Genomic DNA, 132,549 nt, shown 5'->3' on the forward strand with positions numbered 1-132,549 from the left:
GTTCTTATCTCTATCCACAAATTTTACTTTTCCATTTTCCTCCCCACTGGAGGAGAGGTAGGCAGCAGGGGAGTGAGCAAGCAGCTGCATGGTACTCAGGTGTGGGTTAAACAATGACACATGAAAGGAGGAGTTTTTTATACCAGTTGGGAAGTACTTGTGGATATAACTGCTATAAGGCATTAGTCCAGAGTTTCATGACACACTGAGTCTGCCTTTAGACCTTCCAGCACTAGATCAAAATCAGTACCACCACATGACAAAAAGCACTGAACCAGCGCAAATTATTGGCAGCTTGAGATATTTTTACACCTTTTGATAGGCTGACTTTGTACCATAAGGCCAGTATTATCTGACCTCCTATATGTGGCTTTTGGCATAAAAGCTGTCACAAATTTCACAGTGTGCTTTAGCTAAAGCAATATAAACACAGCCATAAACTGCATGCTTGATTTGAATCAACTTCTTATAAATAAATTATTCAATAATGTGGTTTCTTAGTATTGATGGCTATGAAACTGTAGTCTCACTCTAGAGTGATACACTTTAAAGCAACAGTCATTAAAGAGATGCCAGTGGTACAATTATCTCACTATTTTTTTAACTCTGACATCAGACATGAATTTTCAGGAAAAGGTGGTAAAATTTCCAATTATACAGAGTTTAGGAGGGAAAGGAGGTGGTCGAGTCAAACTCCACCTTTTCTGCTGTATACACATACATATACTTCAATTATCCACTGCTTTTTCTACTCAAGTACAGATTGGGTACAATAAACTGGAATCTTTCTCTGAGTTAGGCATTGCATAAGCAAGACAATGTTCTGTTGCACTCTTTTACCCTTTCTTAGCATGAATTCAAATAGCAGATTCTTTGTATCTTATCATAAAGGAGTCTGTAATCTTTCTGATCATTATTGTTCACATTGTTCACGAAGGAGCAGTCTAGCACAATGATGAAGGAAGGTTTTCATCCACACAATTTTCCTGGTTTCAAATCACTCTCTTTACAGCCCCCAAAGGAAAAGTGGACCAAGGATTCTACTAATCTAATGTATTAGTAAAAGAACATAAGGTTCCCCTGATATCTTGCCCCCTCAGAAAACAAACACACACAAAATTTACAGATAGAAATGTTAAAGAAATGTTAAAATCCTTGTTTATTCTAATGAAAAGCTTTGGAGTCACACCTCATGGAACACCACTGCCAACTGTATTCCTCCATTTCACACAATTGGTAGGCGGTCAGACATGCCTGAGTCTCCACTGACATATTTCTGAGGAGAAAACTAATGCAGCTGCACTGGGGGAGTGGAAAAGGAGTCTGCAGTACCAAACACAATTGGGAAAATGTTCACAGTCCATTTCAGGAGCTTTTTTCCATAGAGAAACTCCACAAAGGAAAAACAGATATCAGGAATATCTTGTTTTACTGTGATAAAACTATTCTCCATTTGTATAAATTGGTGTTGCCAGTTTAGACAACCTGATGGTGTGTTTATGTATCCTCTCCCTAGCAGTAACAACATGGTCTGTTGTGCAGAATAGGACATTAGCTGTTTTTTAAATTTGCTTTTTCACTGTCGTCCTATAATAATAGACTATCCCTTCTGTTCACTTCCCATCACGTTCCATTAGTAGCTCCCCTCAGATAATCAGTTCTGTGATTTTTTTCCCCACATATCTTATATATGCAGGGCCAGAATTTGCTGTCAGTGATCCTGACGGATCCCTTCCAATTCAGTATATTCTGTGATTTTGTATTTCTGTGATCATATGATATGTGATTATGCTTGATTGCTTGTTCCTAAATGAGCCCTACACTTTATTTCATCTATCCAGCCTGGTTTGTTTTTCTGGGTTAAAATAAAACACTTCATGCTTAATAAATAATGGGAATCTCATGCAGGTATTCCTTAAAAAATATATAGACATCTCTGTCTTGTTGTAGGGTTTAGTGCAGTGAATTCCAGGGTTGCTCAATCCTGCAAGGATCACTGACTGCTAATTAAGACATTTTTCCCTAGTGTTTATGTAATCATGCCATTAATCTATAGAAAAGTAAACCTTTAACAGTATAATCTTTACAAATAATGGTAATATTATTTGTGTTTGTATTTTGAATGTGATTCAAAAATGAATCAAGGAATGTCCTTTGCAATTTCAACTCTATTATAAAAAGAACACTCTGAATGCCAGTTCTCCTCTCTTCCCTCCAAAACATTTAAAACCCTCATTATTCTGCATTATTCCAGTTATATCTGCAGACCTTCTCAATATGCTGTTTTCACCATCCAGGCCATTAACTAAAATCTTGCACAGAAGCACGCTATAGACAGGCTTATGCAATACTGGAATGACTTCCCAGACTGAGAGCTGCAGTTGAGAAGGGTAGAGTGTTTCACCCCTGCAGCACCTGCATCTGGACCTTCCTTCCTTAGCTTACAAATTAGAATGTCAAGCAGAATGATGACATACAAAAGCCAGTATCTCACACAGCCTGTTTTTTCCCTGTTTACTAGTCCTTTCTACCAAAAGAGGAATTACATTGTGTTCCACTATTTGATATTGAGAAATCTACTTTGGATAATTAATTGGTATTTGGTCCCACAGACACTCACAAAAAGTGGTTGTTCTAGAATTTTAACCAACGCTATAAAGGTTTAAGCTTTTCAAGCTGAAAAACTTAAAATTCTTCAAGTTCTTTCTTGTTAATTTTCAAGTTATGTTCCATACATGACTTATTTTTTTCCACACTTGAAGCAATAATCTTGATCAGTTTCAGGACTGCTCAGCAGTTTTTCAACAAACAAAACTGAGCTTCAGCAGGCCTTGCAACCTGTAGTCATACAGCATATCCACATATTTTATTTTTCTTTATGTTATGGTCTGGTTACCATTGTAAAGAAAATTCATTATCCAGGTGGTAATAAACAGCAGTTTGACAGCTGTTTCATCCTTTCCTGCAACTATGATTATTTAACCATCATTCCCCTTTACAGAATAAGTCTCTGTTTCATTCTCTTACAAAATAAGGCCTGATTCTCAATGGGGGGTTTTGTTTCATTTATTCTCATTGAGCCTATTTAATTTTGACCTTGTATATCTGGTTTCTCTCATCCATTAAATAACAACACACGCAACCATATTTCTCCCTTTATGTTACTAATTTTTGTTTCTAATTTTTGTTTTTAATAATTTGTTACTAATTTTTCTTCACACCTTCACGGCAGGTCAGTTTGCCATTCTGATTTCAATAAAGTTTCTTTTACACTTATTTTCTCTGACATATTCCTTTAAATGATCATGCCTACAGCCCACTGACTAGCTCTCTGCTTTCAATCAGGTCTCCTTTCAGGAACATAAGAACAGCTGAATTCTGTCTCCTATCAAATTACTCCCAATTTCTAGTGTAACTGTATCCTTACTTCTACATTCATGGTTATGAGTACTAAATATGTGAATATAAACATTTTCTACCTGAGTTGAGGGGTAGTTCCTCTTCACTAAGGAATTTTCCTTTTCTTCAATAATATTGTTATTCCAGTTGGTTCTCTGATACAATGCATTCGCAAATACCTCCTACTAGTAAACAGTTGTTTCCCAACTAGTTGTTTCCTATTTATTTGTTTCTCCTAGAAAAGACTGCAAATTCAGAACAATACCAGATTTGTTCAGGATTGTGTGTTGCAATTAAAAAAACTTAAAAGAAATTATCTTATCTTAAGAAAACACAGGTGATTCCAGCCAAAAGATAATAGTTCTGCAGTTTGTGGGTTACTTATGTATTATGCTATATATTGGGGGAACACTCATGATTGGCAGGTAAGCTGCCCTGGTGTGGTATTTCACAGAGGCAATATTCTCATCAATTTGGTAGGCTAAATTAAAAGCGAGCTGATTTATGAGCAGTCAGGTGGATTTGCTTTAAAGCCAACAGTGCTGTCAAGGAGCTAGGCAGGAAGGTTAGGGCAGGAAGGTGTTTGGCTTTGCTGTGACATCATCTCAACTGCTAAAGGGATGCAACTGTGGGGACTTGCAAGGGACTACTACACATCTCAGCTGTATGGAGACATTAGATTTGGACTTTGCTCAGCAGCAGATTTGTTCAAAAATCCATATACATACATTTCCTCAACAAGACTAATTTGAGCACTAGCAGCACCCAAGTTTTACCACCCCTCCAGGGTAGACCAGCTGATAAAAACTGGTAAAACATTGCTTATCTGTCACTAAATACTTCTGGATTCTCCTAGTACCAAAAGGACAAGTTTTTATAACTTAGTAAGTCATAAATGCCCAGTGTAACTGGACAGAACTATAACAGACTATATTCAAATGTTCAAATATTAAAAAGGTATAACATCTTAAATAACTCATACACATAAGTGTGTACTAAACAGAACTTATTTCTCTTTTTGTGGATGATTTTATCCTTTATTACCTATAAAATTCTCCACTTTAAAATAATATATAGCAAATGCTAAAATGTTGCAAATATCAGATGATGAATTTTATGTTCCTCCTGCTTTGATGCATACCATTCTATCTATGCACGATAATAGCAACTTACTCTTTTAAGAATCTAATATTAATATAAAATGTAGCAATAAAGAAGTTTCTATTTAACATTTCTTAAATGAGAACAGAAAAATGACACTCAGAGTTTGTAATTTCTGTCTGCCTAAAAGTGGTGAGTCACTCTTTCCATGCAACACTTAAAATCTGTCAGCAATATCTTTCAGAGGCATTTAATCTTTTAGAAATCTCTGCAGTATTTACTGATTATGGAAATAATGTACAGCTGCATGCCATGCATCACGTGGGGGGAAGGGTCTATTCTTTAACATAGATTTATTCACCCATTGTATAGTTGTCTCTGTAGTAGAGCTCATGTTTAGTGATGAATCAATTTCTACTGCATCTTCATGAAATCACTAAAATCATTAGTCAAGATTGAAATGTAAGCAGAATCTATGAGATACAACACCAGAGATGTGTTAGTTTCATTGTTTCTCAATATTTTTCTGTCTGAACAGGATACCAGAAAGAATAAGGCAGGTACAGCTTCTCAGAACTATACAGACTTTATACAGCCAGAGACATGGTAACTACACAGCCAGACACACAGCATTAAAGTAAAAGTCCCTTTCCATTAGCAATCCTCATGCTTGTTACAAATCAATCTCATTAACAGAGAAGGAGAAACCCCTTAAGTTGTTCCTCTTTCCTCCTCAAGATGTAGATCTGTAACATATTGTGACACCCTTCAAAATAGGGCAACCAATTTGTTTCTGTAAGCAGGATCCCAAAGACCACACTGATGCCACAGGTGGATTGTCATTAGTTCCCTAGTGAGTGTTCTGCCCAGATGTCTGGCAGGATTCATTCATTCACAGGTCTCCACTTGTGTTATTAGCATTTTCCCAAAGTCTATTCTGGTGTGCCCCAAGTAATCCAAACAGCAATACAATGGCATGAGGGAGGAATCCTTCCCTTGTTATTAATGTTTTCCAGGTGTAAATTCAGATGTAACCTGTGAATTCTGGCATATCTTTATGAGAAAGTTTAGCTATCAATCTGGTTGAACATCCTGGTTGAACAGCTATGCTTCCCTTCCAGTACCCAAGTGCATGTTTGGGGATTTCTGGTGGGTTAAGTAATTCCTGGAGATGCTGTCATGTGTGTGTTTTTCTTAGTAGCTCTTCTGATCCATTCAGAGAGAAAAAAACCATCTTGTTATCTTAGGTGCCAATTCCATGGTTAATCATACCAGTTAGAACTAAATTATTTAATCTGTGGGAAGATTCTTGCCCCTTCTCCGCAGAGGTGCTCTGTTCTCTCATTCCTTTGTCTGTGTCTTTGATGCTGACATTTACCACATTTGTGTCGTCAATTTTACAAAATTATAACTCAAAAAATGTAACTGACATTGAAATCCCAAACATACTTGCCAGTTTTCTCTTCCACAGTGACCTACACAAGCATATTTGTGGATGATCTTCTAGGAATAAACCTTCAGTATAATCTGCGGGAACCAATTAAATGTCTGCATGCTAATATTTTTCATGTGCTCTTCTCATGAGAACTTCAGGGTCTGTTTTCCCTTTAGTCAAAATACTTCCTTCTCAATGTTTGCCACTGTGTGAGGTGGATTCTGTACCATCAGCAAATGTTAACAACTATATTTTTTATTCCACCAGTACATTGCAAGGTTTTACATGAAGATGGACAGCAATCAAAGTTAGGGATATGCAGGAAATATTTTCCAAAGCCTGCAAAAGAAGAAAATGCAGCAAATGTCACTGAGAGTTAGACAGTTAAAAAATAGAAACCAAAATATTAAAATGACATTATTAAAATGAGCAGTTGCATCTCTTTTGTACACAGTTCACAGCAGTGAAAATAATTGCTTTCTTCTCAAAATAGGGCTAAGTTATAGCCCTAGGAATGAAAGTATTGTTTATTTTTAAACTTTTATCTGTATCCAAAATATAAAATTTTATTCTCTTTAGATCACAGATGAGTAAACTTTTTCATTAATACAGAATTCTCATATGCATTAACAGAAATGTGATTCTGCACATTCATCCTTTATTTGATTAAAATTCATGGATGATACACATTGATGTTTTCTTCACCTCTATTTTATCCAGAGTAATTTCTCCTATGCGGTTCACTGGCATAGAGTCATAAAATTAGAGAGCAAGATTAGGTTGTCCTTTGAAAACTGGTCTTTTGACTTCCCTCCAAGTGTAGGAAGTTTTCCCTGATGATTCTGTAGTAAGCATTTACCACATTTTTGCTACCTTTAAAGTCCAGTCACCTTTAGATAATTATCTTTTGAAAAAATCTAAATCAACTTATTCTCCCAAAGGTATTGGTTTATTTTCTTCATCATAAAGCCCATTAACAAATATAATGTAGCACAGATCCTTATGAGGTGAAGGGGTTTTTGTATCTTTAACTTGACACTTTGTACCAGTTAGAAAATGAAGAGTCCACGATGTTTCAAAAAAAAAAAAAAAAAGTTTTCTGTTTTAGCTTAGAAAAAATAAACAAAAATCTGATCTTGGAATTAAACTTGGGTAAAGTTGGACAGTCTTCTAGACCCAACAGTTTCTTATCTTATAATAAAAAAACCAGCTTTTCAATATTCAGACATCTGTTATGATTCATGATGCCAGGAGTTGTTTAGAGCAACAGCAATTCCCTGGGAAAGTCCAATGGAATGCAAAAGTGAAGAAAATGAGGAAGAAATTAGAAAATCAGATTGCAGAAATTGCTCAAACAAGATATGATTTGTACTCCAGAAAGACATCCCTCCAAAATTACTTTATTCAAATAATGGTACATTTTTGGATGACTATTAAAAAACTCAGTCATTTTTCCATTAAGTTCTGTTGATATTTCCCCTTATAAATGTTACTTTAAAAAAAGTGAATAGTATCTGACATTAGGATAAGTTAACTTGACATAAAAATTTTAAAAACAGAAATTAGTCCTTGACAGTTGAATACTAACAAATCCTAGCAGAAAGGTCACTGTCTTCCAGAGCATTGGGAAATAAAAGAACTCTTTCATTATTTTCTTATACTCCAGGCTTCTCATGTATTAGGAAACGTGTTCTCAGTTTTAGGCTTGTGAACAGATAGTGGGGCATGAAGAGCATCTTTGTCTTCATAGCTAGATAAAGATGATGAAACTCACAGGCCAAGAATACTTGAGAACAAAGCCCATGATAGGCTGATGACAGCAGCACTAACATGCCTTCCTTGGCCAAACTTTCAGAGGTTTCATGCTTCTATTTTATCCTACTTGAATATTTCTTTTTTACTTTTTTATCCTGGAAAGTCCCATTAACAATCTATTGGTTAAGATACTTAACTGTTAAAAAGATATCAAAATTTGTATCTTCCAGGGGTGAATCTATCTTACATAAAAAAAAAAAAAAGATTAAATTCTTTTGCAGAAAGCTAGCTTTTACTGGAAGCATGTATATTGGGTTTGCATGGCCAGGTTTTGGTTATAGAGAGGCTACAGGGATGCTTCTGTGACAAGCTGCAAGAAGCTTCCTCCATGCCTGACAGAGCCAGGGCCAGCTGGGTCTGAGACATACCCACTGCAGGTGCATCAGAGAATGTGGTAGTGCCTCTGGGATGCTGCGCTTTAGAGAGGAGGAAAAAACTTTGAGCAATCTCAGCCAGAAGAGAGGAGTGAGGATATGTGAGAGGAACAACCCTGTAGACAGCAAGGCCAGTGCAGAAGGAAGGGAGGAAGTAATCCAGATGCTGGAGCTGAGAATTTCCTGCAGCACCTGGTGAAGAGCGTGTTGAGGCATCTGAGGCCCTGGATCCATGGAGGTGTCATGGTTTAGGAATGGCACTCCCCAGCTGAGTCCCCCCACAAACAAGGCTTGCCCAAACCACACACTGTTTGTTTACTCCCCTGGCTCCTCTAGTGAGAGAGAAAAAAGGCAGAAATAATGGGTAGAGAGATAAGAACAATTTACTGGAAACAGCAACAAGACAAGTAAACAAACAGTAACAGAAACAATACTGAAATGTATACAAGAAGCGCAGGACTTACAAGAAAATACTTTCACCAACTGATCCAATGCAGTGCCACCCTGAGATAGTTAACCATGATGGATGGACCCTCTGTGTCTATGCAAGAAATCCTTTTCTTCTGAACCCGGGGGAGACATGACACCTCATGTATGGAGTGCCAACCTAGACATGCTTACACAGCTCCAATCTCTGCTTCCTCATGACTACTGCAAAATATTAACTCTGTTCTGGCCAAAAACCAGAAAAACAGGGAAGCAGAGTCTGTAAGTGTAAAGAAAAGATGTGATTCATATGGTTTATTGAGTGCAGCCTATTATATCAGCACAGGCTTATCTTATTTCTAACTAAACTGCAGAATAAAAAGGACAACATTTTTCTTTGGAAAACATTTTGCTCCTGTCTACTTCTGTTAATTAACACTAATAAGATTGGATTTCTAAAGCCAAAGTACAAAGCATATTTACTGGACTTCCATTTTCTAAGCCTCTGAAGATGAGCACTTTCATATTTTTCCATACTGGTCACCAAACTACAAAAAGACCCTTAATGTAGAGACACTTAAATTAGTTGAATACGTGTTTACATCTGTTTTGTACAGGTAACTTATAGGCTAAGTTAGTTCAGTTAAAAAATAATTACCTCAATTTTTTTTTTTTTTAGGCCTTTGAACTGCTCCACGAAAGCTTCAGTTTGCTCTACTGCAGCGTTTTGCATATGGGAAAACCCAAAACGATCACAGTTTGCAAAGGCTGTCTGCTGTTCAGCACACAAGGACAAAATGAAGGACTTCTGTAACTGGAAGAATCAAGATTGCTGCAATTTGAGCTAAGAATTGGCTCAAACTGCAATGGTTTGAAGAGGTAGGCACAAAGAGGAAATTCAAATATGTATGCAAGCATATAGACAAGCCAGCCAGGCAAATCTGCTGCTATGTGCTCGCCCTTATGTGGAAAATCACTAGGGTGCATCAAGCACGGGATTGCTGCAGAGGATGGTGATTTTCTCACTCTGCTCTGCACTGGTACCTGAGGGCTGACCTTGAGTGCTATCTGTGGTTTTGGGTGCCTTAGTAGAAGGAGGACATAAAGCTATTAGGAGTGTCCAAAAGAGGGCAAAGAAGATGGTGAAGGGCTTTGAGGGCAGACTGTTTGAAGAGCAGCTTGAGCAAGACAGCTTGGTCTGCTGAGCCTTGAGCAAAGTGATGGAATGCCTCATCACAGTCTACAGCTTCCCCATGAAGGGAAAAGGAGGGGCGGGCTCTGATTTCTCTCTCGTGACTAGCGATACGACCAAAGGGAACTGCATGAGGCAGTGTTGGGATGGTTAGGCTGGATATTAAAAGTTTTTTTCACTTGGAGGGTGGCTGAGCACTAGAACATGCTCGCCAGGGAAGTGGTCACAACATCAAGTCTGCCAGGGTTTGAGAAACATTTTAAAATGTTCGTAGACACATGGTGATTCTGTGATTCTTGGGGTGTCCTGCGCAGGGCTAGGAGTTGGAAGGACTTGGAAGTCCTTTCCAATTCAAGATATTCTAGGATTCTAAGACTCTATGAAATAATAATCTTCTATTATAATTTCATAATCATAAATCATAATAAATATTTATAGTAACATGCTTACTATAACTACAGACACTTGATATTAAAATAGTATGAAATAGAAGAAACCATGTGGTATCAAATCCTTAAGTTCAGTTAGAATGAATGAATGATGTTTAGAGTCCAAAGGGCTGTCAACTTTACTGTCTACAGCTCTTTACCAGGAGACCAGGTGAAAGCTGAAGAAGCAGGAAAAGGAGAAAAACTCCAACAGACTGGGTTGAAGAAGAGAAATCAGAACATGTTCAACCATGTAGCAACTATCTCTTGCTTTTCCTATTAGAAAATAATTTGCAATAGATACAGAGAAGCTTTATAATTTATTCTTCCACACAGAAAAACTAATGATAATTTCTCTTTCTCAGACCATATTTCATTTTGGATGGTTGCCATTTTTAGCTAGTTCTATCACCTAGAGATCGTTCTTCAAATTATTTGTTTCATTCTACAGTGCTTTTCTATGTCCTTCACGGTTACTTTGTCAGAAATCAGCAACATTGATGGAACATTTGAAAAGTTTGAACTCTGGTCCTCACAGATAGTTTCTTAATGAAACAACAAAAAGGATACTTCAATGCCACTGCAACTTTAAGCAAAATGGTGGGAACGAGTTTCTTTGTCACTTATTATTTCCCTAGTAAATTTGCCCTTCAAATGAGTTGTTAGGTAAGACAGATAGTTCCAAGCCAAGGCTGCAATAAAAAAACTGGCGTGTTGTTCCAAAAAGTATCTTTATAAGAATGTCTTACCTGGATCTTTAGTGCTCAAATTGTTTTGTGGCCATAATGCAGTGTTTTGATTTAATTACTTGAAGGACCACTTTAAAAATCAGAAATTAAAGAATAAAAATATCAATGTTTGTATACAAAGCTATAACTCAAATTCAAGACAGTCATCAATATAATACAGTTGTTGCTCTATATAAGAGTGGACTAAACAATTATTAGGATTCTGCACAGTTGTGCTTTCTCATTTAAAAAACAGAAGGATGTTTGCTTTTTTATTCTTTGGACTTCTTAGATCATATATAAAGTCTGACTCCCATGGATGTCAGTAATGCAAAACCATAATGACAAAACTCAAATCTGTCAAGAGTTCAGTGAAAATCATCAGTGAGACAAACTTACCAGTCACTTAATTATAATTCATAATCCATGTAGCTGTATTAAAAAAATAGCATTTGTGACTGTGTACTGACTATATACTGCATTTCTTTTCCTCATCCATTGTCTTTTCCTTATGTTCTCCTAATCTGGAGACTCAATATTTCTTACTAATGTTTTGAGCTACAGGTGATCAGCTTCCAGGTCATCTCTCCAGAGCTATACAGTACACTTGACATGAGGAGGAGGATCAAAAGAGCTCCCCTTATGTGCCAAATCTTTTCTATCTGGGAATCCAACAGTTTTTTGCTTTTAGCTTCTCTTCAGGATACACTAGTCTGAGAATGATGAAAAGATAAAACTGAGGAGGGATTGCAAGAACAGCTGCATAACAGAAGTGGCTGTGTACTTTTTCTGAGGTGTTTATTATTTGTGGAATATATGATTTGCAGTCAGAAGAACTGCAATGTTTTTGCCTACCTTTCTGTCAAATCCAGAAGTAAGTAATTGTATTTCACAGGTCTTCCCAATACTCATCCCTATGCATTTTTAACATTACTTTCATTATAAGGTGGAATGAAGGAAATGCACTCAACTTTTAAGAAAATATCATGCAGATTAAAGGCCAATACATATATTGTCAATGAACAGGCACCACACTAATATGCAATTCCCATTCCAGTTTTGTCTATACTTTTATTAATTACCTTTAAAGAGAAGGAAAATAAATTTGAAACTGGTATCTTCAAACAGATAATCCTTGAAATTACTAAAGTCTTCAAAACTATTTTCCACACAAGACAAGGAAATACTGTCCAGAAATAGTCCCAGAACTTCCTGCATTTATAGCAATAAAGTTCCAGCCACTCTTGATTCTGTGCCTTCATTATCTGGCACTTTGCTTTTTTCTAATTAGGAGCTGCAACTCCACAAATGTAGTGTATGACAAGCAGAATACTGTGCGATCCAGGAGGAGGAATGAGGCTTCTCCAGAATGTAAGAAGGCATCAGGAAAAGGCATAAAGAATAACTTAATAATTAGAAATTACAATATGAGACTGGTGTCTTAAAATAGGAATTCCATTACTATCATTGGCAACAACATGAAATGTTTGACTACTTATCTCAGACTTTTGCAGAATCTGTTTTACTTGGCAGGTGTGATTAACTTGTAAATATCTTGCTTTCTACCTGTATAAGAGTTTCATTGATACCTTTATATTTAAGCATGTAGGAAATTGCCCTTGAGAACATGAGTTAATTATTTTCATTCAGTTACATCACTGTATCAGCAATTGTTTTTTAGTAAAACTGATTTATCTCTCCAGAGTCCCTTATGTCAGAGTAGTTTGCACCTTGAGCATTTTTAGTAGTTGACCTAAATTGGATGGGTATGCACAGAACAGGTGGGAACCTGTTTTAAAGTGATATTCAGAAACATAGTTTTTACATTGCCTGGTTCATGTCTTTGGGATTTCTCCCTTATAAGACCTAATGAATTTTCTTGCAATAACCTATATGGTCTGTAATTTTTAGTGTACACTTGCAGTTTAGGGTTGATATTTTCTGCTTAGTTTGAATAAGAAAATGCACTCACAGATGCAATTTAAGAAGCAGAATCTCACACTAGTAAATCTTATGACGAAGAGCTGGTAACAGGTTTCTTGTGTCTTAGCAAGCAAAGAGTTTTTAAAATGAGCATCATTACTTCTAGTTGAGATTAGAGGGAAGGAGATAAGAAGGTTTGTGTATCAACAGGTCTTAGGTTGCTCAGCCAGATGTCAAGGAGACAAGTTCTGGCTGGCTACTCTGAAAGGGGGAATAAGTGAGCCTTACCAAGTGATATTGTCACAAGCCCTTCATTATGCCAATGAAAAAAATTATGTAGTGTTGCTATCCTTCTCCCTGATGGGACCCCTCTGTCCCACCCCCCGTGGTGAGAGCCTGCTCGTCTCAGGGCACAGGCAGTGGAGGGGGTCCTGGAGTGGATACAACACGGACTCAAAGTATCTAGACACAGGAGGCTCAAACTTGCTGGAGTAATCCCGGGTTTATTGTCTGTCATTCCTCCGGGGCAAGAGAGAGAGCGAAATGCTCTGGGTCTTCTCTCTTATACCTGGGGGCAGGGGTGATCAGGGGATGCAGGGAGGTCACAGCCAATGGGAAGGGGGAAGGGAAAGAAGGTTCTCAGGTAGGAACTAACATTACACAAACCAGAGGTGGGTTTTACCCTTGGAAGGTACCAAGATTTTTAGATGCACTACAACAATGTAGTTCTTGAAATATTTCATTGTACTGTAAGTTTAGTTAAATGTGCCTGAGTTATGGTTGCTGACACCAGCTAGGAGAAAACAGCTTACTTCCACCCTCCTAAATAGTTTTAGCCTATAAAGCAGCCTGGGGACATGTAAACTGATTAGTGGAAATGATCCATAATATATCGCAAACTGAGCTTGGAAATTATTTGGAATAGTGCAATCTCATGCGGGACAAAAATATACTAGTGAGTTGTGCTGGCTTTGGCTAGAGTTAATTTTGTTCTCAGTGGCTGGCATGGGGATGTGTTTTGGATATGTGCTGAGCACAGGGTTGGTAATACAGAGATGATTTTGGTGGTTTTTTTTGTTGGTTTTTTTTTTTTTTTTTGTCACTGAACAGCTTTTAAACAGCGCCAATCCCTTTTCTGCCTTTCATACTGCCACACTGGTGGAGATGTGGACATCTGGACTGAGGGTGCCTGGGACATTGGAAGGAGACACAGTCAGGACAGGTGACCCCAATTGACCAAAGGGATATTCCAGACCATGTCACATCATGCTCAGTGTATAAAGTGGGGAGAAAAAAGAAGTAAGGGGCAGGGGGGACAATTGGAGAGATGGAGTTTGTCTTCCCAAGTCACTGTTACATGTGATAGGGCTCTGCATTCCTGGAAATGCTGAACATCTGCCTGCCCATGGGAAACACTGAATTCAATCCTTTGTTTTGCTTTGTTTCTATGAATGACTTTTGCTTTTCCTATTGAGCTGCCTTTATCTCAACCCATGAGTTTTCCAGCTTTTACCCTTCCAATTCTGTTCCAGATCCTGCTGGTGGGGAAGTGAGCAGGTGGCTGTGTGGTGCCTTGATTGCTGACTGCTGTTAAATCCCAGCAGAACCACAGCAAAAATTTCACACTATATACAGTTGAATTTCAGCTCTCAGAAGCACTCCCTAGCACAGTTCAACTTACTAGAAGGTTTCAAACAGACAACTCATAACAGTGATGTTCTTATGTCCCTTAGAATTGTTTGAGGTAGTTTATTCAGTTAATACAATTAATTGCAAAATCTAGACAGTGATGCAAATGCCTCTGTGAGTGAAGAGTAATGGCTACACTTACTTCCTGTAATAACAATCACACAAGACAAGAGGTATGTTAGGTAGGTATCACACTGAAAGGAAGATGGAATCACTTTTTTTTGTTTTTCTCTACAAGAAATTGATAGCTATAATTGCACCTTGTGTGAGAAATTCCACACCAGTTCTGTGAAAGAATACTAGTACCTACATGGTAAATAGTATTAAGAGGTTCTTTCCCAATATTTCTATTCACACCTATGCAGAGTGCCAGAGAACCAGGCAGTCTCTTACTCAGTAACAGTTCTCCAGAGTTTCTCCAGAATTTACAGAAGGGAGAGGGGGAAGAAAACCTAGTCTGAAACATCCTGAATCTCCAAAGGTATTCTAAGCAAAAGAAAAGGGCCGATACTAAAGAACTTCAACTTTTAACTGACTTAATTATGTCTTTATGATCCATGCCCTTGCTGCTTATCTAAATGCATTTGGGGTATTACTGCTAAAAACTGTATTTAAAAGGAAAAAAGTATCTTAAAGATGAAAAGAATACACTCAAAATGAGTTAATTTTATTCCCATCTACCTTCTAGGCCACATCCTATTTTCACATGAGCCTAAGAATTCTCAAACCAGGAAAAAGTACTAGTAAAAGAACTAATAAGCTTTCCAGCAGAAACCTTCAGTGAGACAGAAAAGGAAATAAAATACTCTTACTTATGATGCTTTCACTGAGAAAATACTGTAAGAGAGATAAATGTCAAATGTTATGAAAATCCAGTTCAACCAAACAGATCAATGATCTATCTGTACATTTTTAGTGTATCTTAAAATTCTACCTAGAAAAAAACTTTCTTGCTTCCTCTTTTATGTTGTTTTTTGGGGTTTAGTGGTTTTTTGGGGTTTTTTTTCTATTTTTTTTTTTTTTTTTTTCTTTTTTTTTTTTTTACTGAGGATGAAAAACTTCCCAATGTTTTCTGAATTTCAAAGATTTCTATCAGGACTTCCTTAAATTTTGTATGCTTAGCAGTCTTGCAGATCAGGCTTTTCAGATTCTATTTCCTCTATATGCAGCTGTGATTCTGGGCTTGAAACCTCTGTGTGATCCAAATGAGAATGCAGATCACTGATGGGGAACAAAAGTTCTGAGACAAGATTTCAAAGAGCTCATTTATGTCTGAGGTCTTAAATCTGGAGTCAAATGTAGACATTTGAAATACCATTAGTGTTAATTATATTATATTCAGATGAGAGAAATTAATCTGAAAGGATATTTCAGGGGGAATGATAAATCATTAGGCCTTGAGGGAGTTAACATCTCACTTAGAATACAACTACCAGCTCCAGAAGTAGAGGAAATGTAGATGTGACACTGGTGCATTTGCCCAGGGCTGGGGACTCCTGCCCTCTGGTTAATTTTAACAGTTAACAGAGGATAGGAATGGAAGAGTTAAGCTTTGGCTATACTGATTCAAATTTCTTCTACAGACACTGAGAATATTCCATATTTTTGATAGTTCTGACAGCAAACTCATGCACATGGAGCAGGATTCTGTAAAAGGCAAGTAAGAAGCAACCACTTCTGAAGAGGTGGAAAATAGCTTCCTTCTGGTCTTGCTCAGCTGCATGAACCTACCTCAAAAATAAGTAATTTTAACTGAAGGTTTGGAAAGTATTGAATTGATCTCTTTTTGCACAGAGGTAAATATTACCTATATGTAGAAGCAAGCACATTATGTTGCTGGGCAACACCTAGAACAGACTCTACTGTGCCATGATCCCAGTTTCAAAAAATACCCACAGCAAGGTGAAGTATAATCGGAAAAAGACACCACTATGCTCTCATTTCTGCATTTTCTAAATTGTAAATGTTGGTTTACAGCTGATTTGCCTTATTAGTAGATACTCTTGCCCAGCCCCTCTTTCACCATGCTTTAAGAAACCGCTAGATGTTACAATGACTTATGAGTAACAACTTTCATTGTGGGAGGGAGACTGTTGTCTAGATTTAACACATTAAATTTCTTCCATGCACTGAGAAAGCTCAGTTGAGCAAGGCCAGGTATGAGGCAAATTTCAGCCCAGCTTATTTTATAACAACACAGCAGAAAAATTCTTTTCATCATAGGCTAATAGGGTGGGTAATCTGTTTGCCATCTACTAAGCCAAAAAAGGGAGTCTGTAAATCTTAGAGCAGATGGTAGATTTATGCTAGAGCTTGTGTTCTTTTCAGGGGATTTATTACCATATGTGCTCCTTCAATTTTACCATCCTTCTGTTTTGATTACTGATATTACTCTATTGGAATGCAAGAAGGGTTAGGTCTCAGTGTAATGAATCCAGACAGGTTCCAGAAGAGCAATAAGCGGTGCACTCATCCCTAACATGAAGATGGTATCTGACCAAAAGTTAAAATTATATGAAAGAAATTATCAAATTGATTTAGTTTTCTAGTATTTCATATGCTGTGCCCTGGGATTTGAAGTCTCCAAAGAAGTGGGGAAAGACCACCATAAAATTTTAAGAACATTCAAGTTAAATCAGCATTTATTAGCATTAATATCAGCACTTAGCTACATGCTCAATCCATAAGACAGCTGGCAACTTCAAGAAGATTTCTTGAGTGCACTGTAAGACAGGAGTCTTCCCTGAGCCTCTTCATTCTAAGCTGCAGTATTATTACTTCTACTGTTTCTCAAGCCCTCATCCCCTTCTTGTCTGTGTTGCTCTTCATTCAGGTAGTTGACTTCTACAGATGGGGAAGGAGCAGCCAAAAGGCAAACTCATTCAGCCAAAGATGAAGACAAATATACCTCTAAATCCATGAAGAAGTAAAGGCCTTTCATTAGGTTTCAGAATAAGAAGAAGAATTGGAATATCTCACTGAAAGTCAGAAATACTCTTGCAATAAAAGCAGCCTAGAAGAGCTCTGTGATTTCCTTATCAATTTTAGAATTTTGTGAAGGAGGTCTATTAGACAACTTACAGCACAGTGTTCTCCTGCATATCTTCAAAATGAGGAAAAGTATGGTCAGTGTCTTAAAAAACAACTCTGTTTGCGGTGCTACTTGTTTTGAGCTATGAAGTACTTTCAGATGAGCCATAAAAGCCATCACCCATCCTGGCAGCCACTTGGTTTGGTTTTGTTGAAGAAAAGGAGCACCCATCTTTAGTTTTTTTCCCTCAGCAATAGTCTGGAAAGAAAGAGGTTCATTGCACACTATTGATGGTTCATCATGGTCTTTTTCTATTCACAGAAAAATCTGTGACTTCTGGACAGTATTGAAGAGTTAATAATCAAAGAATTATGTATTGATTATTCTGTTTGTTTAGTGTAATGTAAATGCTAAATTTATAGCAGACATGCTGGAGAGGCTGATCACAGTGCACCTGGATCCATACACACTACACAGGAAACCAGTCAGAGACAGTAAAATTAGTAAATATACACTTGGAGCATCCCATACCAAGACACATTACAGTTTGTACTTAAAGGGACACACTAGATATTTAGTGTTATTTTTCAAGTTTTTTATATTTTTGATGTCTAACATCTGAAAGCACTTTTTATGCCACAGGGTAAATTCTGTCAAAAATTAGTTGAAAACAGGGCCTCACCTAAATGCTCTAGATAAACTGAATGCACTATTCCTTATTAGTGCACTTTATAAATAACGATAAATTTTCAACTGATTAAAATAACAGAAATGTAAACCACAATTCAGAGTGAAAGCCTGCTGCAATGGTGTTTATACATTTCTGTGCATACTCGTTACCATTCAGCATCAGTTCAGCATCAGTACTGGCAATCATCACAACAGCTTTAAAGAAACTACCTCAGTAACCTTTGACAGTCTAGCCACAGTCACAGAGCTCAACAGAAAAAGAATTTACCCTGGTAAATACTGGTTCTTAACTTTATGCTGCTTTGATTGGACAGTTCTTGATTTTTAGGCCAGATTTGGTATACCTCTATAGTTTAGAGCAGGTCATAACCTTTAAGAGAAGGTTAGAGAAGGTCATAACCTTTAAGAGAACAAAGAACACCAGAATGACCAGGACAGTTTACTTTCCTGAAAGATACTGCCTGATCTACAAAAGGACATAAGTGACATTCTGAAAAGGACTGCTAACCCATATCAATTCTTTTCACTGACATGCAAGATTTTTGTTTAACTGATATCTATGTGTGCTGGTATTTGTTTACCATATATTCACACACTGGTTATTTAAATGTTTCTCATTATTGGACCTAACTTCCTAAAGATTGCTCCCTTAGAGCTTTTAGAAACTACACAATTACTGTACTCTGCAAACATATTGCTATCACATGATACTCCTACTAACAGTGTGCTCATGGGCACTAAATAAATTTTTTTGATTGACATAAAAGTCAGCATCTTTTCAGGAATAATTTCTTCACTGAAAGGTTTGTCAAGCATTGAACTGGTTAGCCCAGGGAAGCAGTGGAGTCCCCCCATAGCACTTGGTGCTATGGTTTGATGGTGGTGTCAGTCGAAAGTTGGACTCAATGATCTTGAATGTCTCTTCCAACTTTAATAATGATTCTATGGCTGTATGTTACAAAGCAAGTCATAACATCTATCTTCTTTTTAAGCTACAAGTTTTTCTCCAGGTAAGTACTACTGGCATTGAGCTGACAGCTAATTACACCAAATATAAATGCTGACTACAGAAAATGTAACCAAAACCACTAAGTATACCTTAGGTAACTATCTAGAACAATGATTGACAGTGCTTAGAAAGCTCTTCAGAAAGAGCTTTATATATACCTTTAAAATAGGAGAATAACACCTGAATACATCTGAAGACACCAATTTTTACTAGTATTTGTTGCACTTGGGAATACTTACTTATAAACACTGGGTTTTCCCATTTCTTTCAGTAGATTCTGCTATCCCTTTAAGCCTGCCCCAAGTATTCAATAAATAACATGTTAATTTTCCTCAGTCCATTTAGTGGCTGAGAAAAATGGTGAAGGGAATAGGAAAACCCACATCATCAACAAATGGCTCAAGTGCTGGTGTAATTGGAAAAAAATTGTGTTCTTTGATCATGGGGCAAGTTTTATGGCACTTGCCCTGCTAGAACCAGGTGAGCTCCATCTCTCTGTTGAGGGCAGAAGGCTTTTAGCTCATGAACTGGCAAACCTCCTTGAGAGGGCTTTACACTAGGTTTGAAGGGGGAAGGAGATGCATCTGGGCTGTGTGGAAGTAGGCCCAATAGTGGAAAGCCTGAGTTAGAGGTGAAATCAGTAGCCGAGCTGAGGTGCACGTGCACCAATGCACACAGCATGGGTAACAAACAAGAAGAGCTGGAGGCTGCGGTGCAACAGCAAAGCTGTGATGTAGTCACCATCATACAAACTTGGTGGGATGTCTCATATAGTTGGAACACTGCACTGGATGGCTGCAAGCTCTTCAGAAGAGACAGGAACGGGGAAGAGGTGGATGGGTGACCCTTTATATTAGGGAGGGTTATGACACCACAGGTATTTGACGTAGTGACGACCAAGTTGAATGTTTGTGGGTAAGAATTAGGGGGAAGGACAACAAGGCTGACGTGCTACTGGGAGTCTGTTATCATCCACCCAGCCAGGAAGAAGAGGTGGACAACTTATTCTATAAACAGCTGGAGAATGTCTCAGGATCACCAGCCCTTGTTCTTGTAGGTGACTTTAACCTGCCAGACATCTGCTGGGAACTTAATACAGCAGAAAAGAGGCAGCCTAGGAAATTTTTAGAGTGCATGGAGGACAATTTTTGAACTTAAACTGGCACCTTCTGTAAAGGACAATAAAAAATGTTTTTACAAATAAATTAACAGCAAGAGAAAAGGTAAGACTGACTTTTGTTCTTTATTGGATAAGGGATGGAACTCAGTAACTGCAGATGAGGAGAAGGCAGAAGTACTTAACACCTTTTTTGCCTCACTTTTTGGTGGGGAGAGGGCTTGTCCTCAGGACAACTGTTCTCCTGGGTTGGTAGATGGTGGCAGGGAGCAGAATGGTCCCCCCATTATTCAAGAGGAGGCAGTCAGAGACCTGCTGAGCCACTTGGATGTTCATAAATCTATGGGAACAGATGGGGTCCATCCCAGGGTGATGAAGGAGCTGGCAGATGAGCTCGTGAAGCTGCTCTCCATCATTTACCAACAGTCCTGGCTCACTGGTAAGGTTCCAGATGACTGGAAGCTGGCCAATGTGATGCCCATTCACAAAAAGGGTGGGAAGGAGGATCCTGGTAATCATAGGCCAGTCAGCCTGACTGCAGAACCCAGTTCCAGGTGATGGAACAGTTTATATTGAGTGTCATTGTGCAGCATTTACAGGATGGCCACGGGATCAGACCCAGCCAGCATGGGTTTAGGAGGGGCAGATTGTGTTTGACTAAGCTGGTCTCCTTCTATGACCAGGTGACCCACGTGGTGGATGCAGGAAAGGCTGTGGATGTGTCTATTTGGACTTCAGCAAGGCCTTTGACACTGTCTCCCACTCCTGGAACAGCTGGCAGCCCACAGCTTGGACAGGAGCACTCTGTGCTGGGTTAGGAACTGGCTGGATGGCCCAGGGAGTGGTGGTGAATGGTGCTGCACCCAGCTGGTGGCCAGTGACCAGTGGTGTCCCTCAGGGGTCTGTGCTGGGGCCGGTCCTGTTCAATATTTTTATTGACAGCATGGATGAGGGTATTGAGTCTTTCATTAGTAAATTTGCAGATGACACTAAGCTGGGAGTGTGTGTCAATCTGTCGGAAGGGAGGAGGGCTCTGCAGAGAGACCTGGAATGGTTGGAAGGATGGGCAGAGTCCAATGGGATGAAATTTAATAGATCCAAGTGTCGAGTCCTGCATTTTGGTCACAACAACCCCCTGCAATGTTACAGACTGGGTTTGGTGTGGCTGGACAGTGCCCAGGCAGAAAAAGACCTGGGGGTACTGGTGGCAGTGGCTGAACATGAGCCAGGCTGTGCCCAGGTGGCCAAGAAGGCCAATGGCCCCTGGCCTGGCTCAGCAGTAGTGTGTCCAGCAGGAGCAGGGGGGTCATTCTCCCCCTGTCCTGGGCACTGGTGAGGCCACACTTGGAGTTCTGTGTCCAGTTCTGGCCCCTCAGTTTGGGAAGGACATTGAGACGCTTGAGCACATCCAGAGGAGGCAACGAGGCTGGTGAGGGGCTTGGAACACAAACCATGTGAGGAATGGGTGAGGGAGCTGGGGTTGTTTAGCCTGGAGGAAAGGAGACTCAGAGGTGACCTTATCACTCTGTAGAACTTCTTGGAAGGTAGTTGTAGTCAGGTGGGGGTTGGTCTCTTTCACCAGACGACTGACAGAATGAGAGGACCCAGCCTTAAGATGCGCCAAGTGAAATTTAGGTTGGATGTTCGGAAAAAGTTCTTCATGGAAAAGGTAATAAAATACTGGAATGGTCTGCCTGGGGAGGTGGTGGAGTCACCATCCCTGGATGTGTTTACAAAAGACTGGATATGGCTCTCAGTGCCATGGTTGAGTTGAGGTACTAGGGCATGGACTGGACTCAATGATCTTGAAGGTCTCTTCAACCTAGTGATTCTGTGATTCTGTGATTTAGTACAGACTCCATGGTAGCTTCCTCTGTGATTCTGTAATTCCCTGGTAGGGGGGGCGGGGGGTGGGGGGAGGAACCAATGTGTATAATTTCAGAAATCATACATGTATCAACAATTTCAGAAACCATGCATTCTTATTTCCTCTTGAAAATATATACAAAAGTTTAATATATGTTTTTTGATCAATTTTCATTAGCAGTCTTCTCCAACATACACCATTTTCCTTGGAAAAAGTATCCCTAGAATATAAACAATGCCATAATGCCATGTGCATTCTGTATTTCAGAGGATATTTTGGAGAAGTTTGATGGTGAGACAATGATTAGAATTAACATATATGACTAGAATGTCATTGATATATTTCGCATTAAAAAAAGGTATTTCATTACACAGTTGTTAAAAAAATAATTAACCTTCTGATGACACTGCAGAAGATGCTTTTTGAAGATTTAAAATCAGCAAAAATTCATACAGTTTGTCAAAATATCCTTGTAGATAAAGATGAAGTACAGATACATGTCTCAATAAAGTCTAAAATCTCTGTCTTGATCTTGCCCTTGCATATACCTAAGTAATTTGCATCATGGTATTGGGATGCTCTGCTCAGTCTGTTTAGACCTAGTTTTAAAGAAGAGCAGCCTTCCAAAACACGGTTTAATTTTTTTTCTTATATCATTTAGCTTAAGATAAGCTATCAAACCCTCCCTCAGAAACCTGTTCCCCCTCTCCCCTTAAAAAATAAAGAAATTCTCTCAAATCTAAAAAATATCTTAAGAATGACACCTGCTGCCAAAACACTTCCAAACACTCACCTTATCAAAGCATTCTTTCATTTATTAATATCATAGTACATTTAAAACCCATATTTATATTAAGAAAAAAAATCACAATAATTGCTTTCCTTAATTCTATATAAAATTCTGTATAAAAGTAATTACAGCAGGTAGAATCCATCTCCCACTAGTTATCGCTCTGCCAGTATTTCAGTTTACTCTTGTGAATGTTACATGTTGTCCAAATACAATTGTGTAATGCAGAAATCTTCATGGTAATTATCACATCCTTTTGAAAGTTCCTGTGCATATAGTCTTTTCCATCTCTTAGTACTTCAGTTTTATTGTTTTTCACTGCTAACAATTTCAATTTCCCTTAATTTTTGAAATTTTGATTTTCTGTTTAGATCCAGATTATAGGTGTTCTAGTCAACAAAAGAAATTAAAGAAAACATCACCTAGTATCACCCTCATTTTCTGAGGGGGATACAAATTTGGCTAATGTTACCAAACCACTAATTCTGAGTCTTATTTTCAGACTGCAATAAACTGTGAAAATAAGTCACAGGTGTTCATCACTTGATATCATGTTTCTATTTTATTAGATGACAATACCTGTGTTAGTCACTGATGTTTCACAGTCTCAGACAAGATTTTTATGAGAAACATTCTGTCTTGATGTGGAATGAAGCACAATCTGCCTCCCTGCCTCAGCTGTGGCTACTGTGAAATTACCACAATATTTTGCAAATAATTATGGTGAGTAAGATGCTTCTGTATTCTCCCTTTGAATTTTAATACCAGATATCCTTAAAGTAGCTCCTAATGACCAAAGCCATGTTGAGTTCTATGGTGGCAGGTACTGAACAAAAACATAGCAAGTAAGTAGGCAATGTTGCAAATTTCCAAATAAATTTGCTATTCCATCTGCTTTGTGTTGAAATATTTCCAAGTATTAAATGAGTAATAGCCGCGGACACTTTATAACATGGTTTTGATAATGCTATAAATTCTATAAAAACAATGTAATCCTTTCTCCAGACAAATAAGATATCCTTCTACTACCCATCCCAGTGGCAACAGTCTAGGTAAATATTACTTTGGCATTTGGCATGACCTAAAGATCAAGGAGAATAAGCCTCCTTACTCTGCCCAAGTTTCAATCAATCTATGCATATTACAGATTGGATTACTTACCCAGAACTCCAACAGGTGTGTTTTAGGTTGTGACTTAGTATTCCCTACTGTTAACAAATTTTGCTACACTATGCTTTTTGAAAATGACACACTTCAGTAATTTTCTTTTTATGTTGTGTTTTGATCTAAAATGGCATCCTAGAACATTGGCAATCCATACATTAAAATGTTACTTGAATCAGTAACAAGTCTGTATTGTTTCTAACTGACTTTTTTTGAATCTTGACACTACCTCTCAAAAAAAAGTTTGAATGATTATTTTTAGCTCACAATAGCCAAGTTTCATTCCAAGTTTTGTTTCAATCTAGAGGTACTAAAGGATTGCTGCCCAGCAGCCTTATTTTTTACAGAACTGAAAATTAATTTAAATAAATTATGGAAGGGAAGAAGAATATCAAACATAAACAAAAGCTGATTTGGGTCAACTTAATTGCTGGGTTGCTTTTCAGGTCAGTCCACTTTGTCTATGTCTCACCTGTAATCACCCTTGTCTCCTTCCAGTAAAAACTGAGAGAAAGGAATAACTAAATATTTCAGTATAGTCAACACCTTCCTTAATGCTAATTACACCTAGAGATCAATGACTGCTTTCAAAATGTTGACAGCCCATGGAAAAATCAACTTGACTTTTCCATTCATTCCCAGGAAGTTACCTCAGGAAAATCTTTGGAGTCATTAATAACAAACATTCTGCAAAACACTCAGAGATTTTTACCCTTCTACTTGGTCATTACATACTGATCAAATTGAGATTAAAAAGTTCCAGGCACTACCAGTGAATTAATTTGTCATTACATAGGTCTGTTTTTATATGTTGCTTGTTTTTATTATTTATTTACATAATTATCATAATTAGTGGTAAAATTTTTGTTAACCAAAAAGTATTTCAATGAAAAGAGTAGCATTGCAGTTTACACTTTAATGAACTGATATGATAAATTGCATGTTCTAGTAATTAAATAAATCTCCCTATTACAGACTTAATTCCACTTCATCAATATTTGATTTGTGGCAATCATGAAGATAAATATCGCTACCACTGGTTAAAAATATTTCTTGTGCAATATCTCACACTTCCAGTTAGCTGGGGTTTGGCTGGCATAGATTAATTTTTCTTCTTAGTCACTGCCACATAGTGCTGTGCTTTGTGTTTGAGAGTAATGTTGGTAGCACACTGATGTTTTAGCTGCTGCTGAGCAGTGCTTACCCTTAGCCAAGGACCTTCCAGGGTCCCACTCCCCATCAGTGAACATGTGCACAAGACACTGGGAGGGAGCATGGCCAGGACAGCTGACCTGAACAGGCCAAAGGGATGCTCCTGATCACAGAACATCATGTCCAGAACGTAAATCACGAGGAGCTGGCCAGGAGGGGCTGACTGCTGCTGGGGGATGGGCTGGCCATTGGTCAGCAGCTGGTGAGACCTTGTGTATTGTGTGTCACTTGTTTCTCTTGGTTTTTGTTACTTTCTCTCTCTCCTTTTCATGATGATGATGATGAGGAGGAGGAGGAGGAGTAGCAGCAGCAGCAGCAGTACTTGTAATAGTAGTTGTAGCGTAATAATATTTTATTTTGTTTCAATTATTAAGCTGTTCTTTGCTCATAATGCAAAATAACTTTTCTTTTATTCTGATTTTCTTCCCCACCAAGTGAATGGGGAGTGAGGAGTGAGCAAGCAGCTGTGCAGTACTTAGTTGTCCACTGCGGTTAGACCACCATGTCAGCTAATCATTGTTTTTGAACCTTATCTCCTAAATTCTTCAAACCTTTTTTACTAGTTAAATAAAAAGTACAGCCATTTCAAGACAGTTTTTTTTTTTCTGTTTAGGTAGTTTACATATTGTGTTTTAGCGATCTCTTTTTGCTGCATATCTCACAAGCTTTACCTTCATGCCTCTGCCGACACGCTGATGCTCTCTCCCTGAGGCTGGAGGCTTAAGGCATCAGGAGCAGAGGGATATTGGCTGAGGAAATCACTCCCTCTGCTGGATATTCGAGCCTCTTGCTCCTAATGCAATCTCAATCCAGCGTTTATCAAATGGATCTCAACTGAGGGTTTACATTTCCCTGTATGTTGGTGGCCCACAATCAGCAGTCAGCTGGAAACCACAGTCAGCAGTCATCTCATATGTATTGCTATAATCAGCAAAAGATAAGGTCTACTTGTTTCTGCTCAGCTCAGAAATTAAGGGGGAGAGAGAGAAGTCTAATGAAAAGAAAATATACTTTCTAAATAAGTTAAATAAAAAAGCACTGCCAGACTAAAAGAAAAAATAAAAATTGAATGCAAATAAGAAAAGGAAGGTAAAAACCAAAACAAAGGAATATTAGCACCTTGCCAAAATAAGACATATATATGCAAATGGAAAAGAGAAATTGTTTTAAAACAGGTACTACTGAAAACACATAGAAGCTAAGTAGGTATCAGAAGTGCCTAGGTGAAACATGGAAAATTAAAAAACAAAACACAAATGCACACACCTGCACTGGACAGCAGACTTCCAGAACCTAAAGGGGCCTACGAGAAACCTGGAGAGGGACAAGGGCAATTGGCTTTAAAGTGAAAAGAGAGTAGTAGGCTCAGGAATTTTGGATATTAGGAAGGAATTATATTCCATGAGGGTGGTGAGACAGTGGAACTAGTCTCCCAGAGAAGCTGTCAATGTTCCATTTCCGGAAGTGTTCAGAGTGGAGTTGGATGAGTCTCTGATCAACCTGGTCTAGTGGGAGGCATCCCTGTCCATGGTAGGGGGGATTGGAACTAGATGATCATTGTGGGCCCTTCCAGTCCAAGCCATTCTGTGATTCTGTGGCTACACCAAACATGTGGTTTTTGCAAGGCAAGGTAAGAAATGCATGTATCCTGTGTAGTGCAGGATCCTAACTGTGCAGAACCATCAGCTTACATCAAGGCTGTACTGCTTTCAGTCATTGACAATTCAGCTTCTGGGAAGAATATGAATAGCTGAAAACTCAAATTTCCTGACATGTGCATTTCAAAATTGTAATGTTAAAAGTACGCCAAAGCATGCATCTAACTTCCCATCTTAGAAGATGTGCAAACATGGTTATGGACATGAGTGAAACAATAATATCTATCTGATGTAGAAATAGCATCTTTAACTCTTCTGGTCAATGATGTGTTATTTGAAGGCCTCAGCACAGATGGATTGCCTGTGTCTCAGTATCATTCAGAAGCATCCAGAGCAGTGTCAGATGTGCTGCCCTCACACAGTGACTGCTCAGAAAGAGAAAACTCTATGGCAAGCATGTATCTAGGCAGGAGAACTATAGTCCACAGATTTCTCCAGCTGTATTCCTGGAGTACTACAAAAAATAATGCACTCTCACTGCCAGCTTGACAAAGGTGGGGAATGTGATTCTTTGACACCTCAGTGGTTTCATATTGAAAGAGAGTCAGTTGAGGTTAGATATTATGAAAAAAAAAATATTTACTGTGAGGATGGTGAGGCACTAAAATAGGTTTCTCAGAGGATATGTAGCTGTCCCATCCCTGGAAGTGTTTAAGGTCTGGTTGGATAGTGTTCTGAGCAACCTGGGCTGGTGAAATGTATCCCTGCATAGAGCAGGGAGCTCGGAATTAGATGATCTCTAAGGTCTGCTCCAACCCAGGCCATCCTGTGATTCTGTGTTTCTTTACTGTGAGGGTGACAAAGTAGTGGAACAGATTGCTTAGAGAGGCCATGGAATCTCCCTCCCCAGAATTATTCAAAACCTGACTGCACGCAACACTGTGCAACATGTTTTAGGTGAACCTGCTTTAACAGGGTGTTAAATGACTAGATGACATCCAGAGGTCCCTTCTAACTCCAGCTATTCTGCAACTTTGTGATTCTGTGAACAGACTCAGTTTCCCACCTATTATTTGTAGCAGGTATTTATGAACTTTGATATTTCTGGGGGCATCTAATCTGTCTAATATAATAGACTTAAAGAGTCATATGTTCCTGTGGGCCCATTCCTCAAGCCTTTCCAGGCCCCTCTGGATGACTTTCCATCACTCAGGTGTATCAGTCACACCACTCAGCTTGGTGTCATCTGCAATCTTGCTGGAGGTTCACTTGGTCTGTCTATGCAATAAGATATTAAACAGCCCTGGTCCCAGTACGGACCCCTGGGGACACCAATCACCACTGATCTCTGTATAGACCCTAAGTGATCCCTTTACCACTACCCTAGGGATGCAACCATCCAGCCAGTTCCTTATCTACTGTCCATCCATCAAATCCAACTTGGAGAGAAGGATGTTGGGGGGGTACCCTGTCAAAGGCTTTACAGAAGCCAAGATAAATGACATCTGTAGCTCTTCCCTTGTCTATTGATACAGTCACTCCATCACAGAATACCAGTGGGTTAATTCAGTCCAGACAGGATTTGCCCTTGATTAAGCCATGCTGGTTGTCTCAAAACACATCCTTGTTGTCCATGTGCCTTAGCACAGCTTCTAGAAGGATGTTTTGTCATCTTCCCAGACACAGAAGTGATGCTGACAGGTTGGTAGCTCCTTTAATCCTTTTTAAAAATGGATTCCATGTTTGTCTTTTTTCTACACACCCAGGACAATTCATTGCCATGAATTCTGAAATACCACAGAGAGAGGTTTGGCAACTACATTGGCCAATTCATGCAAGATGCTCTCACCTGAGATGTACTTCATCAGGTCCCATAAGCTCAAGTATGTTCAATTTCCTCAGGTGGTCTCAAACTTGACCTTCTCTTACAGTATTTGTGACTTTGCTCCTGCAGGTGTTGCCTTGAGTTCCATCCACTTGAGAGATGTGAAAAGAGAGAGTGTCAGTGAATACTAAGGCAAAAAGGTTGTTGAGTGCCTCAAGTCTCTCCTTGTCCACTGTTACTGGATGTGTTAACACATATTTTCCTGATGGATTTGTTTTCCCATGGTAAAAATCATTAAGGTCTTTGAATGGTTGAGTAACATTTCTAAAAAGAAAATCTCTTTTTATCAAATCTGTACATTTTAATTAAAACATACAGATTTGTCACAAAAAATAGACTGTGAGTTTAAATTCTTTTTTTCCCAACAGAAAATATAGATTTGAAAATCAACACTTTTTTTTTTTTTTTTTTAATAAGGAGCATGTCTCTGTTAATAAAACTTGAGAAATACCATGATTAGTTAGGGATGCTACAGTGTCTGGATGTTCTTCTTGTACCAAAGTTAATTTCATTTGAGCAGTTCCCATATTTCAAAGTTCAACAACTTTTCTTTTTTTGTCTCCAAAACACATACAAAAGTATTTTATATGCCAGAATCTGAGAGCATGCTACCACATATGGAGATTTTAGGAATTGTTTTATTTTTCATTTTTCCTTCAATTCCTTCTTCTAATTTTCCTTTGCCTTTTCCTTCTTTTCTATTTCTTCCTCCTTTCCTTTTTTTAGTATATTTATCGTATGATAAGCATGATAATTAGGTCAAGTTTCAAGCATATGAGAAAAGAGAGGAAAATTTTCTTGAAGTCTGCTATTGTCTATATTATACAATTTTATCAATATTATTGTCAATATTATAATAAGTATGTCAGATATTGCTATATCTGCCTCATATATTTTAAGACTCTGCTGAAATGTATCAAATCTTCATCACCTATCAGCTCACTATAAAGCTTGATATTTTTCTCATATTTGGAAAGTCTTGTGTATAAAATATTGTGACTAACTACTATGTATTTTGGGCTCATTCAACAATATCTGTGACCTGAGACATGAGAGGAAAGCATATTTATGATAGTATGAAATGTATGATGCATACAGCCAACCCTACTGGACTAATGAGGCTGCTTAACTTCAGGTTACTCAGTCTATTTTTAAGTCTGGGTTTGGCAAAGCAAGCAGAAATCACGGGAATGAAAGCAGATGGAAATAAAACTTAACTGCAGACAGCTCTTGTCTTAGAGAGGAACATTTTCATTATCTTCCTTGTAATGATTTCTATCAGCAGAATTTGCCCCTGCTATTAACAGCAGATATTATTTCTGTTCCTTGTTAAAAAATTTGACACTAAGTGAAGTTCATAGTCTTAGCATAGTAAGTTTCATTATAAAAGTAATGCCGTATTTTTAATACGTACACAAAAGAGGGAAATTATCTGTGATACCAAACTGCACTAGAAGATCTGTATCATCTTTGCAATTGCTGGAATTTTCTCTGTGTATAATAAATAGGAAAGAGTTCCTATTGCTGCTAATGGATACACATGGCCACATATGACCTCCTTTCAAAACAGCAAGTCTTCCTACTTTATTGATCTAAAGGTGTATTTTTGACACCTTCTTTCAAAAATGATGCAATAGTCAATAGCTTCAGTGAGGAGAACAATGTCCCTGTGTTCTCACTCCTGAGAAGGCAGACAGGGAGACATCTGGTTTTTGGGGGCTGACATAAGGGACAGACCACAGGATAGTACAGATCAAGTGCCTAGGCTTTTGTGAAGTGTGAGGTTTTTCCATTGTCAGGTGACAGCAAGCTCCCAGGCATGGTATTTCTGGATGCAAGCATTGGTTTTGAAAAACAAGATGGAAACAACAGGTCTCTCCCCATAAAAGGCCACATAAACACTTGCAAAGGCTGGGGAGATGAGAAGACAGTACAGACTGATTGCAGACGCTGTGAGCTCCCATATGTTCAGAAATCTTGCCAGGCTCCTGGCTAGAAAAGCTCTTCTCACACACCACAAAGTGCTTCTACAGCAGAGTTCCACACAAATTTCCCCAGACAGCTTGCAACACACCCAGATGATGCTGGGAAGACGTTTACAATGAAGAGCACCTCTGCTAAATCCAGAGCATCCCTGAAGAGCAGTTTCGTTTAAATCATTCCCATCTTCTGCTCAGGAGATGAAAGCAAATGGGATTGTGCCTCTAATCTTCTCAGGATCTGAGCCCCACCTTGTGTGCCCTCCACATGCCTGGGGTGGAAAGGGAGATCCTGCACCCCCACCCTTGAGCCCCATAACACAGGATCAGGCCACAGCCATTACCAGCAGCAGGATGCAGGTTCTGCAGTCTGTTCAAGACCTCATAGAAAGACTGCTCAGGCATGCTCTGCCAGGAGCTGGACTGCCAATAGGCTGAGCTCCCACAACACTTTTCCTGCTGACCAGGCAGCCATGGTCATGGTCATGGTCTACTGTTGTCCTGCTCACCTCACGAGAGTACAGTGACAGCTCTACACAAACCAGCACAAAGTTGTGCTTCTGTGTATAAGTATTGAGTGTAACCATATCAAGATTGTAGTGAACAACAAAGGCTGGAGAAGAGCTTCAAGATGTCAGCACAGAGTGAGGCATGGAGGAGGCCAGGTCTGGGCTCATGAGCAATAAGGCAGAGGCTGGACCTGAAGGCCTCCTTATCCTGGCAAACATGGCTGTACCCCATCCCACCAGACAGGCCCCACCAATCTCAGGCTGCTGCAGGCACATGAGTGGAGAGGTATGCACAGCACCTGGAGAAAGAGGAGAAAACTTCGCAAGAGGGCATAGCAATACCAGCTGCACTATTTTAGTGGAAGACCAAGACTTTTCCTGCAGCTTTCATAGTTTTATATTCTCCTTTTACAAGTGCCTTCAGGTCCTCTTAGGGGCCAGCCCATTTTCCAGCTGCTGACCTGCTTCAGGTTTCACTTCCCTAGTGTTGTCAGAGACATGACCTCCAGGAGGTGTTCTGGGGCTGCTGGTCCTCCTCCTTGTAGGGACATTTGTTGATGAGCTGACACACAAAAATGGCTGTCTGGTTTTGTAGAAAGGTCTGCAACTCCCAAACCAAAGTGTCCTCAGATTTACTCTTTGGCCATTTACGTGGCCAAAGCTACGTACCACCAGTGGTCCCATACAGCAACTGTTTCAGCCAGGGCAGCAAGGCCACATGGATCTCTGAGCAGTCCCAGAAAATGCTTGCCAAACATCAGGCTGGAAGACACCCATGTAAATCCTGGGCTCTTGTCCCACAGCACCTGGTGATCCTGGTGGCTGGCAAATGACAGATCTGAGGGTGCTGTTAAGCCATCTCCAAAAATTAACTCCATGGAGTAAATGTTGGTGTTTACAGCCTGCCTGAACAGGGGGAAACTCCATTTTTCTCATTGTCCTCAATGCATCCCAGGCAGAACTGGTAAAGCAGGGAGTAACATAAGCAAGCATTGCAGCAGATGGGCAGCTCCACTAGGTCTCCACAACCATGTTTGTGTGTTGCAGCAGGCTAGAGAAACCTGAGGACAAGAAGCTGCTCCCCTTTGCCAGCACAACAGCAGCAGAGTCCCTCAGGAGGGACACTTATCTAGCTCCCCATGGCCCCAAGCACTTCCCAAGCACTCCTCACACAGACAATTCCAGGCTCTCTCTATGGGGCCTGATGAGTCCTGTTAGGAAGCTCAAAAACAAAGGCATAGTTTACACAGAAAATGTTCTGGATTCAGTAGAAACACAAATTTCACTTTCAGAGATTTGCAGAGGTGTTCACTACTGGAAACTGATGCCCAAAAAAGGCATTCTCTGATTTTATTTTCTTTTGTTTTCAGTCATCTTCCTTAAAAATTGAAATGCTTAGGCAAATAAGATCAGTTACTTTTTAGGCATCTCAGATACACTTCAGTGGAGTATTAGGACTGTTCAGTTGCCCGTAAATAAACTCTTAGAACCATATGAGATGCTCTCAGGTACAAAACCTGGCCTCTAATTGCTGCTATAGAGGACCATGTCCTATCTGTCAACATGATAAACAAGTGAGAATTTCAAGTAGCACTGAAGACATATGTGTGGGTATCTCCATCAAGCCTTGTATTAAAATCACAAGAGATCCAGAAAACCAGATTTCCATGACCAAGCAGCTCCTAAAGTGTCTTATAATTCCCATAATATAAACTACAAGATTTTTAAACTATTTAAGCCTAATGCCTTGCTCAGAGACTGTGGGCACATAGCTTTTCCTTAAGCATTTGTCCTACGGTTTAAGTCTGAAGTGAGAGTGTGACTAAACCATGTGAAAGGGAATAAAAGCAACTGCAGTGTTAGTTTGTAGCGTTACTGCTTCTACTTGAAGTTTGGAGTCATGGCTACATGGCTGGCTGTTCGTACTGAGAGCTTTGGCAGCACCCTGCTCAATGCTGGAACAGAGAACATTTTAAGGAATCTCACTCTGCACAGACTCTGCAAGAGGCATAGGTAAAGAAGAGAGTTTCTTTTCAGTACTTAGTTTTGACAATTTAAATGGTTTATTTAACAGGCTTGTTTGTTGGATAAAACCAGAATTTACATTCAAGGACTGGAGAAGGACTTCCATGGTAAAAGCAGTGAGGAAGCAATTTATGTAGAATCTGGTAACAGATAAATAACTGAAATGAAAACACTATTTACTGCAGCATCATATTATATTACATATTTTAGATTACTCTGTGGTAAGAATTTTTGATCTCAATGAGATCTGTCTGGAGAATTCCTAGGCATCATATTTGTAATAATGAAAATATTACACATAATCAAGGATGAATGTGGGAGGTTCTTTCGACTACAACAATAGAGTATTTGAACACAGTCTCATGTCAGAAAGCTTCAAAGACCTCCATTTTGGTTGTGTTATGCCATCAAATTGCAAATAGCAAGTGCAACATGGAATTTTTCAGGCCACAATTCTCAAATCAGAAACTTTGATAAATAAATAATTTTCAAAAAAGTAAATCTAGAAATTATCTCGAAATTATTTATTTTTTCAGCTGCATTGGTATCTGAATGAGGATATAGTCTTCTGAGTGTAAGATAAGCAAGTTTTCCATAACTAAATATTTTAATTACATAAATTAAACTGGAACACATTCATGAGCAAGCCAATTCCAGAGTAATTTAGAGATTAATTTATTTCCCATTGATTTATTATGTACCAGGATTTTTATCTGCTATTTTTATGTTTCAGCAACTTCACAGAATAGAGTTCAGAATGTCATTAAAAGGGAATAAAAAGATAATTTAATACAACATAAAATTCAGTGTAAATCATTATTTCTACAAAAATACTTTGTTCACAGTATATATCCACTCAAGTCATATGAAATTAATATTTTGATCTGTTCTCAAGGATAATGTGATTCTTTAAGCTGGAGTGTCTTCTTAAATCAAAAATGGATTACATTGTTTTCCTCAGCAGTTAGACAAATTAATAATTCACTCTACTTCTTCTCTATTTAATATTTGTAATTAATAAGAATAAATACATTAAGCATACAAAAAAGACAAACACTACTTAAAAGCTAACTCAAAACAATTTTCAGCTTAGCACAATAGTAACCAGGCAAGAGGCAGGAAAAGACTCAGCCATGGGCACTCCCAGCCCAGAGAGCCAAAGGTGTCCTGGGCTGCATCCAGAGCAGCGTGGGCAGCAGGGCCAGGGAGGGGATTCTGCCCCTCTGCTCTGCTCTGCTGAGACCCCACCTGCAGGGCTGCCTCAGCTCTGGGGTCCCTGCACAGGAAATATTCTATTGTAATGAGATCAGACTCAAGATGATCAGACTTCTGAAGTACCTCAGCTATGAAGAAAGGCTGAGAGAGTTGGGCTGTTCAGCCTGGAGAGAAGAAGGCTCCAGTGAGACTTCATAGAATCTTCCAGTGCCTAAAGGGGGCAGCCTACAAGAGAGGTGGAGAGGGACTTTTTACAATAACAAGAATCTATAGTACAAGGATAACAGTTTTAAACTGAGAGAGAGCAGTGTCATGGGGTAGCTTTACCTTTAAGGCAGCTGAGGAGAGAGGGGAAGTTGGAGGTGCTGATGGCTGATGGGAGTTCTTCCTCCTGACCAATTATCAGTCATTTCCAAGAATTGACAGCAGATCTGACCATTAAAAAGTGAATTCAACTTGTAAACACCCCCTTAAGAAGTACAGACAGTGTTCTCTCGCTCTCTTTCGCTTCCGGCTCTTGACAAGGTAACAAAGCTGTTTTGGCCTCTCCCCCTCCCTCCAGGCCGACAAGGCCGCGGGGTGGAGGAGGGGGGGGAGAAGCAGCGTTGGTCAGCCGAGCTTGGTTTGTAGTTGTTGCTGCTAGACTGAAACCTGATACTATGAACTTTTGTAGCTTTTTAAGCCTCTAATTCTTTTACTACTTTGAGTAAACATACAGATTACTCCTTCTCTCAGAACGACAGAGAGAGAGAGAGACAATTAACATAGAGAAGACATCATAGAACCACCAATGCAACAGTGAGGAAAAGAGTTAAGTTTTAAATAAGAGAGAGAGAATAAGAAGATGCTTAATAGCTGAAATATCTTTTTGTTAAAGCTATGGAGATGGACAATAATCATATAAGAGACTCCTGTAATTCATGATAAGAGTATTGGGAGGAATAGAGTATTCAAAGTGTGGGTTTTGAGCAAAAGAAAAAAGTGCTTGAGACTGTGAGTTGCTGGAATCAAGTAGAGTGAAGATTTTGAGGCCTTGGGGGCAAAGAGAAACTGTTTTCCAGGAGAGCTCACAGAAACAGATGAAGAGGACTTCTGCCTTTGAATAACTCATCCTTAAAAATGAAATCCCAAGACTTTAGTGACCCATGCACACCTCGGAGAGATGTGAGATGGGAGGAGAAGATCTAATGACAGATTTCCGGGCAGCTGGCATTAGAGAAATAGGAAACTATGACAAAAATAGTTTTCTCGTGAGAAACTCCATAGATTGGCAGTAAGAGACTTCTGTTTCTCTATAAAGACTGATGAAAAGACTCTAACAAAAATTAAGACTGTTTTTAGCCACCAAAGTTCTAAAGTTATTTGTCTCTATGTTATCATGTCATGTGTACAAAGAAATGGTCAAAAATGTAAAAGAAGGGGTTTTCTGGAAATTTACTCTAGTGTTCTTATTCTTGTAGTTTGTTAATAAACTGTCTTTATTCCTTTTAAGTTTTAAGCCTGTTTTGCTCTTGTTTTAATCCATATCTCACAACAAGAAATAAGTAATTTCTTTAGTTACTGGTTTAAAACCACGACAAGCAGGCTTAGATATCTATTCACAGAATCACAGAATGACTAGACTGGAAGAGACCTTCAAAATCATTGAGTCCAAACAATGCCCTAGTACCTCAACTCAACCATGGCACTGAGTGCCATATCCAGTCTTTTTTTAAACACATCCAGGGATGGTGACTCCACCACCTCCCCAGGCAGACCATTTCCATATCACTCTTTTCATGAAGAACTTTTTCGTAACGTCCAACCTACATTTCTCTTGGTGCAGCTTAAGACTGTGCCCCCTTGTTGCTGTCTGGTGAAAGAGACCAACCCCCACCCAACCACAACCTCCTTTCAGGAAGTTGTAGAGAGTGATAAGGTCACCTCTGAGTCTCCTTTTCTCCAGGCTAAACAACCCCAGCTCCCTCACCCATTCCTCACATGGTTTGTGTTCCAAGCCCCTCACCAGCTTCGTTGCCTCCTCTGGATGTGCTCAAGCGTCTCAATGTCCTTCCCAAACTGAGGGGCCAGAACTGGACACAGAACTCCAAGTGTGGCCTCACCAGTGCCCAGGACAGGGGGAGAATGACCCCCCTACTCCTGCTGGCCACACTATTGCTGAGCCAGGCCAGGGGCCATTGGCCTTCTTGGCCACCTGGGCACAGCCTGGCTCATGTTCAGCTGCTGCCACCAGCACCCCCAGATCCTTTTCTGCCTGGGCACTGTCCAGCCACACCAAACCCAGTCTGTAACATTGCAGGGGGTTGTTGTGACCAAAATGCAGGACTCGACACTTGGATCTGTTAAATTTCATCCCATTGGACTCTGCCCATCCTTCCAACCATTCCAGGTCTCTCTGCAGAGCCCTCCTCCCTTCCAACAGATCAACACACACTCCCAGCTTAGTGTCATCTGCAAATTTACTAATGAAAGACTCAATACCCTCATCCATGCTGTCAATAAAAATATTGAACAGGACCGGCCCCAGCACAGACCCCTGAGGGACACCACTGGTCACTGGCCACCAGCTGGGTGCAGCACCATTCACCACCACTCCCTGGGCCATCCAACCAGTTCCTAACCCAGCACAGAGTGCTCCTGTCCAAGCTGTGGGCTGCCAGCTGTTCCAGGAGTGGGAGACAGTGTCAAAGGCCTTGCTGAAGTCCAAATAGACACATCCACAGCCTTTCCTGCATCCACCACGTGGGTCACCTGGTCATAGAAGGAGACCAGCTTAGTCAAACACAATCTGCCCCTCCTAAACCCATGCTGGCTGGGTCTGATCCCGTGGCCATCCTGTAAGTGCTGCACAATGACACTCAATATAAACTGTTCCATCACCTGGAACTGGGTTCTGCAGTCAGGCTGACTGGCCTATGATTACTAGGATCCTCCTTCCCACCCTTTTTGTGAATGGGCATCACATTGGCCAGCTTCCAGTCATCTGGAACCTGTTAGGAAGACATTCTTCGCAGTGAGTGTTGTGAGACACTGGAATAGGTTGCCCAGAGACTTTGTGGATGCCCCATCTGTAGGAGTATTCAAAGCCAGGATGGATGGGGCTTTGAACAATCTGGTCTCATAGGCAATGTCCCTGCCCATGGCAGAAGGGTTTGGAACCAGATGATCTCTAAGGGCCTTTTCAATCCAAACCATTTTATACAGAATTTTTTTATATCTCAGCCCGAGGAAAAGCCTAGTACATGTAGGTATTAGCACTAATGACTAAAGAAATTTTCACTCTTTTCTACCCATTCCTACTGAAAAGTTAAACTGATAATTCTAGAAAAGAAATACGTTTCAAACTGCTTCATATAATGTTGCAATAAAAATATATTTACAAAGATTAAATTTAGACAATGGTAAAACAGAGGATAATGCTGGAGTGTTACAAAAGATTTAACTTCACCAAATAGAAATTATTGTGCAGAGCTGTTCAGAATATTTGAATTACAGCAACACTGAAAAAAACCTGAATTCCTTTATATTCCCTCTGAAAGATATAAAAGATATTTTTACACTACTTTGTAAATATTATGTTTATATACATATTACGCACTGACAAGGCAGTGCCTGTCATGGGAAAGGAAATCAGGACTAAGAATACAGATAGTCATGAGGTAGCAAATTACCAATGATAATATCCTTTTCATAGAAAGTATAAAATTAAAACTAAATGTGTCCCCACCAACTTTGGTAAACTTCATATCATAGAGCTAGACTTTCAAGTTGGTAGGGTTTTTTTTCTCTAATATTTTTCTTAGGAAGATTTTCCAATAATCGCCCTGGTAGTACAACTACAACTTTTCAACATCTAAATTTCTTATTGGTCAATTAATTTAGAGGGTATTTTTGGTGTTTTTTTAATACATTTCCTAAGCTATATAAGGTTGCAATAATATTTTATTTCTTCAGTGATGACCTGTCAAGAAAAACTTTTCACACATTTGTTTTGTTGAACTGAGTAAGCAAAGCCTCTTCTGTTTTCCCATAAGGCAGGCTCTATCCATTTTTTATCACTTTAGTGTTTTTCTTTGTGTCTATTCTAGCCTAAATTATTTTTTAAAAAAATTATTACTATCATTCTCCATATTATTTCAAATTTAAAATTACCAGAGCATCGATATTCACCTGCATGTACTGGAAATACACCCACAGTCCAGGGCAGAATTGGTCTTTTCAGATCTACATCATACAGACAGTGCACAGAAACCCTGTGATCAATTAATATATTCCAGTACTTAACCTGTTTATTGCTTCCAATTGATGAGTCACCACCTGACAGCAGAAGTTCTTGCAAGCAACCTCAAAGTGCATAGCCTTGTATATTATTCACCTGAATCTCATTCATTTTCCAATTCTCTAACAGCCAAGGCTATAAAGTTAACTTTTCAAGTTCTAATCTAGCGTCAGTTTAAGCAGTATTAATTGATACTCCACATTCTGAAAAAAGATGTCATCTGCTGATCAGTATCTTTTGATTATTTTCTGTTCATTTCTATTCATTGAAAGTCTGTTGAAAATACTGCTTCAAGTAACTATCCATTTAATTCTAACATTATTTCTGAAAGTGTTATCCTTGCTTGGATATAAATTCTTGGGTTTTTAAATAAATTTAACTTCAATTTCAAGTATCCTCCCCAAATTCCTAAGAATTTCAGATTGGCTGAATTTCTGTAGCTTATCTTACCTTACTTTATAAGTCAAGCACTTAAGTTGAAGACATACTTTTGTTTTTCTTTACTGAAAACCAAACTGAACAACTTAATCAAAGGCCCTGATCAAAACTTAAAAGGACTGGCTTAATGGTACTATTTCCACAAACTAAAAATAACGTAGCAAAAAAAACCCTTCAAAGGGTTGTTAGTGCAACTTTATGTCTGTTTAGTGGAAAATGGATCCCTGAAGATCCCTGACATTCCCTTTCTGATATAAGCTCCACAATTCTTTGGGCAGAGACATGTTTTTCTCCGTCCTGTATATTCCCATAGATTACGAATTCTTTGAATCCTTGACGCCATGGGAAAACCCCCCCAGTGCTTTTATTTTCAGCTGGGTAACTAGTATGTTTTCCAAGGTTATGGGAAATGTGGGATAAATCTCTATTCTGTATAAGTAGTTTCCCTTCTAGGAACTAGCTTTCAACAGCTGATAAGCAAAAGAGCTCCATGACTTACTATATTTGCAATGTGCATTTTTTAATATTTTCTCTTGTCCTCTCTCAAGGTATCAGGATTCCTTGACCAGCAGGATTGTGAAGCACAGAAAGGATCCCTACATTTTGCATAGCTTGGATTCCATTCCAGGGAATAAGAAACCACAAATTAAGATAAGTATATTAAGAATTACTTTATTAGATCTTCATCTATTTCACATGTTTCTCTATAGCTTTATCTATGTGACTTAAAAAATGTTTTCCCTAGCTATAACCTAGCCTATCATCACAATTTTAGATAGATTTGATTATTTTTCAAAAAGAACCAAAAGCAAAGCAAACATTTTGTTAATTGATGGATATTCTGTATACTTTACATTTCTTATAGGAGTATGATAAGACCTACAAATCAAATATAAACCATTATCTTCAAGTAAAGAGGTATGAGATGCCATTTTCTTACAATTTACCTTGAAATAGGAACACATTTTCAACAGTGTGCTGAATTAAAAGTCAGGCTGTATTCTCAATAGGACAATAATGCACAAAAATATAATCTCTATAAAGTAAAAATACTCTGCTTGATGGCTATTGTAGTGCACAGTGTTAACAAAGTTTATCCAACAATTAATCCTACACTGAAGGATGAAAGGCCAGTGTAGGAGGGTGGGGGTGGGGGCTGTGGGAGTGGGGGAAACAAACAAACAAAAACAAACCCAGCAAACAACAGACAAACAGACAAAAACCCAAACAAAACCAAACCAAAGAAACCCCAACAGGTAATGGCAAAGATTATTTTCCTTCTGTGCTCAGTATCAAGCCTCAAAAGTTATACCCAACAATTCCTGTTTCTTCATTTTTTTCTCCTAATGGTCCTAAGACACTACTCCAGAACAAATGACCAAATAATAGCTATGCAGGTCTTGGAGATGATACCACATATTGGAGCAGCCTAATGGGCTGTAGAACCAGGTTTACAGCCGGGGCTAATGCCTTGGGTAGTCATTAGTGCACTCCTGAATAGCTGCAGAAACTGTAACTTCTTGTATTGAAGAAGTATTTTGATAGAGAAAGAAACTCTTTCTCTACACAGAAATGGCAACAAGGCCATCCCTTCCCCTAGGCAGTTATATCAACACAATTGGAATGGAAATGACATGTTCCTGGTGTGGTTATTGGAATACATGATCACTTGTTAGAGGTTCTCATAGAGTATCTGTGAGCTGGATAGTCTCCATTGTCCTGGGCATGAAAACAGAATGTGCCGCTTTGCATGCACCAAACACTGCAGCCCTGCTGGGTGCCTCTGTGCCCACTGCACAGACCTTCAATGCAGTCTTCCTGAGACACAATCAATGCCTCACAACAGCAAAGACCCTCTGTGGTTCATGACTTTACTGTGTGATTTTGGCAGTGATCCTTGAACTCCTACCATAGACTTAAGGGGCTACTCCAGCTAAAGGCATTTAATATATAGCCTGCCTTGGAATTAACTACGGCATCAGCCTGTCATGAGTCCCAAAGCCACAGCACAATTCATCCTCTCCAGCTTTCCACAGTCCAGCCATCCGTGATAGACAAACATTATCTATAAGATAATCAATAGAGTTAACTAGACAGTACAGCTGAATGGCTCTGAATATAGTCTTGTAGCCAGCAATAAAGTTTCATTTTTCCTCATTCCATTTGCTGCAACGTGAGTCATACGGTCCTTTTAATTTCTTACCCTCAGTGCCACTTTCACGACTATTTCTCTTTATCTGTAAGATTATATTAAATTCAAGTAGTACAACCCTACATCCTACTTAAACTGAAGCATATAGGATGAAAAAAATTTAAAACATCTCTCTCCTAATATTTTCAACATTATTTTATGTCAGAAGTTGAGGCCTCAAATGTCTTAAACTTGCTATTTAAATCTGTATTTTATTTCTTCCATTCATGTATTTCACATGTTTCTCTATAGCTTTATCAATTAAGTTTGCTACAACATGCCTTATGAACAGCAATTCTTTATGACTGATAAATGTTGCTTTTTCTAATAATCATTTTAGTCTAAATTTGAGCATCCTGTAGCACACTATAAATTATTTGAAAATAACTGTTTCTCCTACATGTAGTCACTGTATTGTACATGGCAGAGTAAAACAGAATTTAATTATTGGGAGCATCCTTCTTATGACATTCTTTACTGGGTCCACACAAAGGAAGAAAAAGTAGCAATTAGCACAGCATCTCATGTAGTAATCTCCTGCAGTGCACTTTGGTGTCCATGAGAGCCCAGATCTTACTGCTAGTTGTACATTCTGGAAAACAGCTACCTGATAATATAATCTTGCCTTGACCTGTAGGGATTGTATATTGATTGAAATGCAGGAAATATCACAGAAATTATATATCATAAATATAGGAGAAAGCCTGAAATGGAGGTTTCAGTTTTCCAAATCACCTCCACAGGCGAAGAAGTGAACAGAGGCTAATTTAATTTTCCTCAGCAATCTTCCAGCCTTTCTTACTCTCACATTGTTTTAAAATTGTTCCCTTCCTGTGTTTGTAGATTGACATTAGCATTAGCATCATTAGCAGATTGTCAGCTACGAGCACGTATCAGCTCCAGGTCAAGTCACAGTGCCACCGCGAGAGACCAAATCCCCGCCGAGGTGCAAAAGACGCCGCGCGGATGGCTGCAAGTCGCCAGCTCGCGTCTCTTGGCTGCCGCGGCACTGGGGGCTGCCGGCAGCCCTCCTTTCCATGGAGCCCCGCGTGATGCCCAGCAATTTCCAGCACCCGTTCATAAGCGTACTTCATTCACTCTCCCCATTTCATGTAATGCTTCCTCCTTTCTCTTGTTGCACTTTAGGACAGTCGGGGGCTGCTGAGGACACCCAGCCCAGCAGGTGACGGCCCGTGGGCGCTCGCCGAGTCCTGCGATGTCCCTGGCCTCGCTCTATGAAAGTACGACCTCTGGGTATCGGATTATTCCTCGGGCCTGAGGCAACGGCCATTTCAGTGGGTACTGTCCCAGTTGAAAAGTTTTCGCTCGTTCCCTTAACCTTAATTCCCTCTGCCTCCCTTCTCCCTGGTCACAGCTTGCCGCCAGCGCTGACCCCACCCCGCTCCCTCTCTGTCACTCAGGAGACGAGAGGACGTGCCAGCCTCGAGGCTCGGCGCGGCGCAGGCTGGAGCGGGCATTGCCCCCGTCCCCGCGACAGTACGGCTGGCCTCACCGCCGCCGCGGGTCTCCCGCCGGCCGCCTGGGCCGCCCGGGCTGCTGCCGTGTGCCTCCCGAGTGCAGGGGCCGCGCTGGCGGAGCGCTTTCCGCCGCCGTTTGTCTCCCGTCTCTTCCCGTTCGCGGGAGCAGCTGCTGCTGCGCAACCCCTTCCCCGCCCGCCCGGTCCCTCCAGTGCCGTCGCCTTCTCCTCGCAGCCCCGCGCGGCGCGGCCCGGTGAGCTGAGCGGGGCCGGGGCGGCGGGAGGCGCCGCAGCCCCCCGTGGGGCCGAGGCGGGCCCGGGCCGGGGGCGCGGGGGGCGCGGGGTGAGCGCGGCGGTGCGGACACCCTCCCCCAGCCGAGGGAGCGGCCGGGCTGTCCGTGCCTTCCTCTTGCCCGGGGTTAACTCGGCGGGACCGCCGCCGGCCCTCAGCACCCGGCGTGCCCGGTCGGGCCTGGGCGGGCTCGGGGGTGTCCGGGGCAGTGGCTGCGGCAGCGCCCAGCCTGGTGTCCCGCGCTATGCTGAGACAAGGGCACCCTATTCCTGCTTGTTTCGGTCTTCACTTTGTGCAACAGCAAATGCCTGTATGTGTAAGAGCATGAAACAGACAGCTCTGATCTTGGGATCTCTTGGATAAAACGGGATAACACGCCGATCTGTGGTCGTCCAGTGACCCGCCAGGTCTGTTCCCTGTCAAAGCTGTTTACACACTCCATATCCTAGCTGGAAGACCTGTTGACTTAAGCAGCATGCACTAGGGGGTTTAGCAAGTCAAGAAATACGTTGCAAGTACCTTTTTTTTTTTTTTTTTTTTTTTTTTTTTTAATTCCTATAATTACAGGGGTTAGTCTTGCTACAAAAGAAATTATCACACTCGCCACCCTCTGACATCCACTAGTCATCACTGTTACTAACTTCCATGATACCGAAGCTGATCGCACAATGGCTGAAATGGTAGGAGAGTTCGTAGACGAGAAGGAGATGCAGGGAAGTAGATGGTATATCTTTCTGCTTCTCTTTGGCAGCCTGGAGACAGTTGTTGAAATTTTCTTTTCTGCCTCCCCATCTTAAGTGCTATTTTATTGAAAAACATTGTTGAACTAGTTAATGCGCTTCTTTAATCAGAAATACTTTGGAGATCAGAAACTAGCCACAAGTTTTTAAATGTACCCTAATGTCTTCCGTGGTTGTTTTTCTGGCTTGTAACCTATCAGTTCCTCCTTATCTGGGAGCAGGAACTTGGGGATATGGACTCTTGTTCGCCAGGACAGCTCATTTAGCTTTTCTCTTTGATCCTCTTACAAAGCTGACACCTGATTTTTTTCAAGACTCTAAGTAACTATTGCTGAAGTTTTAGTGCCCTAGTTTCTTGCTGCAACCTAATATTGTAATTTTAATGGCTGCAGAATTCTGAAGGGGTCGCAGGTGATTTTTGAAGAAATGACATTGTTAACTGCTTGTGGTGCTACACTCATTTTCACATTTTTATGTGTTCATGAATGAAGGACAAGTTAGTTGAAATTCTAGACCAGATTTCAACAGAAATTTATGGGATTGTGTTTAGTTCTTCACTGTGAACATATAAGAATTTTTAATTGGAGTTGTACTTCATGTTTTTTAGCAATATTTTTTGAAGACAGAAAGACCAAAATATAATGCATTATACAATTTGGATTTTATAAGAAATTTAGATATAAATAGGATTTTTTTTTCCCTTGAAAATTTATGTAATCTGTCTAGTCTCCTCATCTGGTAAAACTTCAGTGAGTTCTGCATCCAGAACTTGCATTGCAGCAAGAATAGCTGACCCATTTGAAGGAGCTCACAAAATAGCAGTGACAGTTAGAGATCAAGAAAGCATTATCTCTGAGGAAAAAGAGAAAAAAGTATTTAGTTCAAAAACAGGATTGAAGGGGAGCTAATATACGTTTTTAAAGTTGTAAAATGTTCTGCACAGAAGAAAAGGAGCAATTTTGTTCTTTACATTCACAGCAAATAAAGGAAATTACAAGAAAATTCCATTTCGGTATTAGGGGAAAAGTTAATAATAAAAGTTAAAGAGACAATGAAATAGTTTGGGAAGGCTGTAAAATCTTCATTGAAGGTCTCTAAGAGACTGGACCAATGATTTCCAGGAAAGGGAACTGAAACTGGCTTGGAAAGAAAGCCTTAGGCCTCTGCTACTGGTTTTACTGCTACCAAAAAATAGAAAAGAGTTTGAAGGTCATCAGATAGAAGCCATGGAAAAATATAGACTTTTTAACACTCTGATCTGTCTGCATGCTGTTTTGGAGGCAAACATAAGCTCACACAAAGCAACTGACTTGAAAGCAACACAGCCACAACACACATGACCTAGTACTAAGATGAAAAGGCCCACTCAGGGCCTGACACTATTTTTGGAGTTCCAAATGAAAAACTTTTATCTTTATGTAGAACCTTTTTGCTGACGGAGAACAAGATGCCTTTTAACAATTTTACATGTAAACCAAGACAAATGAAACATAGAAAAATATATCCGAAACACTAGGGTTAAACTGCATTTAACAAAAAAACCCACTTCCAAATCCTGTGTTCATATGCATTTATTTGAACTTATGTTCAAAACAAAATAAAAGTAAGTGCTGGTGTGATAAATGAGAAACATGACATGTGGAGAAACCTCTGCAATGTTCATCTGTAGTGTTTCTTCTGTCCTTTGTAAGAATTGCAAAAGACACATGCAGGTTTTTAATACACCTACAGGAATTTTACTTTTTAAATACTCCTAGGCCAGAGGAATGCTTCAGCCTGCTGTACCATAATACTAAAAAGGTATCCATTTGAGTTGGATTTTCTCCATGTGTACTTCACTATCAGCCCTCTTGGTTACACAAAATACACCCCATGCTCTGTGTGTTACTACACTTATACTATGCACTTATTTCTCTTATGTAAGTGTAATTTTAAATAAAAGATACATGCTCAACTAAGAACCTTTCAAAGGGTACAACTAAACTAACTAAATAAATAAAAGACCTTTTATTTTGCAGTAAAACTTGTAAGATATTATGTGGATGAGAAGGATGTTTACATCAGCTCAAATGGCAGTGATCCTTAGACAGCTTTCGTATAACTTGAATCCTGTCTTTTAAATATAGCAAATGCATTTATTCATCAGTTTTATATCTGATTGTTGAGAGGTCTTCGTCACCAAGTGGTTTTTGCCCTGCTCCAGTCATAAGCTTCAAATGAAGTAGCTGTTCAACAAGACATCCTTTTCTCTAAGGGGAACAGAATGTACAAAGACACTTAATATATCATCTGGATAAAAAAAAATACAGCATAATAAGTTTTGCAGGGTATACATCACCTCATTTCAAGAAGATATTTGAGTAGATGCTGGTATGGCTGTACCTAAAAAGAATGTCTGAGCTAAGTGCGTGCGAAATGTCTTTCAGTCCATCCTGATTGATCTTAGATTGAGGCTCACACTGGACATTCGTAAAATTAAATTCATTCTAGAAGTGTGTTATGAATTTTTGAAGAATAAATTAGAACAGTGTGGATACTAAATGCAAAAAGCAAGCAGGGAACAGAGCCTGTGCGAAACTAAGTCATATGGGCTTCTCACTCTGGCCTGGGAAAGCACACAAAGGAATCCAAGCAGTCCTTGGTAAAGGACAACAATTTGCAAGTGTTGTTTAGTCAAGAGGTGGTGTTCCATTTAACCAATGCTGGTGATGTGTTGCTTTAGTGACCAATGAGAGTTTTACCTCTCAGACCTTCTTGAACATGTGTATAAAAGAAGATTAATAATAATGAACTTTGCTCTCTTGGACAATGCAGCTAAGAGAGTCATCTCGTACTGCTTCACCGTTCCTAATATAGTGTGACAGAACAGCTTTAAAGTGAGTGATATGAAGAAATTCATAACTGATAATCATTCTCTCAATACCCTGTGGTTGCCTAATGTTATAACAGCAAAGTGATAGTATCTGTGAAAATCATCAGAGAATGAATTTACTTTTTAAAAATCATTCCTAGACAGGTTCATTATTTTATACATTCCACTTTTGAAATTTGTCTTATACAAAAAGCAGCAGCACTGTCATATGTGGGTTAGTAAAAAGTTTAAGTTACATAAAAATTGAATTTCTGCTTAAGTCAAAGCATTTGAATCATTCAATTTTTGTCAAAAACAAGACAGGTTACTAGTATAAGTTCTTAGTTTGCATGATCTTTTGCTTGGCTTTCCTGAGGTTTGTTAATAGACCCTTAACAAAACTTCATTTTAATTGTGATATTGCAAGAAAATGTTTATTGTTTTCCTTAATTTCACTTTTTAAGCTGAGAGTGGATCTGATTATTAAAAATGTACGCTTGAGCTCAGTTGTAGCAATGGGGAGCAAAGACACAGACCTCTTTGTGCATGCAAAGGAAATCACTTTAATGTAGAAGTTTATACCTTTTATACCTTTAGTCTCAACCAGACAAAATCAAAACATAAAAGGAGAAGGGCACCTATTGGCTGGCACAGCTGTAGTGTGCTGTCGACAAGTCATATCTCACCTATATACTCCATATATAGTTATGTTGTTGTCCATAACTATATCTCACCCCCCAAGATAACTAAGTGACTTCTAACCCTCTGTCCTGCAGCTGTGCCTTCACACAGGGCCCTCTGGTGAACATAAGCTTTTACAAGTTTTAACAGTTATAACCCCATATCCCACACAGTCTGCTGTATGTACACACATTTCTGCTTGTCTTTGTCAAACTGTATTTCAGACCTTTGCTTTTTTAGAAAAGTAAAAAATGTGAATGAACGAAGATGTCAGATGTAAATAAAATGCATTACGTAACCTCTCTGTGTGTTTCATTGTCTTTGATTAAATCAGAAAACAAGTCAGAAAAAGGAAAGGTAGAAATGGGGAAAATACAAGTCTGTGTGTTTCAACAAGACAAACTGCACTTCAGACAGCCTGTAGTGAATACCTCAAAGTTTCTTTAGTGAAATCTAAAAAAATTTAAATGTTAAAATAGTTGCAAAGTCAGATGTTTGGACTCTGAAACTTTTGACACTGATTTTTAGTTTTATACTCCAGTATGCCCGTCAGTGAGCGCTGTACACTTACTTCAGCATTCTGAGTAGGCCTAACTCTATTATAGGGCTTGAGCTGCCATGTAGGTGAAATTTTTATTTTTTTTTATGTAGCTAGCACAAGGGCGTAAAAACATAAGTCCTTCAAAAGAAGAGTTGGATGATCTTTGGAGAAAACATGACAAAAAGGGAAGACTTTGGAACAAGCTGGAGAGGACCAGAGAGACAATCAGGACACAACAAGACACAAAAAGAGAAAAATAGAATATTTTTCTATTTTTCTCTTTTTGTATTCTATTGTGGTTGTCTTAATTTAGGTCCTGTTTCACAAGGATGCTAATACACGTCCATGAAAAATGGTCACACCAGTAGTGCTCATCCTTTTACACAAAATAATTTAAGGGAGCAAGCCTTCAGGGACATACTGAGAAAAAAGTCTGTCATCTATAGTTTTATGTTTGCATTCATTATTCTTATGTGGCATTATATGTGTGTATGTTTATTTATTGCTTAGGGTAGCAATGACTTATTCCGATGGACATATTCCAGAAAAACTGGAGTTCTCTTTTGTCCAAATATTGGACAAGTTTTTTATTTGATCTATTGGCCAGTTTTGTTTTATTTTATTTTGGTTTTAATTGTTTTGTTGCTGTTGCTTTCTAGCTCTTTGTGCAACCTAGAAATAAAACCAGCTATTTAATGTGACTGTTTAAAAAATCTAAATGGCATGTTATACAAGATCAGAGCATGTTTGTAAGTAGTAGTCTCCTCTACAGTGGTGAGAATATTTATGGACTTCAGGGTCTCAAGACAAAAGTGGTGTTTCAACAGGTGACCAAATTGTATGTTTTGTGGTCTTTACAGGTCAGCATACAGAAGTGCAAAATCCCAAGCTGACGTAATGAACAACCAAGAGGCTGGTGTTCTACGTTGCTGGAGATGTAGGAAATGTATAGCAAATTCTGTTTTTCTTGCAAAATGTAATGGGAAAAAAACATCCAAAGTAAGTATAGCTTCTTCTGAGGGAGTTTGTAAGTTCTTCTGGTGCCATTTATCTTAAATTAACGAGAAGCATTAGACTTAGCCTCAGTTTGTAATTAATCTCTTGTGGAGTTACGTAGAGAGTAGTGGAGTTCTGTAGAGAGTAGTGTAGGAAGTAATTTTAGTGAAGCCAAGTTATGATAACCTTCAACAAGCCAGTGATAACTTTCATGTTCTGCAACATGCAGGCTGGTGTTCATGGACACCTGACTACTAGCCTGTATAGAGCATCACCATTTGTAATATAGAAATATATTTTCTATTTGGTTTTGATGGTTTCAAAGCAGCTATTTTTTTTTGGTTTTAATATCTCTTAAAGGACAATTATTTGTGTCTAAGGTGTATTTTTAAGACTGATTCTAATTTCCACTGTGGTGATTAACTGTGTGTAGAATCGGAAAATTTTGCTCTTCATTTCTTTAATATGGGCCATAGTCTGCGCACAAAAACAGTTCAGAAGATTAGTCTACCCTGAGCAGGTTATGGCCTGCTTGGTAATTTATATTATCTTTATTAAAATAAACAGAAGGATAATTACACAGAATAAAACTATGACAGAGTATTTCCTGCTGTTTTATAATGGCAGCTACTAATCATAAAGACCTAGGTTCTTCTAGATGTGCCAAAAAGGCTTACAGCCTCTTGAATCAAAGTTAAAAAGCAAATAGAAGAGAAGGTGGTGATGTTTTTATTAAGGCGTTAGTAATGCAACAATGTTCTTTCTGGCACTAGAGAGGTGTACAGCCAATAGGTGTAGAAACTAAGTTACTTTTTAAGGTCAAGATAGTGTTTTCCATAAACCCCATTTTAATCACTCTGCTTACAGAACTTGAAGTTCTGGAATAATTTTCACACTTTATATTTGATGATTCTTTTTTGTGTGGGTTGAAGTGATTTTTAGGGATGAATTCCACCTGCTTCCATGGAAAAAATGTAGTGAAAAGAAGGAGTTATCTTTTTTCAAGCTCGCCATGGTGCAGCTTTCAGTTGTGAGTGGAGGTCCACCCATCATTGTGCACATGACTGAAGCAGCTTCTTCTCCAGTTATGTCAATAGGAAATAAAAAAGTGTGATTTAGCACTGTATCTAAAGAGGTTGGGAGGCAAAGACAGTACTATGATAAGAAGAGTAATGTTTTTAGCATGTTTTCACAGGTGAATTTTAGACCTTCAGTCAAAGACGTAGCTGAATTATGAATGAAAAAATATAAAACAAATTTTAAAACAAATGTTGAAATTACAAACATAGTATAAACACTAATAATTATATCCATTTTGAAGTGCAGATAGTCTTCACAGAGAGGACAAAAAATCCAGCATAGACATGATAAATTGATCTATCTGTCTTCTATCAATACTTGGAGAATTTTTAAAAGCTTCTATCTTCTGTCTGTAGTCACACTTTTAATTATTAGCAAAATGAAATTTTTATTCCAATGACTTTAATTTATTTTTTTTTAATAAAATCCACACTTTTCCATATTCATAAATCTTAACAACTGCTTTTAAAGACTTTCTCACCAGAGTTTCCTTATAATTTTAGCCATCCCTGTATGTCTACTTTAGTTAGGTAATTACTTTTTTTTTAGTATCAATTACTGAAATGCTACAGGTTTTTAGATTTTTTTTTCTCTTCAGTTGATCACATTATTGCAGTAAAAACTCTAAAGTCTAAACTAAAAAAACTTTAGACTGTTACCAGAGTAACTGGTTACTCTGTTATTTATTCTAAAAGCACTAGAAAATTAATTCCACTTGTTGCATTTGTGCATTGCTGGTTACAGTCTTCATGTAAACTATATTTTCTGTCTTTGCTGAAAAATTATGCAGGCTTACACTGATTCTAAAATCAATTTCCAAATATTCTTAGAAGGCCTGCAACTGCATACTTTCTGCTCTTTTAAACAAAACAAAACCACCTCCAGACACCTACATTTCCTCAGTGGAGTTTGCCCAATGTTCTTAGATACAGAAATAGAGAACTATTGATGATATCTACCTGATTTTTAGCTTAAAAAAGCACATCATATTTGAAGTTTATAATTTTCTAATGTTTACTGACTTTGGGGAGCTGACTTCTGGCTATATTCAAAGAAAAAAAAAGCTTATATAAATTTTGAGTACCAATACAATTGTTTTATTAACAGATACCACAACTTTCAGCTGCTGCTCAGAATTCTTGCAATGCATGGCATGTAAACTTAGAAGCCATTCCAGAGTGGGTGAAATGTGTCATTGAAAAGGTAGATTTTTTTTTTCTTTCATCTTTATTATTCAACATGTAAAATAATTAAGGAGACAAATTTCAAGGACACTTTTCTGGCTAGATCCATGTATTTTACAGAGACCTTTTAACTGAGGGAATTCTTCTGAGGAACTTCTATCATTACCATTTACAGATTTCTTTTCCTCTCTTAAATGTTGTTTAATTTTGTTTTGTTTTTAACATATGCAGAAGTGCTACAAGTGATAAATTCTGTTTCCTGCTCTTTAACTGATGAATGTGTCTGTGGTTTTCCATAAATGTCATGGGCATCGCTCCATGTTTGTCAATGCTTGATATTATATTTATTACCTAGGCTTTGCTGTTTGCTTTGTTTTGATCATCATATCTTGCAGTACTAACATGTAGGTTGACAGTGACAACAGAAGCATGTTTCCCCATAAAAGTGGATTGGAGGTTTGTTAAGAGATCAGTTTTTGGAATGTGTTTTATATTTAAGTCTCTTATACTTAATGTGCTCTTATGTCATACATATAGAAAATAGATACCTTCCTGAAAATACAAAGGTCTGATGACAAGCCAGTGTTACAGATTTTTTGAGTTTTAACTGCACATTTGAAATTACAAACCATCTCATAAATTTCTTGTTGTACTGACTACTTCTGTTGATGTTTTCTTAAAGTTGTTTTAGATCTAGAAATTAATGTTGGGGCTTAGATACTAATAAGCAGAAGCTGTACTTTTTGCAGCACAGATTTTCTTTTAAGAATCTTTGATTTTGATAAGTAAATGATATTTGCATTCCTTTCTCCTTAGACTTCAGTGTAAAATTTTACTATATTTTAAGTAATTTCTGCCCTAAGCAAACCCATGAAGATGATGCATGAAGAAAAAAATATTGTTATGACTGTTGAACTAAGCATTCAAAAATTTTAAAAACTTCATTTTCCTTCTTTGTATTGCTCTATCTGGGTTTTTTGTTAAAAATTAATTAAACTTTTTAAGATTAGCTGTCTCTTCTACTTCAATGAACGTAACAGAGTAGTTATGTTCAGAAACACTAATCCTGGAGGTGTGTTTGAAAATTACAGCTCATGAGTTATTTCCTCACTTTACAATATTGCCTAATCATGACTCTTCAATAATAAGGAGGCAGTTTTTTACAGGTTTTTTGCCTCTTAAATTATTTCAGTATAATTGCATTCAATATTGATAGTAATATTCTTTTCACCTTTAGCTCTTAAATTATTCTTTTGGACCTTTAGCTTCTGCATTTGAAAACCTGGAGGGTCAAATTGGGGACCAAGGAAATACAAAGCCTGTGGACTGCTTGATACATTTGCTTAAGGTTGCAGAGGAGCAGTTCTTCTCTGGGGAGAAAGGCAGACAATGCAATTTTCTGCGTGCACCTTAGACATCATTGTGTTCATTGTATCACTTATTATGCTTGGAACTCTTGCCTCATTCACTTTGTCTCCTCTGGCAAGATCCTGTGTTTTTATGGATAAATGTGGGGGGGGTGGGGGTGTTAAACAATTCTGATTTATCTCCAGATCCTCCTGGGCTCTGAATAATTTTGCGATCATGTGTTATTTTCTCCTGTATGACTCCTGAATCAAAGGCTAAATCATTTTACATAAGTGCAAAATCTATTTGCAGGCTGTAAAAACCCACTGCTTCCCAGACAGTTCTTTTTTGCCATCTGTCCCTGTTCTTAACCAATCTCCTTGGATTTCATGTACATATTAATATATAGATAATCTTCAATAATTACAAATATGTAGCTAGTGCTGCTAGTGACCTTTATTGACCTGGACTTTCTTTTACCCATCACTTATCCCTTGTTTTGGTTTCTTTTTCCAGCCATTTCCATTTTTTCCTCTTTATGCAGTCCATCACTAAATCTGTGTACCCTCAGCTCCCTTTCAGATCTTGCTGATTTTCCCCCTACCACCTCCTCCACTAGTAGGCTGTTACATCTTTTACTGAGTCAGTGCTTCCACACTCCATTGCCAAACTCATGCTAAATCAGTCCCAGGCTCCTTGGTACCACACCTCATCTCCCAGTCTCTGTACACATGGGACCTAGGAGATGTCCTTTTTCCTCCATACTGTGTCTTGCACATCCATTTTTTCCAGGCTTCTAGCCTTCTTAATTTTCGTGAATCACTCTCTTTCTCCATTTGAAGATTCAGGATGCTATTTTATGCTAGAGAGACCCAATAAAGTCACTGGAAAGTGCTTTTCCCCTAATTTTAGTGTCTAGACCCTGGCATCTGGGAAATGGAGTGTGGGAGACTTAAGACTAAGTCTCAAAACAAGCTTAATTCTTCATTAGGCATGGCCTTTGTACACACTGGTCAGCCTTATAAACTGAGAGGGATTGTGCATGTTTACTGAATTCTCAAGAATTTTAAAGCCTTTAGTTATATGTAAACTATTATTTTTTCTCCAAGCTACAAACCTTTCCAGATTGAAATAGATTCTCATTGGTGCAATGAAAGATACATCTTTGATATTTTGTGTAATTTTGAGGTTTTAACCCACAAGGCAGGAGTAAGTTTCTCAAATAAGTGTTTCCAGAACTTCTGGCATTGTGTGTGTGTGTGGTTTTTCCACAAAAGTTGCTGGAGTTTTTTATGAAACTGCTAAATTGTTTTTTCTGACATTTTCTGCAGCTTTCAATAGGACAAGCATCCTTATATTATGGACATACCTTTCCAAATCACCTTGAGGAACATTTGTAACTGAAAACAATGCTTAAACTGGAAATGTCGGGCAGCTTCCGTATTCATGGTTCTTTAGACACTCAAGTTAGTGAAGTATGACTGGAGTTGATAATGTTTTTCTCCCCTGGGCTTTGATCCTACAAACACTTGCATAATTTTAGTCCTCAACAGTGCTCCTGACAGATGATTATAATTTCTGAAAATACTAATAGTTGTCTAAATATGTAGGAGGACTAAGAGTTGTATTAATATGTAGGCATTTATAGATCTTTGATATGTATTTCCTTTTGAAAAAGTGCCTTCAGGGTTGAAAAGAAATTAATAGAATTATAAATAATGAAAATAACTGTCTCCTTATATATAGATTATTAAGGATTTGTCATGGTATCTACACAGAGATTATGTTGTTATGCTACATACACCAAAATAAAAATACCATTTTAAGCTCTTGTGGGGTAATCAAAGTGAAAAGCCACATTCTTTTCATAAGAAATCTTCTTCCACTGTATTTAGTATGCAACAAATGTATCAGCATTCAGAACACTCAGCTGAAAAGCTGTGCTTGCCAGTTCCAGATTAACTTGGGAAATTGATTTCACTGCTTTAAAGACCTAATGTTTTCATTAGTATTGCAGTATTATACTATCTGTCAATAAATTTTAAACATATTTCAAAGCATCTACATTTCACAATATGTGTTTTAGTTTTCTCAGAATTAGTTATCACTGTAGCAAGCAGAGATTTGACCAGAACATTATTTATCATGGATTTGCTTTCTGCTGTGAAGTGTCTTTTATTGTGTTTGAAAAACAAGAAGAAAGTCTTCCTACTAAGGGAGAAAATAACTCCAGTATTTATTTATTGCTAATTTATTTTCGGTGAACATGTGTGGTTTTTGTTTGTTTTTTTTCTCTTTTTGTCAATAGGCACAGTGGACAATTGGAAAACTGCACTGTCCGTTCTGTGAGGCCTGCTTAGGGGGCTTTAACTTTGTTTGCAACAAAGAATGTTCCAGTGGACAGCTAGTAAATAGACATTTCTGCAAAAGTTGGACTGAGCATCAGCCACATTTGTCTGTTAAATTGTCAAAATCATCAGAAAAACATTTGCTTCTCAAAATTCAGTCTGGTTTTAACAAGGATAACTGCCATGAAGTAGTAACTGCAACTTTAGAAATCAAAAATCAAGGACTTTCCTATGCAGCTGGAAGTAGTAATGAAGCTGGCAGATTAGCAGAAGCACTTTGTCTAGAAGTAAGAGCTCCCAGATATGAGATAGAAAGCAAAAAACTTCCCTTAAAGGCATTAAATCAAAAAGGAAGTCTCCCTTCTTCCTGTCCTGTAAAAGATGCATACACTGCAAAACCTTTTCACAGAAGATCACGTAGCTTGGATTTAAATACTGGAGAAAGACTTGTTTTGTCATCTGTGTTATATGAAACTTGCAACATGGGAACACTTTACTGTGGCCAAAATGAAAATCCACCCGCTTACATACAAGGGAGCTTTCAATTAGGGTCCAATAGGAAAGATGGTAGTTCTTTTCAGGATCTGAATAGTTCCAGTGCTGACATACTACAAAACCAATTTAAAGTTACTTCCATTACCACATTACTACACAGAGAAACAGAAAGTGAGTGTGATTTTGAAGTTACCAGGCAATCTTCTGGGAGTGTCATTGCTGATGGGTCCCCATTTCTGATGAATCTTTCCTCGCCTACAAGGGCTGTAGAAGACAAGTGGTACATGACACCTGGTGGTCTTGTGCAGCCTACCAGTATTTCCTTCAACCAAAAGCTGAGTAAGAGAGAAAGAGACAAGTCAAAAAGCCTGAGGAGAAAACAGAGAATGAGAGAGCAATGTCTACAGAAGCGAGTAAGTGTTTAAAATTATTTATGCTGTTTTTTGGTAAAGATTGACTTACTTTTAGAAATCATTCTGACTTTTTTTTCATGTTGTCTTTTAGTACTGGTTTAATGTGGAACTGTCTAGAGGCAGGTATCAGGCAAGCAAAGATATATGACCCCTTCCTATGTGTAGATTTTTTCTAATTTCATCATATCCAGTTTTCTTTCTGTTCAAAGTCAAAACATGATGGGTTTTCTTTGGCATTCTTATTATTTTGGGATGTAATAGTAAATTTGAAGTGGGGAAAAACATAGTGAAATTTCATCAGTGGGATTAAAGAAAAACTAAATATTTGAATCTTCTAAATGAGAAACCCTACCATGTCAGAATTTTCTAACTTTAAACTAATGGCCTTTTGAGTTAACTTTACAGTTAATTAATGTTTTAAATGCATTTATTATTTGTTGTAGGACAAATATTTTTCTTTACAATTACTACAATTATTTTTCAATACAGTTGGTAACTGCTATTTAAAATATTAGTCTTTAGTAGATAAATACTTTGTCTGCAATCTAACACAAACTTTTACATATTCCTATCAATTGTACAGTAATGGTTTCCTTCTTTAAACCATCTAAAGCAGAATAGAATTAAAGGCCGTAGGCAGTCACAACTTTTGGTGGAAGGCTGGGAAGTATATAAAGTTATAAAATGACTAACACAGTTTTGGTTTGCTCTCAAATTTAGTAGAATTACTAATGATAATATGCCTTTGAAAGAAAATTTCTCATCATAAATTTCCTGCAACAAAACAACTGTGCGGTAATCAAAAGCAAACATGCTAACTAATAAGAGAAGTTGTATCTACTCAAGCAATTTATTCCTGCTTTGGGTAGGTTTGTCATTGTGAATTCAAGACTTAAGCTCTCTTAAGAGCTTAGAGAGTACTTAGAATACTTGGAATACTTAGAGAGTGTCTCCCTCAATTGTGTGTGAGATCTAGCTTGAAAATGTAATGGGTCTGGGAAATATTATGAGTCTTCTCAGTATAGTATGCATATATTCTTTCTTCTTTGGGAAGGGTTTATGTTTTGCTTTAAGACTTAAACTGGTATTGAGACCTTTTGAAAACTTCTTCTTGTAAAATGTGTCTCTAAAGCTAAGAGTCTGGATGTCTACATATAATATACTTGTTTTCTAATAAGTCTATAACAATTCTTAGCTGTATAGATCCCTAAAATGACTTTAAAAATTCCAGATCCATTGTTTTGGTAAGTGAAATGATGATGTACAAGCACAACGTATATGAGCATTTCCACCATCATGTCACTTAGAGTCTCTCCAAACACTTTAATCTTTAGATATTACTTGAAAGAATAAATCATTGTACAGATTTTCTGAATTTTCGATAGCTAAGAAAATTATTGGAGAGATGCCTCTACCCAAATTAAGGTGCAAACAAGACCATATGCTGAAGGCAATAGTATGAATTTCATTTAACAGTAAATGGGAGGTAGAGAAAGATACAAAGAAATAGAAAAGGAGAGGAGGGGAGTGAAAAAGACTGAGAGAGGCAGCTTAAGTAACAAGGTATCACCACCTGTGGTTCTAGATGTCACCCCATTGGTCCTCTTCTGGTCTTCTCAGTAGTGGGGGTCAAAGGTCACTCAAAACTTCTCCCCATTAGTACACTTTAGCAAAAAAAAGGTGTTAATACTCATTGGGTACACAGTGCTCCTGTTCTCTTGGTTAAATGATTTGCCTGTTTCCAATGCTGATTAGTCCCATGCTCAGTCTCCCTCTTCTTTTGAGTCATTGGGCCATGGCATCCCTCTTCAGAGCTGGACCCAGTCAGAGCTGATTTTCAGCACAGTTGCTGAGCTGGCTCTCCTTACACCACCCTGTGGCTCAAACACTGTATTCCAGGGACCTTTCCTTAGTTCGTGGGTTGTCCGTGGGAGTGATAGAAGTAGTGTGCAGTACAAGAAAAGACAAAAACAACATAAACAAAAACACATTTTACCCATGTCCCTTTTGCAGTCCATGGCTGTTTGTCCTTCTGGTCTAGAAAGGAAATTATCACCCATTTCCCATGGAACATTTTCTTTTGTTTCATTAGGATTATTCAGCTCACTTATTAATAACTGAAAAATTTGGCCAAATCATCATAAATCTAACCCTTCTGAGGCAGAACTGATTAATACATATTTGTATGATTCCAAATATAAAATCTTATGCCAACTCTCAAGCTAAATTTAATTTAGACAAAATTACACATTCATGAGACAAAAGTTAAAACTCTTCCCACACAATTTTTTTCCCAGTAAAAGACAAAATAATCTTGGCAAAAAAAATCAAACTAACAACACATAAAATGGTTTGACTAATATATGGTCTCCCAACTAGTTCACTTGCAATGAAAACACAAACAAATCACAAACATTAATAAGGTGATAATACAAGAAATTATGATGGCAATTAAAAGTTTCATCGGTTCCATGCAGCTCAGTCTCATATGTTGGCACACTCCTATAAAAAGAAAAGTGAAAATTCAGCCTACTACTGACAGATTATTAGAGGATAGAAAATCCATCTAGTGTTGATTCAAATCTCCGGTATCTACCACAAAGATTAAAGGCCCTAAAGGAAAAGTCATTATCATATCTTCTTAGCTGACTTCTGTGAGCTTTCTTATGTAAATCCAGTGGTTCATCCACTCTGAGCTGGTTCTTTAGATCTTCAGTCCTGTCAGAGTATGCTGACACTCCTAGAGAAAGAAAGCAACACAAATTTCCCTGGTAGGTTACCCCTTAGAGAGTTTTAACTTCTGTTTCATGAAGCATTTGGTGCACTCCTCTTGTTGCTTCCCTTATCTTTTCACAAGGATTTCCTCCATTTAATGTAATGTCTGGAATGAGACTGCTTGTAAAAATTTGACAAGTGTCACTACTTATGAATTACAGAGTGCTTTAATTGCTTAACCAAGGTTTCTTTAAGGGTTAAGATTAGCAGACTTCAGCTTCTTACCCAGGGGCCATGAATTAACCTTAACAGTTTGGCAGATAACACTGGCTCAATTTACTCCAACGATTTTACCTCTTTGCCATCCTGGAAGCATACCCAGATTTTCAGTATCCCAGTGCATTAATATTAATGGCTTTCAATCTTACCTGATTTATGGCCAGACTTTGATATCTTAGTAGTTGTATAAGGCACCATTTCAGTAGCTGTTTGCTGATCCTGGCAATCATTTGTGGTTTCAATTTTTATTAAGCATCAACATGTTATCAGATGCCAATGCAAATGGTATGTTTTGCTCTTTAGCAGAACAGCAGACTCATGCACTATCTCCCAACTTCTCCATTTAACAAAAAATGTCAATTTATAAGATCATGTTTCAGAGAATGTTAGAGGTTCTGTATCCTGCAGTTTTTCTCCTAAGATTCTCCGTCTCATGCACATTCCAAAGCTCTTGGGCATCATCATGCTTGACAGCTAGCAGTGCATCTACTTGTATTCTTTTTTCGTTTTCCTTATTTAACTTGCTTACTCTTACTTACTCTTTCACCAAATCTTGTAGGGATATTTATTTCACAGGGTATTTCATCTTCATATTTTTGAATAACCAATAGTTCATTATGAGGAACCAATAGCTCAATTTTCTTGTGTCAACCCATCTGCGGGGTAGAAGGGAAACTAGCAAATTTTTCAAGGAAAGATAACAAAATACTTTTTTTGCACTGGCCATCCTGGACGGCCATTTTTTTTTTTCTAAAGTTCCCACAAGAGAAAACACATAAACTTCCTTAGAAGAAAGCTGTGGCAAAGTTTCTAAGAGTTCCCAGGGAAGGAACAACACAACCCCCCTAGAGGGAACTGTACTATTGTCAAAGACCATTCAGATCAGTGCCAACTATGATAAAATAATGTTAACATCCCATTATTTGAGAGACTCCTCTACCCAAATTAAGGTGCAAACAAGACCATATGCTGAAGGCAATAGTATGAATTTCATTTAACAGTAAATGGGAGGTAGAGAAAGATACAAAGAAATAGAAAAGGAGAGGAGGGGAGTGAAAAAGACTGAGAGAGGCAGCTTAAGTAACAAGGTATCACCACCTGTGGTTCTAGATGTCACCCCATTGGTCCTCTTCTGGTCTTCTCAGTAGTGGGGGTCAAAGGTCACTCAAAACTTCTCCCCATTAGTACACTTTAGCAAAAAAAAAGGTGTTAATACTCATTGGGTACACAGTGCTCCTGTTCTCTTGGTTAAATGATTTGCCTGTTTCCAATGCTGATTAGTCCCATGCTCAGTCTCCCTCTTCTTTTGAGTCAGTGGGCCATGGCATCCCTCTTCAGAGCTGGACCCAGTCAGAGCTGATTTTCAGCACAGTTGCTGAGCTGGCTCTCCTTCTGGATTCTTTGTATTCATTATCAGTGCTTCCCCGGCTTGTCTACCTCTTCCTAGTCTGAGATTATAGGACAAAATTACCACCTTTTTCTTATCTCTAGTTCTTGCTGTGTGGCTTCATTTATTGTGCAGATTTCCTGGAATTCACAAAGGCATATCCAACAGTGGCAGGGTGGGGGCCAAGGAGCCAGGGCAGTCACCAAGGAGCAGTTGCCTTTTGGTATGGTTTGCTATAATGAGCAAAATCCTTTGGTGAGCTTAACTGTCTTTGAGGCAATTTTGATCTTTAAGTCTCTTACAATACTATATAGAAAATTATAAACAGTTTATAAATCTGTTAGTTCTCATCAGTAAACACACAGTTTACAAAATACAAAAAAATCAAAATTAGTGTGTAAACTAAGTGGTTGGTTTCAGGTGGCAGCTTTCAGAAGAAGATACTTTGGTTTGGATTGATTATTTCGTCCTTGGTGAGAGTTTGCAAGCATGGCATGGAATATTTAAGTGGGTCTGCTTCTTAGACTGCGTCAAGATGCACATGTGTCTAGTACAGCTGTGTTTCCCAGTGCTGAGGTATCTTTCCAGGAGAATGTTAGTCTAGAAGGTCACATCCTGTGTGCAGCCTGGCATGTAAATGGGAATGGTCGTCTGCCATGCACTCCATTTCATGGCTGCTTGCCTTTCATGTCAGTCTGGTATCCTTTTATTTATTTTTTTTTTGCAAGCTTTACTTTTCATTCTTTTTATTTGGTATTCTAACAATCCTCGTAAAAATGCAGATTTTTGTCACTCTGGTGCTTCCAATAGAAAGCTGATCTGTGGTGCTTTGTAACCATGATTTCTAACATACCATATATGCTTAAGCAATCAGTAAAACTTCACAAACAACAACAAAAAAACCAAAACATAAATCTCTGGGAGATTTTTGGGCTGGATTGAGTGAAGGAGTTTTAAGGAATGGCAGTGAGAAGTATATTTAAGTACACTTTTAAGAATTGCTTCAGTGCAGCAGACCCTGATATGACGTAAATATTTTCAAAGGTGTCTCAAAAGTACTGAGTATATCACTTTTATCTTTAATTAAAGCTTTTCTAAAAAGCAGTCTGAGATAACAAACCTGTTCAGACTTTCGAATTTCTTTGTAAATCCAAGGGCTGCTTTACCAATATTGTTTTGTAACGTGATAAATATCTGTCAAAGGTTTTCTTCTGTCTTGCAGAAAAGCCAGATTCAGCCATTAACATTGTGTGATGGCAGAATGCACTGTTATTAAATTGAAGTATATAAAACCTAAATTGTAAATAAGAGCAATTCTGTGAGCTCCTGACCTGTGGTTCCTCCAGAGGCTTGCATGATGCAGGTTCTGAGGTGTAGATGCAGGTCTGAACTAGCTAGCTAACAGTAGAGGGACCCAACTTCCTCTGTTCAGCAAAGGACAGCTCTTTCATTCCTGTGCAGGGGCTGCTTGCATTTTTTGTGTGTGTGTGTGTGCACATCTGTGTTCATGGGGGACTTCTAGGCTTCTGTTAGGGTATGATTATATTGTTAGCATGTGTTAATTATGTAAATTGTTAGGGTGTGATAATACCTGCTTAAGTCTAGGAGTTGCCAGTTTTAGTAATGATTCTTCTTATGGTTGCTGTTGTTAAGCAGATGAAGTATTTCTTTTATAAATTCCATTTTGTGTGTATCTTATATGTTTACATTGTTTGCTAATGAGGAAGCTTGTATTAGTTTTCTGGAAGTCCTCAGAAAAATACCATTTATGACATCTCCAGCTATATTGCGTTTTTTCTCACAATCATTTTACATAGAGTAAGGTTCTGTAGCCAGCTTCTATACTGAAGTATCCTCTTGGAAAGGATCCTGATTTGTAGGGAAGAATACTGGCAGTTTTGCTTCATTTCTTAATGACATTTCACTGGCTCTTTTATATCTTTTTGAAAACAGCAGTGTTTTATCTGAAAAAGATGTCTAGTGGTCAGTTTCCAAGAAGTCAGCTTGCTCTTCATGCTCCCAATGATAATCTGAACTCTGGATAAACAGGTGGGTGAGATACAGCATTGTTTATCCACACTGTCAGGTGCTGGTATCTTGCTGGCACCACAGCCTTGAGTTTTCAAGTTCATACCTTCTAGCAGCTCCCAGTCTTGTAGTGAAAGTGCTAGGCTTTCAAGGTTTAACTTGTGACCAAAGTTGGCTTCGTCATACAAATCTCTTTTTCACGAACACATTGGTTTACAGTTCTTTTTCTTGCATGGTCATGTTTTTATTGAAATTGTAAATCCTTCATGTGTTTTGTTGTGCATTTATGTACTCGGATTTCATTCAGTCTTTCTGTGATGATACTCATAACAAGATTTATTCTCAGGTTGCTTATGGATCTCTTAGCTGGCTGCTGGGGGGGCTAAAAACATTATTTAGAGTTGGTACCAAAGCAAAGCAGGATGAGAATTAAGTGAAATGAAACCACAGCTAGAGTAGGCAAGCACTACTTAGAAAGTTTCAATTAAGACCTTTGTTAGGGAAATATGAAGTCCTGGAGAAGTTACTTAAAATAAGGAAAGAGGATATACAGGGCAAAAGAGGAAGCTCTTATGTTTAAATTCTTTCACTGAGTGTAAAATTGAGTTCATGTTGATGGTTTCTTTTTATTTACCACAGAATGCATGTTTGGTAACACACTTTTGTAACTTCACTCTCTCCACTGAGCTGCAACTTCATGCCACATCCAAAGTACCTTATGTGGTGCCTTTTATGCATGTAAGATACATTTACTATGTTCTGTTTGTTATGTTTAAAACCAATTCTGTGCCAAGCCTGCATTTCTTTAACAGACCTCTGAGAAGTTTCTCATAACTGTTTTAGTCTGCAGTGCCAACCCCAGTGTGATCCCATGCATATACTTCTCCAAATCAGGTCTTGGGTCTCCATTTCTCAGGACCTCTGCTATTGTTAGCAGCTCTGCATTTCTTTACCCTACATCATTATATTAGCAATGCAACTATCTCTTTATACATGGAATAACTACTGTTAGTTGTTGTACCACAGAAAGATAAGTATAACATAGCAGAGATCTGGTTAATTAGAGAAATTGCTGTCCCAGCTGAACAAAGTAAAGACAAGCAGCAAGCAAGGCAAGGGAAATCAGTCATAGCAAGCATGGCTAGCCTCAGCCCTGATGCCTTTCAAGTTCAGTGCTGAGCCAGTGGTTGTTCCTTTAGCAGCAATGCAGCATTTCAGGGCTGTGTGGGTACATGAAGCACTGTCTTTTTTAACTTTTTGATAAAAGGAGGGAGAAATTTCAGGCGTGCATTGCTGCTGAGCCAAAGTTTCTCTTTGCTTTAGCTCTGGTTGTAACTTGTTGCTACATGGTGACCTTTGTTATTAGCACATTCATTCTGTCACTGATCATAATTGGATTAAGAAGGTATTAAGAATGATGCATTCATGCCCAAATGCATGACATACCTTGTAAAACTACTGTTGTGATTTCTGTGGAAATTGTATCTGAGTAAAATAGAATATAAAAGCTACTGTTTTCTGAGGTGCACTTGAATCTCCTGTTGCAAGCATCTAAATGTAAACATTTTAGAGTTTTAATTACTTTTAGCTGCAGTCTTTTTATGCCATTATTTGTGATTACAGCTTTTGAGGGTATTTTCTTACCTGACCTCTTCTTCTGTTTGATATGCCTTATATACAATTTGGTGTTAATAATAACAAGTGGAATAGATAGTTTAGCAAATTTTCAGGAAGAACCTTTGCATGCATTTTGTTATGAGTTGTGTTGTAAACAAGTTGGCACTTGTGTTGGGAAGGAGGGAAAATTGCTCAGGATGCTACTGGATAAAAACACTATATCAGGATTTTCTGAGATTATCTGTATGTACTTCAACATATTTTATGATCATCTTGAAGCTAGGTTATTTAGACTAGAATATAGTGTAGCTGCACTGTCAGTAGCTCTAATAAAGGCCAAAATAGCTGGCTGTGCTGTGAATTTATTTGTTCATTTAAATGAAGTAAATGTTATTAAGACAGTAAGTTATTGTCTATAAATTGCTTTTAGGATATATAGATAGCATAGAATGATTTCAACAGAGTGAAATTCCATAAGCTTTTACGCATTATATGCACATCTTGCCAAAGAAGGAGGGAATCATCAGCTACTTGCTGTGCCAAGCCAGCATTGGTGGTTAGTATGCTAAGAAGAGGCAATAATGTTCACTGACATATTTATGCTTTTCCTGCATTCTTGGTAATGTGTCATTTTTCTGAAAAGGTACTGGAAAGTCTCCAAATGCAGCCACCTCTTCCTTAATTCATCATGTACTCATAGTGCTGCATGACCAAAGGGTCAGTTGCTGCGGTAATGGCCCGTGCCGCAAATAAGATCCTGATCCATCCTCACAGGGACTGTATCTTGCTGAATGAAAGCAACAAAAGAAAGAAACAGCCCACTGAAATTAATTGCATAACTTACAGCTGACTGTCTGGGGGGGGAAAAAAAAAATTGTTTTTTCAACAGGTAACCACAGAAACTTTTCTGCTGTTCCAAGGCTATATTGATTGCTCTTCCAAGAAAATACTGATGATCAGCCTAAAACCATACATGTATGCTTTTTTTCATTTTATAAACTGTAAGGTTTAGCAACTATTGTTTTAGTTTCTGTAGAAGCTCACAGACAGCTTAGATCATAAGAATTTATGAAATTTGCAGTCTCTCAGCTGAGAAAGACAATGACCTGTTCACAGAGGTAGGTTGCAGTATTGTGCAGTTAGGTGAATCCCATGATTTCAGCAGGGATTCTTATTACATAGACAGAGTGAAGAGCACACTAAATTGCAGTTACATAAGATGCTTTGTGGCAGATGAAAATCAAAGTTCAACAATGGTAGGAACAATAATACAAGAGTGCTTTCATATTACGAGTTTTACTGTGTGTAACCAGAAGAACAACGTCAAATACACAGTAAGGAGAGAATTTAAGGTATAATTTTACAAAAAAAAAAACCTGAATTTTGTGCTCCTAGTTCTTCCTTTCTGTGAATTGTTACTGACTCATTTCAGTGACTAAGAGTTTGAGTAGGCTTGTATTTCTGATTAGTTTTCAGGGTATTAAATTCTCTGAATACATCTAACTGAGGTAAATTAAATGTGGTTTTTATGTAGATTTGAGGATTCTTGAAATTTACCTTTTTTTAAGAAAAAAAAAAAATCCCACAACCTGGGAGAATTAAATATCTCTGCTATTTTACAGTATCATAATTATAGGATGGTTTATACTGGAAGAGATCTTAAAGATAATCTCATTTTCACCCCTCTACCCCTCTATCTTCCTTCCAGTAGCCCATGTTGCTCAAATTGCATCCTGCCTGGCCTTGAACACTTCCAGGGATGAGGAAACCACAGCCATTTCTTTATGCTTTGTAGCAGTCAATGTGTCTATGAATGTTTTTAATACACAACCTCCCATTAACTTTAGTAGTATTCAGCTCCAAAGCATTCCTTTTTCATTATGCCTGCTTCTGGGAGAAAATAATGCTATCCGAAAATAATTTTTTTCTTTACATTTCTTTCATTATGCAGGCAGTCACTGAGAAAAAGTCATTGTACACATCCAAAAGACATCATGCTAATAGAACAGATCAGATTTCATATAAATGGTTTCTGCAGTTGATAAGCAGTCAGTGATTCTAGTAGGTGATTGCAAAGTTAAAGTAACAAATTAATGAAAGGGATTTTTATATATAGTACTGCAAAATACTGAAGAGATATTGTTTGGTAACAGCATTTCAGAATAAAGGAAATAATTCAGAAGTAACAAAAGATAGCACCTACTGTTACTTCTGAAGAAACTGTCAGTCTTTTGGGCACAAGAACATCAAAAAATCAAGTTTATACCAAAAAGTTAGATACAACATAAGTTTCCTATGCCATGATGTAGTGCCTTTACGTCTGTAAAGCTGTAAAGACATCACTTTTTAAAGCTAGCTGTTGCCAAGATTTTATTTGAAACACTGCTTTTTCTGATATCACATGATCCACTAATGTTTTATTATAATTTATACTAAATTATAATGATTACACATCAGATGGGAGTGATTTCCTTTATAGATTATTTAGCTAAACATGTTTCACATTTACTACAATTTAGAATTATGGGGGGGTTTATTTCTCTTTTAATTTGCTTTCTATAGTATATCTGCTTTATGTGAGAAAGCTGGAAATTTGTCAGTTCCGTTTATTAGTAATTTGTAATCAAATTTCTATTTAAAGTTACTTTACCTTTCATTTGAGCATTAGGAGATAGGATGTATTGTTTCTAAAGGCTGGAGATTGGAGTATGAGCAAGAAAACATATGGACATATTGAAAATTAAGAAATTAAATGTCCTAATGTGTTAATGATCTTACCTTTTTGAAAATGCTATCAGTCTGAAGAAACTCACTCACTAGACAGACAAGACCTTATCCCTGTAGTCTTTATTAAAAAAAAATCCAAAACTTTGACAAAAGTTTAATCAAATTTTAATATTTGTAGGTCAAAAAGTTGAGGAGAACTCATTTTCATACTTGGTATATCTCATTTTCTTCTGTCTACACTGTTAGGAGAGATTGCACTACTTAGACTAATCAATCTTGTATGATTAGTAGAACTATGTACAATCAAATAAATATTTGACATTGTGAACACTCAACTAAATAAGTAATTTGATGCTTCTCCCAAATGTAATGGCATTTTTTCTTTCATTTGTATTTTGTTCAATAGGTTTTAAAAGCTATTTTGAGTGTTGCTTTGGATTTAGACCTTTTGCTAAAGTGAACTGCTAATACAGATCCTGAAGCAAATTGAAAATAATTAGCTAGCAGCTTGGGAACTACTATGGGGTTTTAGCTAAGGGAAACTGAGAGGAAGCAACTGGTGAAGAAAGATGATTCTCACTTTCTTCTATGAAAGCAAAAAAATTAATTCATGTTTCAATAAAAGATTTATAGAAAATTGAGAAATAGAAAATTCTTACTAACCAAAAGAAACCCTACCAAACAAAAACAAATACACAAACACACAAAAATGTATAAGAAGCAAGAATTTCAGGGACTTTTAAAAAAGTTAAATTAGAAAATCAAAAAAAGATGTAATCTAAAATATCTCAGTTTCCATTTTCAGATTATAATTAGTATGTCTCAGGAAAAGGAGAGCTGGAATTATAGTGCAACTCTGAAATGCTCTTTACTACAAAAACAAAACTCCATCTGTCTGCTTATCCCACTGTTTTTCTTGTCATACTAGTTTTCAAGCCAAGCAATTTAGAGATTAAGAAAATAAGTCACAGAAACGATTTAATTAATAAGAAACAAAGCAAAGAACATTCATTAAAACATCAAAAAGGTTGCATATGATTAGGGAACTAAAATACATTAAATAGTGAAAGAAACCAGGCAGTGTGGAGTGTTACATTGGGTGGGCTTCCTGAACTGGAAAGAATAGATGGCTCTGGAGCATTCTGACTGTGTTCCAATTGGGTGTAGCAAAATTTTTGTTAAAAAAAAATAACAAACAAACATGTATGAATAGCATGAAACATTACTCTTATGATTCTTGGGAGAAGGTAAAAACGGTGTGCCAGTCATTCTTCTAGAAAAAGCTAAAAACTGTAAGCTGATTATTTGTATGGAAACAAATTTACAATCTTCCTTTTTTGTGTGTTTCCTCAGTGTTTTCTGATCTCTTTTTTCATTCCAGCTAAAATTTATGATTTGGTAAGTTTTATTCCGATAACTGCTAGTATTTAGGAAATTTTAGGAAATTAGGTATACACTGGGGACTCCTAAATGTGAAATGCTGTACAGTAGCTTTGTAATAGGGACAGATACAAGTCATAAGGCAAAAATCTGTAGAAACCAAGCCCCACTGTAGCAGACCAGTCAGCACTGGCACAATCAGAAGCAACGTGTCCTCCTGCGTAGGACCTGCTGTCCTTCAGTCAGATTAATTTGCTTTTATTCCTCTACTCAGATGCATATCAAATATGTGGTTTAGTGAACTACTTGTTTGTTTTATTGAAAATATTGGAAAATAGAATTCTAGAATAACAAAGAGAAAAAGGCAGCATTGCATGTGGGCAATTTGAAATGGTTTTATCATTTGCATTTTTCCAGAAAAACCCATGAAGTGGATTTGGTGGTCCATCTCACTTCCTACATTACAGACAAGGTTGTAAAAAAGGTGAAAAAGTTGTTTAAAGAGTAGATGTGGACACAGGTGGTAGTTCCTCTTGGCTGCATAATGATGCAGTTTGTACTGTTAAGTACCTCCTTTTGAGGTAGGTCCAAAATCCAGACTGAATTGAGTATGTTAATTTTGTTACACTAAAGAGGAATACTGCTTTCGGTGTATTAGCAAACTGAATTTTGGGTTTATGCATTAGAGAAACTGCTGAACAGAAAGAATTCTCCTAGATGATCAATTCTCTTCATCAGGGAGGGAAACACTAAACTGAAAGGCAGAGCACCATTTTTGTAGTTGCTGTGACAATATGCTGCTGTTTCCATCTGCAGCACAGCACAACAGATTGATCTGGTTTCTAAAAGTAAGCTGTTTTAGGAGGATATAAATAATGTATTAGAATCACTACTAGATAAATCTTTCTGGATTTAAATCTGTTAATCTATGGAATCTATATTTAGAATGGTATTAACCACTGTGGGAATGTCCGTCTTTTGGGGTCCTTTTGTTCTAAAAGTAACTCGAATACCTTCACCTTAAGTATAAATGTAACACTGACTACTGCATGAAATGTCTGAATTTTCAAAATGAATGAATTTTCAAAGAAGTACAGTATGTGACCCAACACAGTGGGGACAGAATGTTTTGAGGATCTCCTTGGCTTAACTTAAACCACTATTAGTATAATATAATCTTACTTTATAATGGAAAGATGCAGTAGAATGTAGCTGCTCAGCCAGAGTCCTAAGATGGGCTCCCAGTCATTCTCTGCATTTTCTCTAGACTGAATTTATGCAAAACTTGTTAGGGGCAGCAGCAGTGAACATCTTATTGTCTCTAGCAGAACATTATGTTATTCTCTGTTTCTCTTTATACCACTATTTCATTAGTTGCAGCTACAAAAACACTTTGTTCTCTTGCTTCTATGACAGATTTCATTTGGCATTTTGACTCTCAATACATCCAGTAATGTGATTAGATGAGATTTGCAGTATCTGTTTATCTGTCCTAAGTTTCTCTACCTAATATTCTACCTGTGTTCTTAGCAGCAGTTTGTCTTTTTTGCCCTTCCATGGGCTGTACATGACACCATATCAAAAGACTTTGGACCACTGCAGCTACATTTATGAATTCTTATGTGTTTTCTCAGCATCTTATCTTCAGTTTCTTATTTGAACTTTTAAATAAGTTGGGGTATTTTTTTCCACTTGTCTTCCATCAGTCTGTTGTCATTTTTCAAATATGGTTGTGCATGTGCTGTGGGAACAGACATGACTTGTTTTACTTTTGTATGCAATGTGCTTTTTATCATCATTTATTGTAAATAGCATTCAATTGTTCAAGTAATTCTTTAGGAAAAAAGGCAGAAAATGGGATTTTGCACATTGTGGAAGAAAACAATTCTTACACCTCTGTCAAGCATCATAAAGTCACCCCAGGACAACCTCAAAAATGGATACCATAAAAAACTTTGTCAGTATTTTCCAGCCATATACATGGTGTATGAAATGTGAACTGTTACATTTTAGTGCTGTAGGTATAGAAACTGCAGCAAAACCCCTCAGCTAGTGAACTATGGCCCAAATGTAGCTCACATCACTGTTTGCACTCCTTTGTGTCCCATTCTAGTTTATATTTTATGTGTGGAGAGGGAAGAGACCTGGCATGGACAGAGCTGATTTTAAGTTCATTGACAACCCTCTAGAATCCAAGAGTGAGACCACTTAACCTAAGAAAATGAATTCAGGTTTTTTTCTTCAGCTGTCTCTTGCTATGATGCATAGGACTACAGCTGGAGATGGAAGAACAAGAAAAGATAGTGGAGCTTGAGTGCAAATGCTTGTATCTTCCCTATCTCTACTGTGCTTTGTTGTGAAGCCAGACTATTAAAAAATAAGGGGAGGGAGCAAGCTCATTGGAGGCTATGACTACTTACACGAGTGAAATCTAAGTAGAAAACAGAGTGGTGCCCATCAATTTGCACTTATACTTGATGTTAAAGTAATAGACTAGGAACCTGTGGGTGTATGTGGAACACACAGGATGGAGAATTTCTTTTATTCATTTAGCTCTATCTTTTTACTTTTAAGAAAGAAGACATATTAGTAAAAAACAGAGTGCAGCCATTTCATAGTTTGCGCCAGAACTTCACCTGTTTTTTCTGATTAAAGGAATTTTTCTAAGGACACTGCCTCTCTAATTTAGGGTAGAATGTTTATTTTTAAATTTTTGTGGTTAGTGTCAAATATATTCAGAAACAAAACAGTGCTTTGTTTAAATTTTGTTTTATCAAAAATTTGTGCTGAAGTACAACGTTGTTATCAATGCCAGTAGCTCACCTCTCCTGATTTAGAGTCTGTTGGTGCAAGATGCATCTTCCATGGCAAATTCTTATGGAAGCTCACTAGTTCAAGATCCCTGCTACTTTTCTGTCTTTTTGGCAACTTACTAACCAAGCTAGATTTTTGGCACAAGAAAGAACAAAAGGTATGATATTGTATTATGCTGCATCATGTTCCCTCCTATGGGGTTCCTACTGGTGATTTTTTTTAGACTGTCTGAACAACATCAGTCTGTCAGAATGGTGGACAGGCACAGGGTGTTTGTGACTGAACCAGAAATTTCCAGGAATTATGTTTTGCTTTTGTCAAGCATGAGCATCAATGAAAGGTATATGACTCACTATCTCACTGATACACTATTGCAATTTAGTTTTATAAATTATATTCTGGGAAACTTGCACAGTGCTTTGTTCAAAATACCCATACAATCAGAATCACATGACAGTGCCAAAATATTCCAGTATCTGATTTTTTTTTTAGTTTAAATGATAGTGTGCATAGGCAGTGTAGGTAGTGGTTTCATGTTAAAGTGGATGAAAAGCAGCCCCCATGCAATTCTGGCCAGAATTGTCTGCTTCTCTTGTCTCATCTGACCCATGCTGCCTGGATTCAGAGAGGAAAAAAACCTAAAACTAGATACTTCTCTATTGCTTTTTCTACTACCTCAGATCATGTTAGGTTTACTAGTTTGCTGTAGCCAGCATAAGAACATAGCTGTAACTATGTGATTGGAGGTAAACAAATGCTAGCTGGTAGAACAGCTGAGCATGAAACATGAAAATATGGCTTATGCTTTTGACTTCTGCTACTAATTTGTTCCATAGTCTAACAGTCTTGATAGGAAATGTTCTTGTGTTTAAATCTTGGTTATTTGGAGTCGTACTATTTCCTTTGAGCAAATTATCTTCACTTGGTGGATGTTTCTTATGATGGCTATAAAAATGTAATTATACTCAGTGGAAGTGTATGAGACATTATATAGAGCTGATTTGCTGTGAACAGAATTAAGTTGAGGGCTAGAGTATAATCATTGTGTTTTGAAACCCTGACTTTATAATGTGAATATTAATCTGATCCAGCTTCTATCTCTCTAAATTTTGAAGATGAACTTTTGTATCTGCTTTTGAGCTTTTCTAGGCTCACATATTTAATGTATTTAACAATCCATGCTTAAGTCATGTAGCATATACAGTGATACATTGCTTTTCTGTATGATCACAAAGTTTGTGTTTTGCCTCTCTAGCATTTTTATGCATTTCTATGCTATAAAAATGATAGGGATTATTGGGTGGGGGTGGTGTTGAGAAGGACTGCTTTCCCTGCAACAGAGTCTAAAACATTATTTAAAATTTAAAAAACTCTGAAATTAAAATTCCTCCCATGCTATGTAAGAAATCTTAAAATACAAGGGAGGTGGGGAAGAGGGAGAAGGGGAGGTTTGGAATAGGGAGAACCAGTATTGTGGAAAAGTATTTTGATTGTTATTTAATTAAGATCTGTTTAAGCACCTGAACAGTACCATTTATAAAAGATATTTATATAAGTATTTATTTTTTCAGTTCTGAAAGGGCACATCTGAACCCCTAGTTCCACCTGTCCCACTTCTGTAATGAAAAGTATTTAACAGTGATTGCTTTAGACATCACTTCTTAGGCACTAAAAACAGCCTGCTCATCTAGTCATGCAATTGTCTTCTTTCTACAGGGCACTGATCATATTTTTGGGTTAAAAAATGGGTGTGGTAACATAACAATAGTACAGTGCAAATTATGTATCTGGTGAATCCAGTGTTTCCTAAAATATGAAAATATTTGGGGGGGATACATTTTAATTTATAGTCAGTGATACAAGAACAATGAAAAGGAGCATCCTACCTAGCAGTTGTGCCTGCATGCTGATACATGTTAGATAACCAAAGTCTGAACCCTAAGACTGAACTTAGTCCCCAGTTTATTCCAGGAACGACAGTCTTTTCACTCTTGTTTTTGGCTCCTTGCTTTATACTAAATTTGCTTTGAGTGGACATGACTGTACATCATAAGAATGTGAACTACAGAGTTAAGTCCTCTCTATACAAACTTTTTTAAAACTAAACTGAAATTATAGAACTATTTTTTTTTAACATTTGATAGCAGAAAAATTGCCCAGGCATTTTTCAGAGAACTTAAAGGTCTTAAGAGTCAATGACATTTTAATTTTACCTCTGTAGAAAATTTTTTGTGTCATGTCAGAATTTTGGAAAATTAAAAATATTCTCTGAAAAAGAGAATGTGTTGTGGAAATCATAGGATCAGAATGGTTTGGTTTAGAAAAGACCTTAAAAGCCATATATTTCCAGACCTACTGCCATTGACAGAGCACTTTTCATTAGACCACGTTACTCAGAACCCCATTCAACCTGGCCTTGAACACTTCCAGGGATGGGACAGCTACAGCTTTTCTGGGCAACCTGTGCCAGTGCCTTGCATCCTCCACAGTAAACAATATCTGCCAAATATCTGATTTAAATCAACCCTCTATTGTTTTAAAGCCATTCCTTCTCGTTATGCCCTTGTAAAAAGTCTCTTCCCATCTTTCTTTTAAGTCCCTTCAGGTACTGGAAAGTGCTATGAGGTGTCTCTGGAGCCTTCTCTTCTCCAGACTGAAAAACTCCAGCTGTCTGAGACTCTCCTCAAAGGAGAGGTGCTCCAGCCCTCTGATCATATTAGTGACTCTGCTCTGAAGACCAGTCATTAGACAGTTCAGTGAGATTACAGCTGGAGAAAAAGATTTTAGGCTCTTGTGTGAAAACAATGACATGCTATGGTGGGCTGGAAGACCAGGGTATGCTAATTCAAATTTAAGTTTGAAGTGATGCAAAACTAAGCATGTCACATTTTCCAGGCAGTATTTTCTTTTCAGTATTGAGTGCAGTGTAGGTACTTCATCAGAGCACTATGAATCCTGGGATATTTCAAGGGTCAAAAATTACGAAAAATCCAAGCATTGATTGAATGATGATCTTACCCAATTGCAAGAATTGTCTTCTGTATATATGTATGTATATAAGTAAATGTCTGGTGCAAACCACAAATCATCTCTAATTTGAAAGATTGTAATTTTATGTAGTATTTTTCTCAGATGCAGTAAAGTTGCTGCATTGATTGTGGTAATGTGGAGCAGTCTGAATTATTAATTTAGTTTCATTTAACAGGTAAAATAGCTTTTCATTGATTATGCTATAAATCATGATTTATGCTTTCACAGGGCTGTTCTATGTATTTGAAAGCTTTAAGTGAGTATCTAATTATGATATTCATAAATCAGTATGCTCAAAATGAGTATAATGTGAAACTAAAAATGCTGAAGTGCTTAAGAGTCTCTGATTCAGGTAATAGATTTTAAGTTTCAACAGATTGATTGTTTGTTAGGTTCTGTTGCAAATCACTTTGGAATAAGTAATTTTGTTTAAAGCTTTAATTGTCAAATAACCTTTGTCAAGTGGGTAAAACAAATTCACACTTGACTGTCTAGAACTAGAGACAGTAGCTGTCTATAAGCATAGTTCATAAAAACATTTGTTTTGCTATACTGAAAACTGAAGTTAAAATAGCTATACCCAAACCTGGAAATGCCTGTGTTCTCTGAGGATTTTCCCTGGATTCTTTATGCCGTGTAAAAATCATTGTAATTTTTAACTGAAATGAGTCATGGTTCTTCTAAGAATCTTGTTAACCTTTGGGTTCTTAAAAGAATTGCAGGCCTAGCACAAGGAACTATATCAGATAGCCATATGAAAATTCTTATGATGTGTCTACGCATTTTATGAAATAATATTTGAGGGTATTTTTCCATTATGAAGTAACTTTTTCCATTATAAGGTATTTTTTCCATTTTAAAGTAATCTCATTTGATACAAGAGATAAATGATGCTATCTGTTCTATAAATGAGTGTAAAGAGAAAAATGAGACACCAGCAACTGTTTGATGTTAGTGTGTATACCTTTTAAACTTCTGCAAGATTGTAATTTGAAATACAGACCTAGAAAACTGTATCATTTAGATTGTCAAATTATGTGCTTTTGTTGTAAACACAGAAAATTAAATGTTCTTTTTGTGAAAAATGAGAAAAAGGTAATATTCTTTGTCAAGGCTGATGTCTGAGGTCCTTTCTTTTCAGTGTCATTGCTACCAAGGCAGAGATGCATTGTTTACACTATTTAAGTTTTAGTTTGTACCACATTTAGGCAATCAGAAAGTCACCAGTCATTGTGTGAAAAACGAGGTTCACATAATTTTTATAGAGTTTAAAAGTTTAATAAAAAAAACAATTAGGAGAAAAAAATAAAGTATACAGATACGGCCGGGTGTCTCTGCATTCAGCCAAGAGAGCAACCCTTACTGACAAAGGATTGTCCCTTAAAAACAGAACCCTACTACATATCCATAAATTCTCATAGATATTCATACATTCTTCTTAGGATCTTTGGTGTTCTTCTGTTTAGTTTTCTCTTGCCTCCTTCTTCTTAGATCAATCTTCTTGGCGCCATCGAGATTTCAATTCCCTGATACCAGGAATGCAATAAATTCCTCCCCCCGGAGTCCTGGTCACTGCTGTCTTCATCTGGATAAGATAGTTTACAAATGCAGGAGTTCTCTAGCTATTTTTTTCCTCAGTCTTTGGGTTATATAAACAAAAGCAGTTTTTATTTTAATACTATGCCATAGCCTAACATATATGTATTATACTACTATTTCTAAGTTTCATGAATAACAGAAATAAAGAAAACTATATTAATACAACAAAATTTCTCATTCTTATACACATAACATTCATTTTAATATTTGTGAAAAGTCAACAATATAAAATGTATCTATAACAATTGGAAATCTACACCACCTAGGGATAAGGCAGGGATATTTTGGCATTAATATATCTGCATTATATAAGATTCTGTGTTGATGTATTATCTTTGCAATCTCAGGAGTATCTTAGTGACTAGCTTTGGTGTTAGGAAGAACACAGGTTGAACTTGCAAAAGCTGATACATAGTTCAGACCTAGGGACAAGTTCATAGGCTCCTTTCCAATGTTACTCATCATTGATTTCCTTCCTCTTAGTTTGGGGGCTTATGGTGATGGTTTTATGAAAATCACAGAAGTAAGATTTCGCTGGGTTTTACTACATTATAGAATTGGTTTGGGCTTTTGATAAGATCTTTCTACATAATGTGTTAAAGCACTTAATATGAATTGGTCTCTTCTGACATTGAAAAAATAACTGTTGAAATTCAAAGTTTACATACAGTAATGTAAGAAGCAGTGTGAATGAAATGTGATTGAAGAGCTATTAAAAACTTGTGTACATCATTTAACCTAGTGTTACAATGGTTTCTTATACTTTTATTGTACAATTATTTTTCATCATTATGGAAAAAGTGACTTATTTGTTTTGTTTTGTTTGGGTTTGGTTGATTTGTTGATTTGGGAAGGATTGTTTATTTGCATTTTTATTTTGGGGGGTTTGGGGGTTTTTTTTTGCTTTTTTGAGGATTTTTTGGGGTTTTTTTGTTTAGTTCAGTTTTTGGTTTTGTTTTTGTTTTGGGGTTGTTTTGTTTGTTTTTTTGGGGGGGTTTGGTTTTCAGTTTTTTGGGATTTTTGAGAGCGTTTTGTGGGTTCTTTTGTTTTGTTCTGTTTTTAAATAACATTATTTATGTATGCCTCTTTATTCCTGACAAGGTATATTCTTTGGAAGAATAATTAAACACTTAGTAATATCTGCTCAACACCTTCAGGGCTGTGATAGGCCAGCCCCAGCCAGTAGCCAAACACCCACTCACCCAGCCCCTTGCTCACTCATCTCTCTTGTGAGGGCAAGTAGGGGGGCTGTTCCTGTGGGGTCAAATAGAAGGAAGGTGCAAATACTCAGGGATCAAGATAGTGACAGTTTAACAGGGAAGGTAAACGCTCTATGTGCAAGCAGGGCAAAAAGAAGAGTTTATTCACTCCTTTCTATCAGCAGTTAGATGTCTGACTACTTCCTAGGAATCAGGGCTTCAGCATATGTAATGGTTGCTTGCACAGAGAAATATAACCACAAGCATTCAACCCTTCCTCCTCATTTCCCTGAGCATTTATTGCTGAGCGTAACACTTGGTTGTATGAGTCACCTGTCTTGACTCTATCAGCTCCCAACCTCAAACTCAGTCCCATCCTGTTTGAAATAGGAAACACAGCGTTCCAAGGAATGAAGCAATAGCCAAAACAGAGGTGTGCTATCAGTTGTTGTTTTGGGCACAAATACAAAGCACAGATATATATATATCTATGCCATATATCTTTATACTATGTATAAAGAAATTTTTTATTTCTGCATTTGATAATAGTTTTTTTGACACACCTTCCGGCTTTTTTCTGCATTTCCCCAGCAGCCTCTGCAGTTCCCAAATCTGTTTCATACAGTGTTATCTACTAAATGATCATGGTTAAATTATTAGAGTTGACAGTGATGGACTTCAGAGCTAAGACTGCACTCAGGCTTAAGCAGGACAGAGCTCGCATCACTGAGTTTTTCTTTCAGGTTGTCTCCATCAGTTAAATGTTATTACTTTTGAAGGTTTATCTGTAGAATGAGAACTAAAACTTTTTTTTAGCAACAGAATGTTAGGTGCTAGAAGATTTGGATTTGTCATGCACTCTAAGAATTTGTGCTGGTTTTACCCTTCACAAAGGCTTTATGTTACATCTTCTGCTTGAAGGGTTTAGCTTGTGTCCTTTAAGATCCAAAATTAAGTGCTACCCTTGCATTGAGTGTACTGTGAAAGTCATAAAATGAAAAGTTTGTAGCTGAACAAGTTTTACTCTTTGTAAGATTGGCAGGCTTTTGAACAGTGTAAAAGTGAGCTTTGTTGCTCCCAACATGCCCTGCTTTTGCCTGAAGAACTGACATAAATAATACATCTAAAAATGCTCACAGTTTGTCAGCTACAAACTTACTCTAAGGAGGCAAACAACCCAGCACAGTGAAATAAATGGCATTGGTTTGCTTTGTGTGCTTCACTGTATTGGGTCTTTTGTCTTTGCCTGTAATGTTTCCCCGTTAGAAAAATGTGGTCTGTTCTACTAAACTAGGACATAGCATGCTGCCCACATTAAGGAGATGAAAATTATTAGCTAATATCAGAAAGTTTCTAAGCTTTCTCCCTTGGGAGTCCTAGGATTACCCTAGGATTATCAGGGAGGCTCTTGGGTGAGGTCTGTCCTCTGCCTCAGTCTACTAGGATTATTTTTATAGTAATTACATTTTCCCCCTCACTGTTACATACTAGAAGCAAATGATGAAGTAGTGTCTTTATTTAATGACACTATAGATAATTAAAAATGAAACAATCTTTAACTATTATGTTAATACTAGTGGGAAGTATTAGAAATCTGTTGAACTTTTCAGAAAGGGGATAGATATTCTAGTATCAAACTATAGCACAGTACTTTGCCACAAAAATAAATAGCAGTTTATTTTACACCCTGTAGAACAATAAGTCTGAAACAACCTTTCCTGGATTTTTTTCTTGTATATATTTTGAACTGTTCTTCACATGAAAACATTGTAAGCTGTGTGTTCTAGTTTCTTTATATTTCTACAAATTCCCAAACTCTTTTATATGTTCTTGATGTCAGTCTTGCAAGTATTTTTACGATGTCACCAGTGAAATTTTTGAAATGCCTTGTATTCCGGTGATTAATTATTTGGCATGTTGGCTATCATAGCCAAATCCAAGCTGGGTCAAATATGAGAAGTATTAGGGCAGTGCATCCACTTCAGTAAATCCATGTATTTTGAGAATTTTAATGTATGTAGATGGCAATTTGTTGCACAAGTAGTAAAGCTTTTTAGATAAGGTTTACCAGTGCAAAGCTAAATCCAAAAATTCAAATTCATTTTAGATGTGAGAAGATAATAATGCTTATGGTGATTTATTTATTTTTTTTTGGTCTAGTTTTTGAAAAATTTTAACCCTCTAACAAGAGTTTTGCCTTCATCTAAATCAAATAATTTTTCGTGGTAACATTGTCTTTGTTGAAAGGTAAGAAGTAACTGCTAAGATTCCATTTTCTGTTGGTGTGTTGTACAAACATTTGTAGTTTCATCCTACTTTTTCAATCCAGGCAGAGAAATGTGAAATAGTACATGTTGATAGTACAGCTTGATTTTTCTGTTTCAGCATCCTTCTATTTCAAAGAAAAGCTTTACACACTCTGATGATTTTTTTTTTTTTAATTTTTTTTTCTGGGAGGGTGGATTTTCAAACTCAGTTTCTGAAAGACTGTGAGATACTTCATTAGAAGAAAACTCTGCTATATTAAACTGCACCAAAGAAAAAATACTGACATCTTCGGAGATCATTATTCAGACCCCTCAAGGCTTTTGTGGGAAGCTCGTGATAAAGGATGGCACCCTAAAATTTAAAATGGCCTCACTATCTTCATAAATAGCATCTGAGGAAAATGAAGTAGGGTGCAATATCTTGCTTATACAACAGAGAAAATTTATGCCTTGCATAAAATAAAGTGGCAATGTTTCAAGCACCATTCAGGGAATGTAGTTTTCTCTACATGAAATGAAGTGTTTTTAGACATGTGTATGAAATTAGAAATAATTACAGAAAGATGCATGCATACAAAATTCTTCACTTGTACTATGAAATAAAATGTAAGCAATTTATTTATGCAATCATTTCTGCTTGGTTTATCAGACAGAAAATATAACAACAGATTGATTTAAGTATCTGGAAAGTGGATTTATTCAGGTATCAGAATAAGCTGACAGCTGACCCCTTTGAATTCATCCATGTTTAGCACTTTTAGATTGTAGCATCTAACAATTACATTTGAGGAAAATAAGCTTTTGCACAATTTGAATGACTTTGGATATGACCAAATAAAATACCAAGGAAAGAATATGCTGCTTATTGCTGAGTGCTGCCAATATAGAACCATAGCTTATAATACTATTTCTGATAAACTTTCTGACAAAGTATCATAAAAATTAAGTGTTGAGGAGATACAGATTAATCAAACTGAACATCTATTTGACATTAAAAAACTACACAATATTTGGGCTGCATTTGATTACTGTAGGTCCATCTGGATTATTTTTTTCAACAGCTCAGGATCAAATTTCAGTGTAAGTCTCCAAGGGTTGCATGAGAAGAAAAAAGAAAAGGGACTTTTTTTCCTATTGCTGCTTGAGGGCATCTCAAACACTTTTGTATTTCGGTTGTTTATTATTTTAAATTAGCATTGCAAAGTCTACCACAGATGGATTACAAACTACAGGTTTTACTGAGGCAGGTAATTATGTGATGAAAATGGAGATCAAGGTCTTGTTGATGGTTCTTAGAGTCTTAACGTTAAATAAATTTTTTACTTTTAAAAATGTCATTTACAACTTTGAGAAGATCTCCAGAAAGGCAAAACAGCTTCTGCAAGAAATCAAACAGATTTGTACTTCTTGTAAGTTTGTAGTAATTGAAAATGTAATGTAACTTAAGTATCTGTAAAGTATCTGTAGAAACAGATAACTTGAGTATTTTGGTGATTTTGTTTGTTTAAATTCTAAGGGAAAACTGTATATGAATTTTTCAAGTCATCCTGAACTGTGTAAGAAGTGAATTAAAATATTCAGTTCTGATGAAGCTAGAATTATTCAATAGTCATCTCAGTAGGTATAAAAAATTAGGCAACAATGATGCAATCTGATTACCTTTGCCTAAGTTTTTCACATACATTTTTTGAAACCCTTTGCTTGTCTTTATTTTTCTTCAGAGCAATTGAATGCTATACTCTAAACACTCTTCAGTGATGAAGTTTATTTAAGTAATCAATATTTAAATTGATTTCAAAAAACTTAGTCAACATGCTTTAAATAGGTGGCCTGATTATTCTAAGGAAGATGATCACCCAGTTGCTCCAGCCAGATAAGGAAACTTTTAAAAACTGGGACAGTCCTTTAATTGTCTAAATATAGCTTTAGGTTTCTAATTTTAGGGTAACTTACTTTAAAGCAATTTATCTCACTAGGTGAATCTTATGTTTAATGTGATATCTCACAAACTATATCTCAGCTGTGGAAACAGAGGATACTTGTAGATCCGTAACTCTTGATTTTAGGGTGAATGGTGAGCTTAATCTAAGGCACACAGTGGTCACCCACCCCAGAAAGAAGGATGTCACATTCCAGAGATGACCAAAAGAAGGGTCAGAGTTGGTCGTACCATAATGCACATCCTGGTGAATAAAGATAAAGCAGAGTTAGTTTATCTGGGTTAAACACTTCATTTGTATGAATCCTAACTAAATTTTCTTCTATCTGATGACTAAAAGGCAAGAATTTTGTGACTTCTATCCCAGCCTGTGTTATAAACATGTTACTATTGTATTAATAAAATTTGAGTGATCATGTAACCACCACAGCTGATGACTGAAAGGATGGTCATGGCTACATAATAATACTGAGCAATTTGCTAAAAAACCGTCTGAATACATTTTTGAAAAAACCTGTTCTGAGGGTTCAATTCAGTAAACTCATTTTTTTGTCCCAAATGGTAAGAAGTCTTCTGTAACTGTATCTAAAAACTCTGTGTAACTCTCATTATGTTGATCTTTTGCTAATTGCTAGCAGAAAAATCTTTGTAGTTACTGTAGACTTTATGAGCAGAGAGAACTTAACCTTGGAGCAGGCAAATGCCAGGAGCAGTGAGACTGGTAGGAAATTAAAAATCTATACATTTATCTTACTATTTTGGAAAGCAGTGTTTCATAAATGGAGCGAGATCAAGTTATAAACAGTTTATAAACGCTGTTCAGAACAGGAGCAAACCTCCACATCTGACCAACAGTCTTCCATGTTGCCTACTCCACTTTCTGCTGTGTAGTGCTGGGGAAGAGACCTTTGTAAATGATTTGAGTCAGTATTCTTCAGTAAGCGTCTGTTGTATGCTGTTACCTCAGATTGTGTCATGTATCACTGTAATTTCCCTTAAATCCATACTGAATGACAAGAAGCATTTCACATGCATTCTTTCCTGTATTATACTTAAGCAAAGTTGCTAAAATGTAGCAGCACTGTTCAAGATACTCTTTTACAGACATTTTGTTATGAGCATTTTCCCTAAAAGTAATAGTGTATACTTTCACATAAATCCTAGAAAAATAATGAAAAAATAAGCATTTATCTGTTATTTCAGTGCTGCAAATATTTTTGCTAAAATTTAAAAAAATAAGCTGGTTTTGCAGGTATAAAATAAATATTAAAGCCAAAATATTTAATTGACTCTTCATTTCAGTGTGTATGTAAATTGACAGGACTAATCTTTTCACCAGGAACCAGAACAACAAGTTTGTTCTAGAGAGGAGTTGCACTCTCACTGTATAGAGATGGGAGACTTAAGGTATAGATAGCAACTGTTTTGCTCTAACTAGTAAAAAAACCCAATTAGTTTACTTCTTTAGGACTCTAATTTGACTTTCTGGTTCCAATATGAGCAGAAAGTTTAGCGCTTGTGATAGTGCCAATTCTGTATTGTTTCAGCATCCAAAATGTAAAGGAGATATGTAATACTGAAAGGGGAAAAATAATCTCATTTTCTTCCCTATAGCTTCTGTAAAAAAAGAAAATAAGTTGTTAAAAAGCATGTTTTCTCTGCATGGAATTCACACCAGAAGGGCCAGCAGATCTTTTTATTTATCATTGAGGCATCATATCAAGGCTCTGTGAGAAGTTTCTGCAGGCCTCTAGGAATGTATTTTCCTTCTCTTTATTTGAAATAATGTTACAAAAAGTTGAATAATTGTTAATATTTGCTTTATTCTTAAATCTAGTGACACAAATAGCTGTGTCTGGATGTTTATTTTTGGTGGAAAGCTTCATCTGCCACTTAACTATAATGCTGGCTTTGTCTTCTTACATGCCTGTATAAACTATGTATGTAGTTTATGAAATGCAATATAAAAGCAAAGATAAACTTGTAGCGTGGCACTAATTTCTTATGTACTAGTTAAAGGTGGTTATAAATACTAAAGTGTTCAGATGATTGCAGTGCAAGAACTTTAAGTAATATTTATTCCAGTTGCCTGATCCTCAATTCTTCTTTATAATTGAATTATTTTAATAATAATACTAATACTACTACTAATAAATAATAATAATAAGGAATAAAACCTTATGATAAGTCTATAAAGTAGCTGCAGGGATCTTCAAGATAATTTCATAAAAGCCATTCATGTTCATTCATTTACAGATGTTCCTTAAATATGATTTTTCTAAGAGAAATTTCCAAAAGGATAATAATACATAGATTATTATTATCTGCCAGTTTAGATGCATATTTCCAAAGCCTAAAGGCTTGTACTCCATAGAAGAAACTGCAAAGATTAACCAAATTATATATATAAAAAAAAAAAGGCTTAAATAATTTCAAATCTATCATAATAAGGAACTGAAGTATATTATATAAGACGCTTGGAAAGAAAGGGGTTAAGTGCGTAATACCCATAGCATAGGAAACATTCAGTTTTGTGTGGTCTGTTTCAACTTGATTAAAAAAATGTAAATCAGCAATAAATAAAAATAGTCATTCTTTTTTCTGAGAGGTATGGACAGGAATAAAAAGAAAATATACTAGATCATTTTCTTCCCCTTTGTTTTTTTCTAAGTTTTTTTCCCACATCTTCAACAAAATAAGCCTTTATCTCCTGAAAAAGTGAAAACATTTAATTGAGACATATTGGTTAACTTGCTGTCTCAGGCATTTTATATTTTTTTTCTTTCTTAAGGTACTCTAGTATATATGTCCTACCAGTAATTGCCTTAGAAGCCTTGGTTTATAATACACTTAATCACACAAGATCATAGCATGCTTTGGGTTGGAAGGAAATCTACTTCCAACCCTTTTCCATGGACAGGGATGCCACTTATTAGCCTGGGTCACTCAGAACTCCATCCAACCTGTATTTGTCCTTGATAAACAACTCCAGTGCCTAAGTCAACTTCTAAATGAGGCTGAATAAAAAAAACAACCAAGCAACCAGAAGTACCCAAACCACCTTTCCCCCCTCATAAAAAAACCTACAACAACAAAAATACAACCAAAATAACCCAACACCCAAATAAACAAATACCACTGTTAGTTACTTAGCTCTAGAAAAAAAATTCCTCTAGAAAAATAATGAAAAAAAATGTCTTTCAGTTGTTTCCCCTAGAGCAATTTATCAATTCCAAATGCAGCAGAGAGGGTCTAAAAAGCACTGCCCAAGAAGACTGTCCTGGGAGACATTAGGAAGAGCATTCCCAGAAGGTCATGGAAGGTGATCCTGCCCTTGTACTCAGCCCTAGTGAGGTGTCACCTGGAGTGCTGTGTCCAATTTGCTACTCAGGACAGAAGAGATATGGAGCTGCTGGGGTCTTTGTAACCCACTAGAGGGTTACAAAGATGGTTAAAGAGCTGGAGCATCTCTCTTACTAAGAAAGGCTGGGGAGCTGGACCTACTCAGCCTCAAAGAGATGACTGAGAGGAATCCTTATCAATGTACACAGGTGTCTGACAGGAGGATGTCAATAGGATTGATCCAAGCCAAGCTCTTCTCAGAGTTTCTGAGTAGTGGGACAAGAAGCAGTGGGCAGGAACTGATGCCCAGGAAGTTCCACCTGAACATGAGGAAGAATTTCATCACTTTGCCTGGGAGCAAGCACTGGGACAGGTTGTCTGGAGAGGTTGTGAATCTCCCTCACTGGAGATACTCAAGAGCTGTCTGGACAATCCTGCACCATGTGCTCTGGGATGACACTGCTGGAGTAGGGAGGTTGATTGAAATTAACCACTGTGGTCCTTCCCAGCCTGACTCATCCTGTGCTTCTGTGATTCTGAGCAGAGGACATGGTAATACGTGGCTCCACAGACCTCTGCTCTGAAGCTTTTGGCTTGCCTTCGAGTTTTTCTGGAATGTTGTATGGGGAGAAACTTAGAGTGCAGGGAGTTTAGACTCAATTATTGATTTGTTAAGATGCTTAAGCCATGGACATTAATCTCTCTCCTTATGATGATTTTTGTGTTTCAAGCTTTTGCCATACACCTGAAAATATGTCTTTTTGTATTCATTAAATCAGTCAGCTGTAATAAAGTGTTCAAAGGCATATAAACCGTGGCATACCTTACGGCTTGATTTGGAAGAAATTCTGCTGGTATAGCTAGCAACATTTTTGGTAGGGTTTTCCTGCATTTTAATATTGGATTCAGTTTTTTTTTCTGAGTTTACTTTTGAAATGCCATTAAAAGTCACTAATTTATTCTATAGAAAAAAGGCTAGATTAATTCTGTTTGAAGCAACAGAACACTTAAGGATTTTCTCATAACTGTGACAGTCACTTCAGCTGCTGTAGCCAATATACCTGTCAATTTTAAGAAATTTTCAGGAAACAATGCACCTCATGTAATAACCCTTGTGCCAGATTTGTTTGCAATTGACTAATAGGTTCAAAAGCTGTTGTAGGACAATGTAAATTTACTGATATTTTTGTCCAGCAACAACCAAGAAGCATTTATTTCTTTTTGTTCTGTTTTTGTATAAAGCAGTATCGATATTAATTATTTCTTACTTTTTCAGATCTGAGGTGTATGATTGTGATTCTGCATCATAATTGAAGACTTAAAATCTGGTTTAGATTCAAATCATTCAAGAGGCAGGTTTTTTTGCAAGATTATCATGTGAAATATGGAACTGATTTTTCCTGAGTCATCATTCCTTTCAGCTGTGGACATTTTTGAGCTTACAAAGTATTCTGAATATGTCAGTTTAAAATGAAGGGGTTAGCAACTTGTTTTTTTTCATAATGTGTTGTCTTTGTCAAATGTCATATGTGCCTTATTTGGCTTTATCACTGTTCTGATTGTACTTCCAGGTTTTACTCTGAACTGCCTTTTACTGATAGCATTCATACAAAATCTTACCTTGAAAGATATCTTATCTTGGTATACAACCACTAGGTGTAGATATTTCATGTGATTGCAGGTAAATCATACATTAGATATCGTATTATTCAGTGGTGCATGTGTTCTTTCTGAATGTGAAACTGAATCAAATACTTTCTTGTAGCCCAGTAGCAGTGGCTTCTCACAAGCTCCGATATCCATATTTTCTATCTTCATGCCCCTTCTCAACCACTGCTGTATTAGACTCCTTGTTACTTAACATGCTTTATAGGCTTCTCAAGCAGAAGTTGATTCACTGTTCCTCTCTTTCCTTTTGTTAATATCCTTCAGATGTCTAACCTATGAAATATTAGGGGTTACTGTCAAAGCTGTATTAGTAGTTCCCAATCAATGTGGGAAGATGAAAGGCTCTTACCTTTCCTTCCTTTCTTAGGAGTAATAGTTTTGCTTTCAAGCCTTTCTGCTATTATTTAGCAATCTTTCACTGTCCTTGATGTTTACATGTCCTTTCTCAATTTTGTTCCTACTACAATCCTGAAAGAAAAACAATCTGGTTTATGCTTGAAGAGTTTTCATACACTAAAGCCCTGTCTCTAGTAATATATACAGGAACCACTTAATTGCAAACCAAGAAAATAAGTACTGTTTAAATTATTGTGCATTAGCTTCTTGCACAAGGAAGTTGCTCTGGTTTTGGCTTTGCAGTACTGAATAATGCCATGTGCCAACGTAGGTCTTTTGAAAAGGGGCACAAAGCTGTAGAAAACATGTCTTTACCACTAAGAAAATTTCTCCTACTAGGTCTTGTTTGCACTTTAGAATAATTTTCATCTTTCTAATTGCAATTGGTTCTGAGATACCTCTGTCTGTGAATCTTACCATGCTTACAAACTTGTCTTAGACCCAACCATTACCCCTGAGTCTTCATCAGTTTTGCCTCTAGCTCTCTTAGTTACTTAACTGCAGTCAGCTCCTCTGGACACGTGGTATATTTTCTTTCCAAACAATGCTCATCAAAACCAGTTAGCAAAAGCTTTCTGTTCCCTTAGATTATAATTATTATTTTAACATTACATAGGATCATAAAGTCATTTAGGTTGGAAAAGACCTTTAAGATCATCAAGTGTGATCACTAACCCAGCACTGCCAAGCCCACATCAGGGTTAGAGGGAATGTTACTTTCATGTTGTATTAGTGTTTCCTGATTTCTGCTGAAGGTCATGTAATTACCTGAAATTACTTTCCTCACTTTCTCTACCAAATTGTTTCTACTTTTTTTCCAAAGAAATGGTATTATGAAGCTTCATTCTAAAATTGCTTCGCTGTAATCAATTCTGTTACCCTTTGCCATTCTGTTCTGGTGTGGGTTTTCTCTGCTGAGTGTAGAGACAGTCTGAGTTAAACAGTTTTACTGATAGTTGTAATAGTCCAGTATTTAATGTTGTTTTAAGAGCCTTTCCTATAGCATGGAGCTGGAAGTAATGGTCCCAAGCTGTTCCTGTGTGACTAGCTTCTGTGGATGTTAGTCCAGCCAGACCTGTGCTTCCTACTTATGAGTACAGCCTAGTTGCCTGTGTAGTAAATTTCTGTATACAGCAAAGTTTTCTGCAGCCCTGTCAAGTGAAGAAAATCAAACTGGAGTAGTAAGTTCTAAGGTAAGAGAACGCACAGTTACTGACATTCATGGTTGTACAAGAGCTTGCATTTGGACACAGTGATAAACCAAAACTATCTCTATGCATTCTTGGCACAGCAGCTCAGAATTTACAAGCCCTCTTACCACATATTATCCTGGAAAGTGCAATGCAAAGGCTAAGGTAGAATGACAGGACAAGTTTTTGTCCAGAACTGATGCATCCTGGCTAAATTTTTAATGCAATCCACAGTACCCATACTGTTCAGAACTTATTCACTATTTGCAGAGTTCGGTATCTCTGATAGAGAGAGATACTCTTTGGGAGTAATGACAGACACAGTGATTCAAATCAGTATAAGCCATAAATGTAATCTTCTCTGAAACATCTAGAAATTCCCATATCTACAGTAACCACAATATTAACGATTGTCATTAACTTTTGGTACCAGTGTCAGGCAGTAGTGGTCTGTCATGGCCTATGAGTGTCAGAAGTGGCCTCTGTAATAGAGTGTGGTGGACTGACCCTGGATGGATACCAGGCACCTACCAAAGCTTCTCTGTCACTTCCCAGTGCAGCTGTATAGCGGAGGCAAGGACTGGGAGTTTAGAGTAAGGGGCATGAGGGAAGAGTTTTGACACTCAGATGTGTCTTGATATGCTCCCATCTTGTTTTCTCCTGGTGGATCTCTTGATTATTGGACTATATTGGGTTCTGTGAGCAGTGAAAGAGAAAACCAAAAACAGAAACAAACAAGATGGATAGAAGAGGTAGAGCATAGTGAATTTCTCCTGAGTGTCTCCCATAAAGATGAAAAAATTGGTTTCTTCTTTAAGCTAATATCCTCATTCCAATTGGAATAGCAGCAGAATAGCATTCCAATCAGCAGCAGTCAGGAGGGGTCATGGCTAAGACCTAGGAGGATTGTTCTATTCCACCTCATGTTATTGCTGGGGTCAGGGAAAGGGAGTCTATTTCAAAGAGAAGGGTTTCCTTCCAGTTGAGTAAGTGAGGTGCAGATTCTGAGCCAGAGGGAGCAGTTGGATAACATTGGTTCCAAGCTGGAGGGGCCAGTCAGGTGGCACTGGTGCTGAGCCAGAGGGAGCAGTGGGACATTTATCTCTTGTCAGGGTCTGCCACTATCTCTTGCCACAGGGAGCAGTAACAGGGTTTTTTTCTTATACTCACTGCCTTTAGTATTGTTGCTGTTACTGTTCATTTTCTTATCTCATTGCCATTCCCAGTAAATTGTTCTTATCTCAACCTGTGATCTTTACCTTTTATGCCTCCAATACTCCTCCAGCCTTCCGAAGAGGGGAGGGGGAGCAAGTGAGTGGCACATGGTTTGGAGATTCTCAATGGGAGCACTAAATTGAGCAGTACCATTCCTAAATCATGGCAGCCAAAAACCCAGAGTGCCATTAATACCAGATCTTCAGTTTACTTGTGAGAGTTCAGTCATTTCACAAGAGCAAAGCAGGAACATGGAAATACACACAAGTTGTTACATTCATATGGGATGAGCACCATTTGGGAAGTCCAACTATGTCTTTCTGCAAATATAGCAGTGCAAGGAAATTTGAAGCACATGTGCTGACAAAAGCAAGCAGTTACCAAAGATAGTAGGAATTCCTAGACTTTCTGCCCTAAGCTGTGCTTTGTAGTAATAATTACAACTTTGTAGTAACAAAGTTGCAGCTCATTCTTGCTGGAACATGCCCTTCACAAATTACTTTTCAAAGGCAGAACAACCCACAGTTTATTTTTAGAGATTTTTATTTTGCATTGACTTTCTTGGCAAAGTAAAGGTATTTTCACACCTGAAGGATGGGATGCCATCCAAAGGAGCGTGAACAAGCTCAAAAAGTGGGTGTACAGGAATCTCATGAGTGTTCAATAAGACCAAGTGAAATGTACTAGACCTGGCTGGAGCAAGCGCTGTATGAGGGTTGAGGCATGAAGGGATCAAGAGAGCCCTTCCCAGAGGGGCTTGTGGGTGCTGGTGGGTGAGAGGCTGGACATGACCCAGCCGTGGGCACTCCCAGCCCAGAGAGCCAAACGTGTCCTGGGCTGCATCCAGAGCAGCGTGGGCAGCAGGGCCAGGGAGGGGATTCTGCCCCTCTGCTCTGCTCTGCTGAGACCCCACCTGCAGGGCTGCCTCAGCTCTGGGGTCCCTGCACAGGAAGGACCTGGATCTGCTGGAGCAGGTTGAGATGAGGGCTAGAAAAATAATCAGAGGGATGGAGCACCTCTCTTATGAGGAAAGACTGAGTATTTTGTTCGTTCAAAGTGTTGTTGGTTTGTTGAGTATTTTGTTGGAAAAAAGAAGGCTTAAGGGTGACGTAATTGTCGCCTTTCAGTACCTGAAGGGAGCCTACAAGAAAGATGGAGAGACTATTTACAAGGGCATGTAGTGATAGAACAGAGGAGGATGACTTCAGACTGCAATAGGGTACATTTAGATCTCATATTAGGTAAAAATTCTTTACTGTGAGGGTGGTGAGGTACTGGAACAGGTTACCCAGAGAAGTTGTGCATGCACCACTATTGGAAATGTTCAAGGCCAGGTTGGATGGAGCTCTGATCAGCCTGGTCTAGTGAAAGGTGTCCTGCACATGGCAGGAGGGTAGGAACTAGTTGATCTTTAAGGTCCCATTCAAGTCACACCATTCTATGTTTCTATGATTTTTGCAATGCAGATAAATATAGATTGTTAAAATTCATTTTAAAAGAAGAAAACTGATCATAATACAGTTTTAGACAGCCTTTTTGGTTTTATTACTTCCTTCTTTTACTGTCTTGTGATTTTTTTGTCTTTTCCACTGAAGATTTTTCTGACATTCCTGTTTTATGTTTTATCATCTTGTTAAAAGTAACTGGTATTAAATTTAAGAATATCACCTGTGTGTACTATCTTCTTAAGCATTACTGAAAATGACCTTCCAGACAATTGGTTTATCAAAAATAGTTATGAGCTGAATGTGAAAATATGTTCTCTTTTTCTTCTTGCAGCCTGAAAATGATAACCTGCATACAGATGATGAGCATGAACTCAGACGAGATAAAGAAAGCTATCTCTGTGCTGTGTGTCTGGATGTTTATTTCAATCCTTACATGTGCTATCCATGCCACCATATCTTTTGTGAACCTTGCTTAAGGATGCTTGCCAAAGACAATCCAGCCAGCACTCCATGTCCACTATGTCGTACTACAATTGCCACAGTCTTTTTCCAAACAGGTATAAAAATGAAAGTTTTTACCCATATTTGCACTTTTCCTTCCTGAATTCTGTATTGTTCAGAGCAAATTTTGGTAATGTTAATCCACTGTGAGATTTTCTTTCCATTTAACTCCTCCTAAGAACATTCCATGCAGGTTCTCTTCAATGTCAAGAAGGTATTCTGGACATGTACTTATAAACTTTATTTTAGAAGTGAGATTCTGGTAGTTTTCTTTTCTGATAGAATTCTGGTAGATTTCTTTTGTTTCTTCTTCCTGAATAATAACAAGCTTTAAACATAATAAACATTTTTCAAACTATTCCACTGGAAAAGTGTTTTTAAAATTGCTCATTTAATGGCACATTAAAAAAAATGCTCTTTTCATTTATGACATTGAATTTGGACACAAGTGAAAATAAAGGCTGGCAGAACCCTTGATAATCTCAAATTCTCCCATCCTAGCCTCTTATACCCTCATCTCCTATGTCCCTTACTCTTAACAGTAGGAAAATATGGTGGCTAGGGGGTGTTTGGTGTCAGATTGGGTATAGAAATAGAGGAGGGTTAAGTAGTCCTGCAGATAGAATATCTGGAACAGCATGAGTCATTCTTTTATGTCCAAAACTTATATGGTAGATTCAAGTACCATTGATAAAATTGTACTATGGTATCAGGAGTTAGGTTATTTACAGCACTTAAAACTGTGTATAGACAGATCACAAAGTAATGGAAATGATTCAGCCATGCAGGAGTGTTTGTTTCATTTTAGATGCTACTGAGATCTTGCAGAGATCCTCTTTTAGCTGTTGTGAATGCTGTGATGATGAAAGGTTAGGGATGCAGACTGAAGTAAGATTTCACATTGATCAGCCGAGCTGCCCGCCTTCTGTTTCTGGTTGTGCACAGACTCTGCCTTTGTACGGGCATAACTTTGGATGATTTGATGGCAGGTCAGTTTGAGGAACTGACTGGAATAAATAAGAACTCATTTGGGTGGGAAGGAGGCATTCTTCAGATGAACCTGTTGCCCCAAGATGATTCACTGAGCAGCTGCTGGTGGCCAGGGATAGAGACTGGCTATCCCTGCACTGACTGTACTGCAGCAGAGAAAATGGATGGAAAGCTGCAGCCTGAGCACTCTCAACCCCCTGCCTGTCTGGTGTATAGAGATTTCAAGCTGTTCTCACTTCATTTCCCTAATGTTTGATGCTCCCTTCAATTTGATGTACAGATGAAGTGTGTTTCACTGATAGAGAGTTAGGTTTTTCTACAGCTATTTAAATTTTAAAAAAGCAATTTAGCAGATTTGCTCCAGAAAATTACTACCGGGAGAGCACAAAAGGAGAATAAATGTGCTTTCTAAAATGTATTTGTAAAACTTTTCAACATGTTACAGTTATCTAAGTGAAATATTACCAAAATTATTTGTAGCCTTTAAGTACTTAACGTACAATGTGTAAAAATGCCAGGTGGGAGGGAATGAAGAAGGAGCCAGATTTTTCTGAGTGCCAGCACAAGAGGCATTTGGCACAAAATGAAATATGTGAGATCTCTTCTGAACACAAGAAAGCACTTTTTTTCATGTGAGGGTATCAAACAGGCTGGTCAGAGAGGCTGTGGAATACCCATCAAACCCAGCTGGACATGGTTCTGGCTACCTGTGTAGCTGACCCTGCTTGAGCAGGTTGGACTAGCTGTTCTCAAGACATTCCATTCAGCCTTACCCACCCTGCTAAAGTATTCAATAGGTATGTAGCTTTTTTGAGGGCAAATATTTATGTGGCTAAGGAGGAAATATGGTGTCATAGATATGTGAGTCTACTATAAATAGTGGACCATATGAGTATGTAATATGTTTTGTATTAACAACTTCAGATGAGAGAAATCTGCAGCTATTTGTATATTGCTATTCAGTATATAGCAATGTGTGTTTGACTTAGCTATCTGTTTAAAAATAGGGATGCTCATTTAGCTTTGTTTTGTTATATATTAAAAAAATTATTTTGAAATTTTCCAGTGCATAGCATACTGAGCAATTTTTAAATTAACTAAGGGGTATTGATGATGATATTGTATCCTTAGAGAAATTAGTAAAATCAATACATTAAGAAGATGGATGGTGCCAGAGCAATGTAAAGCATAGTCTTTTTTTTTTTTTATCACTCAGAAGAGTTATTAAGCCTTCTAAAAGTTATGCTGAAGTCACTGCTGCTATAGGTTTGTGCAGGCAGCAAAGCAAAGTTGCTTATAATCTTTACATACTTCTCTAATACTGCAGCTGGGATGTCTTATTTCCCTCACTAATTTATTTTGGATGCTTTCTGCAGCTTTCCATTTGCATATGTGAATATTAAGGATATATTCAGAAGTTCACTTTTTAGCTTGTACAGTTTTCCAGACTGAACATAACTGCAACAGAAGGATGCATGTTATGTGTAAAAAAAAAAAAAAATATTATCCATCAATTATGGAGAAGAACAGTGTTTGAGAGCTACAAAGCCATATTTGACTTGCAAGGGTAATTCCTCGGGCCAGTTGCCTTGATCAACTGAGCTTTGTTTACAGGATCCCTTAAACATAAGTTCCAGTCCATACAGGTTGCTCTGATGGTGTTTACTATGCATTCCCATCTTTCTTAAAGGCTTTCTTAGAAGCCCTTCTTCCGTCAGGATAAGATAGCATGCCCAGAATACAGCTAAGAAAACAGCTCTGGAGGTGATTCCACCAAGTAACTTTCTAAGTTACCAAGTATCTTTTAAATGTTTCACTTACCAGGGAAGAGAAATCTTCTACACTTCCATTCATATAAAGTTTCATTTATTTTTTTCACAAGAAGGGCCAGATCTGACACACATGTGCAATAAATCCACCACTTTGGAAAAATGCAGACTGAGAGTAGCAGTCGTGCAAAGGAGGTCCAGGCATGGACATGGCAGGGAAATAGGGTCATGTAAGTACAGGACAGGTGGCCTGGCCAGCCTGAGGGGATCTTCCATTGAAAGCCTAGCCAAGCAGCCTTCTAGAAGCCAGTAAGGCTTGTCACAATTGCCTTTTGTGAAAAACAGGAATTTGATGCCTCACCAGAGGTTTCAGTATTTAAATTGGAATAAAATTGAAAGAACTGTCTGTCTGTCTGTCTGTAGCAGAAATTAAAATGTTCTCTGTCTATGCTATGAGAGGCAAGCAGAGTCTCATCAGAAGCCTGGATCTGAATAGTACTTAATCCAAATATGTTCAGTAGCATATATAGCTTTTTCATAAAAATTTAAAAACACCGGTGAAAAATGTTTGTTCATTTTACATTTAGAAGAGAAAAAGGCCTTTTCACCTCCAGTGACAGCAGTGTGTATGTGAACCAGCTCTATTTCCAAATAATAAGATAGAAAATCTAAAAATTCTGTGCTCTTCATGTGTTGTGTAGCCTCATTCCACCTGCATTGTGACATGGTGAAGTAAAGGATAATTTTTTAAATAAGACCAGCATGGATTTTTTACTTCAAATCTGCTAATATCTTCATCTTACACAGAAAAAACTACTGAAAGCAAAAGAATTTTTCTTCTTTTTTGAGCCTGCTCACAAAAAAGCTTATCTTTCTTAAATTTGCAGAGAAAAAGATTTCATCATTTCATAAAATATTTATTATAAAAATATGTTCCATTACAGAAAGTAATAAGCCTTCTCAAAAAAAAACCAGTGCACGTCTTTTCTTACTTCGAAGGTGCAACAAGAATTACGGTAACAGCTACTATTAATATTTACCTGAGCCATCTTGGTCTGGAGACACAACTCGTGAGGGGTTTGATGGGCAGGGGGTTGAAGTTTTTCCTGTTAAGTACTAGGTTAGCAACCCTGTTTGTTATCAGCAGATCAATTCTATGGTAGGAAAATATTGTTGTTTTTAAATTGTTTTCTATTGCATTACTATGGATAGATTAGTTTGGCAGTTTTTGAGTTGCAATCATGCAGGTATTTCACCAAATTATACCCTGAGAAGATGTTTTCTTGAGGTTAGTACATAATGCCAACTCCTCCAATGTGTCGTGAATCATCCTACAAATGTTTTCTTAGTTCCTGTTAATCCAAAGTATTTTTAAAAATCTCAAAAATATTTCAGGCTCTTCCCCTTCCTTTGCATTACTGTTACTGAGTGGTGATATTAAACAAAAAGCAATATGAACTGAGAATTAATATCACAGTCATTTTTTATGGATATAATTTTTCTTCATCGAGGTCATAGTTCTGTAAGTTAAATAGCTTGATTTCTTAAATACAAAATTTTGTCAGAACTTGACATCATCTTTTCTAATGTTTTTTTTTTTCAAAGAAACTGAATGTTTAAGACTTGCTCTTACTATATATGGAAATGCTTGGGTAAATGTGATTTTTTTAAAAAATCAGATGTTATAATCAGAAGAAGGATTACACAATAGATATGGCATTTTTATTTTGTATAAATTTATGCAAATTATCACTTTATTTAGTGCATTGATGTATGTGTTCTTTCCCCTTAATTATTGTAGATCTGAATAACTTTACCAGATCCTTTTTCCCTATGGAATATTTGAATCTAAAGGAAAATTTTCAAAAATCCAATTCTGCTAAATGGCCTCTACCAAGCTGCAAGAAAGCATTCAGAGTTCTTGAAGGTAAGATTTTTCATTTTTGTCTTAATATCATTCAGTCTCAAGTGCAATATTTGAAAATAAGACTGTAATTAATGCATGCCATTGGCAAACAGACGGATGATTCTTAAAGTAGAGAGGAGTTTAATTCTCGTGGGTGATTCATACACAATGCTCTGAATCCAAAGATAAACTGTGAACTGTAAAAAGACAATTGTGTATGTACCTTTTCATTTATTTTTGAATCTTTAATTCTGTGCACATTATCAGGATAATTGTATGAAGCTTCCTCCTTAGAAAAGTTTCTGTCTACATTGTGGAATAAAGAAAATTACTCTAGGAAAAATGTTACTAGTTCTGAGTGCGGCCAATAAAGACCAGCAAAAAAAAAAAAAAAAGCCAGAATCTATTATGAGATAATATAATACATGAGTCTATTATGAGAGAAGTCAAACAAAAAGTTTTTGAATAATATAGATTATTACATACATAATGCTTACAAAATAAAGTAATGGGTATGGGTGTTTTAGTTTCATTTTCTCTTTAGTATATGAGGAAAGAAAGTCGTCTTGTTGCTACTTTAACACTTAAACATTTTCATGATTAACTGATTATTGACTGAACAACATTTAAGTTAGACCTCCTAAATACAGGATTCACTGTTTACCCATATTTCCCTGTTTTCAGTCTAATGGCCTTTCTTCACTAGGCCTCCTGTATGTTTACTTATATAGTTACTAGTATACATTTTTCATAGTGCTGAGTCTTATGTGCAGATATACTTTTCCTGTTTGTAACAACAGATTGTTTTAGTCTAAAAGTATGTGGAAAAAATAAAACAGAACTTCCATTTTATATTCCTTGTATAAATCTACCCAGCCCTTTGTAAAGGTGAAATTTTGATAAATTCTGGTACTCCAGTTATAAAATCATGTCATGTAAGGCCACAACTTGATACTGAAAATATCAAGAAATGTTCCTGGCTATCAAAAATAGCAGACTTGAGAAGTCTGAGGACTGGTAAATTATCTTTGATATTACTCAGAGAAGAAACTGTTGGCAGGATAAACTAAGATGACTATTTTCTCCAATAGCAGTTACTGTGATATGATTGTTAATGCTGAGTTTATTGGTTTATTTTAATATATATTATGTATGTGACATAGTTCCTTTATGTTTTGTAGTGTTGTATGAATTATGCCTTTTATAAATATATTTCACAATGCTAACTATTGTACAAAGCATAAGTGATTAGAAGTAAAAGAAAGATCTGGAGAGGTCATACAGATTCAGTACTGCTCTACCTGAAAATTTGCCATGTTGTTCAGCAAAGGTAATTTTGAATGCTGGAATTATGTGTCTCCAAAGGGTAGCCTAAAAGTCCCACACTAAATGGGACCATGGTTAGATCTAGTTAATATGACACACAAACCAGAAAGCTGTCTGAAACTTTGTCTTTGAATTCCTAAATAAAATGGTTGCTGCCATGTTTCTCTTCTGACTTTTTATTTCAGTAAAAACGACTACATGTTTGTGTGCTTTCAAAATGCAAATATATAGTATTTTCTTCCTGGACTGTTTATTTGGGCTTATATCTAAACTGTGCTTTGCAACACCTAAAGTTCCATATTTGGTTTTCATAATTGCATGTGTTCTCTGGCTCAGGAGGCTGCTTGGAGCTTAATAAGCATAAAATACTGAAAATAGTGGCAGCAAAAGTCTTCTGACACCATATTAGATTCCATTGCAAATGCAAACTCTGGTACCACTGAGATCTGAAGGGATAAAGAGGGTACCTAAATTAATTCTCTTTTAACTAAGAACCTAATAGTCTAATAAGATGTTAGAATTTCAGAAGACAAATATAAAGAATGAGAAAAGAAATAGGATGGGTACATGAGTAGAGTGACTGGAGTGAAGAGGGGGATGATTACAGTGCTTAGAAAGCAATGAAATCTTGCAAAATTGAATGTGAAAATAATGACCTCTATATAAGAGTGCACTGTCTAATACTGCAATACATTGTCAAAGGAGAAATTGTCAAAGAAGAAATGTAGCCATGTTAGAAATATATGTGCTCTTTTACCTTCATATCCAGCAGGTCCAGTGTTCACTGAGAATCTAGAAGTCCTTTTCATATGATTCCAGCTTTCATTGTGACAAAACCCCTTTCACAACATCATTTTACTATCACAGATACAAAAATAGTAAACCTTAACGAGTAAATCACTCATTAGAGATGCTAGATAAAATCAGACCTCAGAACTAGACTGGGATATGAGGAGAGAAAGATGACTGTTAGGAGGTCTAGATTATTTACAAGATTTATCAGGTTAACTAATTTAGACTGTCTAATGTTTCAATGTTTCTGAACATTGCAGGGCTGCTAGATAAAATCAAGCACTTCCTCTTTTTCCTTATTTTTTTCCTGAACTGATTCACTAAGCCAAATATATTTGGTAATCTACATGTGAGTCTTCTTTCATATAAGATTTTCTAAGAGGAATGTAGAATTATCTTTAATAATACAACCAACCATAGCTTTTCAGTTCCTACACAAAAAGAAAGAAACCTCAGCACTGCAGCACTATTAGGCTTTAAGCTGATGAAAATTGCTCCAGATTAGTTTGCCCTTGTATTGCCCTGTATTTTTTTTTTCCAATGAGATAATCAACAGAATTCCCATTTGTTTCATAAACATTACTTATGGTATTGCTCTCTGTATGGTGTGCTGTGTTTGCTCAAGGATAAGTTAATCATAAAATGGAAACATTATTCAAGAAGGAATGCAATTCTTCTTTTCCCATTCAGATTTTTAATACATAGAAAAGTTAACAAGCTGATTTTAAATATTTCTCTAAAATACCTTCTGTTTCATATGAGATAAATTAAGATATTATATTAGTTATTCTTTTGAGTACTGGCAACTTTAAAAAAATGTTATTCCACAATAGAAATAGCATCTCAATTAATGGTTTCCTTAAGTAGATTTTAAAACAGATAAACAATGTCATTTGAACAGGGGAGTTAAATAGCAAATACACTCAATTGGATCCTATTATCATATATTCATAGTTGAATAATCTAAGTATGGCCTTTGTATGCCATTAAAGTGGAATTGCATTCTGTACCCTGTACAATCACAGGAATTCACCAACTAAGGGTAAGTCTCCAAAAGTAATTTTGTACACAAATATGGGCTAAAATAAATGATTAGGATCATTTAAATTGCAAATATGATACTTAATTTGACAATGATTTTGATGTAATCAAGTGCAGAAATTAAATATTACTGAGACATTTAGTACACTAAGGGCCTAAAAGTGTTATTTCAAATGCTTTTGCATAAGTCTGAGATAGAATTATATTGAAGAGATCGAGGATAAAGTAGTTGGGATAATAATGTAGCATTGTAGATGGATGTTGGCTGCCCGCTATAGGGTAAGGTTGTAGAGATGGCTCAAGAAAAGTAGAGGTAGGTGGTCAGAACAGGAGAAGGGGATTATGAAACCTCTGAATTACAGCTGTTGGTGAGTATTTGAAATTGTAATTATTACTAGGCTAATATGAGTCCTTTCCAACTGTTACTGTTGCTGATGTTTTTGTTTAATATGGCAATTGAATTGAAAGTCTAGTTAAAAATAGAATATTTATTTCTGTCTTTTCAAATGCTTAATCTAGAAAACATTCCCCCAGTGCTGCATACTATGAAATCTGTGGAGATCCTTTCCTGATCTCATCTGTTTAGATCTTTAAATCAGAAGATTTACTTCTGCATCAGTCAAGGATTGTACAGTAGGGTTCCAAGCCTACTAAAACCAGGTGGAAATTATCACCACCTCACTAGGTGACATCTGCCATGTCCTTTTATGTAATCACTCACTAGAGAAAATGGTGAACAATTTCCTTTAGAGAAAGCTCCTAATAATACCTGTTGGTACATTTCTTTGTATCTGTCTTTAAAATTGGGGTACAATAATAAAATTTATTTTCTTGATTCAAGATTCTTGTTATTGTGATTTCAGTTTGATAGGCAAAAAGGGCAGGATTTTAAAAACAGAAAAATTACAGGTTTTAAGTTCATAGTTCCTTGTTTGAAAGAACAAAAAAAAAAGGGATACTGGTTTTCAAGTTCAAGTACTGTGATCTTTTGAGAAGAAAATATAGGTATTACTGAAAATAGAAGGCGCAGCATTTAATTTTAGCTATAAAGAGTAATGCTGACAGAAGTCTCCCAGAGTAATCCTTATTTTGGACTATTTTTCTCAAGTTCTACTTTTCCATCCCATCAGGATCACCCAGAGCAGGTGACACAGGAACTCATCCAGGTGAGTTTTGAATGTCTCTGGAAAGGGAGACTCTACATCTCCCTGGGCAGCCTGTTCCGGTGCTCTGCCAGCCTCAACACAAAGTTCTTTCTCATGTTGAGGTGGAACTTCTTGTGTTTTAGTTTATGACCATTGCTCCTTTCCCAGTCTCTGGACACCACTGAACAGTCTGGCATCATCCTCTTGGCACCCACCTTTGGGATATTTATATGTGTTATTGAGCTTCTCTCTCAGTCTTCTCCTCTCCAGATTAAACAGGCCCAGCTCCCTCAGCCTCTCCTCGTAAGATTCTTCAGTAGAGCTTGTGAAATCACAGAAAGTTAATTTGCACACATCTATTTCTCACAAAACGCATTTGCAATCTGCAGTCTTCACAAAAAGTGAATTTTCTGCCTAAAAAAAGACACACACCACTGCAAAGTGTTGTCTCAGAGTATCTGTTAGGTTATAGTACACTAATACAGAAAAGACACAATCCAAGTCTGCTGGTTGAGTGTCTTAGGTCGGCTCCACTGATGGCACTGATGGCAACTTTCCAGAGTTCCCCTTGGGTCCCATGGAGCACCCTTGCTCTAGCTAGCCTTTAGGCCTCTCCTTCTGCACCTTGCCAAGTAGAAGTCAATCTGAAAGGAAAAAAAAACGGAAGGGGAATTTTAAAATTAAAAGGGCATTGCCACAGAGATGTCTTAAGTTTCAGCTTCAGATCTGCCACTTCCTTCCCTGTTATTTTGTCAACAGTGTTAGTACAAAACATTGTGTATCAATAACCTTGTTTATCTTTTAAGCTGTTTTGCAGAGGCTGTTCTTTAGGGACTCCTTCAGAGCCACATTCTAATTGAAAAGGGTGTTCTGTAACCTTTTTCCTGTCCTGAAGACTGCCTCCAGCACTGGCCTATGTGGGAGAGTAATTTACTGCGCAGAAACTATGGTTATTGATTTGTCTCTATTGGTTCATCAATGTACTGAAGGGAATAAAATTCTAACTAATTTGTGTGTGTCATCAGGATTGCTTGTTTCCATTTAACCATGATATTTTAAGACTGGTGTACCAGGAATATTGATAGTTGTAATTATGCAGCACCAAGTATTGTGGTAAAATGGCCATGGCAAAAAAAGCAAATGGTAGTCTTTCCCCATTTGACGTGTCCCTGAATGGATGTTAGATTGGCATCTTTAGTTCTGCAACTAAGTGTTCAGACTGGTCAATGAGACAAACTAAGAACATCTTGGCCCTCTTATGAAGCCTTGGTCCCACAGCTGTACCAGAGACACCCAAATGAACTTGTAGAGGAGTTAGAGGTATCACAGTTTTGACTCTGCAGCTTACAATTCCTAAAAGCTTTTAAGAGATTCCTTTTCTAAAAATGCTTAATAAAATATAGCTGTGTTCAGGATAAGAGGGAAAGGCCTTTGAAGCATTAATAGCTAGTTAAAAGATACCAAACAGAATAGAAATATATGATTATTTTTTCTCACTGAAGAGATATCATATGGGTCCTGTATGACAGTTTGTATTATCGGGCATATTTTTTACAAGATACAAAGGTGTAACATTTGCTTATGGTACTGAAATATTTGGGATAATAAAGTATAAAACCAAGTGTAAGCAGTGGCAGGAGACAGTCTTGGTACCTAGTGTTCTTCAGCAATGTTTACATTGTTTCCCTTTCATCGCAAAATAAGGTAGTTATCGGGAAGGGTACAGACAAGATAAAAGAGAAAGTCAGTTTTAAATTGTTACCTGATGAGGAATATGTAAATAGACTAGAATGGTTCACACAAAGAAAGAGATTATTAAAAGAGGGGGGATGATTGCGGCAATTAAGATCATGAAAGGCGTGACAGAAGTGTATCTGCTGCTGTTATTCACTGTCTCATTATTAAAGAACTAAGACTCTGCAAAGGAACTAAAAGACATTAAATAAAATTATCGTTACCCCAAAGCATGGGTTCAAATAATGTCATATTCTTGTTCCTGTTAAACTCAAAGATACCACATTTGTCAGTAGAGATCCTGGAAATGCAAGTCCCTGGGATTGAGAGGGAAAATTATTGAATATGCTTGCCTTGTTCTTACATTTTTTCAGTCCCAACCAATTCCTCATAGCTTGACTGTCAGAGGCAGAATGATAGAGTAGGAAGAGCTTTAGACTACTTAGTATTCCTGTTTTATAAGATGTTCTGCAGTTTGATAAAATAGTGTCTTCCGTTACAATTTTATTTAAGCCATTATAAAAGGGTTTTATTTATTTAATAAGTAAGAGCATGTAAATATTTACTGTTTGCTCTCTAGAGACAATTGAAAAGACTACATTATCTTAGTTTAACCATGTTAGGTAAACTTTAAATTACTAGCTTTTGAAGTGGTAGTCTTTCATTACAGAATTTATTCGGAGCATAAAGTATTTCTTGGTTTTAATATTTATGTTTTGTGTAAAATTCTTCTATGATTACTTCAGGTTTGGATTGGTCTCTGTGAACAAGTCAAAGCAAAGATGCCTTTTTTCTTCACCAATGACAGGAATTGGCAAGTGTTTTTTATGTGTTTTAGTGGAAGTGGGGAATAATCCATGCCAACTATGTCAAGAAGAACAGGGAATAGGGAAAAAAATGTTATATTGTATTCTTAATTATCTGTTAGCTGTTAGCTATAGCTGTTAACTATTATGTTTAGTAAATTTTATGTTGTGCATTCTTGCCCAGAACTGAACTTCAGTGTCTAGGAGAACAGTTTGTAGCCACTAAGGAGTTTCAACTCTGCTGGTGTAAATACATCTTAACTCAAAAGTTGAGTTTGCCTGGTGTTTGGTCAATTGATTTGATACCTTGCAGAAACCCTGTTTGCTATAAAATAATAATTTTTGATTGATAATAGATGGTAGATATATCAGTTGGCATCATCACTGTCAATGAGTTGATAGAAAAGAGAGCAGGAGAACAATGTACAGTGTTTTTCCTGCCTAACATGCCTGTGATTACTATTTCATATGTCTGTAGCAGTGACAGATAGCTCTGTGCCCATTCCAAATTTGGACATAAACACAAGTTCACTTTGATCCTGGAGCAATTATTGGACAGAAACCTGACAAGGTTTTTGGAAGAACATGGTGATTGCACAGTATCGGTGATGGAGAGAGATGGGGATAACTGAATGATGATCAGAATCCAATTTTACTGTGGGATACATAAGCTTATATACCATTCTAGGAATGCTAGTAATTTTTTACTACAGTGATTGGGTTAAATATCATACAAACATAAAGACAAACTTGCACATTTTACAACATTTCTACTTGATTCAATCTTCTTGCAATCTTCAAAGCTCTGTTTGTTCCTGCCAAGGCATCTTGTCTATCAGGTCTCTTATGCTAATGAAGTCCGAGGTACAGGTTCTGACTTTACAATAGCACAGCATAATTTTTAAAAGTTAGGCACCATTTTTAGGCAATACAGAGTTGCAGAGACACTTTAAAGTGAAAATAAAAGCTGACATTTTAATTTGATGAAGGACAAAAGAGGAACCATGAAAGCACTCAAGGTGGTGTCTGAGAATAATAAGCAAGAAAAGATGATCATATTTTAATTAGTTCTGACTCGGCACACCTTCTCAAAGAAGGCAGAGATGTGCAAACAGCAGAGTAAATTCAGGAGCTTTGGTGAATATACTCACTGAGTAGATAAAGTTGAATGTTTGAAATGGCATCAGAAAAAATCAGAGATAAAAACCATTACACATCTAATCAAGGATTAAAGGAGGGAATTTTTTTAACAGTTCATAAGCATTTTCTTTGTATTTCAAATAGCTTCTTGTTAACTTTTTAATAAGCCTGCTTTGTGAAAATTTATTTTTAATTTTCTGTTGAACATCTATGAAGGCTTTTTAGACAGCTCTTTCCATGAAATCTTGGCTAAGTTCCTAAAAACTGGTTAAGTACTGTCAGTATCAGAAAACTTTCAGTTCAGAAAAACTGTGCCAACTTTCTAAAGATAATTTCACTTCTTGTAGTTTGGATTTTCCATTATCTAGAGGAATATTTATTTTGTTTTCTCAGATGGGAAATAGGAATTTTGGGCATTGACATTAGCTAAAATCTGAATATGCCCTTTTTTAAAGACAGTGGCATGGCTCCAAGATAGGTCACTCACCAGTTTTTCTGGATAAATTAAGGAAGTCATGTTGCCAGATTTTCAAATAAACTAAATGTTTTGTGTAAATGCACAGAACCTTGTCTTACAGAGGGGTATGGTGAGGCATGCCTATTATGTGTATTCCCTTTGACCTTTGCTGTCATACTGTCTCCGGCTTAAGAGAAGTAGGGCCAATTCATGAATTTATTTTTAAGAAAGTATTTCCATTACTATTATCTACTGTTATCACTAACATTGGCTTAAAACATTAAAGCCTTAGGCACTGAAAGGGTTGTAACAGTAGTTACAAAACTCAGCAGAATTTTTATTAAATCATCATTAATATTAAATATTATGTTTCAACAAATTCCGCAATCATGAGGGTCATAAAATAAGAATCTAGAGAGAATTAAGCAGCAGGCCAAGTAGCATTCACAGAAAAGACAAGAAACAATATGACTTTTTTTTTTTAATGCTATTTTATACTTATTCAGTCATCTCTTATTATATAATAAGTCTAGCTATAAATATCAATAGTGTTTGCCTCTCCATATATTGTGCGGTGGCAGTCTGTACAAACAGAGCCTAAAGGGATATAAGTACTTAGGGAGGGAAGAACAAAGCTAGAGGGAATGAACTAAAGGGAAAACTAAAGAATGAACTAGAGGGAGCCAATGTCATTACAGCAATATGACACAAACAGGTGAAGGCTTTTGTGATGATAACTTAGTAAGAGTTGCTGGCAGCTGAAATACCGTATTTGGTCATCTGGGAAGATGACAAATGCAGCATGATGTACAGAAATGTTCAGTGATAAAATGCAGGAACAGCAGGAGAGGGATGAATGTTGATGATGAGTAAGAGATGAGGTGAAGAGAGAGTAGAAGAGAAACAGGAAGTAGATTAAGAAAAAAACATGATTTAGAATATTCTGAATACTTTTTCAAATTATTTTTTCTTATACATTATTGATGTAAATACCACAGAAAGTTAAATACCTCAAGTTGCTGTTTGGATTCCCTGGTTTTCATTGTCTGCATTGTCATGACAAAGAGAGAAGTTGTCCACAAGTTAAATTCACTGTTAAGATACAATTAAGATACAATTTATTTACAAGGAAATGTGAATAAAAAATATCACAACTCCCTGTCTTAAAGGCAAATGTATGAAAATTACCATAACTGTGATTCAATGTCATCAATATACATGTACAAATCCTACCTTTACAATTAAAGGAAGACATTTTATGGTCTAGAATGTATGCAACCTATGCATTTAGATCTCTATGACATGCATGAGACCATGCAGCTTCATTCCTTGATATCAATCCTCAGCTGTTACATAATATCCTGACTGTTTGATACTTTCTGTGTTATGGTTTAGGGGAAGAAAGAAAAAGCAAACAAGTAATTCACCTAGTTACTTAAAAAAATTAAAAATCATTCGCTTGCTGACTATATTCCAAAATTCCTTCAAGTCTTCCAAAGTCAAGTGACTTTTACACTGTGACAGATGGATTAATTACTCCCATTCTAGTATGTATCCTAGCAGTTAAGCTAGAAAAGTGGCTTCTATTTGTGAGTATTGATAATTATAGAATAATCACAGATGATTATATTTTCTGTGATAATAATCATAGACTTCAGCTTGTTTTCTAAGCTCATTATGCCCTCCCATAGTACTCTGGTTTCCTGATTCCCTTATTTTGAGGAAAATAGGCAGCCCAAGACAGAAATCTTGAGCCATTCTACTTTTTCTTTGAAATTGTGAGAGGGACTGAACATCATAGTAGTTATTGAATAATTCTCATAAAAGTGGTAAATATATTTCTTACTTAATAAATGAATGAGATTCTTAGTTATGTAAAATAGCCAATGTAAAATGTGTATGCATGCATTTAATGTGGCTTTATGGATTTTTACACTGATTTTTAATCTTCCTCATTTTCTTTTCCAACAATCTGTTTATTTGTCATGATATACAAGCTAACTTGTATAGTTCCTATAGGGTTCATATTTTAATTGGTAAAAACTGAATTATTTAGCTATAAAATAGCAAGAGGCAACTGCCCTCAGACTTTTTATTTCTTTATTTGCTTAGTATTCTGAACATCATTGTTAACTGGTAAAGAGGTACTATATTTTTTCTTAGTATTCAAAATAATAGTAGGAATATGCAAAAAACTTCACATAAATAATTCTCACTGAAATCTGACAAGCTCTATTTGAATGGAAAAAGATCTTATATTTATTTCCAATCAAGAGTAAAACTATCAAATCTTTTTGTCAAATGAAAATAATTGTAATTGTAATGGAATGCAATTTACAGTATTTCACAGAGTTAAAATTTCAAATGACAAGTTGCCTCCACTTTGTCCTAAAGGTTTGAGACATATTAATTTAAGGGATTCACCATAAATGATCCATAGAAATGCTAAATTCAAGTATGGCTTTTATATATTGATTTGTAGTTAATAACCTTAAATTCTTTTTCTGTTGAAAAACTCTGATATTAGCTACCAAAAAAAATTTGTACTTATAATTTTGAAAATAATATGGGAAGTTAGAGTAGTATGAAATAAATATTTTTTAGAGCTGTCATTGCTACAGGAACTTTTATTGTTTTGGTTGGGTTTTTGTAATCCTTTCTATTTCATATATTTCTGGTTCATTTTGGCATATTCTCTTCCCAGACCCATCTAGGATTCATAAAGTTTTAAAAGAGGGGAGACTATTCTTAGATAGAAGTGCCAATAGTTTTGCTCATACCAGACAGCAAGAGGCATTGTTTGCCAGGTGTTTGATTCTGTAGGACTGAGGATTTTACAAGCTTTCTGTTTTGACACATGAAATGTATGTCTGTGACATTCCCACATTTAGGGATTTCTGCATAGTTTTGTCTGTAGCATTGTTCTTCTTTTCATGTTCAATGCCTTATGAAAGTCACAAATCTATCTGTAACAGTGGTTCCCAACTCTGCCTTATAGAAAGGAGTGTCCCATATGGAATCGAGTCTTGTGTCCCATATGAAAGCCTTCAGGACATGGCTTTTTCAGATTTTCACAGTAACTGGTTGCTTATCTAGACTTTTTTAGACAGGGTTCTTTGACACCTTTAAAAAGCAGTTACAGTGTGTTCCTCACTAAATTGCCTACATGCAACTGATTTGTTCATGTGCAGAGGGCACCTGTATCATATGCACAGTGAGTTCAATAAATCACATTTTAAGCATGCACAAATTACTGCTTAAACACAATTCACCTCTCTGTGACTTTCATAGCATTCAACACTTAAACCAAAAGCCCAGCAAAAGTCTATAACTAGTAAGACAGACAATAATAAATGTAAATATTGTTTTGGGAAAGAAAAGTACATTTTTACACCTTAAGTACATTTTGTATCCAGGTTTTCTAAAGCCCAACAGCTATGAGAAAATAGGACTTGGATTTTGGGGATGGAAAAGGAGAGATGTTTAGGCTATCATGTAAGTTTAGCCATGTTTATAAGGTGCTGGCAGCCAGTGAGAGCCCACAGGTGAAATCAGAAGGGCAAGAGCAGAGAAATATGCAAAGAGAGCAGAGAGAAAGTGAACAGAAGGTAAGAGCAGGATAGTGAGGGAGGTTGAAAATACTGTTTTGCTGTGGAAAAGGTCTTGGAAGGTGATAGTAGAAGTTATAACATAGGAAAGCTGAAGGTTCTGGTGTGCATCCTGGAGAAAGAAGAGTTTGTAATTTGGTATGTCTCTCTAGAACAAAAACTTCTGAGACAACAGGTGTGTGAAGCTGAAATACTGATGCAAGAGGTGAAGGTTCAGGCTTTTCATGCAGAGGACGTGGATCCCTGGATTTGAGAAGGATGGTGGTTGCATTGAATGGCCTTGGTTTGGGGATAGAACTGGATATTTTGGGAACTTGAGTTTCAGTGGAGAGCTTTAGGCTGAGTTAGAGCTTGGGGCACAAGATGAGAAGTTAATGGGACATGCCTGCAGTCATTCTCACAGGATAACTGCTATTCTCTCATAAACCTCTCTGGAAATATATTATCTTTCTTTGAAATACAAATCTCACAGTTCATGTTAACTAGAAAATCTTGCAATTTAGCAATTACATTTTCATAACCAGAATATAATGCCTCTTGATGTGTGTATGTGAGAAAGCTGGCATTTATGCAAGAAGTTTGGGATGATACCACATTTGTGAAAGCATGAAAGCAACATAAAAACACCTGTATACTTGAAAAATTATAGAATACTTGGAAATTTTGTTCTTTTCCTCCATGCTGTTATCAAGTCTGCATGTGTCAACAAATTGGTAGACTCAGTGGGGCTGCTATTCAGAGAGAACAAGAAGTTGGAGAAATGCAGGTGCTTCATCAGACAAAGACCCTCTTGCCAGGCACCTAAAAAGAAAAAAAGACCCAACTAGAAGATGGAAAATACAGTGTAAAAGAGCACGTAGCAAGCCAAATTGAGACCTTCTTGGAATGCCACAGTGGTCTGTGTAGTTCAGAACATTCATATGTGATTTGGGAAAGTGATACATATACAGCTGGTGAAATTTATAGTGATACTAAATTATTCACTTCATTGGAGATAGTAAATATGAACTTGAAGCTAACAGTTCTCTTGATCAGTGTCCTGGAGGAGGCAACAGAATACATTTTCATCAGGCTTGCAGAGAACAGGAAAGTTAAGGACAGATTGATAGACTCAGAACAGGGCTACAATTCAGATACCAGACAAGCTGTAGAAATGTTCTGGAAGGACTCTGAAATTCAACAATGACAAATGCTAAGACCTGCACCTGGGAAGAAAGAGCCCCAGCAATGAGACAGGTTGGGCACTGAAAGCCTGGAGACAGATCTCTGGAAAGAGCCTGGGCATCCTGATGGAGAGCAAGCTGTACATGAGCTGGAAGTCTGCCCTGGCAGCAAAGAAGGGCAGCAGCATCCTGGGCTTTGTGAAGAGGAATATGATGTATGAAAAATGGTAGATGAAGCTTTTATCCCCTACTGCCCAACACACCACATCTAAATCAGTTTTGCCTTCCTCCCCTGTACAGGGAAGATGGCAATAGACTGGAGCAGGTTTAGCCGAGCAACCCAGGTTTAGCCGGGATGCTCAGAAGCCTGGAGAACGGGGACCCAGAAGGAGAGGCTGAGGGAACTAACTTCTTCAGTCTGGGGAAGGGTAGGTTTTGGGGAGAATCTCCAGTCAACCTTGTCATACCTTTAAGGAGACCACCAAGAGGACAGACCAGCTGTTTGCAGCGGTGCGTGGCAAGAGGATGAACATTAAGAGATATGGAAAGTCCAGTTTGCAAGTAAGAAAAACACTTTTCATTATGAGGACAGTCAGGTGATGGAGCAGGTCCCCATAGAGGCATTATGCACCTCTGTAATGCATAGTATGCACTGTGATGTGCTGTGAATTAGCTATTGCCATTTGAAAAAAAGATGTTTAGATAATACTGGCATTAATATGAAAACATTTCATGCACAGCTACAGTAAAAAGGAAAGCAGGAATTATTAAAATCATAACAAAATGGAAACTATTATGTCATTGCCTAGGTTTTTGGTTATCCCACAACTCAAATTTTACATATAATTTGAGATTACATCATCTCAGAGAAGGATAAAGCAGGGTGAAGCATAATGTGAAAAGGATAGTCTGAAGTATAGAAGCGTTTTCCACACAAAGGAAATTCAAAAGTTCTTTTGTTTAGAAAGCATATTAGAGAAGACAGATGCAAGAGGTCTGTAAAATTATGAATGGCATAAAGATGTTTTAGGAAAGATTATTCATTGTCTCTCAGAGGCATTCTTGCATTAGCAATTGTATCAGCCTAATAGAGCACAAAAATTGATGCTGTGAGGTCAGATATCTATATTTGCATGTGAGGCAACTTGCAACCCCAAGGGCTAGATGCCCATTAGTGGTTGAAACATTTTACTGGAACACTTCTTAGCTCTTAGAGCTCATCTTCTGTTTCTAGTTTTACCTGAAAGGAAAGCAATTTATTTACTCCAATACTCCAAGGGACACAAAGTGCAGTAAATGAAGTCAATGTGAGATATTCTCCAAAATCATGCAGAGACACATGTAATGCTGGTTTAACACATTTTTCTGAAAACAGCTTCCAAAGATCTAGTGCACTGAGCTGCCAGGTGCTGCAAGGGTACATATGGGAAGGTCTCAGTCTGTACTTGCATTTTTTCTCACAGTCTTTCAATAGCTCTATCTTATCTGCTGCAGAAAGAAGAGACTGTGCCAAAATGATGTACCTTGGTATATCTGATAACCTCAGAACACTTGTTCATATGTAATTTAATTTTGCATGAGCACTTACAATGTAAATGGCTATTGTAGCTTGCATATTATTCATTTGAGAACATTTCTAGAGTAAAATTTTCTATCTGATAGCCTCTATTTTCAAGTTTAAAAAGAAAGTAGGTCAATTTATAAAATTAGGAGAATATTTTAATTTTTTGTAGTTTCATTCTGTGTTTTGCTAGTACTTCAACAGAAGGTTGCAAAGTACAACAGATGTGCCTACTGATGCTGTAGTGAAAATCCTTTTTGGTTTGCATGCTTTGGTGCATATAAAAGTGTGATTTGCACACAACATTGTTTTTATTATCTAGTAACAGGTTCCCACTAACAGTCTGCCAGACTCTGCTGGCACTGTGCATCCATATTCATGTGATTTGAGTAGAAGTTCTTGTTCAGAGTATAGCAACGCGGGCATGTGCAAGAAAATTAAATAAAATACATTTTTTCAAAAATATATGTCTGTGAATAAATTATTTAGGGATTGTATTATTTGAGGATTAAAATTATATATGATAGGATTCTTTTTTCAAGAAGTAGAAAATACATTAGAAGGCATTTGATGCTCCCTTAGGTCTTCTGTTTCGTAATTTGAACCCCTACTCCACGTTGCTGTTCGGTTTTTGAGGAACTCTACAGCTCTCAGCTTTTATCTGCAGATGGCTAAGAAACATGGTTTATTTCCACTCTAGCTGGAGATAGACATATGAAGGCATTTTTCTTGTCAAAATTTATTAAAGAATACAGAAATCATAAAAATTGCTCATTACATGAAAACAGAGCAGAAATCCAGGGTACAGCTGTCCTTTATCAGGCTGGGACAGATTGTCTGCCTTTGCACCACAGCTCCCAGGCTCTTTTTTTGTGCCACAACATACTGTCTGACACAGCTGCACAGACTTGTCTCTAACCTCATGTCGTGACATAGGGAAGAACTGTGCTTCTGCAGTACTTCTCTTGCTACATGGAAAAGTCTGGGGAACAATGAAGAGGACAGACATTTTGGCAGGACCCTGCACTCAGGCCATCTTGGAGTCACGGGATTTTTACTTTCTTCTTTGCATCTGCCTATATATTTTTTGCGGTGTTATCAGCATACAAACAGTGATTTAAAAATTGAATTTTAACCTGGTCTGCATTATATTAAACATAATAAACATCATATTGAAGTAAGCACAATTCATTTAGAAGACGGTTTTGAAAAAGAATCTCAGATTCTAGAAGTAGGAATTCAAATGTGTTTCAGTTGTTGAACTATGTATGTGCAAATCTGGATGTATTTTGATTACTGAAGGATTCAGATGAGTAGACTTAGGGAACTCTGCTTAATTACTGAAGAGATTGATTATAGTATATGGAGCCTTTCACTTCTAGATCACTGAGTCAAACTCAGTGAAAGAAGGCACCAATTGAGAGATGGTCATAGATCTGGATAACATAAGCAGATAGCATTACTTTACAATGGTAGAGAATTCCAAATACAAACAAACAAACATATTATCTTCTAGACATGGAACACAGTGTTACTTTTTAAATCTTAGAAAATCAATTCCACAGATAGCTTCTCGTCCGACAAAGTGATGAAACTTATCAGCGAGGTGTGAGATTTCCTGCTTCTATTTGTCTTTTTGATAACTGGAGGAAGGAGTGTTAACTTTTTTTTGCTAGTCAATCTGGTTCCTTTTAAAAAGATTTTTATCTCCTAGTCTGTTTTTCAGCAGGTTTTCGGAGGCGCTCAAATACTGTAACAAGGAGGCATTTCCCACATGCTGCTCACAGGATGGACTATATGGACTTCGAGGATGATAGCCGTGGATGGCGTTTTGATATGGACATGGTGATCATTTACATTTATTCAGTCAACTGGATAATAGGATTTATTGTTTTCTGTTTCCTTTGTTATTTCTTTTTCCCTCTATAGGCTGTAGAAATAACAGTTAAGGAAAATGACAGTCATGTGAACCAAAAAATTGTGAATAGAAAAATACTGAAAAAGGTGAAATGTTTGATACTGCATTTTTATAATTCAGAGTTGGAATAGACTGCATCAAGCATGCTGTGAAGCTGTTTGATACTTCTGCTATATGTGACAAAGTACTTGAGTTTTGTTACAAATGTAATGTGAAATCCACATCATACTTCATTCAGTGCGAGTTTTGCCTTCAGGGGATTTTGATGGAAAAAAAGGATTTACCCCTAATTTATAAAATGATTACTCTGTAGAAGTACTCCCAGTTTTTAGGGAAGGTCTGTGTACTACAAATGACTACTGTCATCTATAAAGTCAATTAGGGGTTTGACTGTGTTGACACACTTCCCTCACTCATTGGTGCTTCAATTCCTAATACATAAAAGCACTAAACATTCTTCCCATTTTTACTCAGATCTTTTGGGAGCAGGAGCAGTGCTGTACCATGCATTATATAGACATCCATAAGAGCTGTTTCAGTGGTGTGATCAAAATCCTGGGAAATTTTGACAATTGATAGATCTGTTAGAATTCCACTGTGGATATTTTGAGCCTGTTAACCAAAAAGAAAAATTATACTGCAGTGTGTTGCCAGTTCATCTTTTCAGCTAATAGCAATTAGAAGGAATCAACTAACAACCACAAGTTCTGCATACCAAGAGTACCATTTTTGTGCAGATTCCCAGTGTAGTACTGTACCTTTTTTACCCATTCAAATGAGTGTATTCGTGTCCAGCAAGACAGCTAATGGAGGGCAAGTAGCCTGCCGGCTATGACCCAAATAAGTACTGGAGACAAAAGCATTCTGCTGTGTAAGAAATCAGTATAATTTGTAAATTGCTGTAATAGTTGAGGATACTTTTAAATGTGGGTTCTCCAGGACTTTATGTCTCACAGGAGAGTACATAGGAGGGCACAGTATTTATTTGCATTTTCCTTGTGAAACTATTCCAAAGCACTTTATAGTTATTTTATATATAGACTGATGAGTTAATGTACCAAACTGCAGCCAGTTCAACAATTATTTGATACTTGGTGCATTACTCAGTATTTTCAAGTGAAAGTGAAAGAGCATCTATTAAATTATAGTAAAAGATACTAGAAATGAATGTGGGAATCAGGTGCTGAAGAATGGCACAAGGTAGTTTAGCGCTTTACTTTTCAGGAAGGTACAAGGAAGTTTTTATTTCTAGTGGCATGACTTTTCAAAGTACACTGTACTTTCATCTAGAAAAGCATGTGAGTGTAGGTATATTGTCCCTTTAGTATCAGAATTTGTGTGGGAGATCTGTGGTTTTTCAGTAGGTGGTGTACTCCCCAGTACTGGTGTACTCTGTTCTAGCAGAGAACAAGGAAAAATGTGTTGTGGAAGGTGCCATCTGCCAAATGTGATGGAATGAAATCAGAGTTTTATTAAGCATGAGCTTGTATTCCTTTACTGGAGCAGCTCCAGCATGGGCAGCCTCTTACAGGCTATAAAGGGATCAGGACCAGAAACTTTCACGTAATCTGAAAACCAGCAGTAAATCAACTATAATACTTAGTTTTCTTACAGGCTGTACAAAATGATCTTTTCAAGAACATATGAATAGAATTAAAACTTACAAGTATAACTCTACTGATTAGACTAAATAATCTTTTTCATCTTTTTTAATATATGCAAATTTAAAGAGATGTAAGAACTGAAATTCACCATCACCACATAGTCATGATTTTGACAAAAATGCTTTTTTGTAATAATAATCCGCTTGGTTACTTCATCTCTGCCTAAGAGTGACTGGCTGTTATTAGTAGCATTAAGCATAATGTTTTAAAAGCTTTAAGGCTGTAATAAAACATTTGGTGGAAGTCTTTTATAAGCTAGGGGGTGTAAGTCATAGGCTCCTGTTTGGCTACATGCATATGTGTGGGTGCATATGCTAAAATATTATCCGTATCTTTAAACAGTTCTTTCACATGTGCCAGGATTGGCATTCTAACTGCAATTTTTTTTGCCTGTCTAAACTTACAAAATTACTGCTCATATGTCAGAAAAGAGCGGCATCAACTCACCTGTTAAGACAAGACAAAATAGCTTCTACCTTTTGATCTCAAAAAACCTGAAATAAAAAAGTCGTGAAAAACTATTCTGACATGTCTAAAATTTCAGTAAAAGGTTATTTAAATTTTTTTAACCAGGATGTCTGATTAAGCAATATCCTTCAGTAAATATTCAAAAATATATTGAGACATAAGAAATGTAATATAGATGATAACTGGTTATATTAAAAAAAGTTGCATCATTTTTAATAGCATGTTACCACAGTTTTATTTGAAAAAGGGCCACAAAGAAGAGTAAAAATCGAATCTAATATTGGCCTCTTTTGTATGTTTTTGACAAGAATTGATGACTGAGAGTAGCTACATTTTTCTGGTTAGTAGGTCTCACAATTTTGCTGGACATTTCTAATTGTTTAACTCTACCTTTCTTCAAGGCCTAAACAATAAACTGTTCCTTGAGCGATATTGTTTTCCTTTATATGGGCTGTTGCTAATTCCTGAGAAAGATTATTTTTAAATTATTAAAAATGTACATAATGAAGACTACTCTAACTCTGAGAGATCCTCCATAGGAAAACACCTAAAAGGTATAGAGTGGAGATGCACATTTTTCATCGTATACTGGATTTTTTTGAGATACATACTTTCGTAAAAATGCAGTAACAATTCAAAGGCTCAAATTTGGTTTTCCTTGAAGTCTGCTGTAAAATGTTGTTAATATCTCTTGGAGAAAGAGCAGGTTCTTTGTAGGGTATTTTCTGGTTAAATTGATCCTGATCAGCAAGCTTGTATTTCTTAACTACCATAGTATTAAAATGTCTACAATAAAATTTGGTTTGTTTTTAATATTTTGCAGTCATTTCACTATATTTTGCTTGGTGGAATTAATTTTTTTCATTCATTGTCTTTTTTGATATATCTCTTTCATTTCTTCTTGAGGTGCAGCAAAAGTTTGCTGAATTTTTCACTACTGGGATTAACTCTTTTAATATTAGCAGCCTTTTATTTGTTTCAGTTCTTTACAGGTAGCTTTTGTCAGAAATCATCTGGGGACGTGGTCTGGATCTTAACACATTCTGATAATGAAGAATTCTCAGTACTGGTGCTGTTAGTCAAGACCATTTAATTGTTGAAGACAGCAGAAATCCAGGACAAGACTTAGGTTTCACTTTTACAGGCAAAGGAACTTCATGCCTACACAGAAGTGTGTGAGTTTTTTTGTCTAGCAGTGGATATGTTTCTAGCTACCCTACCTGCCAATGGTTCAGTCATCTTGCTTCTCTCATAAGACAGTTCTAAAAAAAAATCCCAAACAATATTGCTGCTCAGGGAGCAGCTGCAATGAAGCACAATGGAGTCTTTCATGGCATGTGCCTGCCTACAGAAGCTCAGATCCAAGTCAAGCTTTTCCCAGTACTCTATGTACATACCTCATGTTTTTATCACATGTCAACAACAGCCTCAGTTACTGAGATGGAAAATAGGGAAGAACCAGAGTTTAGGTGTATTTTGTCATTTTTAGAGAAAATTATTGTTGATAGCATGAAAGTTTGGGAGTAAGATTAGCTATTGTAGCTATCAGCTGACAACTGCCTTCATGGTGTGTAGTGTTGCTTTTGTGCATGTGTTTTCAGCATCTCTTGTTCTTTGCAATCTTGACAACATTATAGCTGTGAGATGCACACTCTCTTCCAGGGAATTCCAGGTCACAGGTGAACAGAAAAGAAAGGTAGGACATCAAGAGCATCTGCTGGTGTTCAGCCCCATACCCAGGCAGAGGCTGTGAGGAAGGATGCTTTGAATTGCTCAGGATCTGGAGTAAGACACCAAGCTATCCTTAGAGATAATTTTATTTAGCAGAAAATTCTAAGGCAGTAATAGTATAAGGATTTAAATATCACAGTTTTCTGTCTCAAACACAATTACCACAGAAAGACATTGCCATGAGATAAGCACAGAATGGAGTGACAGGATGGCCTAACTCCAAGCCTGCAAGATTTAGCTAGCACATCCCGGGTAATCCAGACAAAAATTCACACTGTGACAAAGTGTTTAAAGAAGCTGCTGCTTATATGCTTATCACAGGTCAAATAGAGATCCTGATCAGTGGGTTATGGGACAGCTGGCATCTTCAGCCACCAGAGCTCCCCTCCCTCAAATATGCCACTATGGGTATGTGAAACTTGGACTGTGAATTAAGACACCATGCAGAATACTTGAGACAAGATAAAGGTGGTACTATTGTCTGAGTGTTATCTCAGGCCTAGGGGGAGGTAAACAAAGCTGAGGAAGAGAAATGTATTAGTGATAATGGCTGAATTTATGGGCCACAAGGAAAGCCAACACACCAACTGTGCTGAAGTCAGCTCAGGCTGGGTAAAAGGTAATTCTGGCAGGCAGAGATTGAACTCACAACCCAGAGGAAGGCTGAGCATAGGACTAAGTACCATTAGAAGTGAGGGAATCATTTAACCAATAGAATAAGAGAACTGTAGCCAATGACCATTAATTCTTTGCTTACAAAAACGTGTAAATAGTAAAAAGCTTTGAATGACTTCAGAACCCCTACAATCAAAAACCCCCGGGTAAAGAAGGACAAAAGGACACTGTTGGATCCATGGATGGTGACTGTCTTCTGCTGTCTCTCTCTCTCTTTCTTTTCACTTGCTCTCTCCCTCTCTTTTTCACTGACATTTTATTCTTAAATAAAATGCGTACAATTGACTTTGGCATATGGTCTCATTTGCACCTTAATTCAGGCCAAGGCTTCTCTCAGTAAGAGGATCCTTAACAGACTGTGAGGTGGATTTAAAACTGGCTGAAAAGCCAAGCTCACAGTGCTGTGAATCGTGGCAAAAAGTCTGCCTGAAGGCATGTAGCTAGTGGTATATCCCAGAGAACAAACCTGAGTCGTATCCTGTTCATCATCTTCATTAATGACCTAGATTTTGGGTCAGAGCATACCCTCATTAAGCTGCAGAGGACAAAATAGGAAGAAGTGGATAATACTCCAGAGGGTTATACCAGTGGATAATACAGCAGATGCTGCTGTCCTGTGGACCTTTGGCTGGAGAAATGGACTGACAGGAACATCATGCTGTTCAACAAGAGTAGTCTTGCACCTGGGAAAAGCCCCTCCATGCCTCAATACATGCAGGAGGTCACCCAGCTGGAAAGCAGCTCTACAAAAGAGAACCTGGGGGTCCTGGTGAACTGCAAAATAAATGTGAGCCAGTGGTGTCCTCAGCAGCATTAGGCAAAGTGTGGCCAGCAAGTCACAGAAGATGATCCTGCTTCCGCACTGATGAGGCTGTCTCTGGGGTGCTGTGTCCACTTCTGGGCTGCCCTGTACAAAAGAGATACAGAGTTATTAGTGAGATGTCAGCAAAGGACCACTAAAATGATTAAAGGAATGAAGTCTCTCTCGTATGACTAATTCTGTGAAATCATCTTACAAGAATTGACTAGTTGAAGACTAGAATAAATGAATTCCTCAATAACGGGTAAATAAAACAAAAATGTCTGAGGAGAACATCATGTTTTCCCTTCATAACAAAAGGCAGTACAATGCTGGAAAAACTTGGCCCACATTTTTGTCCATTTCTGTTCTTTTCTGTACATATCTGTATAGAATAATTAATTATAATTTTCTTTTCTTTCACTGTTGTCTTGAGTCAATACAACAAGTCTCTCTTTGGTAACAAGTTCAATCTTTAAGAGGTTATTTTTCTTCCTACTTATTGAAATCTGTGGTTATTGCAGTTGTCTGCAGTACTCAGAAGAGTACTAAGGAAAAAATCACAGAAGTTTTAGTAATATTATTTCAGTATTAGTCATCTTGCTGTCAGAAATCAATATTCCAACTTTATATGTAAACTTTTTATTTAAGTGTTAAAGTGTAAAATCTAATTTTTGCAGGTAAGGGTTTGAATTCAAAAATTTTTGGCTGCCTCAATTTGTCATTCCCAACATGAGACATTCATTCTACAATGACCTGATGCAGAACTGAAGATCACATTTCTCCAAAATGGGTTGTTTAGGATTTATTACGTTGGGATCCAAAGCCTTAAATATATGTATTTATGATGGGCTTCAGCAGTGATATAGATCCCAGCAGAATCATCAGAGTCATCACTGTAAAATCTAGTTTCTCATATACACCTGCAACTGGATTGGTGTCTTACAAACTTTTTCTGTAAAACATATTATGATGGCATTTCTGGAGTTTTCAGAACTTCTTATGAAAACAAGTTCAAAATCTGTATTTATTTACATTTGATTATTCTATGACTGAAACTAAACTAAACCTCCAGAGTCTTAAATGTATTAGGATTTCTTTGTTGCTGTGATATAATCCTGGAAAATAAATACTGTTACTATTAGCTTAATAAAATTAATTAATTAAAAATAACTTAATAATAATCTATTTTATTTTCTACCAAACATCTTCTTTGGTTGAAATATTTCTACATGTCTGATAAGGCACTAATGCAGACCTATCTGTAAGGTCTTTCAAATTACTTTCCACCATTACACTCTGGAAGCTTAACCATAAATTCTAATAATGTATAATTGAGGATATTTAACTTTTCACTGCATCATATTTTTACAGTTTTTTTATTGTTAAAAAAAAAAATTCCTAAAAGAAGACCAAGTGTATGTATAATCCCATATCTTGGTTTCACTAAAATTGTTTTATTTAAGATAAATCCTACATGATAAACTTCATCTCTGATGAGCACTGCAGAAAGTGTACTGAATAAGCTGACTAATTTGATCAGCAGAACACTTCTGGACAAATTATCAGACTGACACTGGATAAAAAAAAAGCTCAGGGCTTGTTTCTGAAGGAAAGAATCTCATCAGGGCTGAGTTGTGTAGGAGACCGAATGGATTTCTTTGTCCTTTGAGTGCCGTGCAGGGCGCACTCTAGTCTCCTCTGGCACTTTGGGGTCCTCAATTGAGCAGGTGTCCTCAGGAGTTATACAGACCATCTGATGGCACAACTCGGTTTTCCTTTTCTGCTTCATTAGAAAATTCCCCAGTATTTCCAGGTTTCTTAAGGTTCACCTATGACTGCTGGAATCTATCCAAAGAAGGCAAGATGATGTGCTGTTATTTTTCATTGCTTTTTGCAATAGAAGAGCAGCTCGGGCTGCTCTTCTATTTCAATCAGTTGGTTTTGCTAAGGCATGGCATACTCCTCTCCCAAAATTCTGAACTTATACCCAGGAGGAAATCCGTAGCCTGACTTATTCTACAGCCTTTAATGAAAGTTGTGGCATATATAAATGGAAGGAAAATATACATGCATGACAAAGAAGAACAAAACACCTTGTTGTACTAGATGGAAGTGAAACCTCAAGATCAATTCAAAGTAACTTCTGTGTCCCTGTAAAAAAGATGCCAGGAGCCAGCCAGGTTGATTCATGTGAGAAAGCAACCGTGAAGGTGTAAAATAGCAGATAAGCAAAGGACAGCAAAGCAACTGCCTTTGGGAGGTACTAGATAGCAGTACTGGGTAGCAGTGCCAGGTACTGGATGAATGCCTTTCAGCCTGGCTTACTAAAAGCAAAATGAGTGTTAACAGCACAAGATTATTTTACTGACCACTGCCTAGGAAACAACTGACTGTTCCCTCAGTTCTGTTTGAGGCTGGTAGGAACAGACGAGTGGCTTATGAACCTGTTCGCTCATTGTCTCTGTGAGGATGAAATCACTCAAGGTCTTGGCTCAGCCTGCCTACACCTGATCTTTTTAAGGGCACTTTACACATTGTTCCTTGGTCAGGAAAGTATGCTGCTTCATTCAGGATTGTTCATGATACATGGAAATGTTACTGAAAAGGCCCTGGGATTGTTTGGAATTTAAAATAGATCTGTTAGCACTTCCTGTAATATTGTAGCAGCAGTCACTGTCCTGTGTGCACTTACCTAACTAAACTAAACCTAAATTTATTAGTTTAAAAAATATTCTGGACCTCAATGCTACAGATACCTCTCAAGTACTCAAAAGCAATGCTGCCTTCCCTCAGCCACATTTTCTATTGTCGACTCTACCTTACAAAATATGGAAACACTCCTTCAGCTTCATGGCCTTGACATCTCAATACTAATTTGCAAATGAAATAAATATGCTCCCAAGATTGCTAGATTAATGTTACATGAGTGATACAAACCATTATGCTACTGTATTAATGATGTCTTATTTAAATATGCACTTTAGTTTTAAGATGAGGAAAACTGCAGTAACTATATTCTGACTTTTAAGTAGATACCATTTTTAACTTATTAATAATCTATTTCATTTTCTGTCAAATATTTTCATCATTTAGTTGAAGAATTTCTACATTTCTATTAAATCATTAAAATGTAATCAGGAAATCACTTAAAAATACTCCAAATGTAATCTTTTGTCCTCAAACAAGACAATGAAACAGAGAATGTAAATGCCACCAATAAAAGGATCATGGTAAGTCATTTGATACTGATGAAAACATTAAAAATTAATTATTTCAAATCCTTCTTACTCCATCATAAAAAAAAAGAGTATTTAAATGCTCATGTTTCTGAGCTGGAGAATGAAATTCAGACAGTGGAGACAGGAAATCTCATGTAGTTTTACTGCATTACCTGTATAAATTGAAGGATATTAGATATTGACAGAAAAATTTAGCTGACCTTCCTGGTAAATTAAAGTGAAAACGTAGTACTTTCAAAAATCCTATGTAATACCAATCTACCTTAAGTAACCCCTGGTTTGGGGGTAGTAAATCTTCATATAATCAGGCTGCTACCCGAGAAATATTGTTAAGACTTACAACTGAAGTGTGAAAATAACTGAAATTCACAAAAACCTGTCCTTAATCCATGCAGCATAAATCCTTTGGGAGATGGATGATTCCAGAATTCATTACCAGTCAGAGCATGGCATCTAATGGTGCCTGAAAGACAACACATTCCAATTAGAAACATATGAAGTAAGAATGTGTTTGCCTTGCAGATGGCTCTAGATGGCTAATGTATGCATTTCAGCTGTCAGAAGTTAAACTAGTTCTAAAATAATTTGAATTAAACTTCAGGGGAGGAAGAATATGCTAATTTTCTTTTACATCTTATCAAGCAGAGAATGTGTGCAAGAAGTTAATGTCACAGTCAAATTATAACCCTCTCTGGTTCCATCTTATAGAATTGGACTCCACTTTTTTATCTTTTTTAAAACTTGGGAATTAAAAGGACATGTAAGTTAATAAATTGCTCTATGGTCACAGATTTTTCCAGTGCATACTGCAATTTTACTTGAACAGCAATTTTAAGAACTACAAAATCATCTGATAGGTTTTTTTTATACTCACCTAGGAATCAAGCCTCACAAACCAATTTTTATTTGTCATGTAGATTATGATTTAAACTATAAAAATGACATTATTGTTATTAAACTGTCAAGCTGTACTATTTTATCTCTAATTCTACTTAAGACAGGAATATAAAATAATATAGTGAAAACAATTGCACAGATCAAGATATCCTTCTCTTTCCCTGACTATTACTCCTGAAGTGGTTTATTTTCAGAGGAATTTTCAGGTCAAATTCTCATTATTTTTAATCTCTAAAAACAATTCGTACAGAACTTCCATTTTTTGTGCAGAATCTAGTAGTATGTTCTATGTGTAAATCACTTGGGGTTTCTCAAGTTAAAGGCACTCTTACAAACACTGTAGAATATACAAATGCAGTTTGTAATATTCAAATTACAGTGTAAATATAACAGGTTAACACATTTTTTAACAAGAGTAACTAAATTATCATATTACCATAATTTAAATCAAAGGACAACCAAATTATATATGCATGACTTGTATAGATACTAACTAAATTCTTTATTTACTTAAAAAAAACCACAAAACACCCCTAACACTGGTTTAGCATTTACTGGCTTACAGGAAATTTAACAGTAAAAGGCTTTCAGGAATGTCTATGACCTACTGGCTGGAAGGACGTTCCTGGAAGATACCTACTAGCTTCCACATACTGCTTAGCTAAGTACCCTCCTCAGGAAAATGAGAAAATGTCTAAACCCTTAAATAGAGCAGAGAGCAAATTGCTTCAGGCAGCAAAATATAAATCACAATGTTGTTTAGTAAACAGTGTTTCTGGCTTTTGCACCAATTGAAAAGAAAGCTGAGTTTGTTTCACATCTCAGCTTTTTTAAAAAGTAAAAACAAGTAAAGCAATCCAAGAATTATTGCACAAACCCCAGTCAAGGAATATTTCCATTGGAAGCATCATCAGTGATCAGCAATGAGATCATAACAATCATACTTTTTTTTATTCAAAAGGATATTAGTCAAGACTGTGGACTGTCTCTTTGATAAACACTATCAATCAGCATTATGTCAGAAAAACATTACAAGTGTTACATAGGATGAATACAAAAATTGTATTTTTAATTTTATTGAAATTATCTGGATTTTAAACATTAATTATGGGTAGGTTTCATTATCAGCTAACATTATCAGGTGACATTAATTAAAATGTGATGAAGAGTGTTAAATTTTTTTTTAATTTTTTTAATCTTCAAAATGCAACAACAGCTGTAATTTTTTTCCTGAAAGGCAAAGCAGTGGGTTGAACAAGTGCACAGTAACCAAGTTACAGTAAAAGTACAAAATCAAGGACTTGAAAAAGAAAATATCAAGTCTTACAAAAAAGTCTTCCAAAGAGATAAGGATGAAGTCCTGATTCAGCAATGGATGCTGTCCATCAACCCCTTCTTTTTAACCTACTGTTACAGACAAATCTAGTCTCTCTTTAGGCCATTTTATGTACTGCTGCAACAGCTATACTGCACCTTGGTCTGTTTTTCCCACATTTGGTGCAGGAATCCTCATGTGGACTAGAGCCAGCATAGCTGGCTGCGTGCTGTACCACTTGGCATTAGGAAATTATACAGATGGCAGGCAGCATGGTCAGGTGACAATGCAAACTGCCCGTGGTCTGCCAGAATAGGCTGAGTGACTGTTTTAAAAAGTGAATATTGAGTGTCTGCTCTTATGCAAATATTTTTTGTTTACTCCCACGAATGAATAGTAACATAAAATTAATTAGGTCTGTACTTTCTAAAGATCTTTGACACCTAACTGCCTATCGAATAGCAGTATCTGTGATGAATCATAATGCATGTGTTAGTCACAGAAAACAATAATATTTTTCTGCAGTTTAGTGGCCAGAGTGCTTCAGGAAAAGGGTTTAAGCCTGCTATGATCAAAACTTCCTTTGTCCACAGAAAATGCTCTAAGCACTATATAAATTTATAGGTATGTCAGGGAGAAACACCACTTTCTTTCAGTGTCCAATGAAAGAAAGATTCTGTATTGGTTTGACTTAATGACCTTAAGGGGTGTTTTCAGCCTCAATACTATCTGATTTTAAATACTTTATTAAGTACTTTATAAGCACAGAAGATGGAGTTCCTGAGTTTCAGTTTCACTGAAATTTATTCTGTAAGTTAAATGTTTTAGTCAGGAGTATATGAGAGAAGGGGAAGAAAGGCAAATGCTGCTCTTGGTTATGCTTTCACATTCTAGGGGCTATTTCCCCAAGTTATCAGATGACTATTGTGAATTCTGTTCTCTGGACTCTCATTTCTTCCAGATGAAGTGAATTGTAGGTAAACTGTATTTTGTATTTCAGTACCCTTGAAAAACTAGAAGACCTGAGTTGATACCTTAAGCTTTTTTAATCATGATCCTTTATTAACTCAGCTCCTAGACAATAACTTTTGTTTGTGCTTCTTAGAAAAACTTTCTCAGTGCTCCAAAAGCAGCAACAGCTTGATGAGTCTACTTTCAGTATATTCTGTGAGATCCTTTAAAAATTAAATAAATGCAGCTAAAACCACTGTCTATTTAAAACCTCTTAATATTTAATTAATGCAATAGTATATATGAATGTGCTTACTAGGTCTTTTTATAGTTGCATGTTGGCAGAAGGTATAATTACAGTACTAAGAATATCAACACCAGAGTATATCAAATTAAAACCTTGCAGATACTTCTCTTTTAAATTGTCATAAGCAAAAATGTTGGTGAGATGAGCGGATTGAGAGCAGCCCTGCCCAGAGGGGCTTGAAGGTGCTGGTGGGTGAGAGGCTGGACATGACCCAGCCATGGGCACTCCCAGCCCAGAGAGCCAAAGGTGTCCTGGGCTGCATCCAGAGCAGCGTGGGCAGCAGGGCCAGGGAGGGGATTCTGCCCCTCTGCTCTGCTCTGCTGAAACCCCACCTGCAGGGCTGCATCCAGCTCTGGGGTCCCTGCACAGGAAGGACATGGACCTGCTGGAGGGAGTCCAGAGGAGACCACCAAGGTGATCAGAGGGATGCAGTGCCTCTTATATCAGGAAAGGCTGAGAGAGTTGGGCTGTTCAACCTGGAGAAGAGAAAGCTCCAGCGATACCTTACCTTGACCTTTCAGTAGGATGATCTAAAAAGATGGTGACAAACTGTTAAGCAGGGTCTGTTGTGACAGGACAAGTGGTCCTTAATGGTTTTAAATGGGGAAAAAAGTACTTCACAGGTGGTGAGACACAGGAACACATTGCCCAGAGAAACTGGAGATGCCATCATGGGATAGTGTTCAAGACTAAGTTGGATGTGGTTCTCAGCAACTTAGTCTAGTGGAAGGTGTCCCTGCCCATGGCAGGGGATTAGAATAAGTTGATCTTTAAGATCCCTTAGAATCATTCTATGATTCTATCATTCTATGAGTTTTAGCTGAAAGTTAATCTTCAGTTTAACTACTACTGTTTTTTCTAGGCATTTCTTACATGCCTGCTATACACAACCCTGTTTTAAGATTTTGGACCTCAAATGCACGGCTTGAAAGAAGGTACATCAGAAATATCGTTAATATACCATGCAGCGAGTACACTAGAGAACTATGTGCATGGTGAGTCTAATGCATAGGGTAGACATGAGCATTTAATGCCCAGGAACTTTTCAAAAACTGCTGATACACAGACTCAGAACAGTACATGTATTGTGCAAAGTGAATACAATGATCAATTAATTCATAGAGGAAAGTGAGTTGAGAAAGTATGACAACAAGGAGAGAGAAAATGGTGAAAAAGAGTAATTTAATTTTCACTGTCTTAGGATCTTAAATTTAAGGTAGTGATAAGGAGGGAGCCAATATGGAATGCAGAGAGAGAGAATAAGGTGGCTTGTCCTGTGTTCATGTATCAGGAAGCCCATTAGAGAAACCCAGCCCATTGTTGTCATGAGCCATTTAAAGTAATGCATAGACTGTTGGCTTTGGTCAGGCTGTGAATAGCAAGACTTTTTGCAGGAGGTTCAATAGGGAAAAGAAGGCCACTTTTATTATCCATCAAAATACGCTTGTGCTAGATACAGGAGGAAAAAAGAGATATTTTTTCATTAGATTTTCAAAGAGAAAAAAATGAGAAATGAGGCATTCACACAGCAGTACAGAGATAAAGAGGCACAGCCAATGAACCTAAGGGAAGACAGCAGAAGAAAAGGTTTAGTGGGAAAATGAGCTTCTCTTTCCCACTGAACCTTGAGATGTCTACTTTAATCAGCAATTAATTCATTATTACATTATCTAGAGCTCTCAGTTGCAAAATCCTAATAGTATTTTCAGGTTTGCTTAGTAGCTTTGACCTGATTTCCATCATCCTTTCTCAAAGCTGTCAACTGCCAAAAGATGTTCTGAAACATTTGCAGATATAGGTTAAAAATTAATTGACCAAAATTACGAATAGAAAATTTTAGCTTATATGAATGCTTTGAGATAGAACTTTTGGTGTTTTGAAGCACCACTCATAGGAGCATGTGACCATTAACTTGGTTTACATAATTTAGACCTGTGAAAGTGGTTTCAGCTGTCTTTGCTTTTTGCACCCTTCTTTGGATCAAATGTATCATATTTATCACAGAATGTCAGGTAGACCATAGACTTCACCATCCTGTTCTGGAAGAGAACATACTTTATATTGCTTCCACTACTAAGTGATTTCTCTGTCTCTCTTACAGTGTACAGTACATTTTAAAACCTTGCACCATATTCTGCATTTCCTCTCTAGGAAGCAAAGTCATATCCTAAATAAGAGGCATCACTGCAGGTTTGCCAGGTGAGACACAGCACTTCATACAGCTCTGGGGAAAAGGGAAAATTGATCAAGATACAAGGTGACCAGTATTAGAACATGACATACAAACTGTTCGTTTAAGTTAAAAAATGTAGATGACAAGGAATAGTGCCTCATTTCTTGAAAACTGTGTCTGTTGATACTGAAATCAGCCAGATAGAAACTTTCTAACATGGTTTTGAGTATTAGACATTCTTTACTGCAGCCTAGTCACTCAGAAGAGCCTTCCTCTAACTGAGTGTGCCAAGCATCCGTGAAGAGTGTTTATCATACACACTGATTAAAAATTCATTGGTTACTTGTATTTGTACCACAATATTTTACATAGGTGCATCCCTTATGGGAATCCTGTTATGTATCTTTGGGGGTCTGTCTTCAATGTCTGGTGTCCTTTTCAGGTGGCTGTTCCTCAACCCTCACTACTGAGTAAGCACAATATAATTGTTTTGTAAAACTTGTGCTGTCAGCCTTGCAGAGCTGCAGACCTGCTTGCATTTTGCATGGGTTCTATTTGCCTGAGTTACATCCTTTATTTCTCTATCATTTCTCAAAAATGCTGCTCTGTTCTACTGTCCTCATCACTGTCTTTGGCTAAACTTATGTCATGTATGGACAACTGAAAGGATTTCATTCATTGCCTTAAAGTGAGTGTATGTAAATTCCAATTTTTTGCTTTTTCTTTCGCATGTCAAACTTGGGACAAAGGCATAGTTTAATAGTATGAAAATAATAAGAGTGTATTTAAGTCTGTAAGATTTATGAATAGGTGGCAAAAGTCTCTTACAGAGAAGACCTCTAAGAATTGCAGTAATCTAAAGAATTTCTTAAATCAACATTAATCTTTTCTTGTAAGTTAACAGTGCTAGGAAAGAAACAACTGCATTTAACCATTAATAAGAACCTAAAAAAAGGCCTTTAGAGCTTTATTTACAACTGTAAAGAATAAAATTGTAGGTGGGATTTTTTAGATCTCCCCAAGTGAGTTAAGCCTTAAAGTCCACATATCCCATCTAAATCTCATGTATATCAAAGGTGAAGGTGCTCTTCAAGAAAAAGTAAGGTCATAGCTCCCTTTGAAACCTTTTTTGGCATTGAAGTTCTTTTAAATTCCAACTTTTGTAACCATAGAAAATAGTACAATAAAATTTCTGCCATTGGTGTCTGGAGGAGATAGAGCAGTAAATCTTTTCTCTCTGCAGATATTTATGGATTTTTATTAAATGTTTATGAGAGGCTGAGAAAGAAATGGAGATAGATGGTGACAGTCCTAAGATGTATCAGCAGACTTACATCCTGAAAAAAAATTCTGCCACAGATTCTTTGTGAGGGTAAAGAGGCAATTTTTTCAGAAAGGTTTTGTTCTTTGAAAGCCTTACATTCTAAATCCAAAGCCTCTGTATGTCTAATTCACGTCCCTACAAGGGAACTAGGATTTCAGAACAGGGTTTAACGTCCTTAAGAGTATTTTCTACCTCCTCCATTTTCATATCTCTTCAGAACACATCTCTATATGCCTGAAGGAGTGGTTGCCCCAAAATGATCAACTGTGAAAAGCCTGTGAAGCAGATTTTATCAAAGGAATTATTACCATATTCATAAAGTAGTATCTCTGTGGACTTAGAGAGTCAAGTACTCGAAAGCTGTCATAGATCATTTCTGCCTTTTCTCATCTACACTCTGAAAAAGTGTGTGAAGTTCCCATAAACTGGTACCCAAATGTTTTCTATTTTCTATATTACATAGCTTTATTTGCTTTATTTCAATTCCCAGTACACTGGATGATTTAAAGATGACCATAAAACCCAAGTCTCTGAGAGAAATAACTAGTCACGCTCTCATGTTTGTAAAAGTACACATTTAAATGCCTATTTCAAAATTACTTTAAATTGTAAGGTTATAAAAGCATTACTAATAAAAGCATTCAATTTTTGGTTTAGTATATATTTTTTTATTAATTTGAAACTTGAGTTGAAATTGCTTGGAGTTACTTTCTTAAATAACTTCCAGATTGAACATGTCCATTTTGCCTACAAATAAGATAGAGATACTGTGACTACAAATAGCTGTACTTGATTTGAATATGCAAAAATAGTATTTGCATGTGTGAACTTACTAGAAGGCAAGTAGGAGAGTTTTAAAAACAACATTATGTTTTTTTAATCTTCTGCAGGATGACTGGAATATTTATCAAACTGAAGGTACACATAGGAGTGTCAGGAAATTAACAAATTTTAAAAATGATGCAGGAAAAAAGGAAAATATCCAATTATAATCCAATATATTGTCATAATTTAGCACTCAATCATATTTTACTTGCTTTATAAGCACAAATAATAATAACAAACATATCAAAACTTAAATTAGCCAAATATTTCTTAATAACAATCTGGTAGATATTGCTCTCCTTCAGTTACAGTCCCTCATCTTTTACTGTCTCCTGCTGTTCTGTATCCTGGTTCTGCATCTGGATGGAACACAAATTCTATTCCTGCTACCTGAGGAAATCTGGAACTTAAGAAGACAAATACTGGATAGGAAAAAGGAATAAATCAAATTAATGAACCACTTAGAACAATAGTGTAAGAGCCAGACTCAGAGCAAAAAGGACATTGGTCTTAAAATAAGATTAATGATCATACTTGCACAAAATATTATAAGGTTATTTGAAGCAGCAGTCTGTAAATTATTATCTATGTTAAGATACTACCAAATTAAAGGTGTCTACATTTTTATATTTCTATTATTTAGCAATAATGTTAGAAATGTTTATTATAGAGAAATAATAATCATAGTTTGCAACAGTGTAATACAAGTTTTGTGATACCATTATCAGCATTACATTAAACTGTATGAAATATTTTAAGTATCTAAGAAAACAGGTAGAACTGAATGATCACTCATTCAGACTTTCTATCAAGAGCTTTCAAAAAACTTCAAATATTTTTCTTCACTGGATTTCCAGCTCCAAGCAGGGGATCTAAAACAGCAAAGATGACAAAATGAACATACATTGCAAAAACTATGGGAGGTTATACTCAGTTATAACAAAGAGTATATACAAAATCAAATCATAAAATTCTTAAATTTCTAGTAAGATATTTCTTTCATAAATACCTGACTAAATAATACATTATTTTGTTGAAAGACATGGAGTTAATTGTAGTTTGAGGTTATCCTAACTGAGAGGCAATATGTTTTAAAAAGCTGTCAATTAACAGTGATGTAGGAGTCAATACCACAAAGATGTATACATATATTTATGTGCAGTAAAAATTCATAGAAAATTAGGCAAGCATCTTGAGTTAATGACTTTATATTCAAAAGCATGTTGTTTGATTTTGTAAAATGCTGCACACCTGGGAAGACAGAGCATTCCTCTTTGGAGATTCCACCAAATCTCAATCATAATTACACAATAAAAATGGTATGAAGAAAGTAATTAGCTAAGGAGAAAGGTTATTAGAAATACTAATACCATCAAAAATTATTGTATATGAAGATTTGTTGATAATTAATTTTTTTAATAGTTTGGTAGCATTTTGGTTTCAAGCATGTTTGGCAATTACAATTGTTCTGCATATTCTGTTCAAACATATAAAAAGGTGGGAAATTAGTTCTCAAACTGCTTCTTACTTGATTAAGTAACGGAACTAATTGTGAAAATCTGTCTTTCAAGACCAGACCTAAGATTTTACTAAGCTTTTTTGTCTTATTACATTACTGCTGCACTTTATCCTAGCATAATTCTTCACTCTGATCATATTTGTTGTATAGAGACCACATGCTTGATTTCTGTCTTGTATGTTTTATAATTTAAAAATTATGAAAAAAAAAGAAAATAAGAACAAAAACCATGTAAAGAGAGAATGTGATTTAATTTGTGGGACTCATTTTTATATATAATTACATATATATATATATAATAATATAATTACACTATAACCTATATATACCAATTTTAAAATTATTTATTGCATGACTATGTGTTTACTTATGCACCAATGTATTATTGCACTTAAATAAAAAGCTGTAGCAGTTAGCCTATGTGATTAGTTCATGTGTTAACATGTTGATATTTTCAGCATGTATATCGATAGATAAAACACTAACATTAACTTTTTAATTTTTCTGCTAATTCCTAATTTTTGAAGAGATTTCTTTTAATAGAACTATAATGCTTCCTTCTGTGTTAAAAATCTTTGACTTCTGGATTTGCTATTACTCAGATATTTTGGAAGAACTACTCCAAACTAAATAATTAAGACAGTTTTCTAAAATTAAATATTGATATATTCAGAAGATTTTAGATTTCCAAAAATGTTTTAAATGATGACTTGAAGTAGTTACTGCTATTTCAGCATAAGCACCTTCTAGTATGATGTTGGCTATAGAATTTCCTAGACTGCTTTCTACCCTCACAGTATTTATACAACCATGTAGTTCTCTATCAACTGAGCAAGGGACTACTTCTAAAAGGTGACATATAATAAGATTTTCAATATACTTATTTACAACAAACTTTCCTTAACTCTAGAGATCTGTTTTAAAACACAGATTAGTCTTGTAATTTTCAGCAGAAAAACAAAAACATGAAAAATATGTATTATCTCTTTAGTCCCATAAATCTGAATAAACATATCATCATTAGTTTTGCCCTTAATTAGTGCGAATACGTCTTAAGCCACCTAGATTATGGTCATACTTTTGAGAAGTTTATCACCAGCAAAGCCACAAAATACATCACTCAAGTTTATCTAATATGGGGAAATTCCAGTCTAGCATTTCTTTTACTGCATCCTATATGCCTGTTTTGCAGATAATAATAGTAGACGGTAGATGAAAACCTGCTGTAAGAGGATAAACCCAAGGCATTTCCCCAAGAGTAAAAAATAAAGTTTTATCCATTGTTGTGCTTAGAAAGAAAGACTGATTGGATGGCAAGAGACAACTTTGAAGGTGAACGAACTAGGGGAGTTTTTCTCATGCAGGGAACCAGTTTAGTCCTGCAAAGCATATATGGAATTTTACTTGTGAGCTTTGAAAAGTCAAAATCACCCATTTTTTTATTATTTTTTTTTTTGCTTCATGCTTCCTCTTCAGAAGGAAGGTAAGTAAAATAATTCTAATTATGCTAATTATTCCTATAGAAAAGACTGAAGAATTTAGATAGAATTTGAGAATATATGAAAACAGCTCATAGTCATGTACATCAAATTAACAGACTGTAGCTTGGTGCTTAATTCCATTCTTGGAACCATCCTCACCCACAAGCATTTCCTGTGCAATTTTCTTAACTATTCTCCCAGTTAAAGGTTCAAAACAAATTCATCTGTGGTAAACAACAGAAACACTTCTTCAAGCTTAAGATTAGGGACTGCTGACAACTTCACAGTCAATCTAACAGTCTCCAAGTTTTACTGTAAAGTTTGCTGGTTTTAGTATCCCTTGTGAGTACCAATGATCTAATTTAGATTGTCTTGTGTTCTCCAGAGTCTCCTCTGATACTGTCTAGTATCTCTGAGAGATGAATTTTCTGTACAGAGCATTTGACATGCTACTGTAGTATGTTTTACACATAGTACCTGTGGTTAACAGTGAATGGTATGAGTGCTGCATATCAGAGAAATTAGATTATTTTAAAGTACTATTTTGTAGGAAATATTCTATTCATAAGAATGCACAGTGAAACTCAAGAGCAATAACTACATAGGTAATTCAAGTACAAAGGTCTAGGGATTGGAGTATGTACTACCAATACATAATTATAAGAAAAGAAATCCTTATAAATGTTAATCTTTCAATTAGAAAGTCTCAACATCCATAAAACAGAATGTAATTGGATGCTGCATTCTTTCGCTGACAAATAAGTCTCCAACTGTTTAATGGGTAGCTGTCAAAAATAAATTTCCTCTTATTAATTCATATACTATTCATATAATCCTATGCCATATAATTCATATTCTCTTATCATCAAATTCTTTCAAGAAGTCAGCAAGTAACAGATAGGGTACAGGTTTTTTTACAATCTGCTTTCTTATATTAAGATATTGTAATATTTTAGAATCAAACTGCATAAATTGCAATACTTCTAAATCACATTTTCATAATTGAGCTTAAGACTGAGTTTGATGATGTGGTGTTGGCTGGGCAACCACAAACCATATGACGTTTACCAAGAATATGGACCAGGTTATTCCCCTGGGATGGGACAACCCTGGATGTACAGACAGAC

The 132,549-nt window shown here is 37.0% G+C and overlaps 1 protein-coding gene across 6 annotated transcripts; it reads left to right on the forward strand.

Moving 5' to 3' along the window:
* Positions 1-43,411: 43,411 nt before the first annotated feature.
* On the forward strand, positions 43,412-118,519 carry RNF180 (ring finger protein 180). Of its 6 annotated transcripts, none has more exons than XM_033520599.1 (8): positions 43,412-43,685; positions 48,952-49,090; positions 51,275-51,370; positions 55,007-55,954; positions 90,526-90,751; positions 95,256-95,381; positions 111,860-111,978; positions 115,166-118,519. In XM_033520599.1, exons 2-8 carry the CDS (start codon positions 48,989-48,991, stop codon positions 115,274-115,276), a joined length of 1,728 nt encoding a protein of 575 aa, XP_033376490.1. In that variant the 5' UTR covers positions 43,412-43,685; positions 48,952-48,988; the 3' UTR covers positions 115,277-118,519. The 6 variants fall into 6 exon arrangements, with proteins under 6 accessions (XP_033376490.1, XP_033376491.1, XP_033376494.1 ...); XM_033520600.1 differs by having other exon boundaries at positions 111,863-111,978; XM_033520603.1 differs by lacking the exon at positions 51,275-51,370.
* Positions 118,520-132,549: the final 14,030 nt, after the last annotated feature.

Source organism: Parus major, chromosome Z, assembly GCF_001522545.3.
Source record: "Parus major isolate Abel chromosome Z, Parus_major1.1, whole genome shotgun sequence".
Lineage (NCBI taxonomy): Eukaryota > Metazoa > Chordata > Aves > Passeriformes > Paridae > Parus > Parus major.

Coding starts and splice junctions, on each gene's coding strand:
- RNF180 (XM_033520599.1), top strand. CDS start 48,989: ATGAACAACCAAGAGGCTGGTGTTCTACGTTGCTGGAGATGTAGGAAA. Junction 55,955..90,525: donor AGCAATGTCTACAGAAGCGA/GTAAGTGTTTAA, acceptor TTCTTCTTGCAG/CCTGAAAATGATAACCTGCA. Junction 111,979..115,165: donor GGCGTTTTGATATGGACATG/GTGATCATTTAC, acceptor TATTTGTTTCAG/TTCTTTACAGGTAGCTTTTG.